The sequence below is a fragment of the Thermobia domestica genome, chromosome 10 (assembly GCF_964235325.1).
Source record: "Thermobia domestica chromosome 10, izTheDome1.hap1.1, whole genome shotgun sequence".
NCBI classification, from domain to species: domain Eukaryota; kingdom Metazoa; phylum Arthropoda; class Insecta; order Zygentoma; family Lepismatidae; genus Thermobia; species Thermobia domestica.
In genome coordinates, this window is record NC_137463.1 from 233,942,775 (window position 1) to 234,086,953 (window position 144,179).

At 36.6% G+C, this 144,179-nt stretch overlaps 1 protein-coding gene across 8 annotated transcripts; it reads left to right on the forward strand.

Moving 5' to 3' along the window:
• Positions 1-19,410: 19,410 nt before the first annotated feature.
• Positions 19,411-114,950, forward strand: LOC145663087 (uncharacterized). Of its 8 annotated transcripts, none has more exons than XM_081729343.1 (5): positions 38,335-38,352; positions 38,797-38,916; positions 66,513-66,744; positions 80,547-80,842; positions 113,260-114,950. In XM_081729343.1, exons 3-5 carry the CDS (start codon positions 66,664-66,666, stop codon positions 114,932-114,934), a joined length of 2,052 nt encoding a protein of 683 aa, XP_081585469.1. In that variant the 5' UTR covers positions 38,335-38,352; positions 38,797-38,916; positions 66,513-66,663; the 3' UTR covers positions 114,935-114,950. The 8 variants fall into 8 exon arrangements, with proteins under 8 accessions (XP_081585471.1, XP_081585467.1, XP_081585470.1 ...); XM_081729342.1 differs by lacking the exon at positions 38,335-38,352 and adding an exon at positions 38,356-38,466; XM_081729345.1 differs by lacking the exons at positions 38,335-38,352; positions 38,797-38,916 and adding an exon at positions 19,411-19,499.
• The last annotated feature ends 29,229 nt before the right edge of the window (positions 114,951-144,179 follow it).

Here is a 144,179-nt window from a genome sequence, read left to right on the forward strand (position 1 = left end):
CATCTGTAAAAACAAGTGTACAATTTGAAGATAGCTGATCCACACAAGAGTGCCAAATGTAATTATTGATGTTTGGTAAATGTCCTGAAGTCGAAGAAGAGACGTAGTGGGGAAGAATTGTCTTTATTTGTACCAAGCTCGTTGTATAGTGAAATATGTAGCACGGCAGTGATGTAGATTGTAAGATCATTCCTTCGTACATGTGAACTTTAAAAAACACTTTGACTATCCATGGTGATTTATTTCTATACGGCACCTTCTGATGTCTATTTTCCAATATATGTTTAATCTGATGAAGCTGTGCTATAAGAGGATTATTCCTTTTCGCCATTCTTGACAAAAGAAAAGTTTCTGCTAATTTGGAAATTTGTAAGTCAATAGGAATCATACCAGTTTCCTCAAAGAGAGCATTTTTCGGGCAGAAGGTAGGCTGAGAAAGGATGATCTTAAGTGCATCATATAAAAGTTTGGTTACTCGCTGGTAAAAGTAGTTCATCTTCTCCTCATAAAATATGCTTCCATAAAGAATTTTTGCCATCATACAATGTGTAATAATTTTATATAGACAAGTTGGATTGAGTCCCCAACGTTTTGCACTTAAGCTTTTGAGAATGTTGTTGTATGAATCCAATGCGGTTGACAACAGAGCTAAGTGAGGTTTCCAAGTCATTTTTGTGTCCAAATAAAGCCCAAGGTATTTGAAGTGCTGAACATATCGTAACGTACGATCTTCGATATGAATGGTAGGGCGTGTATAACAACGTCTTCGCGTGAAAACTGAGTATACAGTTTTCTCCCAGTTGATGTCGATACCATTGTTTATAGACCAACGTAAGAATTTCTGTAAAGTTTGTTCAATAAGAATTGTCCCTCGGTGAAGATCATCCGTAGTCAGTATGAATATAATGTCATCAGCATACGAATACAGTTTTACTTCATGGTTAAGTTCTGTTATGAGGTCCAATATATAAAGATTGAAGAGAGTAGGACTTAACTTACTACCCTGGAGTAAGCCAACCGATGTAGTTCTAGGTTTATTGTAATGTTTGTTAAGTTTGATAAAAATCTTTCTGTTGATAAGCAAGTTATGAATGATTCTAATAAATTTAGAAGGTATCTGTAACAGGTATAGCTTTTGAATGAGAAGATCTAAGATAATTGAGTCATATGCTTTTCTCAAGTCAACACTAACTGCAATAACAAATTGTTTTTCAAGATAAGCCTGATAAATGTCAAGAATGAGAGGCCCAAGTGCGTCGTATGTAGAGGTGGCTTTTCGAAAGCCGGTGATAGTAGGAGGAAAAATTTGATTATGTTCCAAAAACCACTGTAATCTGGATAAAAGTAAGTCTTCAAATATCTTGAGAGAGCAAGGAAGTAATGCTATTGGTCTATAGTTGTCCGCTTTGCCAATATGTTGTTTGTTTTTTATAATAGGGACAATAAGAACTTGTTTCCATTGAGATGGAATATGAGCAGTGTCCCAAATTTTATTATATATTTGTAATAATAGAGCTTTCCCACGAACACCAAGAGTGGTAAAATGTTTATAATAAATACCATCTATGCCAGGAGAGGAGTTGGTACGAAGATGCTGAAAAACAACATCGAGTTCCACTTCTGAAAAACTAGTTTCCAAGACAGAAGATCCCTGTGGCAGAATAAAAGGTAAAAGATGACGCCGAGAATTATTGACAGTGCAGGGAGCCAATTGTTGATGAAAATCTGTGATCCATTTCTGGTCATCCAAGTGATGCATAGGCTGAGGTCGTGAATTGTGATAACGATGAATTTGATGTTTGAAGAAATTCCAAATCTTATATTTGGGAGTGAGATAGGAAAGATTATTACAAAATTGTTCCCAGCTTTTCCTTTTATAATATAAGGTGATCCTTTTAACAATGGCTTTACATTTACGATAATGAAGAAAATCGTCTTTTGTTCTGGTCTTAAAAAATGATTTCAAAGATTTTTGACAATTATTTACTGCTTGTTGACATTCTACATTCCACCAATGTGGATGATATGTAGAGGTACGGTTTGATAGTTTCCTAGATGGAGGAGTAGTGGAAGTTGTCTTCGAGACTGATACAGCATGTTTGACAAAAGTATGTATGGTATTGACAGAAAGAGACTCTTTATTGATAAGGTGACAAGAATCTTCGATAGTATGTTGATATGTATCCCAATCAAGGTGAAGGGTAATAGATTGTAATTTCGACTTGAAATCTTTTGCTGTAGGATTATGAAAAGGAGATGTGATGGCTACCGGATGAGTGGAGAATAAGATAGGATAGTGATCACTTCCTCCCGGATCAAAATATACAGACCAGGTAGTGTGAATATAATACGAATTTTTCACAAGAGTTATGTCCGGAACACTCGTCCCATGCTGGGTAATGCGTGTGGGAGTACCATCATTCATTGCAATATAGTAAGAAACAGGTAATGCTTGTAGAAGATTGTTTCCTGCAGTATTATTTCTAGAACTTCCAAATAATTGGCATTGGGTATTAGTATCTCCAGTTATGTAATCAAACTGATGAGTATCAGAAAAAATAGCTTCCCAAAAATCTGCATGAGGAACAATATGTGGAGGTATGTAGATATTCAGGAAGTTGAGATTTTGAATATTTAAAGAGAAAAGTTGAATATCAGGATCCGGACACGGGATGTTAAGCTGATTGGTGATATAAGAGAGATTGTTTCTGATACAGAAGGCAATGCCACCATATCCATCTGCTCGGTTTTGTGTTACAATATGATAGTTCTTGAGACGAAAAGGTATGTTTGGTTTTAACCAAGTTTCCTGCAATATAATGATATCAGGATCAAAAAAGATGATAAGATTATATAGAAAGTATAATTTGTTATAGACGCTTTGAGCATTCCATTGAATGATGAAGAGTGGACGAAATTCTTTCACTTCCATACTGGGTATCTACGAAAGATTTAAAGTATTGTAGATTTGTGTAACTAAATTCTCCAAGAACGTATGCGAAGCGTCTATATTTTGAGAAAGTAATATAGTAGCCAGCAATTTCTTCAATGCTTCGGTATGTTTAGGGGATAGTTGTGGTGGAGCAGATGAACATTTCAGAGATGTAAAGTTACTATTAGTATCAGATGTAGGAGCGGTAGAAGTAAAATTAGCGTGGTCACTGGAAATAGAATAGGTTCGCGTGTCGGCTGAAGTCTTAGGGGGTTTCTGAGGAGCATAAGGCTTCTGAGGATCCAGCAAGGTGAAATTTGACGCTTTAACAGAGGTGAGCTTTGAATCCAGTTTATTTCTTGTTTTATACGATTGTGGTAAATCAAGCTGAAATGGCTTATCCTTCTTGGAACGAGATGATGTTACAGTGGACGAAGAAGGTAAGAAATGCGGAGTGGGAAAGGAAAAAGCCGATGATCCAGAAGATCCCGATGGATGATCCAAGCTTCTTCTCTTTTTTCCTGGGGGTGTATCAATATCAAATGTTAAAGCAGATTTTTTCATGTGTGTGGTAGACACTTTATCACCAGCTGAGGGATGAGATGAAGGAAAGTTAGTATATTCCTTAGGTTCGGTAGAAGGATCCTGCAGTATTGCGGAGAAGGATGGAGTATGTGAAGCTATTGTGGTGACCTTGCTAACAAGTTTATTCGCTTCATTGAATGAAAGTCGTTGTATTGCCATCAGTTGCATGATTTGTTTCTGTCTGTGTCGTTCCGCACACTGTTCATAATCCGCGGCATGTGAGGCACCACAGTTAATACAGTGAAGATCACGATCACAAAATCCAGAACCATCGACATGATTAGAACCACAATTTTTACATAATTTATGTTTTAATTTACAGGAACGGGCAATATGTCCGTATTTCCAGCAGCCATTTTTGCATTGACGAATGCTTGGAATATATGTTTCAACTGGAACTGATTGATAATAAATTTTAATATCTTTAGGTAACTTTTGAGAATCAAATGTTAGGACAACCGAGCGAGTAGGCTGCCGACCTTTTGTTAAATCATAACGAAAGATTCTACGTGCAGAGGTAATCGGGAAGTCACATTTACTATCTTTTAATAAGTCATCCATTGTGATGTCCGTGTCAACGTCTTTGATAATACCTGTAGTATACAAAACATGATTAGGGATATATGCTTCCCATTTGTTATTTTGAAGAATGTCATGATCCAGAAAATTATTGGCGTCCTGACCAGATTGAAAAGTAAGTTTAATTAAATTTCTACCAATGACATTAATATTAAGAATACCAGGTATTTCAGCCAAGTAAAATTTGCGGCTGATGGACATTGGATGTTTTTTACCTAAATCTTCTGTAATAGACTTCACATAAACAACATACGGTGCAAGGTGAGTAGGTTTGTATAAATTCTTATCAGGATGGAGAGAATGCACATTCTGATTATCGGCTGGAAGCACAATAGTAGATTTCTGATTGGAAGAAGGTGTAGAAGTTGATTGTATATTAGTTGAAACCGCAAAAGTGGAGGAAGAATTGGGAGGAGTAGAAGTAGGTGAATCCAAAGGTACTTGTATTTCCATAGCAATATACTTATTAACATCTGCATTATTAGCATCAGCATTGTCATCCTCCTCCATCTTGAAAAAGGAGCAAAGTGCAGACCAAAAAATATATAACTTGCAAGTAAGTTATACGAGGCCAAAACACATCGTGATTACATGCTGTAATAATATGTGAACCATGAATAAATAACACAATATATGCAAAAACACAACAGTAATAATGAACCAGAACACAGAAAAAAAACACGACAGTAAATATAACACTCTATACACCACACTTTACCAAATTGTAATCACACTACACTTTCACTATTATACACAAACTAGATTATTATCCGCCATTTGCCTACTCATATCCCGAATGATACGTTTTCTGTTTGGTCGGACTTCTAAAACATCATCATCTTCTTCTTCTTCTTCTCCGGAAGAAAATAATTCAGGTGCAGGTTTTGGTGGTGCAGTTCCTTCAGATGCTGTTGTACTATTATGCTTGACAATATAGTTTAATCTTCGTGGATTACCAATCAATTCTTGAGGTGTGGTTGACGATGCAACGTAGTTGCAAAACAATTCCCAGCCTTTAGGATTAGAATGTTCCCTCGGTCGAGTCACATCACACATTAAATCTACAATATTGAATTCATGTAGTTTATTATCGTTGATGTACACTGTTCCTTTATGATCCCACGTAATTGCGTCATCTTGTTTTAAACGACGGAATAGTAGTTCGGCTTTCTTACGATAAATTTGTGGTATTGCGGCTAAAATTTCTTGCTTCGTGCTATCGTCAACATTCGGAACGTCATCATCAGGTTTCATTGATGTAATTGTAAGTGGTGTTGGTTCTTCTTGTTTACGTACAACGTAAAGATATTTCTATAATATTCTATTGTACTGATTCAATTTTTCTTCACTTGGATACGATGTATTCAATATAGATTGCATTTCACGATCGATATTAGATTCTCGATTTTCACTCACATGGGATGATGATGCATGCATTCGTTGAAGCATTTCTGGTGGCACTAAAACCATCTTCTTGCTATGTTCCGTGGTGTTTATTGTTTAAACAAAATTCTGGTTAACACACTTCCTACAATAGGTGCAAGTAATGCAGGTAAGAATCCTTCTTCTTATACGGCTAAATGTTTCTTCTTTTTATCAAATGATTTTGTATTGTCTACGAGATAGCGGAGCGTGTTCTTGTAACGCTTTAATCTTGACTTCTGCGCACTTGTCAGTGGAACATTGCCTTTTAAGACATTATAACAACATTCACAAATACTATGAATTAATGAAGCGTCTGCATTGGCAATATAAGCTTTACGCAATCTTGGTTTAGCTTTGTGCAGAGCACAAAGCAGATCAGTGTGTTTCACTGTATGAGATATCGTGATAGACTAAGTCATCCTTTTCACATGCACAATAATTTAAACATGTTTTGTTAGTATGTAAATGTAATGATGCAAATCGTCGGGAAAAATATTTGTACGGAATCGCATTTTCATCGGGTGTACCTTGTTTAAGATTCATCAGTAAATAGCCATGTGGATTTCTTGTTGCGTCTGCATAACTTTGTTGTAGAAATAGTGGATGCTCAGGCATGATTTGATAACTCATGTGCTTGATTTGTGATTTGTCATGTGGATTTTTAAACAACACCAAATATGAACAATTTAAATTCATATTTCTATTTGCTTTACTTTGATGAAATACATTTTGTGTTATAAAAATCACACTAATATTTTGATGATGCGATCCTTTCGTGAACATATCAACAATATCACTATTCACTTCTCGCATATGGTCATCAATAATAATCAAATGTGGTCCATCTTGAGGCTGAAAATCTTTCATTCGTGGAAGTCCTTCGTGAAATTCTACTGGAATCGGCATTGTTGCATACACGTCTTGCCATTCTGCATAATACCAGTATATCTTACGAAATTTCTCATTGATCATGGTTGGGAGATGTGACAGTAATCGCTTAACAAAAAACGTTTTTCCACACCCACTAGGTCCTGCGAGAATACAGGTAAATGGATGTTTCCACTGTGTATCCATGATGAACACTAACACCTTGTTTCAAATATGATGGTATTTAAAGTGACTTCAAATTTTTTGTTTTAGTTTGTAAATTCTTGCTCTCTGGTAAATGTTGGCGAGAAACGGAAAAACCGTTTATCTGTTTATCGAATAGTTGAAAACCGTTTATTTGTTAATCGAATCGTTGAAAACCGGATAAAGTTTGACCGTTAACCGTGAAAGTTGATCAATGATTTTAAATTCTATTTGATTCAATTTTTTTTTCTTTTGTTTGAAATTTTTCAAATTTTTTGTTTCAAAATTATGTCTTAAATTTTTCGTTTCAAAATTTTGCTTCAAATTTTTAGTTCGAATTATTTTTTGTTTCAAAAACCTTGTTTCAAACTTTTTGTTTTGAAAATTCTTGAAATTCGTTTGAAATTTTTGTTTGAAAGTTTTTGTTTTAAAATGCTTATTTTCCAAATTCTTTAGTTTGAAATTTTTGTTTGAAAGTTTTTGTTTTAAATTTTTTGTTTCGAAAATTTTTCGTTTTTGAATTTTGTTTGAAAATTTTTCATTAAAAATTTTTGTTTGTATTTTTTTCAAAATTTGGATTGAAATTTCATTTGAAAATTTTTTCGTTTCAAATTTTTGTTTTGAAGATTTTTATTTATATTCGTTTCAATTTTTTGTTTTGAAAAATTTTGGTTTGATTTTTTTTTAGTTTGAAGTTGAAAAAAGTTTTAAATGCCATGAATCTTGTTCAAAGTTTCCACGTAATTCCTAGAGAACATTGACCAGGGACCCGTATCAAAGACTCGCTCATCAAAACCAAATCATCGATCACGTGACCGTACTAGCGTTTGACACCATAAGGGTCCTACAAAATTGAAAGGGGATACCCGTCCATACTTTATAACCTTATCAAATAGGATAAATTGAGTCAATAACCGAACACGTGGTTGTACTAAAAATTTGGCAACTTTGTAAGCATGAAAGAACCACCGAAATTTATCATGATACATATTGAGGTCCTGTACTATGCTTAAATTGGACATTTTCGAAAATTGAAGGGGGTGGGTCAATGTACCCCTCCCAAATTTTAAGAAGGGTGCATCAATATACCCATGTCTTATGATAGGAAATGGACCCCTGTATACGCCCATATAATCATATAAGGTAATAGCACCTCATCAAAGAGGATAACTTAGGTCAAAACCAAACACGTGGTACTACGTATTGCTTACGTTTATATTTTGGCAATTTTGTACCCCTAAAAGGGAACGAGGTGAACTACCCAAATTTAGAGTAATATATATTACGGTCCAGTACTATGATACCAAATGTTTAAATTTGGCAATTTCTAAAATTTAAGGGGTGGGCCAAGGTACCCCTCCCAAAAATTTAAAGGGGTCCATCAGTGTACGTATGTCTTATGATAGAAGTTGGACCCCTATACATAACCTTATAACCATATAAGGTACTATATTGGTTATTTACCGAACCAGGGATTGATCTCTCTGTTGGTGCAACGAAGAGGTTCGAACTCTCAATCATCTCATATTCCAACGTCCTTTGTTATCTAAAAATAGAACTCTTGTTATGGAAGCGTTAAATAACCGCTACAGTTATGGAACCTTCACCATCAAACAAATTTTGACGCACAATGATTTTGATATCTTGAAACATTTAATAATTTCTTTCAAGATAATGGATTTGTCCTTGAAATTAACTTAGTTATTACCTGGTTAATGATATAATTGTTTTGTTTTATATTTCATCTTCCGGTAGAAAAAAATATACTTTACTAGAACATATTGGGCCTTATGCAGAGTCGTTTTGACATATGATTAGAGTCATACGAAAAGTCTGACTACTGCATGAAACATATGTTAGTCGACCACTTTAGTATGGCACTTATCACGCATCAGAACGACTCTGAATAAGGCCCATTAGCTCTGTATATTCCACATAGGCAACGGAATTAACACCACCCATATATTCCAACCAGAGGGAATGACTACTTCAGTTTTCATTTTTCAATTTCCACCGGAAAAGTTCAAGTACACCTTCTAACCAATAAACACAATAGTATTCCGCTGACAATTCCAAGGATATGAGTAAGACAGACTGGGCCTTATGCAGAGTCGTTTTGAAGCGTTTAGTGGCATACTAAAGAGCGCTACTAACATATGTTAAATAAAGTAGTCAGGGTTTTAGTGTGACACTAACCATACTTCAAAATGACTCTGCATAAGGCGGACTATGTCTGTACGGGAGTTCTTAAGTTGACATAACCACAGCAACAGGACATGACGTCACTTAATGTCGTCACTACCCTGGAGCACTTAATGCGCAGTGTATCCATAAGCAAGGCAACTCTGTTGACAGTATTACTGCTGAGATAATATGCCAAAGTGGATTATAATTTAAGACATACCTGGAATTTGTTCGTGTACTGGTGGACAATAAAAAACACATTATGTTGTTACAGCTGTTGTGTGAGTTGCGTTTTACATTCAAGAAACGAACAAGATTATACATAAACAATGCACTGAATAATGCGTAAATAATTGCGGCTTGTCCCATCAAGGACGGGAAGAATGTCGTTTTTTTTGTTTTTTTTTAATCTCATTTCGTGCTGCGCACTGATACGTCTATCAAGATTGAAATTTTAGGTTTCCTCAGTTATGTTCTCTTTTATAAGTGTACTGACATTCATGATATATCAATTTATTTTAGCACCAAATGAACTCTTGTAGGTTTAGTAAGTGTTTTGGAGTGGCAGAAACGGGATTAAGAATACGCGGACATTTTTAAAATTACAATTTACAGGTAAAAGGTGTTAATTCAGAACAAAAGACAAATGTTCAGGGAATTTATTTATGAAGGCGCAGAATATGTAAGTCATCTGTGAACATAGATACAGCAATAGGATGTTGCTTTAATTCTATGAAACTCTCCATAAGGGCGTTATTCCAGGGCTGCAATCTAATGTACAAGGGACTTGAAATATGACTTTCGCTGCCTGAACCTACCCTAACCTAACCCGAACTACTGCTACTCTACTACTACTAGTATAATATTATTATTATTACTACCCAACTACTACCATTACTGCCTTACTATACTACTACTACTACTGCTACTAGCCTATTATTATACTATCATTGCTATAAGTAAAAAAGTTTGTAAACAGAACGCTGCAGCCTAGCTGTTGCGCACCTAATCCTACATTTCCCCACTCCCTTCTCCGCGACGATGATGTTTTCCAGTGTTGCAATCTGCAGGGAGCGGAATGGTCTGAGGATTTTCTACGACATTTGAGTGTAAATGCTGTATATTGACTGCATTAAATTGTTAATGCATTTTAGTATTTTCTCTTTGAATATTAAAAGAATTAAGTATGATTAGGAGTATTTCTTACCAACGTAATATATCAATTAAAACGGTGGAAAAGTTCGCAATGAATTTTGATGAAAAATAAATAAACGATAGAACAGAACTCACCTTCTAAATGTTTTCCATTTCTCCTTCAGTTTCACTCTCCCACTCATCTGAGTCTGTATCGGCCGATGAATCTGTCGCATTGCCGCACCGTATTGTTGCAAATTATTGGTTTAATAAATTGGAAAAATTCTCTTGTCAGTTCCTACCAATGAAAAAATAATGACTAAAAGAGAAATTTTCCTTTCAGAAGGCGCGAAGGGATCGCCCCGTCGGAAAGCGTCACTGCTTACAGTGTATCCATGAGGTAGTCTGCACGGGCCCATCCCGTGAATTAATAGTATGAGGCCCGACCCGAGTTAGAAATATATTTTAGCATTTAGGCCCGACCCCATATGATAATCAAATGAGCCCGAAATAAGCCCGAATTACAAACACTTAACAATTAAGGCAAAATTGTATTTTGTTATTTGCAACAATTAGATGTTTAATTTTGCAGTTTAAAAGCTTTCATGATTCAGAGACAACAAGGAAATAAAGGTTATCCTTTACATTTAGTTTAACTATGAATTCTCTCTCTTAAAAAAAAAAAAAAAAAAAAAATCATTATATAAATTCTCATATAATATAAACTGACATTGTCTTGAAGAAAAGACCAAGACACGTTGTTCCCAATGCTCTTGTTCCTTTAATTCAGTGTAATAAGCAGTATTTTCACTCACACAAGCTAAGCATATTTATTTCTGTTACTTTTAGTTTTTTCTCTATTACACAGCTTTTCTCTCAATTGCACAGTGATTTTAAGTGTGGGCGTCTCAAGTTACAAATTTAGGTGTGCGTTGAAAGTTCTCCAGAAAATATCGTTTTATTATGTCCGAAAAGGTCCAGAGAAATACGATTGTTTATTTCAAAATTTACGGCCCGGGCCCGGCCCTAGGCTCGTGCAGACCTCTACCATGAGGTTGCTTACGAACTAAAAAAAAAGTAAGATTCGGACTTTAAACATTCCCAATTATGACAGAGCTGCAAGGGGCCGCGGTGGCTCAGTGATAGAGCGTTCACCTTTGGTGCGTGGGTCCCTGGGTCGATCTCAGTTCGCGCCAAGTGGGCTTTGTGATGGACAAACACCGTGTCAGTGAGTTTTCTCAGGGTTCTCCCGTTTACTCTTACTTTCTTCATTCCACCATTTCACTCATTCCTCATCATCACCGTCTCCCTTAGCCTCGATGCACAAACGTGGGTCGTTAAACTGAATATTTCACTTCATTTCATTATTACAGAGATATGGTTAGAAGGAAACATCTTTATATAGGCCTATACAGAATGATGATTATGATGACGTGTTCTGCCTGAAGGCAGGTCTTTGACCTGCAACAGCTCCCTGTGAAAGGTGAACCCATGGTGGTTTGCTATTGCCTTCCGTGAGATGAAAATGACATCCTAACGACGAGGTCGAACGTATACCTAGGGTAATAATTAAATCAAATATTTTACTTGCAACTATGCCAAATATTTTGACCCGCATTTCTGGAAGAGGAACTAACTGAAATAAAAGAAATCGTTGAACAGTTTTCTCTACTAGTTATCAGTTGTTATAGTTTTTTTTTTTTTCGCACAAGTTGTATCTTCGGCCTTGGAAGTTGAATAATTATTCATTCTTACTCAGAAGGATGGGGGGCGCAAAATGCTAAACATTATAACACTTGAGACATAGTTTGTACTAACAATAGACTGAAAGCAGCTTATTTGTTGTCTTATATTGACAAAAATACTTTTGTCAACTCGTCTCATTGAAGTAAGACAGAAATATTTCCCTTTCAGAAAGATGGGCCCCCGTTCTGTATTCGCCCCTGGTTCAGTATCGTAATGTTCTATTAGGCTCGGCTGTCAGGTCAGTCTTTAATGTGGCATCCAGAAAATTAAGTCATTCGCCTTTTGGTTTCTTTTCGTTATAAAACTTAATAACGAACATACGTGAATATACCACCGTAGAATACGAAGAGCTGCCACCGCAACGCATTTTCAAAGCGGGATTAAATGAAATGGACCACTGATATGAGAATTACGAGTCGGTACTGTAACGCTACACGGTAATATTTGTCATTTATTTTAGCAGGTGATATTTGTTGTAACATAAGTTTGTTGAGTTAGTACCACTGGAACTTTCAAAGCCAGACAAGTGGATGGAAGAGTAGTGGGGAGGAAGGCGGAATACGAAGTGCTCCGTAGCGATCTGCGCATCTTGGTTTGAAACTTGTCGAGTTATACTACCAGTGCCGAAACCAGCTACAAAGGTTTGGGAGGACCGCGAATATGTTACGGGGGACCAAGTCTTTAAAATTATCTTATAAATATCTAAATTGTGTTTTTTGTATTAATAATAAAGTTTTGTATTGAAGTCTGGAGGGGACAAAAATTTTAGAGGGACCTGGCCATCTCTGGTTGCGGGCCTGGCTACTACTAAACTACTACTCTACTACTACTGCCTTACTACTACTATACTATCATTACTACTATTACTACTACTAAGTGTGCACCCATATTTTTTTTTTAAATGTAATTTTTGAACAATTATCTCTTGTAGCGCCCTTGAATTGTACCTGTTCCTGGTGGATCACTGGCATGCGCCAACACATGTACAGTCTAGAAGGCATGATGACACTATTTTCATCGAGAAATGTGGGTTTTAAACTAATATGAATTTGTCCACGTATTATTGATCTGAACTGCGGAAACTGCTCTATCCCAATTTAAGGATGCACATTAACACTGATGTAATAAAGTAATTATGCAGCCTATACCTAAGCTACACGAGGTTTACGCACCCACCGTTTCAACTTTTGAAGTATTTCGTTTTATTAGATTATCGACGTCGACCATACCCTAGACGCCGCATGGACAAAGTCGCACATAGTACGAACTATTCGCAAAATCAAAGTAGGCGAATCACCTATCGACAATTTTCGCATTTATTACTGCCTTAAAATGGGGAGGCCCTTAAGTGACATGAATTCCCGCCGATATCTGTGTGGTTGTGGATTAATGGATTTATCAAGAAATCCTGAACCCACAGGTTCAGCACCCACATAACTGCATTACTTATGAACAAGGGCGCCCATCAAGGGCGACAAGGTGGGGCGCTCGCCCTCTAAGAGGAAATTGTACTTGGGAATACTGAAAACCCAATAGAATTTTTACATTACTTACAGCAAAATTTGAAACTATACTTGAAACGTCGCTTATACTTGCACCCCTTGGAAACCACAACATGGGCGCCCTTGCTTATGAACTGCACACTAAGAACTGCACACAGCGGTATATTGTACAAATATACAAAATTCTCTTGCTTACTACAGAAATCAGTATGGAGCATATGCTACATACGCACTGCCCTTAGATGTTACATTATGCCATTGCAGGATGTCTGACATCTAACAGTTTTCCGTATATCACCTATGTTACATTCTGCAGCTATATTCTATTCTACTATGGACATTCTGCGTCGATTTGTATGTGAGATCTTGACCGCCTATATTGTTTCATATGGAAAGTACGTATAGATGGAACACTTATACGGAAAGTAAGTATTATAAAACATGCGTTTTAAGTTATACGTTTGCTGTACGTTAAGTCCAAAAACTACAGGAATTACGCATGTAACCTACCGTTTTGAGTACGCTACCTACATTTTTTTTCTCAGTATCTGCTCTGAAAACTAGCCATATGTTGGATTACTGGGAGAAAGCATTTTTTGTTGAAAATCATTGATGTTTTCTTAAATGTTTTTGAGGTTAATCTACCTAAAGCCAAACATACTACTAACTAAAGAGTTTCAGACAGTATTGCTGAGCATGAGTAGTCGCTAATGTTCTCGCCTTTGGTCCTGGACTCGATTTCCGGCAGGGTCAGTCGGTCGAAAAGGTATAACAGCTTTTTCAGGCTAGCTATCCTAAATGAGGTTTTTCCTGGGATTTCCTCATTCACTCCAGGTAAATGCCGGGATGGTATCTAATTTACAGGCCTCAGGCCGCTTCTTTCCTTATCCGTTCCTTATATCCCTCCCCCGTACCGTGATTGTGTGCTCGCCGAGGATGTCATCCCTCCAACCTGACGTGCTTAAAGCCATAGATGCCGGTAATGGCCATGACTTGTATCAATAAATAAATAAATGAATATTGACGAGCGAGCGCTAGCAAGCGAAGTCGGGTTAGAATGCCGTAATGCACGTTATATTTGTCCATTCTAATTCATAGCAAATAGTAATTGCAAAATTTTCCATTCAGCACACGGCATTTCCAGTCTACTCAGTTCACAAATTACTTACATATCAATATCAATTATACTAGTTAACAAATTTAAACTTTTTGTTTGTCACATGAGAAAAATCACCTGATCTTAAAGGAACTTTTAGCGCTGAATTCGAATATGCACTCGGTTTCTCTCCATCACGTACAGTTTTCCCGTAACAGAGGGATTTTCGGGAAATTCCCTCAAAAATTTCCTTTTTCCAGATATTTTATTCACCTAGCTCATGTCCCCTTACATATAGTAACATAGAAATTATACCTAAGTATACCTTGATTTATATTTAATAAACCCTAAAAGTTTCGTAAAAATCGCTTTGTTCTTTCTAGAGAAATAAATATATTTGTATGTATACTGTGTGCACTGTTTATTGCACCTGATAGTAATGCTTTCAGATCTCCTGAGTTGGGGTAAAAACGATTTGTTTTATTACTACAAACACAGACATAAAAATGAATATTTACAATAGTCAACAACTCACTTGTATTGCTCTCTGTAAATACTTCCAACGTATATTTTTTTAAACGTACAGTATATGTATATCTTAATACATATATATACAATTCTCCAAGTTTTTTCGTTTTGTTCATGAAATGGTTATCAATATTTGTTGTTGATTGTTGATTTTAGTTTAGCGTCCCTTTCAGCAGCGAGGCTATATGAGACGTGGACCTACTGATTAACGTGGAATCCGAACCACATGAGCTCCCGCCGGGAATCGAACCCGGGTCTCCCACGCCAAAGACGCGTATGCTAACCGCTTAGCCACGAAGGAGCTCGTCAATATTTGTTATCAAATGTAACAGAATGCAAAAGAAAGAAAGAATGGAATACAGACTCATTGTTGACAACAATGAACTAATGCAGTCTGAATTTTCCACTACGGTATCGTTTCCCCCCTCCCCCCGCGCATTTCTTTCTTTCTTGTGTTCTTGACACCTGGTGAGGGAGTTTTGTACATTTTTATATTGACGTGTGGTTTAACACTACTTCACTTTCAAAGTTGTTTTTGCTGCTAAGAGTGCTTTCATGTTTGATCTTAACGGCATTATACCCAACTAAGACCAGAAGTTTGGTTTGTGATCAGTACAATGGCTTCAAGAGGACGGCGTTCGTGTGTTAACTCACCAAATAGTTTTTGTTATGTGTGTGGCCAGTTTGTAGTTAAAGGACAGTGTAGATCCATTACGCCATCGGTGAAAGTAGCATATTATATATATTTCGGATGTCGTGTGGGAGATCAGGACAAAACTTGGGCACCCAACATAATATTGTGCGTCGTGCTACGTCACTTTACTTGCATGGGCCAAAGGGAAACGGAGGTTCATGATATTTGCTGTACCAATGGTGTGGAGAGAACCCACCAACCATCTGGATGATTGTTATTTTTGTCTCACAGTAGTTAAGGGACATTCTAAAAAAAGCAAATACACAATAAGTTATCCCAACGTTAAATCCGCAATTAGACCTATTCTGCACGGGGATGAACTTCCACTTCCCGAGCCCCCTACCAACTGGGAAGAGATATAGCCAAAAGGCTCTGATGATGATCATGACCTTGATGAACCATCGACATCAACATGTACATCCAAGGATCCAACGTTCATCCCTGACTTTGTTCGCGAGCCACATTTCATCCGACAATGTGAACTTAATGACCTAGTCCGTGATTTGCACCTGACAAAACAAGAGGCGGAACTTCTGGGATCAATGCTCCAGCAGTGGAACTTATTGGATGCAGAAACGAACATATCAGTGTACAGGAAAAGGCATGTTCAATTTTCAAGCTATTTCTCAATGCAAGATAATGTGTGCGTATGTACGGATATAAATGGGTTGATGGCGGAGCTAGGAATTCCTTACGTTCCAGAAGAATGGAGGTTATTTATCGACGCGTGAAAGGTCAGCCTTAAAGCTGTCCTTTTACATAATGGAAATAAAAAGCCTTCTATACCACTTGCGCACTCAGTGAAGATTAAGGAATCCTATGTCACCATGTCAACTTTGCTAAATCTTATAAATTACAAGGACCATTGTTGGCAAATATGTTGTGATCTCAAGGTAGTTGGTATTTTATTAGGACTGCAGTGCGGTTACACGAAGTACCAATGTTTTTTATGTTTATGGGATAGCCGAGCTGATGACAAACATTATGAAGTGAAGGAATGGAAACCTAGAGTGAATTACGTACCTGGAGAATGCAACGTCAAATACGCTCCTTTGGTAGATCCTAATAAGATATTACTACCGCCACTTCATATCAAGTTAGGACTTATGAAAAACTTTGTCAAAGCCATGGACACATCTGGTGAAGGTTTCAAGTATTTGCGAGATAAGTTCCCTAACCTGAGTGATGCTAAGATTTCAGCGGGAGTGTTTATTGGTCCCCAAATTAGGAAATTAATGCTTGATGATAGCTTTGACAGCAAGTTAAACAGTGCTGAGCTAGCTGCCTGGACAGCATTTAAGTGTGTTGTGCGCAACTTTCTGGGCAATAACAAAGCTGAGAGTTACACAGAAATCGTACAGGACATGATACAGAAATACAAAGAGTTGGGTTGTAGGATGTCTTTAAAAATCCACTTTTTGCACTCCCAGCTCAGCTTCTTTCCTGCTGACCTAGGTGCTCTCAGCGACGAACAGGGGGAAAGATTCCACCAAGATATAATGGCAATGGAGAAAAGGTACCAGGGACGATGGGATCCTTCAATGATGGGGGACTATTGTTGGGGTCTTGTTAGAGAATGCAACATTTCTTACAAAAGAATTAAGTAGTGTACGTTTTTGTAACCCAATGGAAGTTTCATATATTGTGATAGTTTTGATTGTCTTTTAATGACCTTTTGGTACATTTGTATTATTGTTTATTGTAAATTGTCACACTTGTAAATTATATTGTATTATATTTTATATATGTGTTTGTGGTAATAAAGCAAAACGTTTTACCTCAACTTAAGAGATCTGAAAGCATTACTATAAGGTGCAATAAACAGTACACACAGTATACATACAAACATATTTATTTCTCTAGAAAGAATAAAGCGATTATTACGAAACCAGGAGGGTTTGTTAAATATGAATCAAAGTATACTTAGGTATAATTTATATGTTAGTGTATGCAAGGGGACAAGATCTTGGGGTGTAAAATAAACGAAAAGGGAAATTTTTGAGGGATTTTCCCGAAAATCCCTCTGTTACGGGAAAATCGTACGTGATGGAGAAAAACCGAGTGCATATTCGAATTCAGCGCAAAAAGTTCCTTTAAGAACAGGTATTTCCTTTTATGTAACAAAACCTTTGTTAACTAGTGTTATCTTTGCGCAACATGAACTCATTCTACCTATAAACATTGTGTTTTTACGCAGTTTTTCCCCGTAATCCTACAGAACTCGAGAAATATATTACATACTTCTTTCGTAAATTTTGCAAATTCAAACTCATAAAATAGGACAGCACCATCGTTTTCTACATACAGTAAACGTTGTATAATTTTTAAAAATTAGTAGTACAGTCCTCTTTCACACCCAGTCATTTATTTTAATCATAAATTACTGTTTTTATGTTTATGTATTCTACACCTGCATCCATTTATCCAGCGCCGTAACTTAGATTGTTTTCTTGGGAGGGGGGTAAGCATTAACACGCGTATTTGGTGCTCCTAGAAAAAGTTGTTTCTCTAATCTTGGGCTCCCTCTTTCAATCTTTCTCTTACTCTTTATGGGCCCGGGTCGTTAGTTACACCTTTGATTTCGTTCCATACATGACAAATGAATTAAGGGGGCAATATTGACAAATATCAAAGCCATACGAATAAACATTACTTCTAGGGCCCCTAATAGAAACGTTTTTATTGAAATGGGCCCACGACTCATTTTTGTTTTATTTACCTTTTATGTGTTGTTTTGTTTATGTAATATAGTGGACATATTCGTTGCTTCATTTATAATTTCATGTTCGTATCGTATACGGAGTAAGAAAATGTTATCTTAAAATGGGTCCCCTCAAACGGCGGGGAGCTTCCTTGGGGAAGCATTTGCCCCCTCCCTCCTCAAGTTACAGCCCTGTCACTTATCACATACTAGGCTGGTAGCCACCCCAAAAATCTAGGGGAAGCCCGGTAGAAGTTTGGGAGGGAGTCCCGATCCAAACGTATTATAGTTAATCATCATATTATAGCTCAGCGTACAAATTTTCGACTAGAAATTGGCGACTAGAAATTTAGAGCTGGCGACCAGTGTTCAGTAGGAATGGTTTCTGCCTGAACTCACAGGGCAGCGCATTTTCTGTTTCGTAAGAAAATAATTGTCACTGAGTGAGAGAAAACACGGAATGTGAAGTCTTTCTTTGTCAAACCAAAGGCCGTTAGAGGGGGGGGCATCTCAATTTGAACGTGAGAGACGCTGGCGACCATTATTTTTGGATTGGCGAGTGCGTCTGACTTTGAAATTTTGCACCCTTCATTTGCAAGCGTACTGTGAAAATTTTAGGGAACCAGTACCGTAAAAATTTAGAGGGGCCCGCCCCCCTAGACCCCATGGATAAGGGCCTGTCACATATTAATACGATGTAGACCTATCATTATTTTTTATGTCAATTATATATTGTGGATCTCCAAATTATTTGTGGCAACAAATCTTTTGCGGAGCACATCATCAAATATCGCGTGTGGAAATGCTATGTTTTCATACACATATAAAAATATCTCTTTAAGTATATTACTTCATTAACAGATAATCACTTTTAAACATATTTTCTTTACCGGTCTGTTACTCTAGTATAAAATTAATAAGTTAACACCAAATCAGTTGCAAACACTGCTCAACTTACTATCACGTTTAGTGACGTCATATTGTGTGGTGCTCTGGTTTTGTCAACTTAAGAACTCCCATGTACTGTGACAGGACACGCTGCCCCATCAGCATTTGGGTACGTGTTGTTTTCTTAGTTTTGTGTTTCGCTCACTTCAAGCGGTGTGACTGAGCGCTCCGCTCAGTAACCTTCTGAACTCCACCAATGTTGTCTAAACTTGACTGGCAACAGTGACTACATATGATCAAAAGCAGCAGTGTGAATCGACAGCAAGTGGGCAGGTTGAAGGAAAATAATAGAAGAAGAATGTAGCGATGAAGAATTAAGAAGATAGATTAAGAAGCGTTTAAAGGACTTGTTTTGTGTTAACCTGCCAGTCAAGGTAAGAAAAACTGAATATGTTTAAAGATAACAAGTAAGCCGTATTTGTGAAGAAGACACTGCAAGTAAACATTGCACATTTCTATTGAGCTTCGTCGTATTGAAAAAACTGGCATTATACAGTTTGTTTGCATTCGTCATAGTAAAAAGAATATATATATATAAGCAATTGAATTTAGCATGGATTCACGTACTAACGTCAACGAAAAGAATTAAAACAAGTGATATGTGTATACACTAAAGCATGCTTTGCACTCGTAACCTTATAGAATTCTTTTGATATTACCGTAATAACATATGCGCATATAAAAAGTAAAACTGCAATATAGATACATTATTTATGTAAACCAATATAATATTATTCATTTCAAATACCTCACTCATAACCTAATCTATTTTATTGGATACTGCATATCAGTGCTACAAAAAGAAAATATAAAGTTTCTTGCGCCAGTCAATATTAGTAGAGGTTGATAATTTGTATACACTCTAAAGGATCGAGAACAGTTTGAACGAGAGTGTGCTCTAATGGGTGTGCGACCTAGCCAGGCGCTTAAGGTATTACCGTTCGTACTAAGAGACGCAGTGCTGTCATGGTATTATTCCAATGTGAATAAATTCCTCACGTATGCCGACTTCAAGCAAATATTTTTAAGACATTATCATTCAGAAGACGTGACATGTGCTAGGTTAACGCGCCTTAAGACTGTACAATTCAACCCTAAGGTTGATGGGAGTGTTGAACGTTTTGTTACAAATAGATTCTGTCAGATTAGGGACTTGGATTCACAGAGCAGTGAAGTCCAGATTTGCAACATTATCATAACTTTGCTACTAGTTCAGTATCAGAGACAGTTGGTTTCAACACGAGGCCAGGAGTTAGCAGAAATTCTTGAAACAGTCCGAAGACGAACTGATTCATGACACATGGGAAGCAAGACGGAAGACAGGAAGAGATGGTACTAGAAGATGGGAGGACGGTGAAGAGGTGATTACTCGTAAAGCTAAAGTAGGAGCTATATCGAAGGACCAGCAGGATAACAAGACAGAGCCTGCGAACACAAGAGAAGAATCACCGTACGAAGGACGAGATGGTGCATGAGGACGCGGGAACTATCGACGCGGCAGACGAGGTGGTCGTGCACGTTCTTGGAGGGGAAATAGACGTCCAGGAAGGAATAGGACGGCCAGGTACACACATGAAGATTATGAAAGAGATGTCCCAAGATCCTCCCAAGAGGATATTCAACACCATTGGGATCCTCGGGGAATTCCAGATTCAAAAAACTAAATGAAGTATCCACCTCACGGGTCGGAGGTAGGTACGACTTGTGTTGTGAGAAGACCCATGAGAAAAGTGTAAGTGAGGATATACCTGAGGAAGTGTATAGTGGTGTATATAGTCCTTTATGTGTACGTGAGTATGAGTGTAGGAATGTGGTAAATATTTTTCGAGTTAAATTTCAATGTATAGCTGGACAAGAGTGGGAGAATAACACAGATTGTGAGAATATTGACGACCTGAAGACTGACTTTGAAGAAATAAAAGAATGGTCTGGTATCATACGAGTAAGTGTGTTGGATGAAGTTGTACAAGCACTTGTTGATAGCGGTGCTGAGGTGACGTTGTGTAGTTTAGAGTTATGGAGAAAGGTTACGAAGATTATATCACATCCGAAATTGAAACCAGCACCACACGTAGTTCTTGTCGATTATAGTGGAACCAGGAAGAAAATGGTGAAAGAAGTATATCTTCCTGTGACAATTAAGGGAATACAGACGGATGTTCGAGCTTTTGTGGTCGACGGGCTCAACCAAGATCTTCTACTGGGTCGTGATTACATGAGCAAGTTTCAAGTCAGAATGAATTTTGGAAATGGCACGGTAACCATTCAAACTGGAGAACAAGAAGTCGTAGTACCCATGGTTCAAGCGAAGGAGGAAGAAAATACGTGTAATAATATGATTAATGAGTTGAGTGTGGATTAACATCTTCCTGTAAACGTCGTAGAAGAATGGAGTGAATGCGAATGCCATCCAGAGGAAGTATGCAGCTTACAGGTGTGTGGATGCGATCATGAAGATCTTAAAGAAGTTTTAAATCAGTGGAACACCGTATTGATGCAACAAGAAGATTCGTATGATGAAGCTAGGTCAAGGCAAAGAGATGATTGCAACCTGAGACGAATTACGCTAGCACAAATAAAGGATCAAGCTCTTGTGGAATCTTTGTATGACCCACTTGTTCAGGAGATTCAATGTTCAGCTTGCTGTCCAAGGAGAGTGGAAATCGTGGAAGTCAGGGAAAAAGCGATTGAAAAGAGTCTGTACGCTACCCCAGAAGAAGTGAGAGAAGTGGTGGAGAAAACTCCTATTGCTCCGGAACACAAGGAAATGTTGTTCAATGTGCTGATGAAGAGAAGAAAAGTTTTCGCCCATTTCCCAGGAAAATGTAACAAGTTTAAGTACACCATTCAGGTTACCACTGAAGATCCAATTGTGAAACGACCTTACCCAATTCCACTGTGTTATCGAGATAAGGCGAGGGAGCAGATCCAAAAATGGTTGCGTCAAGGTATCATTGAGCCTGCAGTGTCAAAGCATCATCATCCCCTGGTAATAGTGAGAAAGAAGAACTCGGATGAGGTTAGAGTCTGTCTTGACTTGGTCCAACTTAATAAATTCGTATCTTTAACAAATCTGAAGGTCGAACGCCTCGATGACCTCTTTGCAAGATTTAATGGGATGACCTGTGGAATGTCCCTCGGCCTGGTGCATTCTTACTGCCAGATCGAGTTAACCGAAGATTGTAGAGATCTTGTAGCATTCTCTTTTGAAGGCCAGATGTATCGTCATTGCAGAGTACCCTTTGGTTACAAGAATGGTGGAGCTTGTTTAATGGCTGCGTTGCAGAGAGTGTTGGGAGTTGCTATTCTTGAAAAGATATTACTGTATATAGATGATATTTTAATTCCCGGGACTGATCCAGTAGCTCATATCGAGTTGTTAGACCAAGTATTGTATAAGTTAGAGGAAGCAAATATGACAGTCAATTTAAAGAAATGCAAATTTATGGTATCTGAGGCAAATTTCTTAGGTTTTGTGGTAACACCTCTAGGGATAGCGAAGAATCCAGAGTACGTGGATCTAGTAAAATCATTGCCAAGGCCAACAACTATAAAAACATTGCAAAGGACCTTAGGATTTTTCCAGTGGTGCTCCAAGTTTATACATGATTTTGCTCGTAAGTCAGCACCATTACACCAGCTGCTTAAACGAGGGAAGAAATGGACCTGGTTGCCTGAACATACGAATTGTTTCGAGGAAATAAAACATGAGATCTGTAAAAATATACTTTTGGTGCATCCAGATATGTCAAAAGACTTCATTATCATAGTTGACGGCTCAACTATTGGGACTGCTGCTATTTTGACACAAGATTATGAAGATGGGAAACGAGTTATTAGTTTCACTGGACACATACTTAAGCCTTGCGAATCTCGCTATACCATTACCGAGATAGAGATGTTGGGTGTTGTGAAAGCTATAAGAAAGTGGCGTAATCTATTGATCGGGCATCATGTGATCGTACAAACTGACCATCAAGCTTTAGTGCATTTTAAGAGCATAAAATATTGGAATACCAGGCTATTTCGGTGGTGTATTGAAATGCAAGATGTGGAGTTGGAAATCCAATACATACCTGGAGTAACCAATGTAGCAGCGGATACTTTGTCTCGTATTACAGTATGCCAGTCACCTAGAATTGTTACAATTTTGAATTTTCATGTCCTTCCAGGAGATTTAGCAAATATGACCAGTGAGGATTGGAAGCAATACCAGCGTGAAGATCCACAATTAATGAAGTACATTGATGCTCTAGAGCAAGATCAGACCAATGTGCCAGAAATAAGTTGGGGTAAATCAGTACGGCTGTATTATAAGATCTAACAAGGTGTGCTGTTAAAATGTGATTTTCATTTGAAAGATAAATGGAGGATAGTTGTACCCAAAAGTTTAGTAAAGAGAGTACTGAGATGTTACCATGATGACAGGGGTCATTTTGGATATGCGAAGACACACACGATGCTTCTGGAAAATTTCGTTTGGGAAGACATGTATACTGATGTGCGACGATACATCCGCAATTGTGTATTGTGTATGAGACACAAAGCTGATCCTCATCCTCTCTCAAGGAAGTTACAGTCAGTCACTGTCTCGAGAGCCCGAGAGTTATTGTCAGTTGATGTAGTAGGGAAGCTTCCAACCAGCAAGTCAAACATAGCATATGTGTGCACGTGCATGGATGTGTTTACCAGGCATCTAGTAGCGTACCCAATGAGACGAGCTACAACTGCTGCAATTCTGAGATGCCTGGATTTGTATTTTATGCATTTAGGTATTCCGGACGGCATTATATGCGACAACGGTCCATGTTTTGTATCCAGTAAGTTCTTAGGGTCAATGGCTAGTAAAGGAGTTAAAGTATATCGCACCACACCATACCATCCTCAAGCAAATCCCGTGGAGAGGATGCATAGAGAATTGAATAGGCTTTGGAGGTTGTATTGTGCTGGACAACATGTGGATTGGAGTAAGCACTTGTGGAATATCGTTATGTTACTGAACTATACTATTGTAGAGAATCTGAACGTTGCTACGGTCCAAGCACATCTAAACGTGAAGGATGTAACGCCTGTGATGAAACGACTGTTCCAAGAGGAGACTGATGAAGACGGGAATTCGTGGGACAACTGGCTACTCATGATTGCACACCGTAAGAAGTCTCAGATGGCGAAGAAGAATCAACGTACCAACGAAAAAATGACATCGGATCGGCATGCTAATGTAGGCGATCTTATATTCCTCAGGGCACATCCCATCAGTGATGCAGCAGCACAGCAGATAAAAAAGATGTTCGATCTGTACTCAGGACCCTACTTATGTGTTCGTAAGCCAAGTCTTAAGGTTGTGGAGCTGATTGATCCGAACAATGGAAAATCTATAGGACACCGATCCGAACATCAGTGTAAATTGTGGAAGCCCACTAAGGAAGAATACTGGAAATGGCGGAAGAAGGCAGAGGAGAATTGTGCTAGTCAACTTTCGAAGGACTTGCCTGATGAATACTGCGAATAGATTACGGGCTGTACATATTTCGAAATATTGTGTATATATGTATATAAGTGTATGTGTCAGGTTTCATTTGTTTGTGTATTATCTTGTTCTTATAAGTATCTGTGGAACTAAGTGAAAGTTAATCTGTGAGTGCTTAGTGACGGCGCAGGGATCAACCTCTTCTGACGCCATATGTGACAGGACACGCTGCCCCATCAGCATTTGGGTACGTGTTGTTTTCTTAGTTTTGTGTTTCGCTCACTTCGAGCGGTGTGACTGAGCGCTCCGCTCAGTAACCTTCTGAACTCCACCAATGTTGTCTAAACTTGACTGGCAACAGTGACTACATATGATCAAGAGCAGCAGTGTGAATCGACAGCAAGTGGGCAGGTTGAAGGAAAATAATAGAAGAAGAATGTAGCGATGAAGAATTAAGAAGATAGAATAAGAAGCGTTTAAAGAACTTGTTTTGTGTTAACCTGCCAGTCAAGGTAAGAAAAACTGAATATGTTTAAAGATAACAAGTAAGCCGTATTTGTGAAGAAGACACTGCAAGTAAACATTGCACATTTCTATTGAGCTTCGTCGTATTGAAAAAACTGGCATTATACAGTTTGTTTGCATTCGTCATAGTAAAAAGAATATATATATATATATATATATATATATATATATATATATATATATATATATATATATATATATATATATATATATATATAAGCAATTGAATTTAGCATGGATTCACGTACTAACGTCAACGAAAAGAATTAAAACAAGTGATATGTGTATACGGTATACGACACACTAAAGCATGCTTTGCACTCGTAACCTTATAGAATTCTTTTGATATTACCGTAATAACATATGCGCATATAAAAAGTAAAACTGCAATATAGATACATTATTTATGTAAACCAATATAATATTATTCATTTCAAATACCTCACTCATAACCTAATCTATTTTATTGGATACTGCATATCAGTGCTACAAAAAGTAAATATAAAGTTTCTTGCGCCAGTCAATATTAGTAGAGGTTGATAATTTGTATACACTCATAAGGATCATATACATACATAAGGATCATTAAATATAGAACGTCGTGCATATAATGAGCGCACAATATGAACGCATTACTTTGCATTGAATTCTTTTAGTCTTAAGCTCAGGTATGAAACGTATATCCACAAAAAGCGCTTGAAAGAAAATCAATCTATATTTGATATAGGCCTATATAATAGCGGAATATTACTTCAAATTATAGCTATAAAAATATCTAACAACCACAGTAGTGATATAACATCGTTACATAACTGTATTATTTCTGAAAACTGTGCTAGCTAACATATTTATCTGTGAAGAATGTTTGAAATATTAGTAATAAGTTGAATTCAATTTAAATAAAAGTTCGCCCGTCGCGACTATCAAGTGTCAATTAGTTAGTCTCTTTGCATTCAAATTAGTTATTCACTAGTGAATCATCTGTTCAGGCAAAGACAGAACTGAAGATAGAAACAATTATATCAAGTGGCAAGTATAATATAATAGTTCAGTGCGTCCGTAAAAAGGAAATAATTAAAAATAATAAATGAGTAATAAATACAAATATAAATAAGAGATCAAACTTCTTTCTAGACATTTGAAATAACATAATTTGCTACTGTCGTCTGGACTTTCATTTATTCTGAAAGACTAAATAGTAGAGAAACCTTATTGCATGTATTATCATTATTTTTGTTGTATATAGTATTTTGTATGTTTCCTTGTTTGATATATCTTATTTCTTTTAATTACTTGTCAATATCAGTTTTATGTTGGACGGTATCAATAATTAAAGTGAGTGACGTTACCAAGTCATTATTGAAGCGACTATTTACGTCAAAAGATTGTTTATTTGTGGCGAGCATTATCTGTTGTGTATATGAATACTATTTTGTGATAGAATGTGGTATTATAGAAACAAATATAGTAAATAAACACACGTGGTTTTTGATAAGTTTACGCAAGTGTATTCTGAAACTTCAGAGTCTAGATTGCATCATCTCTCTACGTCCACGCTACGTCTGACAACTTCGTGAATAACATCAGTGTGGAGATTTATATTGAATGCTCGAATGGTAAGTTGTCGATTACGACCCAAGAGTGTTGTAGTATTAATATTGATATTCTTATTTGAGTTCACTATTTCTTGATACACTGTTTTCGGAGCGTGCGCTCCTGCTACCGAGATTCCGGATAACGGGAGGTTATTTAAATTTTGTTTCATATTTTAACCACTAATACCCTCCACCGTTACCGTCACCGTCACAGTACTCTGCTAATTACAACACCTATCGATAGGTGAAGGTGAAGTTATCATATAATATATCTTATTGGCGATATGGGAATGGATGCAGTTGCCCTGCCTGTCGCACTTGGCTCCTTCACCCCTTTGTTCTTGAACTGATAAATATATTTGATTATAGTGTCTACTCTTCATAACATCCCGAGCGAGTTATTTCATGATTTTGGCTCCTGGGCCTTAAAGGAAAAAGAAGAATAAAGGTTATTTTTATTTCATGACATTCTGCAAATTTTAATGGTTTGATATGGATTAATAGAAGTTCGACAGTTTCCGTTACGGTGAGTGCCTCGTGTGTTGTTCTATGAGGAAGAGAGTGGAGTGGGATTTCCTATACACCTACACTACATTGACATTTTCTTTTCATTTACACGTACTCCCATGCGCAAAAAATATTGCGCGTATACTGTAACTCACGATTTTTCGCAATTATTCCATTTTCCTTATGTTTATGGGTAAAATTCAGTTATTAGTATGTGGAGATAATAGAAAGCAATCCATCTAAGGAGATATTTCCAAAAAATATAATAAAATAATAAAAATATAAGCAAAAAACAAAATTATGTTCGGTTTTGTGTATACTGGCAATAATGTTTTCGAGGGATTTTTTGCAGTAGCACAGCACGATTGCAGAGGGAATAACTTTAGTTGAATCAAGGAACTGGAAAGTGGACTAATATATTGCATTTATTGGCTTAAATCTAGGGTGTAAATTGTCTACCAAATATAAATTAGCTTCTGTAACCAAGATGTTATACGGAAGTATAGAAACAAAGAGAAAAACTGTTGTCTTAAGTTTGGAAGTGACATGCTCTATAGCCATGAGCATTTATTTGTTAAGAAAAAGACAGGCAACAAAAGGTAGTCTGTGTGGTCAAGTGGGTAGAGTGGCGGACTAGTAATTCTTATATTATTTTGACACCAGATCGAATCCCATGCGATCCCATCCAATTTTTTCTTTAAAAAACATTGTAGAAAGTGTATAATTTTTATGTTAATAAGAACCGAAACAATATAATAATGAAATAACTTTTTGTTTTTTCTGATGACGTATTTATTTAGAATTAGTGTATTATTACTAATAGCGATTGTTTTCAGTTTATGGTATGATATGCTTAATCATTCCCTCTCCGTCAGCAGAAGTAACTTCAACTCACTGCGAGTGTCTGTGAGTCAGGAACAGTAAAAAAAAACAAAACATACGCGACCTGCTGCCTTACACACAGCGTGGCGAACACAGTCACAGCGATAGCTCGTTGTCATGAAGAAAAAAAAGCTGATGTTAAATTACTGTTGTAGTGTTTCAGTGTGTGTGTTTCTTTTTAGAGTATTGACTCTCTCTCTCTCCTTTTGTTTCATATCCACAAGTGCAACAAATGCAATCATAAGTCTGTGTAAGGAAATAAAGGATGCTTTCTTTGAACAAAACTAAATTAACAGCTCTATTTGTGAGGAACACGAATGCTTCCAAAAGATGCCATGGGTATTAATTATAATCATACCGAATTATACAGTAGCGTGAAAAACTGATAATAAAATGATGTAACATGCATAAGCTTTTTTTTCTAGCGTGACAACACATTAAACATAACAAATTAAATTTTTGGGATTACAAATTATCACCTTACGTGTCGGTATAGGCCTATTCGTTTTCACAGTCGAGCAACGAAAGAAGAAAGTGTGGTGATAGTTATAAAAACCGAATACCAGATTTCAATGAATTCAAGCTACAATGCTCCTACATATCGAAAAAATTATTTTTCGATGTCTGTCCATCTATTCGTCTCTCGGTTCGTCACGCTTTTACATGCACTCAAATAGAGGCCATACTGTTCAACGTATCTGGACCGAATTCTAGACATAACGTTTTAATAACATACTATCTTTCGAATTTTATATCCTTCGACACCTAAAAGTAAGGGTAATTTACTGAAGGATTAAAATTTAAAATAATTCAATTTTCTCAAGAAAAAAAGCTGTGACGATTTTATTTACTTTTTATAAATATATATTTTATTAACAAATATCCACCGTATATGAATATTTTTTCTGAGAAAATATATATGGTGTAATTTACTGTATGGTATGCGTTCTTTTTCCACAATTTTCTCAACCACATTACATAAATAAACGTATTATTAATAACCTAACAATATGACAACTCGTTCGAAGGAGTAGTTTACTCTTAGGGTCAGCTTTACCCCGATGGTTTTCCCATTAATGCCTCAGGCAATATTGTTCATATTTCGTAAAGAAATGTTTCATTAATAAACTAAGATACAGCATAAATCGTTTATTCCGTTAACATACAGAAGAAGTGGTTTTCTCAAGGGTTGAATTTTTTTTGACAATTTTCTCAGTAATAACTGAGACAAATTTCTTCTAATTTCAGTAAAAATATTGTCTGTAACACTCTGACAATATACATAACTCGCTTGTTCCTAAAAGAAAAATCCAAAAGAGAGAGTTTACTTTGACAGCGAAATTTTTCCCGACGATTTGCTTAAAAATTATTCGATATACTGTCAAAATTACAGATAGAAGAGTTTACCTTTGGGGGTAAGCTTTTAACGATGACCTTCCTAAAAACAACTCAGGAGATGTTTGTTGTTCATATTTTATAAATACATGTTACATAAATAACCTAGCTATATGGTATAATTCCCTCATCCGGAAAATCTAGAAGTGGTATAATACTTTTGACAGTAAGTTTTACCCTGCGATTTTCTCAAGAACGACTCAGGCGATTGTGTTCGTATTTCATAAATAAATGTTTTATGAAAACACTAACAATATAGCATAGCTTGTTTGTCCTGAAAAGATCCACAAAGGATAATTTATTCTTGGGGTGACTTTTTTCATGATTTTCTCAGAAATTACTCAGACGCTTTTGCTTATAGTTCGCATACAATTATATCCTTAATAATTCTAATATATGGATCAAGTTATTTCTAACCAAAATATGACCAATGGGTACTTTACTTTTGGGCCTGAAGTTTCTTCTAGCAAAGTTTTCCAAAATATTATTTTATTCGCAATTTTCCAAATAAATGTTTCAATAATAGTTGCAGCCTAACACGAGTCAATGTAAGAAATTCAAGCGAGAAAGTACAGTGCGTTTGCTCCGTACCCTTTCTTAAATTTATTTTTAATGTTACACCTAATCACAATTTTCCGAACAAAATCGAAACCTCTTTTTAAATGTGCCTTGTTGTGGTCAAATGGTTCAAGTGCATTGGTTCTGGATTTGATTTCCAGTGAGAGCTAGTGTATTTTCGTCCAAGAGATGTTACACGTCGGTGCAAAGAAAAAAAAAAGTGTTTAAATAAGCCCAACCAAGCTAATCAACAAAGAAATAATACAATGTTACGAAATTATCGTAGAAACATTGTTAATATCAGGTAGGTGCGACTGAAATGTCCAAACGATGATTGTCAATTCCAAAGGTAAAAAAGTGAAAAATACAATGCCAGGTTAATCAGTGGCCTCTAGGTAAAGCTATCCTACTAACATAAGAAGTGATTGAGACGCCAAAAAATGTTGTAATCGCTGGGAGACATGTTAGGAGAATACAGAGGTGAGAGAGAGTTTAATACTGCGAATCATGGATAGTCTTCACTTTCGTTTGAGGGCGAATATTGAAGTCCGTAGGCCTACATAGGTTTGCATTGAAATGAACATTCTTTGTTTTCGGCCGGCGGGAGCTCAGGTGGTTCAGATTCCACTTCAATCAGTAGGTCCACGTCTCATATAGCCTCGCTGCTGAAAGAGACGATAAACTCAAAATCACATCACACATCTTTGTTTTCGCCTTTGTTTTAGCCCATAAATGTCTCTGTTCATGAGCTCCTTAGTGGATATGCGGTTAGCGCATGCGCCTTTGGCGCGGAAGACACGGCTTCGATTCCCGGCGAGAGCTCACGTGGTTTAGAGTCCACGTTAATCAGTAGGCCGAAGTCTCATATAGCTTCGTTGCTGAACGAGACGATAAACTGAAACTCAATGTCTTTGTTCATAAATTTCTTTGTGTATGGTTTTGCATATACGTGGCATGGATATTAAATTTTTATTTCTACGCCATATGTATCTAATTACATACACACCTATAAAACGAACACAACAAACTTGGAATATCTACACTGTTTGCGTATGGAAAATTATCACGTTCTGCTGCACAGGAGAGCCGTGTGTATGGAATTCCACACACGTGGCAATCAACCTATTAAGAAATGTATAATAATAATAATAATAATAATAATAATAATAATAATAATAATAATAATAATAATAATAATAATAATAATAATAATAAACAGAAAACGATACGATCATTTACATAATTTATAAACATAAGTTAACATTTAATAAGCATATAACTGCAATGGAATTAAGTTGTTTCTCTCTCTCCCTTAACGCAACAGCCCTTATTGTGCTAAGGCGTAGAAGAGAACTTGTAGCACTCACGATTTGGGGCGGTGTGCGGTCAGAACATCGGATCCCTTTGTTGTTTGTCCTAGCTTTCTAGACGGATGCAGTTATTCCCGATAGAATATACAAGCAAATAGACTTTTGCATTATCCCTCAATGTGATACTTGTGGTTGCTTAACCGTATACAGACAGCTGTCCATGGAAGAATCGTTAATAATAATAATAATAATAATAATAATAATAATAATAATAATAATAATAATAATAATAATAATAATAATAATAATAATAATAATAATAATAATAAATAACAGAAACTCGACAAATATTCTTGCAAATAATAGGAAACAGTTTGCGTCACACTGTTCACTTTGCTAGACACACCAGTGTGCCGCGTTATACCAATTGTGCCACACTGGAATATAGGGTATGGCTTTTTAATTTTTTCCAACTATTCCAACTGCTTCAATTGAAATGGATCTATAACAATAAGAGAGTGAATTTAGTCTTCTTACCCTTCGATTTAGAAATAAGGTTCGCGAGAATTTCATAAAAGAATAATATACTCAGAATTGTATATAGTAGTTTGTTTTATTCGAAATTACATACTTCCTACAACTGTTTTTTGATTGAAATGATTTGAAATGAAACCTTTAAGTTTTACGTCCCACGTTATGCCGGCTAGGCTAAAGGAGACAGTGATGATAAGAAATGAATGAAATAGTCGAATGAAGAAAGTGGGATAAAACGGGAGAACCCCGAGAAAACTCACGCACACAGTGTCCAGCACAAGGTTCACTTGGCGCGAGCATAGATCGAACCAAGGACTCCATGCACAAGAGGAGAACGCTCTACCACTGAAACACCGTGGCCTCTGAAATTGCTTAAAGGAGAAAGGGACTACTTTATGAAAACTTGATGACAAACACATTTGTTAAAAAATACATGCTTTTCGTGAAATATTGCTTATAGACATGGGCGGATTAAGGCTTTTGGGGACCTAGAGCCGACTATTTTAAGGGAGCCCTATGTTAAGAATAGTTCCAGTGCATAAATTTTCTTTGCTGCCTTCCACAGCCTCATAGGTTTATGGAACTACCGAGAACTATGCTGTAATATTTGAATGTGCTCCAAGTTTACAATAATTAGTTTAGTTAAATCCATTATCAACAATTAAATAATTGCATTCATTATTAACAGTTAAATGCTGCTGATGGAAAGACTTAAATCTAGCGATACCGCGAGCGTAACAAGCGGAAAAAAATTAGCATCGGTCTGGAGCCTATAATATAAGTTGATTACTATATTTTACTGTTAAACAGAGGGATTTTAAAGAGCCCTCTGAGCTTGGGGTCCCGAAGCCTGGGCTCCATTGGCTCCGCCCTTAATCCGCGAATGCCTATAGATTATAAATTAAAGGGGACGGGCAGGGTCCGTAATAAAAATTCCGGCCCGTGCAGACCGCTAGCCCCTGTGTATATGCTATCTTTGGAAATACAGTAGAGTTTCGTTTATCCGACATAAAACAGACAGGCAGAATGCCGGATAATATGGGTGTGTTAAGGAAAGACCTATTAAAAGTCAAACTATGATATAATTTTACATATTACTCATCTAATAATCATGTTTTGCAAGAAACAAATATAATGCATTGACTCAGGGACGTATCCAGCGTGAGGTCCTGGAAGCTGTCCCTTTCCAAACCTCAAACACTTTTTAATAAACCTACTTTTTTTCCTTTTGAGGTTCTTTTATATCAGATTACTTTGAGTCAGTGTTCAAACTGTGGGCAATGCGTTGTTGTTATAATTCTAACAAGTAACACTTCCCCAGTGTAACACTCCGATTTTGATAAAATTTGGCAGGTAGATACTACACATAAAGTAAACAAATAAGTGCTTTTTTATTTTTTGCGGAAAAACGGTTTTAGGGGGCAAAAGCCCTCACCCAAAATTTTGAAAGTTGAGGCCCGAAAGGCAAAAACAAGTGGACCAAAGTGAACGAAATTGTGCACAGATATCGCAGACGTAAAATTAGGGAATACGTATTTTGTATTTTCCTGGAAAAAACGGTTAGGTGGGGCACAGACACCTCCAAACCTTTGATCATGAAATATCAAAAGTGCTAGTAACATGTAAGATGTGTGTAAAGGACATAAAGAATTGCAACGACACTTTGTGTATGAACAATACGCAAAAAATAAACGAATACGGTTTTTGTTTATTTTCTGCGGAAAAACGGTTCTAGGGGAAAAAGCCCCCACCCAAAATTTTGAAAGTTGACACCTGAAAGGTAAGAAAAAGTGAACCGAAGTGAATGAAATAGTGCATAGATATTTTAGACGAAAAATGAGGGAATACGGGTTTCGTATTTTCCTGGAAAAAACGGTTAGGTGGGGCACAGACTCCTCCAAACCTTTGATCATGAAATAACAAAAGTGCTAATAACAGTATGTCAGAAGTGCCCAAACTTACATGAAGAATTGGAACAAAACTTTGTGTTAGGACAATAAGCAAAAAATAAACAAATACGGCTTTTTTTATTTCCTGTGAAAAAAACGGTCTTAGGGGGCAAAAGGTCCTACCCAGAATTTTGAAATTTGACACCCGAAAGGGAAGAAGAAATCGACCGAACTGAATGAAATTGTTCACAAATGTTGTAGAGGTAAGATGAGGGAATACGTGTTTCGTATTTTCCTGAAAAGAAAAATACTGTTGAGTGGACCGTGGTGTTGAGTGTCGAAAGGAGTGGACCGAAGCCAATGAAATTGTCTATAGATATTGGATATGATAAATAAAGCCTCTCCTGTTTCACAAGTGTCTCCATCAGATTTATTCAAATTTGGCAGATCAACAACAATCACAAACAGTATAGCGTATTTTATAGTATTTCACGAGGCAACTTTAACCCTTACAATGATTTTCCGCATAAACAAAAACACGTGCCGATTAATTTCCTGTTTGCTGTTGATGTGCCAAAATTGATAGGGACATCTTAAAAACACGAAAGTCCTTATTTTACATACAGTCTATACAATATCTACACACAATTTCATTTACTTCGGTCCACTCCTTCCTGCACTTTTACGGTAATATTTTTTTTTTTTCGGAGTGGCTCTAGGCTCCAACATTGTTTTTCCGTACAAATTAAAACACATTTCATTTATTGTTATGCAAATTGTCCCTATACGAATTGTTTCGTTGCAATTCTCCATACTTTTAGGAACTTCTGACGTATACTTATTTGCACTTTTGATATTTCGTAATAACCAACTAAGAAGATCCGTGCCCCACTCAACCGTTTTTTTTTTTTTTTCAGGAAAATACGAAACACAATTACCTCAATCTACGTCTAGAATATGTGTGCACGATTTCATCCAATTCGGTGCACTTCTTGTTGCGTTTTTGGCCTTAAATTTCAAAATTTTGGGTGGGGAATTCTTCCCTCTAAAACCATTTTTTCGCAGAAAAAAAAACCGTATTCGTTTGTTTTTTGTGTATTGTCCCTACACAATGTGTCGTTCCAATTCTTCATGTAAATTTGGGCACTTCTGACATACTGTTATTAGCACTTTTGATATTTCACGATCAAAGTTTTGGAGGGGTCTGTGTCCCACCCAAACGTTTTTCTTTTCTTTTTTCCAGGAAAATACAAAACCCGTATTCCCTCATTTTACGTCTACAATATTTGGGCACAATTTCTTTCATTTAGATTCACTTTTTCTTGCCTTTCGGGCATCAACATTCAAAATTTTGGATAAGGGCTTTTGCCACCAAAAGCCATTTTTTCGCCAGAAAATAAAAAAAACAGGTATTCGTTTAGTTTTTGCGTATCGTATATACACAAAGTGTCGTTGGAATTCTTCGTCCTTTACACACATCTGACATATTGTTACTAGCACTTTTGATATTTCGTGATCAAAGGTTTGGAGGAGTCTGTGCCCCACCTAACCGTTTTTTCCAGGAAAATACAAAACACGTATTCCTTCATTTTACGTCTGCCATATCTGTGCACAATTTCGTTCACTTTGGTCCACTTGTTTTTGCCTTTCGGGCGTCAATTTTCAAAATTTTGGGTGGGGGCTTTTGCCCCCTAAAATAGTTTTTCCGCAGAAAAAAGAAACATGTATTCGTTTATTTTATGTGTAGTATCTACCTGCCAAATTTTATCAAAATCGGAGTGTTACTTGTAAGAATATACCGTAATGCCATTGAAACCAGGTGGAATTAAAGCACACTTTTAAATGGGATTATAATTTCATTTCCGTTTTGTTTATAACATTACTGTATTAGAACGATACACTCATAGCCATTTGCTATTCAGTTACAGTTTTCCTTACATGTCTCTAGAAAATATTTTTTGATTTCGTTTGTGTTACAATGCAGTTTGACCGGTTCATAAATGAAAAGTAAGAAACGTTTAAGAGAAATACAGAACTGTTGCATTGTTATTATTATTATTATTATTATTATTATTATTATTATTATTATTATTATTATTATTATTATTATTATTATTATTTTTATTGATAGTTTTGAAACATTAGAATTACATGTTTACGAGAATTCGTGTTGGGCCCCCTCCGAAAAGAAAAGCTGGATACGTGCCTGCACTGAATGATAGACGTATGAGTCATGGTATAGACGGGCGTGCTAGGCGATCGAGTCCGGAGCATCGAAAACAGACCACAACTTGCAGTTCTTCTTGCCAATTGATGCTGCTTTTTACCTGCTATGATATGTCGGATAATAATGTGGAATAAACGAAGGTCGAGACCATAGCGTATTGGTGTTTCATGCACCTAAACCTGTAAAATATTTGTGCCGAAAACATCTTTCACTCACTAGCTAAATTTGTGGGTATGATCGCACATCTTCCCTTATAAAGTATAGTCTTATAAAGAATATATAAAGCATGCTAAAAACCTAAAGACCAAATTCAATAATTTTCTATAGTTTTCTTTTTTAACAACGGGAAACTTGTTTAATTCATCACGATTAATCACGTTTGATACTAAGATGTCTGTTTCTGTCTATATATATTTTTCATACTTTATTGGAGACAATTTTTTTCAAGAAAAGAGGATGATAAAAGAAGCTATACAACAGCATACACTAATTCTAAATAAATACGTCATCAGAAAAAACAAAAAGTTATTTCATTATTATATTGTTTCGGTTCTTATTAACATAAAAATTATACACTTTCTACAATGTTTTTTAAAGAAAAAATTGGATGGGATCGCATGGGATTCGATCTGGTGTCAAAATAATATAAGAATTACTAGTCCGCCACTCTACCCACTTGACCACACAGACTACCTTTTGTTGCCTGTCTTTTTCTTAACAAATAAATGCTCATGGCTATAGAGCATGTCACTTCCAAACTTAAGACAACAGTTTTTCTCTTTGTTTCTATACTTCCGTATAACATCTTGGTTACAGAAGCTAATTTATATTTGGTAGACAATTTACACCCTAGATTTAAGCCAATAAGGGCCAATCCTACCATCTTCTGATATCTGTCTGATATAAATATCCTCCTGACATCTTTCCGATAAGTGTTCTACAATGTCCTGATAACAATCAGGTGGCTGATAAACCCTATCAGCTGGTTGGTACTTCGACAGGAAGTTCAATTGCCTGTTAACAGCTATCAGCTACTTGTTAGTTGTCGTGTAGTGAATCATGAACGAAATCGAAGAATTGTTGATGGTGTCCGAGGACGATGAGGAGATTGTTCAATATATATCGAGGCCTAGAAGACCATTTTAGATCGAATATATGCCAATTTATAACGATAAGTAGTACTCGTTGGCTACAAGTGCCCGCACATAAGCGCCATGTAATTTGTGTAGTTAGGAGATGAAGAAATATATTCTATATAAAATATAGAGTTTAATTATTGAAATTGAATGATATATAAAAACATATCTAAATTATTAATCTAATTTACATATTTTTAGAGGTGGAATATCAAATAAATGAATTAATTAAAAGCTCAGATTGTGTTATTACGTGTAGTATTATAAAATGGAGTGTAATATATAACGAAATTAACGTTATAAATTTTAGTTATAAATTTGACGTTTCAATTGTTTTCAGTATGATCAACAGAAAACCAACCAATCAAATGGTCCGTTAAAACCTTGCTTCGGGTTAACTATCTGACAGAGTATATATCAGGCACAGTATATTGTAGAACAAACCACGGGTTAAAGTAACTGACAACTTCCTGATATCTAATTCTGACTGATAGTAATCAGAAAGAATATCAGGATATTGTAGGACTGGCCCTAAATGCAATATATTAGTCCACTTTCCAGTTCCTTGATTCAACTAAAGTTATTCCCTCTGCAATCGTGCTGTGCTACTGCAAAAAATCCCTCGAAAACATTATTGCCAGTATACACAAAACCGAACTTAATTTTGTTTTTTGCTTATATTTTTATTATTTTATTATATTTTTTGGAAATATCTCCTTAGATGGATTCCTTTCTATTATCTCCACATACTAATAACTGAATTTTACCCATAAACATAAGGAAAATGGAATAATTGCGAAAAATCGTGAGTTACAGTATACGCGCAATATTTTTTGCGCATGGGAGTACATACATCCCTTTCTTTTTTATACTCTTTCTACTTTTTTCATTTTACACTTCCCACTTTTCTCTAACTTTTTGCCCTGTTTAACTTGGGTTTCAGCTCTCTTTCACTGTCCCAACTTCTTTCCCAATTTTGACCTTTTCCTAACTTTGACCTTTTTCCCGATTGTGTCCTTTCTTCCCAATTGTGTTCTGTTCTACAATTTTTTTCCTGAATCACAAATCCTTCATGTGTCGTACATATAAGACAATTTGGAATTGTAGCGTGCGGGCTTTCAATGCCGGTGCACCTACCTATTTGACCGATACTGGTCTCAAGATAAGATATGGATTAATAGCTCGCAGGTTATGTTTAGGTACACCACTTGAAAGAATTATAAGAAATGTTAATGGAAGCTAAGCTTAAGCACACTAAATTTTGTAAAATTTACGAATTCAATTATATGCAGGTTACTTTAGATGCACCATTCGTAAGATTTGTTTCTTTATTATTATTATTATTATTATTATTATTATTATTATTATTATTATTATTATTATTATTATTATTATTATTATTATTATTATTATAACTTTACGTTTCTTGATTCTTCCAAAATATTGGCACTGGGGGACAGAACAATACCCCGTTAAGCATAGATGAGGTTCAAATGTGCCACCAAAAACAGTTGTTGATAAATTCGTGGATGGTTAGTGGTTGCACCCTTGAACTCACCTATGTTGGGCATTGTCTAGTTCTCTAGTGCAAATATTTTGGAAAATATAAAGAAAATAGATTATTAGATTTGTTTTCGTTGCAGGTTAAGTTGCACCACATTTTTCAAGTTTTATTGGTAAAACTCTGCCCTCTACATGAGAAGACGTATATAAGAAACAAAAGGGTTCATTCTAATTGCGAGAGGCAAATACAAACCATGAAGGTAAATACGAGCTCCAGAACCCAGTACCTTGTTGTTGTGTAAATTGTGATAAATGTAGAAAACAAGGTAGAAGGTTCTGCGAGCCTTCTAACCCCCTTCGCTCGTTCAGTTATAATTTGTGAAGTAAGTCAACCCCCCTCCCCCGCGTAAGTAGAATTGATCCGAACGACATTACTCGAGCATACAGTTCTACCAATTTTTCACATATTCATTGCATTTTAAGGTTTCTTTTTGTAGAACGTGCACTAAATGAGCTAGTGCATAAACCATGAACCAACTTGTACTAGGTGGTTACTAAAGAGCGCAAATACTATATAACCGAGTCAGGGCAGAAGCGCAGCAGGGGGTGCGTCTGTGGGGAGCAGGCGCGTGAGCGATAGGGGCATACGCACAAAGTAGACAGTGGAAAAATCCATAAAATATCCACTATAATTTTTATCTTCAAAAACGCTTAAATAATTGTAATAATTATTGTCGTTGTTTTGCTGGGTGCAAATGGTCCGCTGTGGAGAGAAATTCGTCTTTTCTGAATATTTACTTCTTTTCTACACTTCGCACACTAAATTTTATGTTTCAACATACCACGACGCTGCTAAAACTTTTTAACATGACGCTATTTATCACAAAATTCTTTGTTATAAAATTGTATGTTTGTATTACTTCCATTGCAAACGTCCAATGCTAACACGAACAGAGCATTCCCGCTGCTTATTTCCACTTTCTTTGTATTTTTGTATTCTTCCTTTTCAGTAAATAGTTACACTTAGAATACTTTCACTCCTATTCAAAATGTATTTCAATATTATATCCAATCACAGAAATTACTTATATTCACACTCTTCTGCTGTTACGAAGATTGTTTTACATCGTATTTTACCTATAAATTTTGTTTACGGTATAACCGTCTGCTCGAGTGAACCCATCCGAACAAAGGCATTACTCGAACAGACAATTCTACAAAATTTTGACACATTTCTTACACTTTCAGATTAGGTGAGAGCTTTGTATTTCTTTAAGCGGAGAATGCACTAAATGAGGAGCTCCATTTCTACTTGCAGATTGACTTCAGGAGGGCTCAGTATAAATACTGTTTGGACGTGTCATAAAAAGTACAGTGCATAAAACACGAACCAACTTGTGCTGGGTGGCCACTGAAAAGTACGAGTGCTATCTAACCGAGTCAGAGTAGGAGCGCAGCAGGGGGCCCTGACCAGTCAGCGATCGTACGTTCGTTGGGAGCAGGTGCGTCAGCGACAGGAGGTATACGCATAAAAAGGATAGTGGAAGGAATCATTTACACATACAATACTTTCACTGTCACTCAACATTCATTCGTATATGCTTTGCACTCACATTAATTGCTTATATTCAAACTCATTCCTCAACGGAAACTGTTTCACATCGTCTATTTTACCATTTCTTTCCATTGACAGAATTAAATAGTAAGTAATACGGCTGTATTTCATGTTTATATATGTAGGGTTAATAGTGTAAAATCCTTACACGTGTGTCTAATATTCCACAGATGGCATTCCCTCAATAGACTCATATTTATCTGTTTTCAACGTTGTATTGCTACGATTACTCGTTAATTTCCGTCGTTCGTTCTTACATGCTAATCACAAATATTTCTTTTTTTTTTTATGTTTTCTTTGCTCTTTGTAGACGTAGCGTATCTACTCGTCTGTATTGTATTAACTTAGCAAAATTATTATACTAGTTTCAGAACAAGAGAACCCTGGTTCGAGAAATTACACAGATTACCTACATCGCTCTGACCCGTGTCAACAGACCATAAATCTAAGAAAACAATAGGCGACCCTGTGTTAGAAAGAAATAAAGAGATTCCCAAATGCCCCCTCTTCTCTAGATTTTTCAGTCTTGATTCACTTTTTGTGTCTGTTATAATTGGCTACAATGTGAATGTTTTTCCGATCTTGGTTAAAGAATAACACTCGCAACGAGCAACATTTGGATGAAATTCTGGAGCCCAGGCCCTCTTTGCCAAGAACTCCGACGAAACAAGATAAAATTGTAGTTGGGAGGGGAGCTAAGTTGCGTAGGGAAACAATGATGAAAAATTATTCGACACCAGCTAGAAAGAAAATTGTAAAACAGAAGCTTCAATTCGACAGAATTCACGATTTCACTCGGAATTTGTTGCGGCGAACGGTTTTTGAATTTTATAAGGAAGACAAATCTCCCACAACGGAAGCGCTAATTGAAGTAATGAGACTTAAGTCAGATAACTCCGAATATAAATTTCCATAGCAACGCACTACAGTTTATCGCCAGCTGCGAAGTATGGGTTTTAAATATAAATCCTCAATGAAAAAATATATTCGTAATGAATCACCACATATAATTGCATGGCGATACAGATACCTACATAGTATCAATAATCTTCGTGCACAGGGTTATACAAATGTGTACCTCGATGAAACGTAGTTTGACAGTAACTCCTGTCGGATGAAGAACTGGACAGACGATTCGGACAATTGTGCTGTAACGAGTGCTGGTAATCAAGGTGATAAAAATTGTTATTCTACATTCCGGTGATCGTTCGGGTTTTATTAACGATGTGCTTCTAACGATTCACAAAATAATGGCATATGCTCTAGCAGTTTACCATGCTAGCATGAATGCCAGGTCCGATACCAGCCACAGAGGTTGGGGGGGGGGCATCAGTATGTTAGGGGGGCCAAGTCATTAAAAATTCTCTTACAAATATCTAAATTGTGCATTTTGTATTAAGGTCTGGACGGGCCACGAATAGTTTAGGGGGGGGCATGCCCCCCCCTAGGTCCCCTCTGATATCGGGCCTGATTAATGTAGTTATTTTTGAGAATTGGTTTGAGGAGAAACCATCTGTAACTGTTATGAACAATGCCCGTATCACAGTCGTGTTCTCGACCCAAAACTAAACTCTTCCTTGAAGAAAAGTCAAATTCCTTACTATATGACTTTCAATAATATCATCATTCCTAATCCTGTTCCTATAATTCCCATTCTTGAAATTATAGAAGAGAATACTTCTGTTACCGACAGAAAAAAGAAATATGCGGTGGACGAATTGGCTGCAAAATATGGGCATATTGGGCAACGTTTATCATCCTATCATTTTATCCTCAATCCCATCAAAATGGTATGGTCAGAAGTGAAGGGTAGGTTTTGTCTCAAAATTTATGGGAACGACCAGTGGGGAAAATAATATAGTTTCTTTTGAGTCTTGAATTCATATGACGAACGAAAAGTGGATAAACTGTATCAAAGATGTAAAAAGCATTGAACAAAGTTAAGAAAACTTTCAATCTATTTTTGATGGAAGCGTTGAAGCCTATGTGCAGTCCGAGGCCGCGGTGGCTCAGTAGTAGAGCGTTCACCTCCGGTGCTTGGGGTCCCTGGTTCGATCCCAGCTCGCGCCTTGTGTACTTTATGGTGGACAAACACCGTGCTCGTGTTTTTTCTCGGGATTCTCCCGTTTCCTCCCACTTTCTTCATTCCATCATTTCACTCACCGTCTCCTTTTGCCTAACCGGCATAACCGTGGGGCGTAAAACTTAAAGATTTTATTTCATTTCATTTTCCTATGTGCAGTCAGAAACAATATTAAGTATAGTTTGGAGGTATAATAAAATATAGCTCCAACCTATACTTAATATTGTTTCTGACCAGGGTTGGCAAAAACCATGGTTTTTATTGAAAAAAAAAAAAAAAAACAGAAAAATTTTTTTTGGTTTAAACTTTTTTTTTGGGGGGGGGGGTTTAAACCAGGTTTTCTTGGTTTAAATAATTTGATGTATGTATTTATATCAGATTTGAACAAAAATAAGTTTGTTTCGCTTTGGTGTTATTATGCAACAACCGGGTTATGTTGGAAGGTGTCACATAAGCTTAAAGCGGAATCCAAAACACTTCTCGGCTTACATCCGAGAGAAATTGTCCTTCATTTGAACTCGAAACCGGGACTAATTGACCACAAACGCGGTACGTGTGCCGATGGAAGCCGAGAAGCGGTTTGGATTCCGCATTAAGCTTATGTGACCCCTTCCAGCATAACTCGGTTGTTGCAAAATAACACCAAGGCGAAACAAACATTTCTGTTCATATGTGATATAAAAACATAGAACAAATACATCGAAATGCCGTACTTTTTTGGGGAGGGGGGGGGGGTCATACAAACTCCACGAGAGGCATTTTATTGAAACCAGAAGTATCTTTGGTATCTATTTATGTATAAATGAGTCAGAGTCAAAGTGGACTGAAATAATTCGTATCTTTATTCACTTTTCTTACTGTTATGCAAAGTAAGTTCTTGTATTTCTTTAAATTGGTCTAATAAAAGTCGTAGTGAACCAGCTTAAACTAAATTAGTTCTTCTGTATTCTGCAGTGCTTTGAAATTGTCCATATGTAATTCTGTATAATGGTTTCACTTGTGCAATTGTTTATCTTTTTGTCCTTCTGAAATGACTCTTTGACAATTATATAAACAAGTATGTAAAGATCAGTACAAAGTACCAGGAGTCTTTCGTGAGTGGGTCGGCAGATGCGATTGCATAACAATAATAACAAACTATAAAAAAAATCACAAAAGAAACATTCATAAACTTATAAAAAAATTCCTTTTGTAGTATAATCTCTTTGAGTAATGAATAGAGATAGGCACGAGTCGAGCTAAAACTCGACTCAACTCGAAACGAATTCGAGTCGAGTCAAAGGTAATTTTCTCGAGTGGAGTTCCGAGCCGAGTCATTGTTTTGAGTTCGAGTTTCGAGTCGAGTCCAATTTGAGAAATGGCTCGCTCATTTAGCTCGTTTTGAAATCATTGTCTGATAAGACTGGATAGCGAAAGCTATGAGAAATGTGGAATATTTTTAGTGTTGTTCACGAGATGGGACACTGCTCGCATCTCGTCACGTCAACACGACCATGGATTTTTATAACGAGATAGCCTCAAATGTCGTGAACACCAATCTATATTATAAAATTGAAAGTGACTATGTTTGTGACTCTTAATCTCTTGAACCACTCGACAGATCTCGATCAAATTTTCAACGTAGATGTGGTTCTGGCATGGGAGTGTTTTTAGCTATTTACTTTGACGGTAGAACTTAGGGGGAGGGAGGAGGGGGACATCGAAAAAATTAAATAAAACTTAATAACTCTTGAACCACACGACCGATCTTGATCAAATTTTCAATGTAGGTGAGGATTGGGACTGGGATGATTTTTATCATTTGACTTTGACGGAGCAACGTCGGGAGGGGGTGGAGAGAGAAATATACAAAAATCAATAAGTATAAAAATAAAAGTACTATGTGAATTAATAACTCTTGAACCACCCGATCGATCTCAGTCATATTTTCAACATATATGAAGTTCAAACCTGGGAAGTATTTTATTATTTCATTTTGACAGTAGATCTTAAGAGGGGAGGAAGGGAAATATGTCAAAATGAATAAAACTTAAGAACTCTTGAACCACCCGACCGATTAAACTTTTTACATAGATAAGGTTCGGGCCAAGTTTTTTTTTTTTTTTTTCATTTCACTTTTACAGTGCAATGAAGGGGAGGGGGAGATATATATGTCAAAAAAAGTAAAAATAAAAGTGACTGTCTTTGTGACTTCATCACGCTTAAACCACCCGACCGATTTTAACTAAATTTTCAACATAGATGAGGTTCAGATATGAGTTGGTTTTTATCATATCACTTTATCTGTAGTAATTAGGGTTGGGGGAGAGAGGGGATAAATCTATAAAAATAAATAAATTTAATAACTCTCAAACCACCCAACCGATCTCAATCAAACTTTCAGCATAGATAAGGTTCGGGCCTGGGATGTTTTCTTCATTTCAGTTTTATAGTGCAATGAATGGGAGTGGGAAGATACATTTCAAAAAGTAAAAATAAAAGGGACTATCTTTGTGACTTCATCACGCTTAAATCACCCGACCGATTTTAACCAAATTTCAACATAGATGAGGTTCGGACCTAAATTTCAACATAAAACATAGATAAGGTTAGAACCTGAGGTGGTTTTTATCGTATCACTTTAACTGTATAACTTAGAGGAGGGGATAAATCTATAAAAATAAATGAAACTTAATAACTCTTGAGCCACCAGACCCATCTTGATCAAACTTTCAACATAGATAAAGTCGAGGGCGTGGGATATTTTCATCATTTCACTTTCACGGTACAACCTAGGGGAGAGATAGGAGGGAGATATATATATATATGTAAAAAGAATAAAAATAAAAGTGACTGTCTTTGAGACTTCATCACGCTTTAAACACTTGACCGATCTTTATCAGATTTTCAATATGGATCATGTTCGGGCCTGGGGTGGTTTTTATCATATCACTTTAACTGTAGAACTTAGGGGAGTGGATAAATCTATAAAAATAAATGAAACTTAATAATTCTTGAGCTACCAGACCTATCTTGATCAAACTTTAATCATAGATAAGGTTTGGGCCTGGGATGTTTTCGTTATTTCACTTTTAAGGTGCAACAAGATATGCATGTAACAAGAATAAAAACAAAAGTGACCGTCTTTGTGACTTCATCACGCTTAAACCACCCGATCGATCTTTAAAAAAATTTCAATATGGATGAAGTTCGGACCTGGGGTGGTTTTTACCATATCACTTTGACGGTAGACCTTAGGGGTGGGGGAGGAGAGGGACAGATATATAAAAATATATAAATCCTAATAACTCTTGAACCACCCAACCGATCTCAATCAAATTTCCAACATAGATGAGGGTCGGGCCTTGGGTGTTTTTTGTTGTTTCACTTTGACAAGCCAACATAGAGGAGGGGGAGGGGTGATATATATATATATATATATATAAACAAAATCAAAATAAAATACTGTCTTTGTGACTTCATCAGTCTTGAACCACCCGACCGATCTCAATCAAATTTTCAACATACATGAGTTTAGGGGCAGGGATTACATTAGGCTATTCACTTTGACGATGCAACGTAGGGGAGGGGAAAGGGGATAGAAATTTGAAAATGATGAAAAATGACCAATATTAGTGTTGAATCCATAGTTTTCGGGGTCGATGAGAGAAACAGTGACACTTCTGATGCTATTTCAATCCAAGTTCGGGTCTGATAGTTGGGGAGGTGGAGGGTACAACGTAGGGGAGGGGGATGAACATTTAAAAATGATCGAAAATGACTAAATTAGTGTCGAATCCATAGTTTTAAGAGTAGACGAGATTAACAGTGACGATTCTGATGCCGTGTGCCGCAGCACGGAGGTGGGGGAGGGGGACCTATATATAATAATGATCGAAAATGACTAATATTAGTGTCTAATCCATAGTTTTCGGAATCATTCAGACGAACAGTGACATTTTCGATCCAGTTTAAATACAAAATCAGCCCCGCCACTTGGGGGAGGGGGAGAAAGAGATACAAATATAAAAAAATAATCGAAAATGGCCACTATGAATGTCGAATTTATAGTTTTCTGGGTCACTTAGATGAAAAATGGTACTTTCGACCCCGTTTAAATTCAAATTCAAACCCGCAATTTGGGGAGGGGAGGAAGAGATATTTAAAAAGCATAGAAAATGACTGTTATTAGTGGGGAATCCACATTTTTTGGGGTCGCTGAGATGAACGGTGACACTTTTGATGTCATGGCCCGCAACATGGGGGAGGGGGAACTATATATATATATATATATATATATATATATATATATATAGCGTGTATCAAAAAGAATCATCCGGTTTTAAACAATAATATCTATTCTGTCTTTTCAAAGATGTGAGTGAACAACGTACTCTTGTAAAGAGGAACATCTCTAGTTGTACATGGTTTCCGCTAGGTAGCAGGAGTGTGCTTGAGTAAACGCCCACTACGGTTGTGGTTAAAATGGCATCTGGACAACAGAAAGCGTTTTGTGCACTACGTTTTGCGGAGTGCAAGTCAGTGATAACTGTTCAGCGTGATTTTCGTACTAAGTATGGTGTGGATCCTCATACTGCACAGAGCATTAGACGATGGCATGAACAATTCCGAACAACAGGTTATTTGTATAAGGGAAAATCACCGGGACGTCTTCGAGTGTACGACGCAGACGTGGAGCGCGTCCGTCAATGTTTTACACGCAGTCCGCAGAAATCCGTTCGTCGTGCAGCTCGACAGCTCAGTATGCCCTCGATGTCCGTCTGGCGTGTGTTGCGTCGTCGTTTACACATGAAACCATACAGAATTCAGCTACTGCAAGCTCTTTGTGAAGGTGACAAAGAACGACGTATGGAGTTTTGTAATTTCATTCTTGGCAAGATTGCAGAAGACGACAGTTTTGTTCAACGCTTAGTGTTTAGTGACGAGGCAACATGCCATTTGAATGGAAATGTGAACCGCCATAATGTGCGAATGTGGGGAACGGAACACCCACATGAAGTTGTACAACATGAGAGGGACTCGCCAAAAGTTAATGTGTTTTGTGCAGTTTCCCGAAAAAAGGTGTACGGTCCATTTTTCTTTGTCGAGATCACTGTGACGGGGATAACCTGCCTTGATATGCTTGAGCTATCTTTTCCCACAGTTGGAGACTGATTCGAATGATTTCATCTACCAACAGGATGGGGGACCGCCACACTGGCATGGAAAAGTGCGGGGATTTTTAAATCGAACGATTCCACAACGATGGATCGGTCGCACTGGACCAAATAATGCAGCGTTACATTACTGGCCCCCAAGGTCACCTGGCCGTACTGTATGTGATTATTTCATGTGGGGGTTTATAAAAGACTCCGTTTATGTGCCTCCGTTACCAAACACATTGAATGAACTGCGACATCGCATAACGGCAACTGTGGAAGCTGTAACTGAAGACATGCTAGCTGCAGTATGGAACGAATTTGAATACTACATGGACATATGCCATGCATCTCACGGGGGGCACATTGAACACCTATGAACAGGTGCAATAAAAACTTTTTGAGTTTCATGTCATGCAAAACAAAAACTATTTGTGTATGTTTATTAGTTTCAGAAATACAGACTTGTCAAAGTGAATGAATCTTTTTGATACACCCTATATATATATATATATATATATATATATATATATATATATATATATATATATATATATATATATATATATATATATATATATATACAGTATAACCTCGTTAACACGAACTCGCTTAAGCCGAACACTCCGTTAGGACGAACAAAATTTCGGTCCCGGCATCGCTGTACGTTATCTTATAGGAAGTTTTATCGGTTAACACGAATTTCGGTTAGCACGAATTACGAACTAATTTTTAGTCCCTTGAGTCAGTAAAAGTTTTCATTTAACACGAACTTTCAATCCTTTTTTTTTTTTTTTTCAGATCATTTTTCTTATTTCAGATTTCACTCCAGATCAGTTTTTGTCATACAGTATTTATACAGATGAAAATTGTCTTGTAAATAAGAGAAAAACCAGAAACAGGTATCTTTCCTATCTTATGAGGTGTTGATTCTGCCCTCCGTCAAGCGCTGAACGTGCAGGAGCTTGGCAGACGAGCTGCTGGTGACAGCTCGAGACAAAACATCTTCTCTCCCCTGTAACTCCAAACTGGTGACAGCAATCACAAATACCTTTCCGTTACTAGCGATACCCAACCTGCTAGCGGAGTTATCAATTTTATAACTTGACCTGGATTTTCTGCGTGCAAGCTTTTTTTTTTTTTTTTTTTTTTTAAATCTTTGAAGATAGGATAATAAGCTTATTGTAGTGTTTTCACTTTTTAGAGGAAGGTACCGAGACCGAAACTAGTCTCAATCTCGATCTTAACTCGAATTTGAGACCGAGCCGTGCTTTTCAAACTCGAGACTAGACCGAAACTCTCAGCCTCATCTCGATACAATTCTGTGGATGGTATCAAGACGGAGAAGAGTCTTCGTCTCGTCTCGAATTTGGAACCGAGACTACTCAGTCTCGTCTCGATACCATCTCTAGTGTTTTCTATGACATACATAATATACTGTATGGTATATATAGTCTGTATACTGTAGTGCGTATGTATGGAGAAAATGTATTCGAATAATAAAATTTGGGTCCCCGGTTAACACGAATTTTTTTAACACGAACTCCTGATTTTTCAGTCCCTTGGAATTCGTGTTAACCGGGGTTTACTGTATATGGTCAAAACTGACCTATATTAGTGTTGAATCTATAGTTCTTGCGGATGAGGAGGGGTGACATACATTAAAATGATCGAAAATTAGCAATATCAATGTGCATTTAAATTATTATTTCAACCCAGCGAAGCGGGTAGTATATGCTAGTTAAATATATATACTGCAGTTCTTACCACCAAGGCTGAAACCTGCACGGTCGAACTTTTGAGCCGAAGCAGAAGCCCAACCCGGGTAGTGATGTTAATCGGCTCAGCTCGGTTTAACTGAGCGAACAGCTCGAGCCGGCTCTTTTGAGATGAGGCACCGACTCGGCTCTGGTGAGCCATCAGCTCGAGCCGGCTCGGTTGGGTGAGTTGTTGGCTCGGCTGGATAGTAAACGAGCTGTGAGCCGAGCCGTTGAGAACCCCAAATCGGGCCGAGCAGTTTTGAACATGTTTGGCCGGCGACCTCTAACTTTTAAAGATTTTTGGTTCGATCCCGGATACTTGCTCCTCCGGAACTCAAACCCAGAACCTCGTGAACGATGCCCTTGGCTCCTAGACTTCACGACTACCGAGGTCAGCAGTCAACTAATTTTTAGTATTCAGATACAAACCGCCTATCTTTCATGTTTATAAATGTTTGTGTTGTTATAATAATAAGTGGTAGTAGTATTAGTATTGTCTATGTAGGATACTTAAATAAAGTCCATGAAACTACACAGAGCATTTGGCTTGATTCGAATCAAATTCGAGTCGAGTTGAAAGAAATTTTTCGAGCCGAGTTCTCGAGTCCAGCTCAAAGATGTCTGTTTCGAATCGAGTCGAGTTTCAATGAAAACTCGCTCGTGCCCATTCCTATTAATCAATGAACAGAGAATTTAGGTCTGAATATAATACGAATAATATAGGGGAAGGAAAGGTGATAACCCACAGATGTGCGTTCATCAAGATTTTACGAATTGTTACACTTATACGAACATTTTTCGTTTTTTGGTTTAAACCAGCCAACCCTTTTTCTGTCTGTACAAGTAAGAGATTCTTCAGAAGATGAGGGTTATGATGATAGCTCATAAACAAGAAAGATAAGAGTTTACTACATTTTGGTCAATTATATATATTAATGATGAAATAATAATAATTATTGTAAGTAGTAATAAAAGTAGTAACGACAATAGTAGTAACAGTAAAATGATTTTGCGCATGCTTATCAAATTCGTGGTTGTAACTTTGATTTCCAGGCACAATTTTCGGTATTGACTTCACATTTTGAGACAAGTGGAGGTTTTTTTCCCTTCTAAATTAAAAGAGAGTGAGCCTGGTATAGAGATCCAGAAATAAAGGCGATGGAAATGTCGATGTACTGATATCACCCACTGAAAATTGGCTAGCTGACCATACACATTCATAGGCTGTATCTTCAGGAAATTTAGAGAATAATAGTAATTTCCAGCCAATAATATTAATAGTAATAACAGTGGTACCAATCCCCCAAGTGCTTGGGCGCAATCATTCTCGAAATTTACTCTTACTCCCAAGATAAGTAGTAGAGGATTGCTCTCCTTCCCCCGAAAAAAAAAAAAATGAAAAATAAGGATAAGGAGTTCCCATACTGATTTACATTGCAAATAATAAGAGGCTACTTAACTTGGTAGCCCAGAGCCAATTTCTTTCTATAAAAAATCAGTCTAGATTTGCGTATGGCTTTCTCCACAATTTTGCTCTTTCAATTAAAAGAGTGTATTCTTTGCTATGAAAATAAATTATTTTAAAATGCTATTCATACTAACTACGCCTTTATAGGTAACGTTCTTAAAGGCATTATTAATGTATAACTGAAACTCGATTGTGCTATTTTCAATGAATCATTAAACAAACAAAAAAAAAAAAAAAAAATTACAGGTGCAATCAACACCCTAAAACCCGCCTGTGGAGATCCTTGAATAATAATAATAATTACAGCAATAATCCTATGTTAAATCTATCACAGAAAGTAATAACATTATGTCTTTATTTTTCTCCTGTTTTCATTTCTGTTTTCTTTCTTGTTTCTTCTTCTACCTAATGAGCTCGGACATCTGGCAACAACCACCAACCACCGTCCAAACAAGGGTTGGGTTGCCCTTTTGGTAGTGGTGTGAGATAAGGCTCTTATGTTCTGAAACGGTCAATACCTTCCAACTATTAAGTGTTGCAAACTACACACTATTCAGAAATAACGAAAATAATGAATCATTACCTTCTCACGTTTCCAACCACCACTGCAAAAAACACTCTGCTTCAGTATTATGTAAATAAGCTTATGGAAGGGATTGGGGCCGAAGCACCCTATGAAATATCTGTCCCTGGGACATCAAAAATTTGAAGTACGCATACGAAACGACTTGTTTCCTTTACAAGGTTGCCATACAAGGGATTTTCATAAAATATGAATTTTCCTTAGCAGGAAATGCAGTCTTACTGCCTTAGAAAATGTTTGTTAAGGAAGAAGTTTCATTAATCGGTGCAGATTGTCTTCAGGAGACTGAATGTAATTACAGTATGTGCACATACGGCATAAAAACTGCAATGGATAAACTCCGAATTAGGTTGACAAAAAACAAGCTTATGCTAGGTTGCCACTAGAGAGTACGAATGCTATTTAACAGAGTCAGGGCAGAAGCGCAGTAGGGAAGCCTAGCAACAGAGAGAGGTTTGGTCAGCAACAGTGGGTTTACGCATAAACAAGAATAGTGGACAAATAATTTGTATAGCGTAAAACACATGCTTTATCTACGGCATCAAACTTCTCATAGTGGTAGAACTTCACCTACTATAGCGAAATACTGTTAGGAATACCTATGGCCGGTTAAATTTTAGTGAATTTTCAAAAAACGAATATATTTATATATATAGATATATATATGTAAATGACCCGATTGGAATCAAATTTCGCATATGTTAGACCTCGACCTGCTATATAAATGTATGAAATATGTGACTTATGGTTCCCAAGTTATGGGCAGTCGAATTTTGTGCGATATTTTCGAAAGCAAATACCCGTCTATATGTTAACGATTGGGGTGGTGGACTTCTACCTGTCATGTAAGCGTGTGAAATACTATATTGTGCACACTTTTGGTTCCGAATTACGAGGTGATCAATTTGTGCGCCATATTTTCCAAAACAAATCCCATATACCGAACTCATCCGTTCGGAATTAAACTTGGCATGATGATTGATGTGTTCCTTAGCATGTGAAATATTACATTGTGCAGTTTTTTTTCTTTTTCCTTTATTCACTATGGAATTCCCAAATAATTGGTCATTTCAAAAACATAACAAACACCATTTAAGTAGCAATTAACACTAGTCTTGAACAGAAAAAATAAAAATTAATGAAGATTTTTTTTTTACACACGACCATGCGTATTTTATTATTCTTCAATAATTGAAAAATTACAGCTTGCTTGATACTACAATTCCCAAACCAGATTCTCTCCTTGTAGAAGTTATTTTCTTGGAAAAGAAAACTAAAAACAAAACAGTTACAATGTTTTTATCACACATAATCCAGCACAACTAAAAGGGAGTAAGGCGCGCTATACACCACGAGATCAATCCTAGGAAATATCTTAGGATTTATCTTCGGAAAACTGTTATGACATATCTTGTAGGAAATCCTACCCTTTTTGTGCCATACACGTAAAGAGTTTTCCTGTCTGATCGAATGACGTTTATCAACATTGTGAAATAGTTCTATTTAATAAAAGTACAAAATTGAAGAATTACTATGCTAACCATACTGCACATCCCACTGATATTAATAACAGGCGTTATATTGTTAAATTGGATACCTCTAAAAAAGAATATAAATTTCAGAAGGGTGCTGGAATACTTTTGGTGTACCACTTGTTACAAGATTTACAAATAAAATGTAATACTTTGCATGGAAAGATATATTTATAAGGATCAAATTTCTGCAAACAACAGAATTAAATACAAAGTAATACAGCTGTATTTTATGGATACAATTGTAGGGTTATTAGTGTAAAATTATTATAAATGTTTTAACGACGGATAAAATAGGCGAGAGACAATGTTTAGCAGAAAGGGTCCAGCTAATTTTTCTAAGAAATGTTGCAATTTCGGTAGTTCCTATTTACATTAGTTTAGTTTAGGTTGGTTCAGGTTAGTTACGGTTATGTTAGCGTAGATTATATTAGTATATGGTTCCAGCTAATTTTCGAAAAGTGACAGAATTTCGCATACTTCGATTAATATTAGGTTAGTTTAAGTTAGTTAATTTCATTAGGTTAGATGTAGTTAGGTCTAAGTACTTGCATCTTCCATTTCTCCTGTAAATTTTGTATGTTTTGCCTACTTTTGGACCCCTTCTGCGAAACATTTACCTAAGTGAATGCATATGAAAGATGACCGGTGATACTATTTCCCACCGCCGGTTTATTTCTGTATAGTTTACAGAAGCTATAGTTTATGTTTACAAGTGGAGCGCTACCACCACGATACCATGACAATTGCTATTCAAACTCGTATCATTGCCGAAACCCACTCGTTTTCACTACATTAACTGACGCGCCAGGTTCCTTCGCTCTCGCACCCCCTGACTGACGCTCGGGCCCCGGCTTCGCCCTGCCCTGACTGTTAGATAGCATTCGTAGTTTCCAGCGGCTACCTAGCACAACTTCGTTTGCGTTTTTTGCGCGATAGTTTTTATGCTATAGATCCGGACCCCGTATTTGTACGCAAATCGTAAAAGAATTGTAGTTTACCAGCAATTGCTTCTGATGGTTCTCTTGAGGGATTTTATTTATGCTATGTGAATAATTTTCATGTCGGTTAACGTAAATCATTTAGGAAACAGTGATAAATTATAACTTTTTAACAATTATTTCGAGTGGTACACCTAAAGTTAACCTGTACGATCAGACGATACCTCATCAGTTGTGTTTTCACTTGTTTTGTTTTCACTTTCTCTCACCTGATGTCGCTTAAATCGAAATCTTACGAATTTTCTTTCCGAAATAGAGCGTGCTCTAAACAAGAGAAATCTCATAGGATCGTTCAGAACACAGGAAATGACTAGAGATCTGATGCCATACACGTTGAGATTTTGACTCTAGGACAAATCGTAAGAGATTTCCTAGGATCTATCCTATAGTGTATATCACGCCTAACATGTCGGTCTCCGTGGTAAATGGTTTCTACGACGGTTTACAAACTTGAAGGTTGAGGGTTTGATTCTGTTGTAAGCTTGCTTTTCTTTTCTTTTTTCTAATTTAACCGAAGTTTGCCCCTATTTCCCAGTTCATCCTACTATAGTGTTTCTACCGGTCTGGAAAATCTGGAGATCCTGAAAAAGTCAGGGAGTTCAACTTACTCGTTAAAAGTCAGGAATTTTAAATACATACTTTTGCTTCTCAGAATCAGAACTTTTTGTTTTCTTTACCTGACTGTTTAGTAGGGAATATTTTATAAAATGAGTTATTTTGTTTTTGGAAACTTGTACTTACATGCCCACACTATACCGATACATGTACATGCATAGTAAATGAGGAATAATATGGTTGCCCTGGTGGTGGATAATATAGTTGCTTTTTTACATTATATATAGATCTAGAGATTTGTAAATATCTGTTCAGTTTGGCGTTGGTGCTGTGCTGTGACATTCACAAAAACAAGTAAAAGAGCGGTGTTACAAACTAGCTCATTTCATCATTTTTAATCGAAATTGTAACTGTTTTGATTTTCATTTTCTGTTTCAAGAAAATATTTCTCATAAGAAAAAAGAACTGGTCCGGAATTTTTGTTTAGAATGACGTTCATGAGGAGGTGGTATAACTTCTTAAGTATTTAAATATATGATTCCTTATATATTTATACTACACAACCAGTTACGAAAGAACAAGTTTCGAAATTCAATCACTTGAAATACATGAAAAAGATCCCTTTTTGTCGGCTGAGTGCATACATAGACAGTAACGTTTTGGATGCGTGAAATTCAGGACTACACCTTTTCTATATTTTTGCTAAAATAACCCTCATAACTACCCAGCAGAAAAAAACACGTACAGTACATGCGCATGTACAACATGCGCCTGGAAAACCCTTGAAATTGGAACACTGTTTTACGCCTGATCATGTGCTCATGTTTTTTAAAAACATTGCGTGTTCAGTCCCTGGAAACGGGAAAACACAGGTACACAAGGAAGAAGTGAACACCTGGTTTGTACCTGGAAAACATGTTTTGTACCTATAACCGAACGCAACATCTGTGGATTGCATGTTTTGCAACTGATCTTAACGTGTTTTCTCTTCAACAGCAGCTGATCATCCGCTGAACATTGCATGTAAAAGAAAGAAGACCAGTGCTATTCTAGTATTGTTCGAGAGCACTGAACATGCAATGTACAGGGATCGCAAACATGCAGTGAAAGGGGAACTGGAAATAGGCGGTTCAGACGATACAAACACTACATTTTTCGATTAGTTAACACTGAATGCACAGGTCCCTATAGCGGGCATCTACACTATAGGGCACAATTTTCGGTTTTTTAACCTGTCCCTGGTCTTTAGACCTACTAGCTATTTTCCATTTTGTGGTTATAATAAAATGTGTACACTGTTGAATGAAACTTGAGTTCGAAATTTTGCTGAAGGAATAAGAATCAAGACTGAATTTCCAGCAACACAGTGTTTCTAAACATACCAGTATCTGCTGCTGGTCCAGGAAAATATAAATTCGCACCTGCAAATTTCTACCCACACAGTGAGCCTTCCAATATTGTCGAGATTAGTCTGTTTTGCTGGAAATTCAAGAATTCATTCGAAAGGAACATGTAGCTGGACACTGCATGTACATGATGTTGATACAAGCAACATACACCTAATAACAAGACAGTTGCCTTTTTTTTTTTTTTTTTTTTTTTTTTTAATGAGAAACTCATCTGAAAATGGCCTTTTCTCGGATTTAAAACATTCTGTCTACCGGGCATGTTTCTTTTATATTTCAGACAGTGTACTGTTTCTCTGTAACCTGCAAATACATGCTGTCACTACATACCATGTACAGTTCATGTTTATACAACCCGTTTCTGCTAAAACAAACCACCTGGAAATCCTATTTTCCGTATTAAAAACATACCATGTACCAGACATGTAAACGACAAACTCCTGCTAGATGAACAATTCTCTGGAACCTGCATGAACATTCGACAATACAGGGAAAAAACAGCTCATGTTCACAGCAGATTTCTTTTGAAATTCAGCATAGCTGAAAATCACGTTAAAAAACGGAACACATTATATGTAATGTGCAGAAAATTTTCGTTCAACATTTAAAATACCGGCTGGCCTGGAACGCAAATGTACATGTTTACAATATCGGTGGAGTACAGTGTATGTGTTGGTACCGTTACATACGCAGACACATTTTCACTAAATACCACGTGCTACACATGATTTACATTCGCTGATCTGCACATGTCTGTAGCCCGCAATATTTTCTTCTGAACATTGCATGTACATGCGCGTCGCACAGGTACTGAGCAGTTAATGTACAGTGCACACATGTGATTTCATGTCAGGACAAGAATTATTACATTCAAAAACAGGTGTTATTTCCCGGATAAGTGCCTGTTTCTGTTCCAAACCATTTACTTTACACGTAATATTTGTAACACATGAGCAAAACATGCAAAAACAGGCACTGTACATTGCCTGTTTTCTCAAAAGTTTTCATGAGGGTAACTAACACTATGGCCTATGGATCCCGGAAGATCAATGCCGCGTTCACAAAAGCTCTCCACTAACTTCTGTTCTTAGCCATCTGGATCCAGTTTTTACTTCGTATTTCTATTTCTGAGAGATCCATCTTGTCTTCCCATCTGCACCTAGGTCTTCCTAATGGTCGTTTTCCGATTTGTCTTCCAGTTAAGACTTTGAAAGCGTTCCTACTTTCTTCCATCCTGGCTACATGACCTACCCACCTGAGCATCCTAGATTTGATGACCTTAACAATATCTGGTAAACCGTATAAATTATGTAGTCCCTCGTTATGAAGTTTCCGTCATCCTCCATTCCCGTTCCGAGTCCGAATATTTGTCTCAGGATCTTGTTCTCAAATACTTCCAGTCTATGTTCTTTCCTCAGAGTAAGCCACCATGTTTCGCAACCATACAGAACAACAGGCATGATTATCGTTTTATATTTTTTAAGCTGCGAATTCCTCGACAGAATTCGCAACGACAAGAGATTTTAAACTGAATAATAACACGAATTCCCTGCTTTTAGTCGACATTTAATTTCTTCGTGAATGTGGTTTTCGTCTGTTAATATTGACCCTAGATATTTGAAAGTATCCACTTCATCAAAAGTATTATTGGATATTTTAACGCATCCATAATTTGCCGTGTTACGACATTGACGAATTTCCATATATTTAGTTTTCTCTGCATTTACTTCTAACCCTCATAGACATTGCATTATGGGTAGTGGTCAGAACTGTACAAAAAAACTGGAAATCTTTATCCGAATGAATCAGCGAGCAATGGATAATAACTGTATTTTCCTCAGTGAAATGTGATGCCTATCCGATATTTATGAAAATTTTGAAATGAAATTTGAGAAGTTATCATAACTCATTGCTGAGTTTAAAGTTCTGTAAAACATTTTTCGGTCTGTCATGTAGTTTATACATAGTGAGCCTTTAAATTTGGAAAAAAAAATCCTATATATTGTAAATCCTTTAGATGCTATAGTTGTGAGGCTGGCTCCTGGTTCGATTCCCGGTGGGGCTGAATGGCTCAGAACCCGCGTTAAACTCTAGGTCCCGTTAGCCTCAGTGCGAAAAAAATGTAAAGAAAATCAATATACCAAAGTTGGGTTGGAAATGTTTTGATAGCTCTGCACGACAAAAGACTAAATCAAGCATAACCGTAATCATGATCATACAAACTTTTTCATCGTCACAATTTTATCGTCAACAACAATAGCTTGTTTATCTTACTTAGTAAAATATTAAAAAACATTTGGCACTGTCTATCCAGCACCGCAAAAGTTACTAATAATAAAAAATGTCCGTTCTATGGATTCAAACTGCAGCTCTTCGGATTGGTAGCCTGTTGCCGTAATCATTAGGCCATGACAACTTTACCCTGAAGTTTTGTCATCCACATCTTTACAGGCAATTTCAGTATATGCCCTACTTATCTTCTACGACGTTTTCTTTGTTTCATAAATTTCATATCTCTTTTTTGTTGTTCTCTCTTACTTGATCTCTGCAATGCATAATTTGTATTTACAATTTCTGTCTCTGTTAAGTGTGTTCTTTAGACTTGTCATTGCCTCTCTCCATCAAACTACAGATTTGACTGATTTAATTCTCATATTCTCCACTCCAGTCGGTGCACCAATGCCAGACTCACAAACAGATGTACGTTTGTTTGACAGATATTACAAGTTACCAAGAAATAAAATACAACACACAAGGCTAGCCGCATGTACCCCTGACTGAGCTCGCTATCAAATATGTTGATTCATATTCCTTGTATAGACCAACCTGGGTGCACAAATGTTTCCTTTCGGAGTTATACGCTGTCGAAAACATAAGAAGAAGAAGAAGAAGAGAGAGAACTTTAAGGGCCCATAGTTCCAAAGCTACGGGACCTACCATAGTCAGGTCAAGACTTCACTTAGGAACTAGTATGTGCCCTATCCAAATATTTATGTTTCAGAATTTAATTGGTGAGTACTTCAAATTATATGCCTGTAGCCGAACTCCCTCTATAAAAATTGTTGCGTGAGTACCTTAGGATTCTGAGACATGTATTTTTGGATAGTGCATATATTAGTTCCAAAGTGAAATCTTGACCCGACCACGGTAGGTCCCATAGTTTTGGAACTATGAATTAAAGTTCATTTTTTCATGTTTTCGGCAGCCTATAACTCCGAAAAGAAGCATTTATGCACCCAGATTGGTCTATACTTCTTTTCTTTACCTTGGTGTCAGCAATAACCACCCAAACGATGTTGTTGGTGTTGTTTTGAAACACCTTATATACATATCACCTGACAAATGTCGACGTGATAATTGAACTTTTGTCACACACGGTCCAACATGTCTTTCGAAACTGTGGCTGTTACTTGTTCAATTCTCCTTTCTAATTCCACATTATCACGTGGAAGAAGAGGGACATATACAAGGTCCTTTATACAACCCCATAAAAAAAAGGGATGATATCCGAGAACCTAGGAGGCCATTTTAGCAGACAGTGATCTGTTGTTCCACAATGACCAATCCAATGGTTTCTTAGCTCTGCATTCAGATATGCCTAACATCACAGTGAAAATATAAGCTCCTCGGTCTATCTGAAGAACAAAATTTTGTCACTTAGAATGCAACAATGACATTAACCAATTCTCAAGATCTGAAAAGAGGACTCTCCAGTTACAGTTCGTTCTTCAAAGAAGAAAGGCACATAAAGTTTCTTGTGAGACATGACACAAAAAACATTGACCTTTTGAAAACCTCTCTTGTGTTCAACAACGATATGTAGGTTTTTTGTTCCCCAAATTCTACAATTGTGCATATTTATTTTCCATTTGTATAAGATGTTTCCTTGTCCGAAAAATATCAAATTCGCAAAAAGATCTTCTTTGACTTGCAATGCACAGCAAACCTAGAATCAGTGGTCTTTGTCTTTAGGATATAACTTTTGCGCTAACTACAGTCTGTACGCTTTCATGTTTAATTTTTTACGCAAAACACGCCACACAGTCATTTTTGACATTTCCAACTTGCATAAATCTCTTCGTATAGATTTTCTCGGACCCTTGTGAAAGCTTTTCTCACTCATTAAATGTCATTCACAGTCACACCTGGCCGATCACTTCTCTTCTCTTCTCTCAGTTTCAACAAACTTTAGATGCCAATTGTAGATTACCTTCCTGGTTGTTGTTGCGTTTCCGTACTTTGTCGTAAATTTTCTTTGGACATGTGTTGCACTCTTTGTCTTGTCATTTTTTTAGTGTTCACGGACTTTTGTTACACGGAGTACATACACAGCATATACCGGGTGCACCATTTATAATGTCCCACCTTTATAACAGAGAAACCAAGAGAGAGAGAGAACGAAACTTTGAACAAAGCAACTACAGAAGGGGGGACATCTATCCATATATTGGAAAACATCACCAGGTGAACAGTGTTGCCAACCCAATATAAAGTTATGATTTTTTAAATGGAATGACCTAAATTTAATTTCATAATTCGAATCAGCAATGAAAACAAAGACGAAAGAGATGACACTCGCAGATCAGTGTTGCATACTTTTTGAGAAATAACGCTAAACATGCGTCAAATTTAAATGGCTTTAACACACACAAGGATTGAAGTAGAAACTATTTGTGCACATTAAATGAAATACTGGGAAGAACTCTTTAAAATGACTTCAAGTTTAGAAGGATCAGTTAAACAGTGTTGCCACAATAGAAGAGAGAAAAGTTGAATTTGGAAATAGTGCAATAACTTGGAAAAGGTCCCTAGCACAGTATGGTTTAAAATTCATAGAGCAAATCAGTATGTCATAAGGAGCATTTTCACGTTTATTTGAGATCGATAAGTCAAGTACTAACCGAGATATTCGGTACTTTGTAAAAGCGGAGAATTTTGTGCTGTACAAGATGGTAACGCTGTTCCAAAATTCCCTTTTTTCCCTCAGCGTTGGAGAAATCGTGAAAAAATGATTAAAACGAGATAAAACATTAATGAATGGACATACAATAAAATGAAACCCATTTGAGTTTTTGAAGGGACGAATTAAACGTAATTTGGATATAAATTGTCCTTGAGTTAGTAATACGAATTCACGTTTGAACAAGATGGTAGAAATACGTTTACGAGAGTCACCTAATAGCAATTTCGTGCAGTGAATATATTTATTTTCGTGCAATTTTAGGGGAGTAATATCGAAACAATTCAATATTATCTACAAATATTACCGACTTGTTACCATTTCTTTTTAAAACACGAATGAATGAAATAAGTAACAGTTTGTTGCAATTGAAGCAATACAAAGGATGCTTTGAAAGCACAATTTCTTTGGCTGTGTTGTAGCTGGTGGGTGTAATCAAGATAATTACTCACTTCCTTCGTTTGCACGTCTAAGGGGATCATTCGGAAGCAGTGTTCAAGAAATTGTACATACAAGAAATGCAAGAAGTCATTATAACTGCTATGCCGATGATCACTAATAAAATATTAAATATTGCTTTGCATTGACGCAATCCATATAGGAATTATTCCCCAAAGTTTCTCACATTACCCATTAGGTCACGAAACAAATTTCTTTGTGTGGTATACATTGTACATATGAACTCTCACTTGGAACTTAAAATTTTAAAGTCATTGGCCCTAACTGAGAATTGTTTTTATTTGTTATTATTTTGCTACCATATTATAAATCTCTGCAAAGGTTACCTGTATGAATTGTAGCCTATATGCCCCGATCAAATAGGCATTTTTCTGGAAATACATAATTATATGTACCATAAAATTCGTGTATTTTTTTAAATTTCTACTTGTCAACTGCCGCCAACTTGTCAAACTGCACGTTATCTTCTGTATTTGTCAGTTCATTTATTGAATGTGTAGTTACAATTCAACGAATAACTTTGAAACGAGCGACTGCCTTTCATGTGAAGCTCGATATAATGTTTTAAGCACATATTTAGGAATATTTCTCGTGCACCTTTACTTTTGACAAACCATTCGAAATAATTGTTCAAAGAATTACAATTCTTTTACAAATTCCTTCTTACTGTTTACTAAATTATTTGCGCTGGCCAGCATGGAAACATGTCAATTGGCATAGTTAAATTTCAAGGGGACCATCATAATTATTTGAAGAAAAATTAAAATTCTTCTAGGATTTGCGTGTAAATACGTCGTCCAGATGTATGCATAAAAACTGCAATGCAAAAAACAAGAAACAACCTGTGCTAGTAGGCCACTAAAAAGCACGAATCCTACCTAACTGAGTCACGGCAGAGCGATGCTGGAGGGCGTGAGCTCTAGAGAGGGGGTGCGTCAGCGAAGGTTGGTATATGCAAAAATGAGGATAGTGAAAACGAGTGGATTTTGGCAATGATATGAGTTTCAATAATACTTGTCACGGTTTCATACTTATAGCGTTCCACTTGTAAACATAAAATACAACTTTTGTACACTGTGCACAAATAGAGCACCGGTGCAAAATAGTTTCTAATACAATCATCATTTATGTGCACTCACTTATTTTATCCTTAGTAAAGTACTCGTAAGGATTTCACACTATACTCGGCGTCACCCGAATTAGCGTGTGGCATCAGCCAATAAATTCACAGTGCGCTGTTACTAAACCTTCAGGGAGGAATGCAATCATTCATAATTAATTTTGTTCGTATTTGTAGACAATTATGAATGATTAGGTTCCTCCCTGAAGGTATAGTAACAGCGCACTGCGAGCCTGTTGGCTGATGCCACACGCCAATTCGAGGGGCTCGAACTATAGTAACCTACACTTGTAAACATAAAATACAGGTGTATTACTTTGTATTTAACTCTATCGCTTGCAGAAAATTGTTCTTTATAACTATGTCTTTTCATGCGAAGTACGGAATTTTACCTGTAAATTTTTCAAAATTTTGTGCGCCAAAAGTAAACCAGAACCATATATACTATAAATTCAAAGCTAAATAAAGCTAATGGAAGTAGTAAGACTGACGTAATGTACTATACGTATCCAGGTTTCATCAATTGCAACAGTCGTTTGGAAAAACTTATCTCCTTCTGTTTGATAACGTTCAAGCAATTTTTCTGGGAATCTTTTGCAACATGCTTTCTGCTCGTTACTCAGATCATGCGGAACAGAGGCGTCATTTAGGGGGGCAGGGAGGGGAAATTGCTCCCCCCCTGCGTTTGAGATTTATATAGATTTTATCTGAATGACGCTCCTGTGCGGAACCCATCTCATGTTCATCTTCAGCTTCTCAGTAATGATTATGTAAAGTGTAGTGACAAACATTTTGGCCTCATATGCAATTTTCTTACATGTTTTCGTCGACCCTCTCAAAATGTCATTTACAATAATCTCATGGGTGTAGTCTGTTGCAGTCAAAGATGTTATAAAATAGAGGATCTGCCAATACATATCTTCAACATATGAACTGAATGAAGCCAAAAAAAAAAAAAAAAAACGAGCATCATATGAGCCGGCACGTCTGATTGGCTACTCTCGTTTCCACCATGATTGTTGACTCGAAACATTGTGATCTTAGTGTTGCGAAGTGGGTAGAGTAGGTGTCGCGAAGCTGTGAAGTTTGGCTTCACGATTTTGTTGTATGGGCAGATCCTCTATTTTATAACATCCTTGCTTGCAGTTGATGGTCTTTCACTTCTTGGGGTGCCCGCATTGCTTACACGACCTTCACGGAAACGAGCTGAGCACCGTAATACAGTGCTATGATCCACTACACTATTTCGACAAACCTCCCGAAAGTATTGTAAATTTCAGTTGGATTCTTTCCACATAGATTCTTGATTTTGTATTGGAACGCTTATCATCATGTGTAACACAACCTCAGTTAGGTTCACCACTGAATTTCTCAACACAGTTTCGCAAACCACAAAACACAGAAACAATCGTCAAGCCCAAACTCTGACCCACAACTAACCTAAAAGTGACTCAAATGGTCGTGCATAGGCTATGTGCAAGACTTTTGAAATGACCCTCGTACTTATACCTGGACCCTCTCACTTCGTAACAGTTTGCGTCAAGACAAAGCGGAAATAAGCATTTCGGTTTTACTTTCACGTGGTGACGTGTTTGTTTTCTACGGACACAGTCCCACGTTTGCTTATCCTGAGCTCCAAGAATATGTTACATCATAATTACTACGTAGCAGGGGATGGTGCTTGTTTCTCTCCCTTGTCTTCCTTTACGCGCATACACATTGTCGCTGACATGCCTCCTCCATACGGACAAAAACCCGTGTGAGTTTCCAACTTGGTTCTCTTCAAATAGATGAAATGATTTGAAGTTTGTACGTATTTTTTCGAGAATAATCACTTTTCAGACATATCATTTTGCAGTGTATCATAAATCTGTATTCAATTATTGTGAAGCATTGTACAAAAAGCAAAAGATTTTGATTGGATTATAATAGGAAAATTGTGTGGTTATGCCTTCTTAAAGTTAAACTACGAGGGCACGGTTGCTCGGTGGTAGAGCGCTTACCTCTCGTGCGTTGGTCCCTGATACGATTTCCGATCCAATAAGTTTGTGGTGCATAACATCGTGTTCATGGGGTTGTCAGGTACTCTCGCTTTCTCTCACATTCTCATCCCATTAATTCTTGTATCATTAGTCACTTGCCTTAATCATTGTATTATTGTCCCCCTTAACCTAAATGGCGTGCGACGTTTTAACGAAAGTTACCTGCGCTAAGGAATACAATGTCACATATAATTTGCAGAATTTTTATGGAATACTCTTTACACAGTATGTTACACTATTTTGTTTACAAGCATTTCCCCCTTTGCTAACGCGCCTGGTCCCTATAGACACCTTGAGTTTCCACTAGTTCCGCCCTGCCCTGACTTGGTTAAATACTTTCTTGCTTTTTGTGGCCATCCAGGACAGGTTTGATCATGTTCTTTTTTTTACACTGTACTCGTTTACTCGTCAGCTCAATACGGATCCAAACGTTCATAGACCCATCAGGTTCTCCGTTTCTTAACTGATCAGATACATTTCTTGTTTTAATGGCCACCTAACACAGGTTGTTTGGTGTTTGTTCCACTATAGCTTTTATGGCATATTTCTACGTGCTGTACTTTAAAAAAAATTATTAGTACTTAATTTCGCGGTGAATGAAATACAAAATAAGTTGTGTATGTTCCCCTAAAATTGGACAGTACGTATAAACATGGGATGATCTGAAAAATTTTGCTACCATTTAGCAGAACTTAGCCTATGTATTTTCAATTAAAATTTGACAACTATTAATATTTACGTTTTATTGTCTTTTCTAACTTATTTTCAAGAGAAAGAAATTAAATTAAAGAAATATATGTTTATGATTATCAAGAAACAATTATTCGTAACATGCATAACAAAATTCATGAAACAGAAAAGATATTCTGTTTCCTTATTGTAAAGAGTTTGCTTTACTTCGGCGTGTCACAGAATATAACTTGTGTCACAGATTTACTACTTTTTATTTCTCCAACGCAGAGGGAAAAAAGGGAATTTTGGAACAGCGTTACCATCTTGTACAGCACAAAATTCTCAGCTTTTACAAAGTACCGAATATTTCGGTTAGTACTTGACTTATCGATCTCAAATAAACGTGAAAATGCTCCTTATGACATACTGATTTGCTCTATGTATTTTAAACCATACTGTGCTAGGGACCTTTTCCAAGTTATTGCACTATTTCCAAATTCAACTTTTCTCTCTTCTATTGTGGCAACACTGTTTAACTGATCCTTCTAAACTTGAAGTCATTTTAAAGAGTTCTTCCCAGTATTTCATTTAATGTGCACAAATAGTTTCTACTTCAATCCTTGTGTGTGTTAAAGCCATTTAAATTTGACGCATGTTTAACGTTATTTCTCAAAAAGTATGCAACACTGATCTGCGAGTGTCATCTCTTTCGTCTTTGTTTTCATTGCTGATTCGAATTATGAAATTAAATTTAGGTCATTCCATTTAAAAAATCATAACTTTATATTGGGTTGGCAACACTGTTCACCTGGTGATGTTTTCCAATATATGGATAGATGTCCCCCCTTCTATCGAGATAGATAGATAAATAGATAGATAGATAGATAGATAGATAGATAGATAGATCGATCAATCAATCAATCAATCAATCAATCAATCAATCAATCAATCAATCAATCAATCAATCAATCAAGGAATAAATAAATAAATAAATAAAACGTTGTAATATCGGAATCACAAATGAAACATAGTGCACGTAAGCTGAATCCATTTTTATCACTCCACTAAGGGGGAGGGGAAAGGAGACTTGATCCGGGTCAGCCCACTCCTGGCTATTCATCTGTTATCTACGAAGCATAAAATGTATAAATAGTTTCTGAATCTTACTACCATGTTCTCAAGTTGCCAGTGGAAAATATCCAATATAAAAGTGTCACTTTGGAATTCTCTCTTCCAAAATCCCATTCAGTATTGAGTGGTAGTTATTTTTACTTTTCGTAATGATCATATCCTCATTCTAAACTTTTCATTGTGCTTGTAATATTATTGGTTATGCATATGAATTAATGTTAATCCATTTTCCAGTACTTTTATTTAAAAAGACTAAGGTACGGTACTATGTAACTTAGTTCGAAAAAAAAATTAAGCGAAATTAATGTATACTTTCTGTATATTATTTCAGGTCGTAGATGGGGATGAATTACTACGTTGTGTGAAAAGTTCGTGAAGGTTGTCTGTCTAAAGTTGAAACATTAAGTGAATTCATTGAGTTAACTTTGGAACAGAATATCAATCAAAGAGGTTGTTAGGAAGAGATTGCTGTAAAAGGCAAGATGAGCGAGGATCAGTCTGCAACACCTCAAGATGATTCTTTGGAAAAAGACTATCTACATATAGTGCCAAAGCCTTTAGAGGTAAGCTGTTTGTTTCATATCATGATTATAAGTAAGGAGACTGATCTTCATTAAGTTTTATGACTGCTAAATCGCATTGTGTACTTTCAACTATTTTCTTGTGTCTTTCCTGACAGAAAATGCTTTCTTACTTAGGCATTTAGTTAAGATCTACGATTTTATTGTAGATCGTATTTTGATATTGAATGTTTTGTGTTTATTTTGGTTGGGTAGAGCGTAGTGTTCCTTTTCACCATCAAAGCTATATGAGACATGGACCTACAGTTGAAGGTGGAATTGCAACACCATCATGAATTGAAACTTCAAACCTCTCCTACCGGCAATTAAACTCAGGATCCCGTGCACCAAAGGCGCGAGAACGAACCAGTGGATTACCGGTGTACATATTTTATATTTATATACTAAATAATTTCCTATGATGCTAAATTCACTATCTCATGTACCTGGAGATTACACATCCTTTTATTAGATGTAAATATTCTTCATTATGTAGAAAGAGTGGTAGAATATGCTGTTACATAATTGGCAGCCGTCACGCAAATAATTCGAACAATATGAGATGTTTTGAAGTTCAAAACTTGAATATGTGTGACTAACAGGGGATCAACTTACAACTAGTATGCGTGATCAACGGTTGTCTGTCATGATATTTTTGCTAGGATAATCTTTTGTATTTTTTTACCACTTAAGGATTGTCCTTTCTAACTTTTAGCACTGCGTAATCTTTCTAATCTTCCGTCCTAGTACATAGGAAACATAATTTCATTCCCTCCCTTTTTTCTCTTTATGAGAGGAACTAACCCTATTTTTAAGTACGTAGGCCAACCATGGACGGCTTTATAATATAATCACAAAATTACCCTTTCCTGATTAATATGAAGAAATATACCTATCTATCTATCTATATATATATATATATATATATATATATATATATATATATATAATATCAAATACGAAAAGACTGTAACTCTGTTTCATGTTCTTCAGAGATTTGGTAAAAATGCATAAGCCACAATTCTTGATGTTATTCCGTCTGTTCACGTGTTCTGGATTGCTCTCTAGCATCCGTCTGCAGATACAGATCAGCCCTTTAAACATCTGATCTTGCGTACAATGTAATCATATATATATATATATGTATATGTATATATAATCGTATGGAAGTAAATGTTGTTCAGAGAATGTTGGAAAAAGACAAACGTTGGACCATACCTCATAGATGAGGAAAATACAGTCTGACAGTTTCCTCAAAAAGGTTATGAAAGCAGATAATAGAATATGTTCCGTAAAACGTTAGAAGTCGGGATGTCCAGCGAAATGTTTTTGTCGTCACGATTGAATCTCAATTTTTCAAATATAATTAGATATACTTAAGCTAGTTACCTCAAAATAATCTAACTCAGTTCCGTAATCAAGCATGTTAAGGATCAGGGTGGATTCTTTTGCGTATGTTGTTTTGAAAAGATGAAAAAAATTCGTCCATTGTAATTCATTTAATGATAATGCTGCTTATACCTTCAATAATTTTAGTGCTGGGACCAGTGGCATAAACCTGTAATTCCGATGTCATTGAGACGATATAATGTGATGAGAAACGTCCTCAACTATAAGTGTATTTGAACACGAGGTCGGCAATGTCGGTGGAAGCTCCGGCAAAGCCATTGAGAAGTAGTTTAGGACGGGAAAGAGAGAACATGGGTCCAGTCTCCTTACCTTGTACTTACGACGTAGGAACAAGAAACGTAGTGTACCAAACCTTTATAGCCATCAATTTCAGCGCCAGAATATAGAGATGAGACACTATATACCACCAATACAAATGTTGGGAGTTGGATTTATTATTATTATTTACTATAAAGCTCTCTTCTTACTGATTGATCACAAAAATTCTATCCCACATTCGTCAGAGGTAGAGACTGCATTTTTTAATCGTTTCGTCGTGGTCGGTTTTAATGACGAAAGTTCAAGTATTAAATTCTAAAGCCAGAAAAGTTTTTCTCTGAATTTCGAATTTCATGAGTTTTATTTTTACAATTTTTCTTTTAGAAATACCTTGGAGAGCGTTTTTGGTCATCACTGATTTTTTCCAAAATTCATATTTTCAAGTTAGAGGCATATTTGTTTTCTGATCGTTGGTTGCGGCTTTTTCCATTGCTCCTGCGGGTATAACTAACCCTCCAATCGTAAATGACTTGAATGAACAGTCATCCAGGGATCCCAGTGAATGGGTTTTGATTTTTTTTTTTAATATTCGATCACATTGTACTCCTAATTGAGTCATGACCCTCTAACTCGCCTCTTTAATACCAAAAGTCTTGGGGAAAAGCTCCCAGCTGGACGCAGAATAGTTATTAACAATAATAGTGCTAGTAGTAATAGTAGTAGGGGTAATATATAGCATTTTTTGAAAGGTTTACATTCTGAAAAAGTTCTTTCTTTGTCTTTTTAAAGAACTTTATTAAAGAAAGGAATATACAATAACCTACATTAATGCTGGGAACTTCCAATTTCCATAACATTCATTCAACAAACTGTGGAAATCCACGATGCTATAATGTAATAAAGTTTAAATGCCGTAGTAGGTTACAATCAAAGATAGAGAGAGAGAGAGAGTATTTTTAAAAAAATTAATAAAAAGAGGAAACGAAATTACCCAACGGAAATTGGATATTCTAATTTTCTCTCTTGTATTTGATAATAGTTATTTAGAGAGAAATAGGTACCCTCCAGATTTGCCACATTTTATATTTTATTTAATAAAGGGAATTAGCGACTCCAAAATGGATTGTAAAAAGAAAAAAGAAAACTGTTCTTAAATTGTTGTAGGGCAAGATAATGATAAGAATTAAAAAGAACTATAATAGAAAAAATGGAAACAACAAGAAACTAAACAACAATACATAACATCTTGTCACTCACTCTACCTAAACTGTAGAAATTTATTAGGTAGCCGGCATTGCCGGTCACGTGTGCATCCACAATAAGAAGGCACTGACCCCGACAAACCAGTGCCGTCGGGTTTTTCGGCAGCGTTGCCATCGTTAGGAGTTCAACCGGCAATACCGGTGCGTGGGCAAACTAGGATTTTATCACATTGAAACCGAGGTCGTCATTGGCATTGCCGGTATCGTGTGTAAATATACTATGAGTTGATCTTGCACAATAGTCTCTGCACCCGCCAAAATCACTAGATTCAGTACCAGACATGGTTGAGAGCTCACGTTATTAATAGTAGGTGCTGTCCTTCAGAGATTCAGTGGCGTATAAGAACGTAAAACAAAATCTCAGAGTCAAAAAATTTGACATTTTTTTTCACTTTACTTTTGGCAGTTACAGCAATTACGTTGCAGCATATTATCATTTATCTAGAGTTTTTTCTTTATTGTACCGTCATTAAGTAAGACGTACTCAGTAATTACTCACTGACGTTCGTAGTACGAAACATAATACCAGATCCGACAAGTCACATATTTGTTCCGAACAGAAGATAGACGATGTTTATAGTCGAATATTTGACAAAGGCCAGTCAAAATATTGTGTGTCCAGAGATGAACATAATATGTAGGTATATAATATAAGTTTACAGTACCAGTGGGTTTATGCCAGCAATCATAATTAACCAAAACTTTATATGGAATACGTCTTTGTTGAAATCAAAAGATCTAGTAGTAGATAGTAAACTTGTTTTGTTTTTAATAGTATTACCCGTTCATAGTCCTCAAAAGGTCAGGTCTAACATTGCTGAAACAGAGGCCCTAAGGAAAGAAGCCCGCACAGAACCAACCGGGGAACCATATAAATCAGTTCAAGGAGGACCTGTTGTTATGGCTTCTGAGCAGATCAAGTTTCAACCGTTACATCATCAAAATTAGTCTCTAGGAGTCTCACAAATACTCATCTCTACTGGAGCTAGCTGCCTGATTAGAGGATCCTATAAATGCCATTCATCACCGGGCTTCCAAAGAGATTTGTTGCGTCACTGATAAGTTATATACTACGCTCGAAATGAGTTATGAATGAGGTCTATATAAAAGGAAACTAAACTTTCAAAATATACGATCAACAAAACTGCCCTTGACTTTTTGTTTCTCAATACATTGTAGTAGGGTTCTTCCCAAGCATTTTAACGGCAATTGGATCATTCTGTGGATGGGGAACGTTGGAGTGAGGTTGTGTTCCATACTTGGGGCGATTTTGTGGTATTGCGAAAATGAAGATTTGAGAGAACAGCGTGTATACACCAAAGTTTGTTCAAAATTAACATTTACAGATAGTGTTAAGAGTGGTTTCAGCGTTTCGAAGCAGGAAGAACAAGCATCAAAGACAAGGCAAACTCTGAATGCCTAACGACATCATATGATGTTATTTATGTTCAGAAAATGATCGAAATGGTATGGAAAAATCGTTATTTGACCGTCCGTGAAATATTCGAGAAAATAGAAATCGGTAAATTGTCCTGTAATGTAATCGAGTTTGAAAACTCAGCATGCATTGTGTTGCTGCAAAATTCCTTCCTCGGTTGGTAACAAACGAACAGAAAGAAATATAATGGAAATCTGTGAAAAATATATAGGAACTTTTGGGGTCAAAATAATAGTAATAATAGAAGAAGTGGGTTTTGTTTCACAGTGTGATAATACGGTAAACTTCCAAACTATCAGAACTGAATTCTAAAACTTGAAGTAGTACATAAATAACTACTGGTTGCAATAAATTAATAAGATCAAAGATAAAATGTGATCCTCGCATGCTGAATTTATATCAAAAATCCATTTCGTCTACTCGCCATTCTTCACTGTTTTCGTTCTATGGTTATAAAAGTTGAAACCGGAAATTGCTAATTTGAACCATTTCCGGTTTAAAAAAGGGAAACGGAGGAGATGGAACCTATTCTAAGAACACTGAATCTTTTGCAAAAGCCGCTTCTTGTTATCTTACTGTTTTTGATTCGGTACCTGTCGACGGACGGACATATTAATCCGTTCTATAAAACTTTCGATACTTAAACGTAGCATAGTTTGAAATTTAATAATAATAGTAATAGCAAGAAAGAAGAAAAAAAGATCAGAAATGCTTATTTTAGATACTAGAAGGGTAAAAGATTGGCGCGTTCAGAATTAATGGATATATAAATCATAAAATAAACCCAAATTAGTGGAAAATCTAATTTATTCTATATATGGGGGGAGGGTCCATTAGGATCTTCGCATATAAAGAAGAGTATCGTAGAACCACCAAGTATTGTACCCAGATAGATCTTCACCAGATCAAAGTAGGTACGAAACTTTTTCCCCTCAATTCTCTATTCAAGGGGGTATTGGAAGGAGATTAGAATTTGAAATACGTATATGTACACATCTCCAAAATATAAGGCCTGGATCTTTCTAAGTAGTTTGGCAACAATTAATTCGAAGTAATAGGAAAAGCAGTTATAAGAAAAAAAAATAACGGAACTTCCCAACACAGCTCACAGTTCGCTATTTCAAATGCTAAGCTATTTAATGTAGTTATACTTCAGAACAATATAGTACTTTGGTCAATGCAGAAAATTTCTTCTTTCCATAGCCATACATGTTGAGTTTTTTCTTTTTGTAGGGATTCAATACTTTTGAACCTCTTTCGAATCCTACTGGATGATTTCATTTTTAATATTTTGTAATTTTTCCTTTATTCGTTCCGTACAGCTTTATAATATATTTATTACATGGCGGTGATTGCCAGCTTTCTAATCTATCCAAAAATAAGAAGTCGCACACCTTTTCTCTATATATGTCCCAATGTGATTCCTCCTCAATGCAGATCGCTTCTTAAATCAAGCCACAGGATTTTCGTAAATCTGAAAATATATCCGGAGTCCTAGTGTTTAGGATATTACTATCAGCCTTAATTACTGCTTCATCACTACCAAAACCAAGTTCATTATTAAGCTAGGGAACAGAAAAAAGGCTTGAGAGTAGTAAAGTTAATGATAGAACAGTTTGTTGTTATACCTATGAACTTTATGCTGTGTTGGTGCATCAGAACGATTTTAGACAGCTTTCCAGTGCGATCTCACATTTATTTATTTATTTTTCACATAAACACCTTAATAGTTCTCAATAATGTACTGCACTCACTTATCACCATTTAATAAAGAGTTTGTCGTAGAATTGCCCTCAGAGGTCCATAGAACACCGGTTATCAACTTACCTCGAACAGTCCCACATGAGTATTATGGGAGTGGAGATAATGTGTGTTTTCTACTGCTTTCCAACCCATTTTGTCTCATATTCAGAGTGGTGAATGTAAGTCATATCCTGAATTACGAATTTTACTGAAATCTGCTTATATCCTCTTTATAAAGATAAATTATGTACCCACAACGGAGCACTCGCTCACGTTTTCCTATAGAAAAGCTTGTCTGGGGAGAAATTACAATGAATTGAAGCTACACTTGAACACTATTTGATATACAGTATCTTAGCATCAATGCAGGGCGATGTTTCAACTCCGAGAGGAGAGACGAAGAAGTATGTCTGGAAAGAACACCGAACTCGCTGCCGACAGTGTTCAGCATTCATACATTTGGAATCTGCTTCGCCAATATCTTCCTCATGATCTGCCACAGAATCTTGTGTTCAGCACTTCATCAGAGAGTGTTGTAACCTCTTATACAAAAAGCTAATAATTTGTATAATACACCCAAGGTCTTCGATTCTACAATACCATGTCATGGATGACATCAATGTTTTCTGGGTCAGTATTGTTGAAGATGCGCCGGAGTAAAGTTCATCATTATTGAACGACACTTTTGAAAATCTGCAATTCAAATTCTCGCAGTAGCATTAGGAGTTGCACGATTCCTCAACGATTCTAAAGTATCAAGATGGATTTTTTCGGGTCATATCCATCTTGTAGAAATACTCCATAACAGCTCGGTTTTTCGCTCTCTGTTCCATGGTCATGCCTATTCACATGGCCACTCTGCCGATTTACTGGGCTTGGGACAAAAGTAAGTTGTAGGGGTAGGTGAGAATTTTGTAACCGTCAGCAATAAATTTTTTGTGTTACCCTGAACTATCTATATCACAGGGATCGTAGCGAGTCACTTTTTTAACTAAAAGTTACTTGTTTTTCTTTTTTTTTTTTTTTTTTTTTTTCAAATTTGTTACTAAAAGTTACTTTTTTGGGAGGTAAAATGAATTTTTCGTGTGATTTATGTTTTGCATTGGCAGTTTTCTAAGAAAAATATTATAAAAATGAATGGAAAAAGGCAGAAACATTACTCATTACTCTTCTGAAAGCTTCAGTACTTGCTGCCACATGTGAAACAGTCAGCGTTATTCTCACTTCAGCTTTTATTCTTTCTAAAGCACGGTGGATGGTTGGTGGATGCTTAAGCTCTCAAGGTGGGCTTGAGAACCCTTCTGTGTCTATTCTTTCTCCTTTCATAATAGTCTTAGTTTCCTCTCGTAATAGTTAACGCTCCGCTCAACGATGTGTATGTGTGTGTGTGTTTGTGTGAGGTTCGTCATGTTCATCTTGTGTTATGCTTCTTGTATATTCTTAAGAGTAGGTGATGAATTTGAAGATTTTATGGCTTTGAGAACTCTCAATGCTAAGTTAAATATAATGTCTGGGATGAAGAAATTCGAAAATAGACCACAACCGATTCCACTTACTTAGAAGCTTCGTACATTCGCTAAGTCTGCTTACCGTAACTACAAAGCATACTTAGAAAACCTAAGAAAGGAGGAAGCTCAAAAAGAAGAAGTAAAGAAGAAAAGACGAAACAAAACAACACAGAGAGAGAGAGAGAGAGAGAGAGGTGATGGAGAAATTGACAAGGAAAAAAGGGGCATGATGAGGTTTTGGTCACTTTTTCGTGTGCTTTTAGTCACTTTTTCGTATGCTTTTGGTCACTTTTCAACTATTTACAAGAGACCAGACCACTATGAGCCCTAGTATCAATTACAGTGATATTTCGCTAAATACTTAACACAAAGGGGCAGTAATAATAATAATAACCACAACCACTACCACCGGTTTTTAGTAGAGAGAAAGGAATATAGATAAAATGTACTCTTGGGATGCTTAAGTGATTGCAGAAAACTGCTTCTTCATGTACATTTGTTACTGTTTTTGCTCTATAGTCATCAACGTAAAAACCGGTAATTGTTTATTACAGTGATATTGAAACCCACAGGTTTCATTATGGCTTCCATAATCAACTCGATTCCTAACTTTTAATCCTGTACGTGCTCAAAAATTTGGTGGTGATCCAACAAGTAATTCTTGAGATGTTTTCGTATTGCAGATGGACGGATACACGGACAGGGTAAATATATAGGGGAGTTTGGATAAACCAATCTTCTTAACGAAATTTGTTTCTAATTGTCGTATTTTCGTCTACAAAATAAGTTATTTTCTATTTCTGTCCTCATGAAAATTCGAAAAAATTCTTGAGGGGGCAGGTTGAATTTATCTGTGCCAGGGATGAAAATTTTCTTCAAGGGACACACATTTTTGCCAGGGGGAAATCTCTGGCATCTCCCAGTTAATGCGCACACTGCGAAGAATAAACGCTTTAATCCATTTTAGTAACAATTAAATAGCATTTATGTACCCTTATAAAAAGATTTAAAAATGCTCAAATTTATTCATTCCCTTAGTGTTTGAGAAATCATTCGGATACAAACGGCAAGCGACTTTGTAAAGCATGGCTTATCCTGAAGAAAGAAGGAAATCAATCATGAAATCATACACTGTGAACTAAGAACAGCGAAAAAGTTTTTTCCTCTTTCTTATATAAATAAAAGCACCCAATAAAATCCCAGCACAACACGCACTAAACAAGCACTGCTATAGAAACGGACTGTGAAAGTACTTTTCAGTTGTATTGATAGCGAAGAAACTCCTTAAAATCATCCTTTTGTACACTTTTGTGTGTGTGTGTGTGTGTGTGTGTGTGTCTGCGTGTGCGTGTGTGTGTGTGTGTGTGTGTGTGTGTGTGTGTGTGTGTGTGTGTGTGTGTGTGTGTGTGTGTGTGTGTGTGTGTGTGTGTGTGTGTGTGTGTGTGTGTGTGTGTGTGTGTGTGTGTGTGTGTGTGTGTGTGTGTGTGTGTGTGTGTGTGTGTGTGTGTGTGTGTGTGTGTGTGTGTGTGTGTGTGTGTGTGTGTGTGTGTGCGCGCTTTAACTAAACAGTTTTCTGCATTAGTCAATTCACTATTTCACTCTGAAACTAACATTGTAGTAAGTAATGTAATAGGGCCTAAATGTTTTAAACAGCAAGCAACAAGGTATGTTGGGAAGGCTTCACTACTTTTTTTTTCTTTCTTGCCACTCTCCTGTTATTACTTAAACTGCGTTGTTGCAAAACTCACAGTTTTAAGGGACTTAGAAAAATCCAAGCGCGCAGTTATATTTTGGAGAAGTGTACAATAAGGCATGTCTGTGAGGTAGGCAACCCAACAGCTTTTCCTTTCGTAGGTAGGTTGTTGGCTGGCATTGCTCGTCGTTATATATTTCAATCATTTCCGTACTTTTAAAGATTTTGGATAAACATGATTCTTCCCGTGCGAAGAACGAAAACCGTCTGCTAGTGATAAATAAAAGACTAGAGAAGACAGAATGAAAAATATGCTAGGGAAAAAAATATATATTTTACTAAAACCGGAAGTTGTTGAATCTTCAGTAATTATAGATAATGGCTGTAGTTTATATCATATTGTGACATTCAGCTATGGGCGTAGTCATTGGATTCGTGTAGGAATCTATTTTTTTCTTGTTTTGTCTTTTTTTTTAACTAGACCACGATAACTGTTTTAAACTGTTAAATGTATCAAACTTCGGTCTAGTTTGGTTACTAATCAGTCAAGATCATGGTAATCTGATAATTACAAGCACGTAAGTGATTATTGCTGACACTGTTTCCACCTTCCTTAACTTGCCGCTTTTAAGGCATAATATTCAGTAGAAGATAATCTCGTAAACTACAATTCGTAGAAAATTCAATTTGAGATGACATAACCTACATAATTGAACCGAGTGTAATTTACATATTTCATAGTATGATCGTTTTACTTTAGGGCATGGCTAGAGCTTCCTTTCGTGTAAAATAACTTTTAAATTTCAATTCTCTCTAGTTTCTTAGGAATTAAACCACAATAGTTATGCTAAATCAGAATTATAGGAAACTTTGTGCCTCCTTCATAAAAATGGGAATAAAAATCTTGAGAATCTGGTAATTAAAAAGAGTCATTGAATCATTCTTTATAGCGTTCTTTTAATAATGGGTAATTTCCCGTTAAATAAGTGGTAAACCAACCTCTGTATCCTGTGAATATTTTTTTGTTATTGCGTAATGTCAGTTCTCTGTGGGATCCTCTTCAGCACAACTTCTCTTTGTTACACTAGCTCTTTTGTATAGAATCATTATCGAGAAAATTTAAAGGGAACAGGATCATCCGAGCAGTAACAGAGTTTGGTTTTCACTTGTAACTACTCATATTCACTCACTCATATAATTTTGTTCATTCGTGGAAATTTCAGTTAAGAATGTCACTTTTTACTATTATTTTTAACACTATAGAATGATGAAAAACGTGGCCGTCATTTTTAACGTGTGTGAATTTTACTTATTGAAAGAAAACCACTATAACTTCTCCCTACGAAAGTGTTCTATTGTATTGTATTATATTTATTTTTCGTCCTTTTTCTTTCATACATTTAGCACTGTATTACAATGCATGTAAAGTGGATACGTCATTTATATATAAACACAAAAGTAAAAAGAAATAATAATAATGTAAATTACATACATGAGGTTAATAATATGGTTACATTTTGCATGATATCATTATTACAAATAAAGTTACAGTAAGTAATTATTACTTGCAGTTTATGTAGAAATCATTCCATATATATACACCTATAATCCTAAAGACAAGTAGTGACACTGATTTAATCTTTTTTTTTTTTTTTTTTTTTTTTTTTTTTTTTTTTTTTTTTTTTTAGCTATTCATGTATTCCTCTACCGAGTGAAAGCAGTGTTCTAATAAATATTTCTGAAGTTCTTTTTTAAATTTAGCAGCAGAGTCCTGAGTCTTTATATTTTTGGGAAGTTTATTGTACAACATGATACCCGCATATTTACACCCTTTTTCATGTAATACAGTTCTGTGTTCTGAAACGGAAAGGTTTTGTTTGTTTCTTGTATCATAATTATGTTGTTCTACTCGTGTAAAAGTACCCTCCAGGTTTTTTTTTTTTTTTTTTTTTTTTTTTTTTTTAAACAAATATAAGTAAATTTAAGATATACAAACATTGTACTGGAAGTATACGAAGTTTTTTAAATATCGGTTTGCAGTGATCTTTTGGTTCAGCAGTTGCCATCATTCTTATTATTCATTTCTGTATTGTAAAAATTACTTTGGCTTTCTATGAATTTCCCCAAAATAGAATGCCATATATTAAATTCGACTGGAATAATCCAAAGTAAATTGTTTTTAAAGTTGAATGTTTTAACTCGTTTTTAAGTACTTTAATTGCGAAAAAAAATTGATTTAATTTCTTACTAAGATTTGTTATATGCACATCCCAGGAAAGATTTTTATCTATTCAAATTCCTAAGAACTTCGTTGAATTCACGTAGTCTATTTCATTATTTTCAATTAAAATATTCACAGGCTGTGCATGTTTGTTGCGCAGGTGATGAAATTTGATTTCGTGCGTCTTTTCAATGTTTAATTTAAGTTTATTTTCTAGAATCCATTTTTCAGCCCCACCAAGTGAACTTTATGGTGGATAAACACCGTGTGCATGGGTTTTCTCGGGGTTCTCCCGTTTCCTCCCACTCTTGATTCCACCATTTCATTCATTACCAATCATGACCGTCTCCTTTAGCCTAACCGGCATAACCGTGGGACGTAAAACCAAAAGATTTCATTTCATTTTTTAGAATCCATTTTTAGAGAGGATTTCGTTTGCAATACCTTCCTCGTTTGTTTTCCCTTTTACTATAATATTAGCATCATCTGCATAAAGTGATAATTCTGCTGGAGCAACATTACTTGGTAGGTCGTTAATGTATATCAAAAATAATAACGGACCTAATACTGATCCTTGTGGCACTCCACGTGATATTTCTTGTTTCTCCGATATGTGGTATATAGTTTGGTTTGTTTCTCTGTTATTGTATTTAATTTCTTTTGTTTGCTGCCGATTTTCCAAATACGATTTAAACCATTTGTACGCAATGCCTCTTATTCCATAATCTTGTAGCTTTAAAATAAGATTTTTATGTGACACTAAGTCAAATGCTTTGAAAAGTTCAATGAATACACCTATATATATTTCTCCTTTCTATCTAGATTTTTATGTACAATTTCTAGGAAATTATATATTGCAGTTTCCGTTTGATTTACCTTTTAAGAAGCCATGCTGTTCGTCTTTATTATATCATATTTGAGTAAAAAAGATGCTACTCGGACACTCATTGTGGTTTCTAGAATTTTTGAGAAAGTTGAAAGAAGTGAAATAGGCCTATAATTTGTAAGCGCTGATTTGTCGCTAATTTTATTATTGGTTTAACTTTTGCATTTTTTTAGTATAGTAGGGAATTCTCCATTTGAGAATGACATATATATAAGGAAACACAGGGGTCGGAAATATATTTAATGCTTTTCTTTACAATACTTGGTGATATACCATCTACGCCAGCTGACCTTTTACTTTTCATTCTATCTACCACTTTTAATATTTTTGTGTTAGTAACTGGATGTAAATACATTGTATTGTTGCAAATTATTGAGAATATTTTCGAAGTGGGCAATACTGGCCTATTATTGTACGTTTGGGTTAAGTTGCTGTAATAATTATTAAATAGGTCAGCTATTGTACGAGGACCTTTCATTATGTCGCCATTTTTAATTGTCTCTAAATTACCGTCAGCATTAAGAGAGTTTATATTTAATTCACTCTTCACTAGTTTCCACAACACCTTCTGCTTATTTTTTGATTTTTTAATGATTGTGTCGTTGTGTAACATTTTTGCTGCTTTCAGCACTCCTTTATAAATGTTCTTGTATCTCTAAGGTTTTTTTTTTTTTCTTGCTATTCTGATCCCTTCTGTTACCCAGGATTTTGACTGTTTTGTTGAAGTTACACATTTTACAACCGGGAATGCTAGATTGAAATGAAAGGTGAAGGAACTGAAAGCTTCATTAACCTGTTTACACATATAGATCTCGTTCCAATTTTCTTCCCTGAGAAGGTATTAAAATATTGTATAGTTTCATTACTAAATTCATTGTCCAAAACACATAAGACTTCTTTTCATTGTATATTTTAACTACCAGTGGAAATAACTATTAGAAATAGAATATTGTAAATGTATACGCTTAACTATGTATTTTCCATGGCAACTTCCATGTAGCTTGCCACTTGGCTCCAGATACAAAATACATTTACTACAGTACAGGGTTCAAACTTGTGTAACGCATGAACATGATACCGAGAAACAGTATGGTCCTATCGATAATGAAGCAGCTGCCACTTTCACTTAAAAAAAAAAAAAAAAAAAAAAAAAGCGACTTTCAGTCTTAAAAAATTTGTTCACCATCTGTATATAGTAATATGGCGTAGAAATGCCCCCAAGAAGTCTGTGTCTTGCGTGATTACTAAAATACCGGTCCGTGTATTTAAGATCGGCAACACCCCTGTTCCTCTACAAATCCACAGCATGACTAATAAGACTAATTAGAGGCAATTTGAAATCACGATGCCTTGTTTGTTTATATAAATTTGTCTTCATTTCTGCAGGTTATGTGTGATGCTGAATGTAGTGAAATTTACGTGAATGATGACGTGAGAATAAAAGAAGATTTGTCTACAGATCCGTTTCTTTTATGTACAGCTGAAAATACCGTACCTCTAAGTGATGATGAACACGGAAAAGTTGTCAATAAGAATAAAGAGGAAGAAGAAGAAGAAAATAGTTACGACAACGGCGATGATGATGATGATACTCAGTCAGGAGCAGCAGTATCCTCGGGGTCTTCTGCATCTCCTAGTAATGCTGACAATGCTTCATTTTCAGCAGCTTTAGCAGGCCAGATGTAAGTATTTGATTCGCGATAATAATCCGGTGATCTATATTATAAAATTGAAAGTGAGTTTGTGACTCCTAATCTCTTGAACCACTCGACCGATCTCGATCAAATTTTCAACATAGATGTAGTTCAGGCCTGAAATGGTTTTTGCCATTTCATTTTGACGGAGCAACGTAGGGGGGGGGGGGGGAATGGGGAGATATATATAAAAATCAATATATATGTAAAAATGAAAATGATTATGTTCGTTACTTAATAATACTTGAACCACCTGACCGATATTAGTGCCGAATCCATAGTTTTCGGGGTCACTGTGATGAACAGTGACACTTCCAATGCTGTTTAAATCCAAATTCAACCACGCAACATATATATACATACACGAAGGTCATTGCAAAAGTCATGGCAACTTTTTTTTTCCTCGAAAATGGTAACGAATAAAAAAAAAATCTGAAATATGCAAATGGAAGGTTAGTTCATATGTAAATATTACATGTAGAGAGATGGACGAACACACTCACCACCATAAAGATATAACACGAGAAAAAAGGACGACAAATTTTTTGTCGTTTCAAACGTGTTTTACTGTCAATTGCAACAGTACACAATAGTACAGGGCAAGAACACGTACCCGTGACATCTTAGAGTCCCTTGAAGTAGTCTTCCAAAGAATCCATCACATACTGCATACTTTGTAATGTACTATAGTGTGCTGTTGCGATTTACAGTAAAACACATTTGAAACGACAAAACTTTTTTCGTCTTTTTTCTCGAGCTTTATTTTTATGTCGGCACACAACAAGGAACCAAGGAACCTTTTTGTCGTTGATATTGTGGTACCTTAACATATCAATATATAGTGGAATGCTTTTTCGTGTGACGAAAAACGGATCCAATGTGACACTCCCGAAGTACCAGACATTGTCATCACGTGATTCTGTGTCTCACTTCAAGACACGTCTGCAGCACGCAAGATCATCCTATATGTCTGGTGGACACACTATTACAAACTCCTACCACCAGGCCGTACTATTCCTGTGGACATGTACGCTTACCAGTTGCAGCATGTATTGCAATAGAAAGAACCAGCGTTGGCTAATCGCAAGGGTGTGCTGTGCTTTCACGTCAATGTGAAACCATATGTAACGAGAACGACCACGGATATCATTCAGCAACTCGGCTAGAAACCACTGTGCGATCCATCGTACTCACCGAACCTAAAGCCCATAGATTTCCATTGTTCGATTCCTTGAACATGCATTCCGTGGGAAATATTTTGAAAATGAAACAGATTTGCGGCACGCGCTTACGGATTTATTTGTGTCCAAGATCCCCGATTGGATTGGATTGGATTGGGCTTTAGCGTCCCTTTCATTAGGGAGGCTATATGAGACGTAGGCTTACAACTTAACGTGACATCCAAAGCACATGAGCTTCCGCCGAAACCAAGACTCCCCGAGTATTATCACCAGTACATTGCGCAGTTGCGAGTGCGTCGGCAAAGGATGTTAAATGCTGAAGAAGATTACTTCGAAAACTAAAACTGAGTATTATGTGCTGTATGTCTATCTGTTTCTGTTAACCACGAATGGAATGAATTCTTTGGTTGGCTTGTAAATTTGCTATTGTATACGAACAGGCCCGTATTTAAATGTTATGCGCCCATGTGCTCTAAATAATTTTCCGCCCCCTCCCCCTGCAGAAACTTAGGTCTCAAACAAGGAAACAAACCGTGATTTTGCAAACATACCAGCTCTTGTTGAGTAGCGGTTTAGTTATTACAGGTTACGAAAGTTACAAGTACTTTTAAATGGTCTAATTCTCTCAATGATGATTATGATGTGGTGTTCGATCCGAAGGTAGGTAGGGGGGCGCGGTGGCTCAGTGGTAGAGCGATCACCTCTTGTGCTTGGGGTCCTGGGTTCGATTCCAGCTCGCGCCGTGTGGACTTTGTGGTGGACAAACACCGTGCTCGTGGGTTTTCTCGGGGTTATCCCGTTTCCTCCCACTTTCTTCATTTCATTCATCTCTCATCATCACCGTCTCCTTTAGCCTAACCGGCATAACCGTGGGACGTAAAACTTAAATATTTCATTTCATTTCCGAAGGTAGGTGTTTGACCCAAAGGCCCCTGGGCAAGGTGAACCCATGGTTATTTGCATTATCTTCCATGGAATAATGATGACGTACTAATGGCGGGACTTACAACTTGTGTCCCCACCGGGAATCGAACCCGGAATCCCTTGATTACAAGGCAACGAGCTTGACCACTCATCCATTGCGGACACATTCTCTGGGTTTTAATTTACTGTCCGGAGATAATGCATTCTATTAATTCTTAATCAGCCGTTATGCCATTTTGATATTTCATAATTCCACTTGAATTATGATTGAATTTCTTAAATATTTACTCTTATCATTGTAATAAGATATGATTTAAAATATGATTTAAAAACAAAAAAAAAAAAGAAAGAAAGAAAAAAAGGCAGTGTTTTTGACATTGTTTGTTTTGAACTTATCACATAATTAAAGATTATAGTGAGTTTAGTAAAGAGCATTTTATAAAATTTTATATGTAAAAAATTATACTAGTTTACTTAATGAGTGTGGATCTTTTCATATGTTTTTAAGCTACTCGAACGAGTAAGAGAGACTCTTTCCAAAGTATTTGCAAATAAACTTTCTTCCTCTATACGTTTTCTTTTTTCATGTTTATAACAAGAATAACATGAGAATAACGTGGGGGTATTTTAAAAATAAATCGAAAACAACCAATATTAGAGTTGAATTCATAGTTTTTGGAGATCGCTGAGATGGATAGTGACAGTTTAAATCCAATTCAAGTTCAAGGTTATACTTCACTCCCCAGGAAGGGGGCGAGATTTTAAAAGTAATCGAAAACGACATATTAGTATTGAATTAATAGTTTTCGAGGTTGCTGAGTTTAAGGGTATCAGTTTTCATGATGACCAAGTTCATCCTCACCCTTGGGATGGGGGTGGGAGTGGATGACTTTTAAAAATAGTCAAATAGGCTAGGTAATTAAAATCTGTTTCAGGCAACCTGATAGGAAACTCCCCTACCTCCCACTACTTAGCACTACAGAAGGGGAAAGCCAGTCGTTTACCTTCACAGGGAGGGAAGCTTTTCTAATAGATGCAATCATGTAAACTGTCAATTCGATCGCACCTGATGTTGAGAAAGCACCGCACGCTGTTCCTTTTATCTATCAACCCGGAGTAACAAATACTTACTGTTTTTAATGTTTATATTTAAGAAAAATATTGGTTATTATATATGTGCTAAAATTTACCTTACTGTAAAACATTTTATTGTCTTAACAAATATCGAAGACATTAAAATCAATAACAGCTCAATCTGGCCATTATTTTGAATGAATGTGGAAGTTGATCCCTAACACGAATAGAAGAACGAGAACTGAGAAGTTTCGAAAATAAAATGTTAATAAAAATATTTGGAGCAGAAAAGCCAAATATTCAAGGTGAATTAAAACGCTATACAAGCTTTTATTTCACAACAACTACAGGTCACCGAGTATTGTAGAAATAGTAAAGTTAATACGTATAAGATAAGCATGACACGTTGCTTGTATGGAAACTACGCACTAAGTCACCAACTCCTATTTAAAAAGCCTAAGAGAAAGAGACTATTAGGTAGTCGAAATTGAAGGTTTCTGGACAATGTAAAGCAGGATCTTTGAAGGATGATTGATAAGCAATATGGTACATTGACTTTTCACAGGTTAAAATCTAATGGAAAAGTTTGTTTCTGCTGCGATGAGCGTTATATTTCTTTAATTCAAAGCGTTCCTTATTTTTGTATAATTGAACGAACTCTTTCTTTCTTATACACTAATCAACTCTTGTTACGTTAGAGTAGTCGCTAACGCTCTCGCCTTCGCTGCGAGCGGTCCCGGGTTCGATTCCCGGTTGGGGCACTCGGTCGAAAAAAGTATAAAAGCTTTCTCAGGCTAGCTATCCTGAATGAGGTTTCCCTTGGTGGTTTTCTTCATTCACACCAGTTAGGAGGGGTGGGGAGACATTTATCTATCAGCGATACGATTGAGAAAAGTGGTTTTTGAAGTATTTTTGTTGATGTTGAAGCTTTCACAGTTTTATCGAACGTAACTTATTTCGCAATAAAAATGTATTAGCAGTGTACTGTTCTCTATTTATAGGTTGTAATTAAAATTATTGACCGTAATTAGACAATTAAAAAAATATTTTTAATATCTTTACCGTCACAAAGTTAAGAGAACAGATTTATTGTAACTTAAAATATGAAAGAAAATAGTCTTGATTGCGTATCTCTGCTTGAGAGATTTCAAATGTTCTTAGATTCACTAGCATTCGTTTCAGAGAGTTACTTATTTACAGCATGCAATATTTTTCTTTTTAACTTATTATATTATGCCGGTATTTTCTTACTATACATATTTGGATAATTAAAGAAATAAAACATTTAAAAACAAACGCAAAAAATAGAACTAACTAATCACTTTACACACTAGAAAAAGGTTATTGTTGCTATTTTCATCAGAGTATACCATTAATAAATCTAAAATAATACTTTAGCTCACAACCAAAAAACACTAATAGTAACATTTACAGTTGTAGCGCTCCGAGCGGTTTGGGCGGCGTCTCTTCTTCTGGCGTCGGCTGACGATCGCTAGTTCGACTCTCGGATAGAGTACCACAATGTTCCAGAGAAATGAAACGTAGATAAGAACTTGATTGTAGTCGGGATTTATTGGTGAAGAAGATGTACAGTTCAGAAAATAAAGATTTACAAGAAAGTGCACAGACTGACTGAACGCAGACTCTTACTAAGAGGAATACGTGAATGATAAAAGTTTGACAGACTAAGTCCAACTAGACACAACCGCAGGTGACAGACCGGACCTCTTCTAAAGAAGCGAAATTTACGAAGTTGACGAGCCGAGATTCAGGATGAAGAGAAGGGGTGACGAAAGTGGTCCCTCCTGGAGGTTTTATACTCTCCAATTTGGATATCATTGACGTAAGCCTCATGTGAGAGTCCAATGTTCGTACATCACATGATTTTCATACATGTCATTGCCATCTTTTTTGTATTAACTTTAACAAAGAAATTTAAGAACATTGCACCTTTTATCTTTGAGTCCTTCACAATGTTTTCGCATGCATCGGTCAATAATCCTAACCATACATACATCTAATGTCGTTGCTTCTCCATAATCCGGTTATTGCTCTATGATGCGACCTTTCCTTATCTTTTAATGAGATTATTACATTCTCCGATGCCTCTGTCATGAAAGTTATTGACATTAGTAGACTCATTTACATGTAATGTACAGATCACTTATCAGTGGTAAAAGAAAAGAAAGAAAAACAAAATTAAAGAAAAAGATGATACACAGAAAGATAGGTAAAGGTGCCAAGGTACGACACAGTTATCATTGCTGGCTGTAGAAACATTTCAAACAGTAAACCGAACTGTTCAAGTATGCGTTTATTCAGCGCATTGACCATCGCAATGATACAGTGAAGTGCAAGGACGGTTGCTTCTCCCGCACGTACAGTTTCTTACATACAGTGCTTTGCAGTGACAGCAGATCAATTCAGAGCAGGCTTTCGAAACCTCTGCGACCGTTGCCCAGAGTGGTTCATATCCACTAGAGGAACTTATTTGCATCTAAAGGAAGTAAATGGTGAAATTTCCATTTCGCGTTGAAGACACTATTTCCAGATTATTGTCTGCAGAACCGCAAGATTCACACGTAGTTTTAATGGATCTGCTCTTGGATATTTTCCATTGAGCTTTTTTTGTGATCAAAATTCTGCTGCAGTCATTTACACATTTGGTGGTGGTTGTGGTCTCATACATAAGAATCGTAAACCATTCGATCATTTGGAAATCTTCATCCTGTATTTCTATAGAACTTTTTGACAAGTTATTGAAGACTTCCACGATATCTGTCATTTTCAACAAAACATTCCAAGCCCTGGTCTTTTCGATTCCATAAAATTTCACATGCAACAGAAGTCCACTATCAGCCTCCTCATGATTACATGGGACAACATTTCACTATTAAATGTTCTAGCGGAGCAAGCAACTCGATCTTCAGCATTTCCTACTATTTTTTGTCCTGTTTCAGATCTGGAATTGCTTTAGCAAGTAGATGAAAAAGTTGCGTTTCGTTGTCATCATGGAGGAAAAATTTATTATACGTCTTTGCAAAAGGTCTTGTAGCCTTCACAATCATTTTCTGCCAACTATCTCTTTTTGATCTGGTGTCTAATTTAAGACGATCTTTCAGTATCGATCGAAAATAATGTCAAGTCTAAAAATTTTTAAGTCGATCTTTTACTGCTCGACGAAAAACCTTGTCTATGAATCCTTCAAATGTTTTCTTTTGCAGTGAAAGTTACAAGGCTTGCATGATCTCTGATTTGAGTCTGGCAGTGCCAAGAACAAGAAAATTTTTTCACTAAGCATTTTCTTGGAAAATGTTTCAGATGACATCCAGAATGCGCATCGCTATTTTCTCATGCATTTACAGCATGTGATACTGTGTCAGCACTTCAGGGAATTGGAAAGACCAGGGCTTGCAACGTTTGGTAGAAAATGCCAGATATTACCCAAGTGTTCAATAACAGGGTGCTATCGGTCACGAAAAAGTCACGAAATCAGAAATCGGTCATGAAAGTCACGAAATTTAGCTTTTAGGTCACGAATTTTTTATCTGTACAAATATAAATCGAGACTGGAAAAATTTGTTCTGTAAAATGTCAAAATTCATTACCAAAAATGTGTATAGTCAGCTTTAGACGCTACCAAATCGCAAGCAAAGCACACTTCTATCATATGCAAGTAAATTCGGCCTGATTCCCACCAAATTAGCTCCTGAGATTGTCTTTCAACTGGCGTCATTGAGTAGTTGGCTGAGACATTTCAGTGTATAGTTTTTTTTTTTTTTTTTTTAATTTATATCAGTGTTCGAAGTGGAAATAAAGCAAAGGCGGTATGTTTTATTACTATTTTGACTCGACATACCGTCTATCTAAATGTTGAGATACAATAAGGGTATGTTGTCTAAAAGATTGCATTTCTATTTACATAATGACTCAAAACCATGAACGAGTTTCTCCGTAGTTACAGGGGGGACATGGAGAGACTTTGCCCCGCCCCCAACTTTCTGAGAAGAATAAAAAATATCCCCTTATGTTGTGTTATAAAGAATTATATATGAAAGGATTGAAAGCAGAGATTTTATATTAACAATTTTAAACAATTTCCTGCGGGAACACTCACGCACCCCGCACTTAATTGCGAATTATTCCAGACCTCCAGAAGGTCCGCCCCCACAGCAGACAAACCCTAAATCCACCTATGCTCAAAACACGACAGTTATACATATTAAAGCAAGCCATGTACACTCATGTCCAAAATTATTGTCGCATATCTATAAATATGTTGTTGTAGAAATATAATTTGATAACGAATTCGGCCGGTATTTCTTATAATGTTAGTATGTGTACAATCGGCAAAGACATGTATGTGGCAAACATCATGTCAAAAGAGTAGTAAATAAGAACAATAAAACAAAAATAAAACTTTCTTGTCCATTTAGCAACATTTTGTTTTACTCATTCTAATTTTCGTATTTATAATTCTTTTCCTATGAAATTGACCACAGATATACATTTCCCGATTATACACATAGTATCTGTATTAGAAGTACCCTGAAAAATCATTATCAAATTATATTCTTACCAGAAGACAGTTATAGGTATGCGACAATAATTTTGGACATGAGTGTACATAAGAAAGAAACAATTGAATATGGCACAATAAAATATAAAACGCTTAATATAAAACAATATGCAATAGAACAGATTTAACAATAAAGCACTTAAGCAAAACAACAGTTTTTTTTTTTCATAGCGTACACTATATTTTTCTCGTAAATACCGGACTCAGTTATGTATTCCTTTATAATTGCAGACACAAAAGAAGTTCCCTTCAACTCATAACAATACTTTCCAATCTCAGTTTAAACAGGTCACGTTTTCAATACACTGGCTTTGTTTGGATTAAGCCCATGGCCCACGACCCAGATTACATAACCTAGCGGACTCATCCCTTTCTGTTATGTGAGCCTGATGTGCAACCAACACAACTAGGGTTACCAACTTTTGAAAATGGAATACCGGGCACCCTCGAGGAGTACTATACTCTTAAGATTGTGACATCATTGCTCGTCAAAAATGTGAACAACGTGCAAGAGTTTACTTCACATAAAATCGAGTGATTCGGACTTCGAATTTAATAACTTTAGTTAATTTTGAAGCATTTATAAAATTTTTCTAATCCAGTTTTGGTTGAGTCGGCACATGTAATTTTTTTAAGTCTACCATCAATAGTACACCGTATTTAAAACAAAAAAAGAAAGAAAATTAGCAATGTAATTATGGCATGCACAGGATGAAGCAGTGCTAGCTGCGCTTAGGAATGCGCACGAGTTGAGACACACTTTGTAAAATTCGAGACGAGTCGCGACAAACATATCTTTCGACTCGAATTTTCGAGTTGAGTCGAGACTGCTCTTAAAAATCTCGACTCGACTCGTCTCGAATGTCTCGAAAATTTTTCTATAATTTTTAATATTTTGAAGAAAGTATTCACTCAGGACCAGCCTTGAAACCAATTCCAGCATTTATTACTTTAGAAAGGACAGAACGCATAAACTTAATAGTTAATCTTTCCAGATCAAGATTTAATTTTCAGATCAATTCAGGATTTAGATTTCTGGGCTTTCGGCATCTAAGGCCATTTAACCCTTCACGTTTTGAGGGATGACGTCCCTCGGCGAGCACACAATCCGGAAACGTTTTACACTTTTTCGATCGAGTGCTCCCACCGGGAATCGAACCCGGGACCGCTCGCACCGAAAGCGAGAGCGTTAGCGACTACGTTACGTGGAGGCCCCAGAGCTCGATTCAGTTAATTAAAACTACTAATTAATGTTGTGATATTTGATTGTAATTTAAATATAATAATAATAATATTTGATTATCTAGTTTGTATAAAACTATTATCCGTAGCCTATATGTACTTTGTATAAAACCATTGCGATAAAGTGAACATCATAAATTCTTGGAATGAGCAATTTCAGTCTATAGTAATATAACATAATTATAACTATTATGTTTTAATTTCCATAAACGCAATATGGTTACATAAATTCTGGATTATTCGCTTCCCCAACTATTTTGAGGCTTTAGTGTGTTGCAGCATATCACGTGTTACGGATAATATATAATGTAACATTTGTTGTATATCACATATTATGATACGAGACTATTTTACATAGTATATTACAATAAATGGACTGCTTGGATGCCAAGAACTAGTACAGGTACCTTTCACTTCTGTAGATAGGTATTTTTTAAAAGGAGTTTTGTGAACAATAAATTATAAAGTAATAAACTACATACAGTAGTTATGGTTTTGGTTCCCAACATAAAAGAAATGTGGATTGTTCATGACATATTGAACCACAACTTTCACTCCTGGAAAATTTCAATTTTGAGTTAGACCACTTGGCATCAAAGCAGTTCACTGTAAGATAAATACACTCCTCACTTTACTCTTCTGGTTGCAACGCTATTTCCTTTTTTTCTTTCTTTTCACGACAATTCCAGATAGTTTTGCTTTGTGCTGGGAGTACATTTTATATTCACCTAATAAAATTACGGGTTCATTTTGTAATCAGTTTTAAATTTACAGAAACTTTTAATAAAGTTCACAATCAAATAGAGCTAATTGTTTAATGCATTTCGAAGGCTTCATAATCGTAACATTTATGTACTAAAAAACTATCCGGGGCTGCTGTGACTCAGTAGCACAGCTTTCACCCTTGGTGTGTAAGGATTCTGATTCGATCCCAGCTGGTGCCAAGTGGGCTTTGCGGCACAGAAACACCGTATGTGTGGACTTTCTCGTGAGTCTCTAGTTTCCTCCTACTTACTTCATTCCACATTTCATTCATTCTCAACGTCACTGTTTCATTTCGAGTTAGCCGCCCAAAATTATCTTGCCCTCCCCTGTTTTAATGTTATAGTTGGAGGTGTGAAATCCAGGAAGCAAACACTTCGCCCATAAAGTAAGAAACAGTAATTCCTATACTGCTCTAACTTCAGATCCTATAAGCACATAATGTTGAATGTGAGGATTCACTTAAGTCAGAGACGTGAATTATTGATTATAAGCTCCTCAGTAAGAATGAGCAAACACGTATTCCAGCTTTCCCGTTTTTAAAGAAGGAAAGAAGTTATTTCGTATAACGCTAAAATTTCTGGGAGTTTATTCATTAAACTTTATTCTTCCCCACGTAACTCGGACACTCCTGTTAGTATATGTACACTCTAGTCCAAAATTATTGTCGCATGTCTATAAATATGTTGTAGGAATATAATTTGATAACGAATTCGCCTGGTATTTCTTATAATGTTAGTATGTGTATAATCGGCAAAGACATGTATGTGGCAAATTTCATGTCAAAAGAGCAGTAAATGAGAGCAATAAAACGAAAATAAAACTTCCTTGACCATTTTGTTTTACCCATTCTAATTTTTGTATTTATAATTCTTTTCCTATGAAATTTACCACAAATATACATTTCCCGATTATACACATAGTATCAGTATTAAAAGTACCCTACAAAATCATTATCAAATTATATTCTTACAAGAAGACAGTTATAGATATGCGACAATCATTTTGGACATGAGTGTACCTAGGTATACACTGTTGTGCAACTCTTAGGACAAAAGTAAATTCCGCGTGCTATGTCACTTGCGAAAGTTTCCTATGCCCGAAATGGCATAGATTGGTGGAACTTGAACCATACATAGAAAGTATGATACAAAAAACAATACAAAGAAACACATGATTAGAAAAAAAAATGACACTTATTCAAAGTCAACGCTGAAACCACTGCGATTCATAATGTCTCTTCAGACATTACAGAAGGTATTAATTGGTCCTTACAAGGTTCTGTGATTACCACAGACAGTGATGCATGCTCTGCACTGTGCTTCCATGCTACTTACAAGGTTGGTAATGAGTAGACATCGGATTTTTATGCAAATGTATATTTTATTTGCTTATATTCATCTCTGTTAGACTTGGTAGGGGTTTCTAACAACAATAATACAGCTCGGATTTTGAGTTTTATAGTGCATATAAATGCATATTTCAAAGGTTAATGCATATATTAGTGCTTAAGAGCATATTCAGCATATTCTATGTTTTTATTTAAGATATATGCTTATAGCATGCAAAAATGTCTATGTAACAGAATGGCTTTATGCATGGGAGCATGAGGAATGCCTAGTTTATGGAGAAACAATATTGTTAGCAACCAAGTCAAACAAGAGATGAATTTGTTCTGAAATCCTATAGGTTTTTTTCTCACATCCCCCAGCCTTTCCTCGCTTTCTAGGACTTGGCAGAAAATGGAAATTTTAAAAAAATGTACTGCCATTCTCTTGTAGAAGGCGAAGGAAAGTTTAGAGGAAGGAACAATTGGTACACTCCCTCCTCCCTGTTCTCTCTCTGCCTAGTACATTTTCTTTATTTTATTGTCTCCGAAACACCATTCCAGACAAATGCTAACAAACCATCTCACTCTTGGACAAAGTGGACAAGATGCGGTACTCAGGTCAATGAACCTGCTTTGGAAATTTTCGTGCAATTTAGGTTACTGAGAGGGTATAGTTTACTCAACAGTGTCGCCTACTGCAATGGGTCGTGCCATAAATAAATCATCGTCTGATCATATGGGAAATACCACTGTCGTTTCAGTTAGTTGTCCATGCCCGACATCTGTTTCATATTCATATTAACCAGTGGCGGCGATAAAGGCCCCACAGATCTTGCGGTGCGAGGTGAGGCACACCTGAGGGGACCCCTACAAGGTACGCTCAGCAAGGCACCTTTTATTTGCCATTTATAATTTTAATGCATTTTAAAAGGGTTTCTACTCAGCCTATAACTGATTCTAACAGTTTCACTAAATTAAATAATGAGGTTTGACTGTGAACATGAATGTCACGTTGCCCTTTGCGATTTTCCAAAGATTTTAGTTTCCAGTATAACATTTGCATATTATTATGTTAGTCTATTATGCCATATTTTCGTTATCGTGTATCTTTGAGTACAATTACCGTGTATTGCAATAAATTGGGAACCGGTCAAAACCCCCACAGCCAAAACACCCACACTCAAGAAATGTCAAAACGCTCACACAAACGGTCATAACCCCCACACAAATGGGCAAATCTCCCAAACACACGAACGGTCATAACCCCCACACAAATGGGCAAATCTCCCAAACACACGAACGGTCATAACCCCCACAGCCAAAACCCCCACACTCAAGAAATGTCAAAACGCCCACACGATCGGTCATAACCCCCACACAAATGGACAAATCTCCCAAATACACGAACGGTCATAACCTCCACAGCCAAAACCCCCACACTGGTAATCGGTCATAACCTCCAACGGTCATAACACCCACACAAATGGACAAAACAGCCACACATAGCAACGGTCACAATCCCAACATAAATGGACAAAACCCCCACACAAATGGACAAAACTCCCACATGCAGAAATTGTCACAACTGCCACACAAATAGACAAAACCCCCACACAATCGGACAAATCTCCCACACTCTGAAATGATCCTGGTTGTATGTTGCCCTTGTACTTTTTAATAATATTTTTTATTCCACTGAAACTGATGTTGCAACTATTCTTCTTGCACTGTTTTGTAATGGCAGAAACACTAAAGTGGGCGTCGTAAAGAGCTGCAACAAAGACGTGCAATCACGATCATTTCAGAGTGTGGGTGATTTGTCCGATTGTGTGGGGTTTTTGTCCATTTGTGTGGCAGTTGTGACAATTTCTGCATGTGGGAGTTTTTTCCATTTGTGTGGGGGTTTTGTCCATTTATGTGGGGATTGTGACCGTTGCTATGTGTGGGAGTTTTGTCCATTTGTGTGGGAGTTTTGACCGATTTTGTGGGCGTTTTGACATTTCTTGAGTGTGGGGGGTTTTGACCGTTCGTGCGTTTGGGAGATTTGTCCATTTGTGTGGGAGTTATGACCGATCGTGTGGGCGTTTTGACATTTCTTGAGTGTGGGGGTTTTGACCGTTCGTGCGTTTGGAGGATTTGTCCATTTGTGTGGGAGTTATGACCGATCGTGTGGGCATTTTGACATTTCTTGAGTGTGGGGGTTTTGACCTAGACCCAATAAATTATCGTGTTTACCGGAAATGTCTACCAAGAAAACAATTCGAGATATTGCAACTTGTTAATTGAAGAAGACAGTTGTTTACTGGCAGGGGAGTGGCTCCGCTCAGATCCGAACGAGACAATTGTGTTCGCATTTGATATGTTATAACTAGACAAATCTCAAAGTGATACGTGCCACGGGGCGGAATATCGTGAGTTACAACATATTTTGTAATGTAAAAGCTTTAAAAAAAAAAAAAAAAAAAAAAAAAAAAAAACTGGTAGAATAATTTGAACCGAGTCATTTGTTCGGAAACGGTTGGGTACATAGAAAACTCGGTGAACACGTATCCCATCATTTTCAAGGACACACTTTTTGGGGTAAAAAAGTTTGTCCCAGGGTTTCCCGCAGGATCCCAGATGGGTCCAACTCAAAAGTTTCAAATGGCAAGGGGGCTAAGTAGCACATCGTTTGAAAGCTGTTGTAAAATGAAGGAAAATGGAGCAAGTCCTGACTCTCTACGACAACCCTGTGCAAAATGGCGGCGGGTCAAAATGTAAACAAGAACTTAATTGAAAAGTCCACGGCCACCCCTATAAATCGAAAACGGTGAGACAAATGTAAAGACAGGAAAGGACGTGTGGCATTACGAGATCGAGCTAAACATAATTTCACAGTGAATACCAAGCTCAAGCTCGAACTAGTGAGAATCTTGACTAGTGTGATCTTCATTGAGATTAGCGAACGCGAGCTCCATTCAGGATAGAGAGCATAAGCCCGAGTGAGCGTGAGTGTGAGCACGGTTGCAAAATTACCATTTTCACTTCTTTCTATCTTTTTCTCCTATTCGAATGCGTAAGGTTTATGAACAGCAGAAGTGCTTCCTAGAAAGAAAGACCTTAATTAGCATGTGCTTGAATTATCAGTAGCAACTGCTTAGATATCTAATGCAACTTATGTTCGCATTTTAACAATTCAGGTTGTAATTAAAACCTTGAATACTGAACAGATGACACGCAGAATTTTTTGTTGGAGTGCATTTCTGATACGCAATTAATTCTTCGTAAACAAATACAACTATATAGTATCTGAAGCGGCTTGAGTTGGATTGAATGAAAACGCGAACATGTATTCGAACTGCGCAATGGATTGTTAATTATCATGACCTCGAAAAATTAGAAAAAAAATAGAGGCGCGACTGATGAGCACCAAACATCAAAATTTCACAAGGCATGAAATATTTGTTGACGTCAAAGCCGCACACCTCAAAAACCAGAAAAAAGATTGCCTCATCAACTAACCGTTGTCTTGTCCAAGTCAGTTGCTTTTTGTCATAACGTGTGAAATTTCCTGCAAGATAATTAGAATGTTGAAAATTTCCTACCTTTTAAATTTATTTATTATGTACTGATCAGCCAGAACATTATGACTACCTACCTACTATCGATATAAACCCGTCCAGACGATAGCTGCGTCACCTGCCGAAGAATGCGTGCTAGTCAGTCACGCGTACGCTGCATGTAGTATCAGTGAGAGTATTGACCGTGTGTAGAATGGGGAAGGCGCAGATCTATCTGAATTTTACCGAGGGCAGGTTGTAATGGCCCAGAGACTCGGCAGAAGAATTTCGGAAACTGCAGGACATGTCGCGTGTTCGAGGAGTGCTGTGGTGAGTGTCTTCAACAAGTGGCGAAACCAAGGGGAAACGACGTCCAAACGTCAAGGGGTTGGCCGCCCCCACCTCATTACAGATGTCGGACGTCATAGGCTGGGCAGACTGGTAAAACAGGATAGGCAGCGAACTGTGGCAGAACTAACATCAGACTTTATTGCTGGGCAAAGTACAAATGTGTGTGAACACACAGTGCACCGAACACTCCTAACGATGGGTCTCCGAAGCCCATGACCCATCCATGTGCGAATGCTAACATCACGACATCGGCAACTACGACTGAAATAAACACATGACCATCGTCACTGAACCTTGGCACAGTGGCAGAGCGTTGCATTGTCTAATGAATCCCGATACCTTCTTTATAATGACGATGGGAGGGTGCGAATCCGTCGTGTTCGACGAGAACAGCTCCTTGACACCTGCACTGCGGAACGGAGAAAAGATGGCGGCGGCTTAATTATGCTCTGGGGAACATTCACGTGAGCATCCATGTGTCTAGTGGAGTTCGGGCAAGGCACCATAACGGCCAAGGCGTATCGCACACTGCTTGCAGACTACGTACACCCCTTCATGACGACCATGTTTCCCAACGGTAGTGGCATTTTTCGAAAAGATAATACACCATATCACAAGGCCAGGATTGTGATGGACTGGTTCGAGGAACAGAGGGGCAAGTTCCAAGTGATGTGCTGGACCCCCAACTCTCCGGATCTGAACCCAACGGAACACAGGTGGGATGTAGTTGAACGTGACGTCAGAGCCATCGCCCCCTCTCCAGAATTTACTGGAATTAGGTGACCTGTGTGTATGCATGTGGTGCCAACTCTCTCCAGTGACCTTCCAAGGAACATTGCGTCCATGCCAAGACGCGTCGCCATTGTTATCCGTGCCAAAGGTGGACATACTGACAGTTAGGTAGGTAGTCATCATGTTCTGGCTGATGTGTGCGTATATTTTGTCTCGTCTCGAATTCGAGTCGAGTCGAGACAGAAACATATTTTCGATTCGAGACATTTTCTCGAGACGAGTCGAGACAGGCTTAAATCTCGACTCGACTCGACTCGTGCGCATCCCTAGCTGCACTCTTGAAAATGTACTTTTGTTGACCTTCAGCAGTTTTGATAAGTTCAGTAAATTTTCCTGCCTTCAACTCTTCAGCAAATTCCGCGCTCGACAGGTCGATTCGATATCAAAGCGAATTACAAGCTCTGCTTTAACCATATTCATCTACAAACCATTCCTTTCGTCACTCAATAATCTGAATAGAACAGAGAATAGGACTATTAAGATGAATAATTACCGGACATTTAACATCTGGTTTTGAGCTCGTACCGGACACCGGAGAAGGAAGTTAAAAACCGAACTGTTCGGTAAAATACTGACGGTTGGCTACCCCAAACACAACCAATACGAGTACTTGCGTAGGAGCAAGGGGTGAACTTCTTCATACATACCTCATTTTAAAAACAAAATAAAAGTACAGTGAAACCTCTACTAGCGGACACCTCTATAAAGCGGACACCTCCCGTAACGGACATATTTTGTAATCCCCAAACACTGCAATAGGAAAAAACATATTGGCAAACCTCTTTAAAGCGGACACTCTCTAGTACAGACACGGACAGTCTTTTCGGTCTTTTATAGGTATTATTTACCTCCGTATTATTACGGACACTTTCTCTGGAAACAAGTTTAAAAATATAGTAAAAATTCATTTTTAGTAATTCATATATGTGTCACCAAGGAAGCAATGTGACATTTAGCTTCCTCAACTGTCTGCTCAGCAACCCAGATGATGTGTCTCTGTTTATTAACATTCTCATGTCCTTTGCTTGCATCCCACTCCCACAGCTGTTTTAGACACAAAAGTGATTGACAGTTGCCCACCGTTTGGGATGACATGTTATGCTACTGTCCCTCTGGAATCTCTAACCAAGCAGAATACTTTTTTTTTTTTTTTTTTTTTTTTTTTTTTTACCCGCGGGTACGCATATTATTTCGAAAAAGACACTTCTGGATTGCAATTAACCCACAAATTAAAGCGACATACTGAAAACGTAGTAAGTACTGATAAGTGTAAACTATAGCATCTTATTTCAATGTTGTGCCTCGAACATAGAGTATTGGATGGCGGAGGATAATGCAGGTACCGTAACATTTGGTAATATTCGTAAATACACGATTCATGCAAAAATATTTTTTTTTTTTTCTGATTACATATCACCTTGATTGCTAATTTACGTAAGAAAATATTGAAGCCTCTGTAAGGCGGACACCTCTCTATAGCGGACAATTTTTGATTCCCCACGGCTGTCCGCTTTAGAGAGGTTTCACTGTATTAGGGAAAAGAAAATAAAAATGTTGGTGTTTCCAACTTAAAATCTTCGACGTGTAAAGCTATTTGTCAATTACTGTGTATAAAAATTAATTTATTAAACATATCGTATATTATTATTCACTTTCCAGTGACGGTATATCTTGATCACCGTAAAACCAGAGGCGGTATGGCATATCACTGCATACCGTCTCATTCGACCACTGATTTATATGCTAATAAAGAGAAAGAATTTCTGAAATTGGGTTAAAGGCATGGGTTACTGAATCGAACAACACGATGAGGGAACACATTTGTCTATAGAGAAGATATTGTATTTTGCAGTGATGCGGTGCCTTCTGAAACGCGAAAAATTAAGCCTCGTGTAGATTGGTTACAGGATGCATAATAATTGTGCTACCTTAGTAGGATAGTACATAGGAAACCTCGTTTATTCTCACTAGTACTAACCACTAGTACTGCTGGCATAGTTTTAAAAATGAAATTATGTAGAGAAGATGACGGTTCTAAACGGAAAATATGCCTATTTTAATTTTTGTGAAGAAGTACTGATTCGAGTAGTATGATGTACTGTAAACTGGGGTTGCTTAGTAAGTTTTGTTTTTTTTTCTTTTTCATACTACCTCTTGTTGTTTATTGCAATTAATTTTTCTTGTGATGTTTCTAGAGCTTACAAGGGATGAAAGGGAGATTATATATATCGAAATGGAAGAAGGTTTATACACCAATCGAAGGCACTAATGACGCCTATTACGAAACTGTAATAAAAATTTTCCGAATGTGTATACTCTGCGAGTTATATGAATATACAGAGAGTACAAAAAGTCCGGTGCCACCCTTAGAAGTCGCAAACGGAGAGACAGACAGATGCCAAAACAGGGAAACATGTGTTTGATCATTTTAAAAGTACAATGTATCGAAGCAAAAAGTTTTGTCTCAGGCGGGGCCCAACTCAAAATTTTCAAATAGCAAGAAGGATAAAGCTGCATATAGTTGGAAAGCTGTTGGGAAATGAAAAAAGACGGAACAAGTCCTGACTCTCTAAAATTACGCTGGGCAAAATGACGGCCGTTGAAAATGTCAGTAAAAACCTCATTGTAAAGTGTATGGCCATCTCAAAGAACCTGAAACGGTGAGACAGATGTCAAAACAGGAAAAAAAAGGTGTGTCATCATACCAAATGTCCAATGATTAAAAATAAAAGTATTTGTGCAAACATCTTGTATTTTAGTTCTTTTTTCTGCAGCCGGGTTTCAGTTTGTTTTCATTTTAATTCTTGAGCTCAACGGAAAGAAAGGAAATGCTTCTACTATGAGATGCTGCTATTTGGGCCTAGTAATGTCTAAATAAATAAAGAAATATAATAAAACAAAACTAAATTAAGAAGTAAAGAAAAGAAAAGAATTAAATTTGATTTTTTTTTAGTATACCTAGGTAGAACTGGCTAGTTAACATATAATGTATAATAATGGTACTTATGCTCCTTGTCCTGGATTATCAAGTATAAAATGATTCAAAAAAACTTTTTTTTCTTGCACCAGGAAGAGCGAATACTTGCAAGTGTCTTACAATGATAATAAGTGCAGATCGGAAAATGGAAAGCGAATGCGCTTGGAGAATCGAAATGAGAATGTACATTTTGACCGGCCGCCATTTTGCATAGGGTAATTTCAGAGAGTTGATACTTCTTCCGTCTTCTTTCATTTCCTAACAGCTTTCCAACGATATGCAACTTGACCCCCTTTGATATTTGAAGATTTTGAGTAGGACCTCTGCAGAGGACCTTGGGACAAATATTCTTACTTTCATTGTACTTTTGGAATGATGACACACGTAGTTTCCTGTTTTAACACCTGTTTCACCGTTTCAGATTTTTTGGGGTGGCCATAGACTTTAGAATGACGTTTTTGCTGACATTTTGACCGGTCGCCATGTTCCACATTGTAATTTTAGAGAGTCAAAACGTGTTCCTTCTTCTTTCATTTTTTTAACAACTTTCCAACGATATGCTACTTGATCCCTCTTGCTATTTGAAAATTTTGAGTTGGACTTCGTCTGAGACCATGCGGGTGGCCCTGGGACAACACTTTTTGTTTTGATACGTTGGATTTCTAAAATGATCAAACACGTGTTTTCCTGTGTTGGCATCTGGCTTACTGTTTGCGATTTCTAGAGGTGGCAACGGACTTTTTGGATACCCTGTATATTCATATAACTCGCAGAGTATATGCATTCGGATTTTTTTTATTACAGGTTCGTAATAGGCGTCACTAGTGCTTTCGACTGGTGTATAAGCCATCTTCCACTTCTATATATAATCTCCCTCTCTTCCCTTATTAGTCCATGTAAAGTTTTCCTGCAGTCATAACAAAATTTTACCCAGACTGAAGTTTCCCAGCAGCCAGAATGTACTGTTTCCAAATAGCCCCGCTTTCGAGGCTACTTGGAAAATATAATGTTTTTCCATAGTAGTACAGTAAGAGCTATGTGAAAAATGCAGTCATTTGAAAAGAAGCACTTACAAGATCACACTTTCCTGAGAAGATTGATATGTAACATGCCTGTTTCTTTATTTCTTTAATAGTAATGTTCCTAGGCTGTTAGACTTTTTTTTTTTTTTTTTTTTTTGCACAACTTTTAGTTAAACATAATAAATTGTTGAACCAATCTAAACTAACTACCAGTAGCGGTTCGTGGTCTGTACAAGCACCGGTTGCAATGTTGCAATATCAAAGGTATGTAGGTACGCGCAAGTGTTCCCCTCCCCCAGAGTTCTTGAGTCTTATCCAAAAAATATTCAGGAAATATAAGGAGGAAGTCTTTTAAGCTTCATTTGTATTTATTGATTAAAGTACTTTTCTAATATTGATTTAATATATAAGCTATTTCCTTTTTTTCAAACAACCACTATCAATATACGTTTATACACTATTTATATACAAAACTTCTACACTCATGATATTGAACAAGAGAGAAATCGAATTTATATAGCATGTGCTGTAAGCCATGAATGATGGCGTTAACATAAAAAGCAAGAAAATCGCATATATTCATGCACGCAAACAAAATTATTTAATTATATAAACTATTTATTATTTATTATTTTAAAATGGAAGGTTTTTCTTCGTTCTTTTCCAGCTTCAAATTTTTCTATGGCTTCATTGAAATCTAAAATGCTGCTCGCCAAGTTTTTCTGAATAGAAAGCATCGCTACCGCAAATATTTTCCGCTTTATTTTCTTTAGGGTACAGAAACACTTCTATCCTCCGACAATATGCATTTTGTTAGCATTTCTTTGTATGAATATAAGGAACAAAAAGTCCATTTTCAGAAACCACGTATTTTTGTCTGCTGTTCTACTATGAAGAAGCATAAAATTAAGATGTTTCCCTTCGAAAATGAAAAAAAGTTTCACATTTCAGCAAATTAGGCTAAAGATGATAGATGATTATTGAAAGTGAATAATTTGAGATTAACTTTTTATGCTTTCCGCCGGAAACGAACACGGGATCATGTGCACGAAAGACAGAGCTAGGAATTAGACCAGTGGTAAGACATTTTCTGCTTCGAGACTCGATCCCCCCTCCCCCAGAATATTTTTTTTTTTTATTTTAAAAATAAAACTTATCCCAAGAACTTTCACCTTTGTATTATAAATGTTAAATAAAATCTATTGACTTCGAACGACCGCCCCCCCCCCCCCAACTCAGCCTGGATCCGTCCCTGCTACCACCAGACCTGAATTTGTTCTTTGTAAGTTTATGTTTTGTGAATAACTTCTTTCTTCCAAGAGTCTGTATCTCTTTCACCCTATGTATTGTGTCATGCGCTTCCAAGCGGAGAAATTCGTAGCTATTACAGAAGCTGACTATTTACCAGTTGCGGAAGAAGGTGCAACTGCTAGCGGGCAATACGGGAAGATAGGAGCGATGCAAGAATAAATCCACTTCCTCATGTTAAGAGATAGGAGCTCGCTGCTATATGCTCAATGTTACTGCTTCCAGGGCAACGCTCGCTGAAACTAGAAATGTAAATCTCTCTCTTTCTTTCAGTTTTTTAAATCAATTTTTTAAAGAAATGCATCAACACTGTTTTGCACTCAAGAGCAGAGGTTTATTTTTTACTGATACACTACTTTAATACTTAAAAATATTTTTAGTATTAAAAAAAATATATCAGGATGCAACGTATAGTAGCAGCCGCCGCTGCTAACTACAGTGGTGAGCTTGTCTTCCTGAAGGCCTACAGAACCAGTAAAAAATTGTTTTTGCAATATCCTTTTATAAACATGGTAGTTTTTAAAACTATGCAATGTAAATTTTGGCAAATGCCAATACACGCTTAAGTTTTTTACTTCTTTAAGACACTACAGCATATCCTACATAATTCTGTGAACTTAATGTATATATTAGATCCCAAAAGTAATGGATAAAAATGAAACCACAGATTCCTGGCAACAAAACAAGAAAAAAATGTTTATATGACATACAGTTCAGAAATGGACAGGGGCGGAGTTAGACAACTTTGAATATGTTGTAACGTACCCCTTTACGGTACCTTACATTGTTATTGTTTTGCCGTTGTTTTGTTTAAGTGGCCCGCATTTGGTATAGTCGTGCCATTAGTTCAAATACACGTTTTATTTGTTTTTACGTGTTAGTTATTAATGTTAGTTGTTGAAATGTTTCTTTACTATTAATACAAGCCTTTGGGTGGCAAGGTTATTCAATAACTGCACACTATATCCGTATATAACTAATATTAATTACGAATGATTCCTAACGTTATATCGGTTTTAAATTTTCTACGTAAAATCTATGATGAATGTGTTAACTTCTTATTATCTAAAACTTACTTATGATATTAATTGCAAACCTTTCGTGGTTGAACAGTAATGATTTGTTTTCTACTGTCGTGTGTTGATGCATCATGGGTAGTGAAATCAACATGGCGCCTTCCAGCATTTCCACTTCGGAGAGGTGGGGGGCTACCATTGGTTTATTCGACCCGGACGGAAAGGAATAAGTAAGTGATGTGTATAAATATTTTGAATCTTAGCTTGAAGAACTTGTTAGTGTAACTTAATATATCGTATTTGTTGATAATCCATTAGATTTTCAAAATTTAAGATTGTAATTATGATAAAGTTTATACACAATAACACACTGATCAAGGCTATGTGATAATATGTAAAAAATCAGTATCACGTAACAGTTTCAACACAATAACTGTGTCTTCATCAGACTTCCACTCCTTCTGGCTGCTGGGAGTTGGTCATCACTTATATATACTCTCCGGAAATCAACTTTTAATTAGGCTCCGCCCCTTCATTAAAAAGTAACACTTGTGTGGCTTTCACTTTCACATTTTAGCTGCACACGTGTCCAATTAAAAGTTTACATTTTTCCGCTGGATGCGTTCTGTCCTCTAATTATCCTTATTATTGTTTTTTCTTTCTCTCTCTTGCTTTCTTCTTCCTTTTCATTTCTTCTTCTTTAAGCAGAATCCTCTCCCACTCCTTATTTATCGAGAATCCTGCATTCCAGTTCATCACCTTGTCTCCTGCCTTCATAATCTCCCTGGCTTCTTTCCATTTCCTCACCAAAGTTCTATTTTCTACTTCTATGACCTCTGCTCCTTCCCACCCTATCCTGTGGTTAGTCTCTTTCTGACGCTTGTATATTGCATTGTTGTCACTTTTCAATCTTACATCATCCTGGTGCTGTTTAATCCTTTCTTGCATTTTCTTTTTTGTTTCTCCTATGTAAATTTTGTTGCACTCCGCGCATCCTACTCTATATATTACTCCCCTCTGATCTTTGTCCGCTATTGCTTTTTTCTTTGTTCTTCTGACTAGTTCAATTATTCTGCTTCCTCCTTTCCTGTACGTCCTAATTCCTGCTTTCCGAAGCATTCTCTTTATCTTCTCTGTTTCTTTGCCTAGGCTTTCTATTCCAAACCATTTTTTGTTCTTGTCGTCTTCCTCTTTCTTTCTCTCTCTTGCTATGTTTCTTGTGACCCTATCCTCTTCGTTGTATCCATTTCTCCTTAGTTGTGTCCAGAACTTCTTTAAATCTGTTTTCCTCTGTTCTTCATTTGTGTTTAGGTCTCCTATTCTTTCTTCCATGCCTTTTATGAAATTCTTCTTTGTACCCTCATCCACATCACTTCGTTTGTGGCAATTACTCACACACTCTTTTTGGTACCAGGATGTAATAAACTCTCCTCCTTCCGACTTCTTTATTTTCATATCTAAATAGTTTATCTCCTTAGCTACTTCTATTTCATGTTCGAGTCTAATCCCTTTCTTTTCATCTTCTACGTCCCTTATGAATTTCTCCAGCTGCCTTTTCGTCCCCTTCCATATTCCTAAACAGTCGTCCACATAACGGCAAAAAAGAAGCAGTCTTTCTCCTCCTCTTTCTATCGTCTCCTTCTCCCATCGGTTCATTATTATATCTGAGAGTACTGGACTCAAACAAGATCCTATATTAAGTCCTTCCTTCATTTTAACAATCCTGTCTCTGATTATGCAGTATCCTTTCTCCCACAATGCCTCTAATCCTCTTCTTACCTTCTTACTGTCCCAATTTTCTATTCTCTTTTCACCCATTTCCTCTTCTATTATTCTCAATATTTCTTCTCTCTTAAGGCTCGGGAACATACTCTTGACATCCAGACTAAATAGCACTGTGCTCTCATTTCTTCTTCCTAATTTATCTATCATCCTCTTAACCTCTTGCGTATTTTCTACTCTCCTACTTTCTTGTTCTTCTCTCACTGCCTCGGCTATCTTCTTAAGCTTTTTCTCCAACAGTTCTAACATATTATTCCTGCAGTTAAGCACCGGCCTCAACTTCTCTACTTCTTTGTGGATTTTTGGAAATCCTTTTATTCTAGGTAGCTTTCCTTCTTCTCTCACTAACCTCTTGAACCCTTTCTTTTTGCAGTCCTCTATAATCTTTCTCTTTATCTCTTCTTCTTGTCCTTTTTCCGCGACATCTTCATATGTCTCGTCTTTCAGATCTCCAAGTTCTTCTTCATACCATACTTTATCCATAACAACTATAGCTCCTCCTTTGTCTGCCTGTACCACTACTATGTCCTTTCTCGTTCTTATCCTTCTCATTCCCATTTTCTCTTTGTCAGTCAGATTGCCTCTTTGTCTTCTTGATTTGTTATTTACTATATTTACAAGTTTCCTCCGAATTCGGTTCCTATCTTCTTCATATTTTATTTCGTGAAGTGCTTCCTCTATTCCATAAACAGCTTCTTCCTTATCTACCTCCTCTTTTGCTACTCTGAATTTATATCCTAGACTTAAAAACTGCTTCTCTTCTTCAGTAATCTCAATATCTTCTATGATTACCACTTTTAACTCATCTATTGTCTCTTTTTGTTTCCAGCCTATTCTTTTACATTTCTCTCTTAATCTCTCTTCTTCTTTTCTTCTGAACTTTTCCTCTCACACTTTCATTTCCTTCATTGTGAATTCTCTTGTAAAAATGCTCAGACTTTCTTCTATTTATTCTCTTTTGCTCTGATTTCTTTCCTTTATCTCGTTTATTTCCTTCTTCTTCCTTCTTATCTCGTTCCAAATTAATTCCTTCTCCATTTTCTTGAGTAGCTTTCTCCATCTAGTGGTCCTGCAATCTACCCCTTTCTTATTGACTCTTAATCCTTTGGGCGTTACTTCTTCTTGCAAACAGATCCTAAGAAATTTAAGTTGTTCTTCTTTTTTGATCTCCTTCCTCTTACTATCCTTCCACTTGTCAATTTTCCTCCTCAGTTCCGGAAAATGTCCTATAACTATTCTATCAGGCCTTGTTTCCATTTTGTACTAATACACAATAACACACTGATCAAGGCTATGTGATAATATGTAAAAAATCAGTATCACGTAACAGTTTTCAACACAATAACTGTGTCTTCATCAGACTTCCACTCCTTCTGGCTGCTGGGAGTTGGTCATCACTTATATATCGTCGGCGGCAATTCAAAACCTGCTATGTGCATTTTGCAGGAGAAGCGAAAAACAGTATCCTCGTTAGATTTTTCGCTTTATAAAAGTGATGTTATAAGTAATATTTGATGCTGCACGTAACTGGTACCTTCTCAAGTTACTTGAAAAGGTATCAAGTTACGTGCAGCATCAAATATTACTTATAACATCACTTTTATAAAGCCAAAAAGCTAACCAGGATACTGTTTTTCGCTTCTCCTACAAAATGCACATAGCAGGTTTTGAATTGCCGCCGACGATATACTCTCCGGAGATCAACTTTTAATTAGGCTCCGCCCCTTCATTAAAAAGTAACACTTGTGTGGCTTTCACTTTCACTTTTTAGCTGCACACGTGTCCAATTAAAAGTTTACATTTTTCCGCTGGATGCGTTCTGTCCTCTAATTATCCTTATTATTATTTTTTCTTTCTCTCTCTTGCTTTCTTCTTCCTTTTCATTTCTTCCTTATATTCATACAAAGAAATGCTAACAAAATGCATATTGTCGGAGGATAGAAGTGTTTCTGTACCCTAAAGAAAATAAAGCGGAAAATATTTGCGGTAGCGATGCTTTCTATTCAGAAAAACTTGGCGAGCAGCATTTAAGATTTCAATGAAGCCATAGAAAAATTTGAAGCTGGAAAAGAACGAAGAAAAACCTTCCATTTTAAAATAATAAATAATAAATAGTTTATATAATTAAATAATTTTGTTTGCGTGCATGAATATATGCGATTTTCTTGCTTTTTATGTTAACGCCATCATTCATGGCTTACAGCACATGCTATATAAATTCGATTTCTCTCTTGTTCAATATCATGAGTGTAGAAGTTTTGTATATAAATAGTGTATAAACGTATATTGATAGTGGTTGTTTGAAAAAAAGGAAATAGCTTATATATTAAATCAATATTAGAAAAGTACTTTAATCAATAAATACAAATGAAGCTTAAAAGACTTCCTCCTTATATTTCCTGAATATTTTTTGGATAAGACTCAAGAACTCTGGGGGAGGGGAACACTTGCGCGTACCTACATACCTTTGATATTGCAACATTGCAACCGGTGCTTGTACAGACCACGAACCGCTACTGGTAGTTAGTTTAGATTGGTTCAACAATTTATTATGTTTAACTAAAAGTTGTGCAAAAAAAAAAAAAAAGTCTAACAGCCTAGGAACATTACTATTAAAGAAACAGGCATGTTACATATCAATCTCCTCAGGAAAGTGTGATCTTGTAAGTGCTTCTTTTCAAATGACTGCATTTTTCACATAGCTCTTACTGTACTACTATGGAAAAACATTATATTTTCCAAGTAGCCTCGAAAGCGGGGCTATTTGGAAACAGTACATTCTGGCTGCTGGGAAACTTCAGTCTGGGTAAAATTTTGTTATGACTGCAGGAAAACTTTACATGGACTAATAAGGGAAGAGAGGGAGATTATATATAGAAGTGGAAGATGGCTTATACACCAGTCGAAAGCACTAGTGACGCCTATTACGAACCTGTAATAAAAAAAATCCGAATGCATATACTCTGCGAGTTATATGAATATACAAGGTGTCCAAAAAGTCCGTTGCCACCTCTAGAAATCGCAAACGGTAAGCCAGATGCCAACACAGGAAAACATGTGTTTGATCATTTTAGAAATCCAACGTATCAAAACAAAAAGTGTTGTCCCAGGGCCACCCGCATGGTCCCAGACGGAGTCCAACTCAAAATTTTCAAATAGCAAGAGGGATCAAGTAGCATATCGTTGGAAAGTTGTTAAAAAAAATGAAAGAAGAAGGAACACGTTTTGACTCTCTAAAATTACAATGTGGAACATGGCGACCGGTCAAAATGTCAGCAAAAACGTCATTCTAAAGTCTATGGCCACCCCAAAAAATCTGAAACGGTGAAACAGGTGTTAAAACAGGAAACTACGTGTGTCATCATTCCAAAAGTACAATGAAAGTAAGAATATTTGTCCCAAGGTCCTCTGCAGAGATCCTACTCAAAATCTTCAAATATCAAAGGGGGTCAAGTTGCATATCGTTGGAAAGCTGTTAGGAAATGAAAGAAGACGGAAGAAGTATCAACTCTCTGAAATTACCCTGTGCAAAATGGCGGCCGGTCAAAATGTACATTCTCATTTCGATTCTCCAAGCGCATTCGCTTTCCATTTTCCGATCTGCACTTATTATCATTGTAAGACACTTGCAAGTATTCGCTCTTCCTGGTGCAAGAAAAAAATTTTTTTTGAATCATTTTATACTTGATAATCCAGGACAAGGAGCATAAGTACCATTATTATACATTATATATTAACTAGCCAGTTCTACCTAGGTATACTAAAAAAAAGTCAAATTTAATTCTTTTCTTTTCTTTACTTCTTAATTTAGTTTTGTTTTATTATATTTCTTTATTTATTTAGACATTACTAGGCCCAAATAGCAGCATCTCATAGTAGAAGCATTTCCTTTCTTTCCGTTGAGCTCAAGAATTAAAATGAAAACAAACTGAAACCCGGCTGCAGAAAAAAGAACTAAAATACAAGATGTTTGCACAAATACTTTTATTTTTAATCATTGGACATTTGGTATGATGACACACCTTTTTTTTCCTGTTTTGACATCTGTCTCACCGTTTCAGGTTCTTTGAGATGGCCATACACTTTACAATGAGGTTTTTACTGACATTTTCAACGGCCGTCATTTTGCCCAGCGTAATTTTAGAGAGTCAGGACTTGTTCCGTCTTTTTTCATTTCCCAACAGCTTTCCAACTATATGCAGCTTTATCCTTCTTGCTATTTGAAAATTTTGAGTTGGGCCCCGCCTGAGACAAAACTTTTTGCTTCGATACATTGTACTTTTAAAATGATCAAACACATGTTTCCCTGTTTTGGCATCTGTCTGTCTCTCCGTTTGCGACTTCTAAGGGTGGCACCGGACTTTTTGTACTCTCTGTATATTCATATAACTCGCAGAGTATACACATTCGGAAAATTTTTATTACAGTTTCGTAATAGGCGTCATTAGTGCCTTCGATTAGTGTATAAACCTTCTTCCATTTCGATATATATAATCTCCCTTTCATCCCTTGTAAGCTCTAGAAACATCACAAGAAAAATTAATTGCAATAAACAACAAGAGGTAGTATGAAAAAGAAAAAAAAAAAAAACTTACTAAGCAACCCCAGTTTACAGTACATCATACTACTCGAATCAGTACTTCTTCACAAAAATTAAAATAGGCATATTTTCCGTTTAGAACCGTCATCTTCTCTACATAATTTCATTTTTAAAACTATGCCAGCAGTACTAGTGGTTAGTACTAGTGAGAATAAACGAGGTTTCCTATATACTATCCTACTAAGGTAGCACAATTATTATGCATCCTGTAACCAATCTACACGAGGCTTAATTTTTCGCGTTTCAGAAGGCACCGCATCACTGCAAAATACAATATCTTCTCTATAGACAAATGTGTTCCCTCATCGTGTTGTTCGATTCAGTAACCCATGCCTTTAACCCAATTTCAGAAATTCTTTCTCTTTATTAGCATATAAATCAGTGGTCGAATGAGACGGTATGCAGTGATATGCCATACCGCCTCTGGTTTTACGGTGATCAAGATATACCGTCACTGGAAAGTGAATAATAATATACGATATGTTTAATAAATTAATTTTTATACACAGTAATTGACAAATAGCTTTACACGTCGAAGATTTTAAGTTGGAAACACCAACATTTTTATTTTCTTTTCCCTAATACAGTGAAACCTCTCTAAAGCGGACAGCCGTGGGGAATCAAAAATTGTCCGCTATAGAGAGGTGTCCGCCTTACAGAGGCTTCAATATTTTCTTACGTAAATTAGCAATCAAGGTGATATGTAATCAGAAAAAAAAAATATTTTTGCATGAATCGTGTATTTACGAATATTACCAAATGTTACGGTACCTGCATTATCCTCCGCCATCCAATACTCTATGTTCGAGGCACAACATTGAAATAAGATGCTATAGTTTACACTTATCAGTACTTACTACGTTTTCAGTATGTCGCTTTAATTTGTGGGTTAATTGCAATCCAGAAGTGTCTTTTTCGAAATAATATGCGTACCCGCGGGTTAAAAAAAAAAAAAAAAAAAAAAAAAAAAGTATTCTGCTTGGTTAGAGATTCCAGAGGGACAGTAGCATAACATGTCATCCCAAACGGTGGGCAACTGTCAATCACTTTTGTGTCTAAAACAGCTGTGGGAGTGGGATGCAAGCAAAGGACATGAGAATGTTAATAAACAGAGACACATCATCTGGGTTGCTGAGCAGACAGTTGAGGAAGCTAAATGTCACATTGCTTCCTTGGTGACACATATATGAATTACTAAAAATGAATTTTTACTATATTTTTAAACTTGTTTCCAGAGAAAGTGTCCGTAATAATACGGAGGTAAATAATACCTATAAAAGACCGAAAAGACTGTCCGTGTCTGTACTAGAGAGTGTCCGCTTTAAAGAGGTTTGCCAATATGTTTTTTCCTATTGCAGTGTTTGGGGATTACAAAATATGTCCGTTACGGGAGGTGTCCGCTTTATAGAGGTGTCCGCTAGTAGAGGTTTCACTGTACTTTTATTTTGTTTTTAAAATGAGGTATGTATGAAGAAGTTCACCCCTTGCTCCTACGCAAGTACTCGTATTGGTTGTGTTTGGGGTAGCCAACCGTCAGTATTTTACCGAACAGTTCGGTTTTTAACTTCCTTCTCCGGTGTCCGGTACGAGCTCAAAACCAGATGTTAAATGTCCGGTAATTATTCATCTTAATAGTCCTATTCTCTGTTCTATTCAGATTATTGAGTGACGAAAGGAATGGTTTGTAGATGAATATGGTTAAAGCAGAGCTTGTAATTCGCTTTGATATCGAATCGACCTGTCGAGCGCGGAATTTGCTGAAGAGTTGAAGGCAGGAAAATTTACTGAACTTATCAAAACTGCTGAAGGTCAACAAAAGTACATTTTCAAGAGTGCAGCTAGGGATGCGCACGAGTCGAGTCGAGTCGAGATTTAAGCCTGTCTCGACTCGACTCGAATTCGAGACGAGACAAAATATACGCACACATCAGCCAGAACATGATGACTACCTACCTAACTGTCAGTATGTCCACCTTTGGCACGGATAACAATGGCGACGCGTCTTGGCATGGACGCAATGTTCCTTGGAAGGTCACTGGAGAGAGTTGGCACCACATGCATACACACAGGTCACCTAATTCCAGTAAATTCTGGGGAGGGGGCGATGGCTCTGACGTCACGTTCAACTACATCCCACCTGTGTTCCATTGGGTTCAGATCCGGCGAGTTGGGGGTCCAGCACATCACTTGGAACTTGCCCCTCTGTTCCTCGAACCAGTCCATCACAATCCTGGCCTTGTGATATGGTGTATTATCTTTTCGAAAAATGCCACTACCGTTGGGAAACATGGTCGTCATGAAGGGGTGTACGTAGTCTGCAAGCAGTGTGCGATACGCCTTGGCCGTTATGGTGCCTTGCCCGAACTCCACTAGACACATGGATGCTCACGTGAATGTTCCCCAGAGCATAATTAAGCCGCCGCCATCTTTTCTCCGTTCCGCAGTGCAGGTGTCAAGGAGCTGTTCTCGTCGAACACGACGGATTCGCACCCTCCCATCGTCATTATAAAGAAGGTATCGGGATTCATTAGACAATGCAACGCTCTGCCACTGTGCCAAGGTTCAGTGACGATGGTCATGTGTTTATTTCAGTCGTAGTTGCCGATGTCGTGATGTTAGCATTCGCACATGGATGGGTCATGGGCTTCGGAGACCCATCGTTAGGAGTGTTCGGTGCACAGTGTGTTCACACACATTTGTACTTTGCCCAGCAATAAAGTCTGATGTTAGTTCTGCCACAGTTCGCTGCCTATCCTGTTTTACCAGTCTGCCCAGCCTATGACGTCCGACATCTGTAATGAGGTGGGGGCGGCCAACCCCTTGACGTTTGGACGTCGTTTTCCCTTGGTTTCGCCACTTGTTGAAGACACTCACCACAGCACTCCTCGAACACGCGACATGTCCTGCAGTTTCCGAAATTCTTCTGCCGAGTCTCTGGGCCATTACAACCTGCTCTCGGTCAAATTCAGATAGATCTGCGCCTTCCCCATTCTACACATGGTCAATACTCTCACTCATACTACATGCAGCGTACGCGTGACTGACTAGCACGCATTCTTCGGCAGGTGACGCAGCTATCGTCTGGACGGGTTTATATCGATAGTAGGTAGGTAGTCATAATGTTCTGGCTGATCAGTACATAATAAATAAATTTAAAAGGTAGGAAATTTTCAACATTCTCATTATCTTGCAGGAAATTTCACACGTTATGACAAAAAGCGACTGACTTGGACAAGTCAGTACTGTTTGTTTTGCCGCATACTGTATGAGGCTTTCTAGACAGTGATAGTACCCGTGTACTATGTTTTGGTACGATGAAGTTATAATATATTTGTATTAGTTTTGATTATTAGAATGTGAGTTTTGGTTTGGTTTTAGAATTTTCTTCGTACATTTCACTCACGAAAGGGAGAAAGGTTCCTACAAATGTTCACATAATAAATATACCGGCACAATAAAGTCAGTTTTATCAGTGTATTACTTTTTTGTCTTCTATGTGATTTGGATTTTCTGTAAAATTTGCAAATTCTTCGTAAACTACTCGTAATAAGTTTGACTTAAGAGTTTGATTGTTTACGCTTTGTATATCATTGAGTTAATACCAGTAGAAGATTAGCAATGTAGAGGCTGGGTTATCCAAGACTGTAGGAAAAGTGGAACAATCCATGTGGTCTAAGTGGTTGAGCATAGACTTCACTAGTGATTGAATGTATGACTGCTAAGGGAAAGTCTGGGCAGTGTTTAATACATCGGTATGGTAAGCCGGGGACTCGAGTTCAAATCTTTCTTTCTTTGTATATATTTTGTATTTATTTGTTAAAAACCCTTTAGAATGGTCAAGAGCGAGGACTGAAGAGCGCATTTCTTCAATTTTAGGCATAAATTTACATGACTATTTATGTAATAATTATTTGTTTTATTTGCAGGAAGCAGTTACTTCAGGGAAGTTCTGCATCAGTTTTCGATAAGTGCAAGAAGTCAACCGTACCTATGAATCAACAAGCGTGTCGTGAAGACTATAACAACTATTATCATTCTAATAATGGCCAATTTGATAAGTCACAGATTGAAAAGGCGGTTTATCAACTTAACACACTTAGCAGAAAGATTTCCAGTGTTAAAAAATCGCAGAGGTCTCACCGTCGTAAATGTGAGAATTCCAGTGTTAAGAACTCGCAAATTGAAAAGGCGGTTTCTCATCTTAATACAATTAGCAGAGAGAACACCAATGTTAAGAAATCTCAGGGTATTAATCGCCGTGAATGTGAAAATTCTAGTGTTAAAATCTCTCAGGCGATTCGTCGTCGTAAATATAAAAATTCCAGTGTTAAGAGCTCTCAGGGAGTTCGTCGTCGTAAATGTGAGAATTCCAGTGTTACAAACTCACAAACTGAAAAGGCAGTTTCTCATAATGCAGTTAGCGGAGAGAACACCAATATCAAGAAGTCTCAAGGGGTTGATCGTCGTAAATGTGAAAATTCTAGTGTTAAAATATCTCAGGTCATTCATCGTCGTAAATGTAAGAATTCCAGTATTAAGAACTCACAAATTGAAAGGGCGGTTTCTCAGCTTAAAGCAATTAACGGGAAGAATTCTAGCGTTAAGAGGTCACAAATTGAAGAGGTGTTTCCTAAACTTAATAAAAGTAACGGAAAGAATTCCAGTGTTAAGGATTCGCAAATTAAAATGGCTGTTGCTCAGCTTAATACAATTAACGGAAGGAATTCTAATGTTAAAAAATCTCAGAGGCTTCATCGTCGTAAATGTGAAATTTGTGATAAGTTGGTAATGGCAAAATACTATCGGAAGCATGAAAGGAGTCATGTTCAAGAACGAAGTTATGAATGTGAAGTTTGTATGAAACGATATAAGACTTCGCAGGTACTTAAACAACATGCCAGACGCCATAACAAGGATGAATTTAAGTTTGTGTGTAACATTTGTGGAAGAAGGTTCCTATCCCAAATTCTGTTGACTTATCACGAGAGAAGACACACAGAACCTCCTTATCTTTGCAGATTTTGTAATCGAGGATTTTATGAAAAATTTACCTTTGCAAATCACGAAAATATCCATACCAAAGAGAAAATATATATCTGTGAAACATGCAATGCACATTATTTTTCGTACAGCAGTTACAATGCTCATTTGCGATTGCACAAGTCAGAGGGTTTTGTGTGTGATATCTGTGGCCGAAGCTTTGTGAGGCTCTCGGATTTAAAGGAACACCTAACTATTCATAATAGGATAAACGAAGAAGCGAAACTATATACTTGTGACGAGTGTGGCAAAAGTATAACAAATCGTGTGTCATTGATTGAACATCAGAGAATACACACTGGAGAGAAACCGTACGTTTGTGAAGTATGTGGGAAGAGGTCTCGAACTAAACAGCTTCATGCTCAGCATTCGCTCACTCATACGGGTGAGAGAAAATTTACTTGTAACTTATGTGGAAAATCCTTTACGCAAAGAAAGAATCTTGTAATTCATAAGAGGTCTCACACAGGTGATCGACCATACAACTGTAGTCACTGTGAAAAAGCTTTTACTTCTAGATCAGCTTTACTAGTACACCAGAATAGTCATTCACATAAGTAAACGGAAGAATTAGAAATTCTTTTATTCTGTTAAATTTGCAGCAGTGACTAGTTTGCAATGCTGAATTCCGTATTAAAAATTCGCTCAGTTGACCTTCCCGTACAAACATCTTTAATTTACACCAGGAGAATCTGAGAAAATTTGTATGCTCACGGCACACTCTTCGAGCGAGCAGTGCTTTTTTGCAATTGCGTCCTCCCAAGCTTCATGTGAACATGATCAATTAATTTTATAAATCTGCTAGTTCAGCAACGTGTCCCTTCTAAAAATAGCCAAGTACGCTACAACTTGTTGATGAAGTTACTGTTGGCATTACTATGTATGTTGAAGGTGGTAGATAAAACCTCGCGCTGACTAAGCCATTCGCTAGTATGGATCTTGGGTTCAGTTCCGTAAGAAGCAGATTCTACACTAGACTATAGCGTATTGGAGTAGTTGTGTTCGAATCCATGGCTGAGCATTATATGATGTAGGCTACAAGTACGATTCAATTCTAAATGATTACAAGAACCACACATATAACTGTAGATTCTGAGTTCGACCGCAGCCTTCAGGCTCATATGCCTATTACACTGGTCGACAGTGAAAAATTTTCTTTCATGAAACAAAGTATTCCTTATAGTTTTCAAGCTGCTGAAAATGAATCTGATCTTAATTTTGCCTCTGCACCCCTAGATTTTGAAATAATGTGTTATAGTAGATTATGGTTAAAATTTTAAGGAAATCACAGAACTGCAGGTTTGCAGCCTCTCTACTCCTTTCCTAACTATCCCAGAATAACAAATGATACCTCTTTGGAAAGAGTATGGAACACAAATTCCAACGGTAAACATTTAGGACCCATCGCGCTCAATTTGTAGAAGAAGAAAAAATATTGAAAAAACTGGGGAAAACTTAAAAAAAAAAATTAAAAAGGTTTGCAATATTGATAGTCACGCTACGCAAACAAGCTCAATAACCCATACCCTATACATTCAGGTATGCTATATTAAAAAATCAGAGCTCAAACACAAGAGGAGTAAAATAGTGTGAAAATAATTTTTAGAAACCGGGAAAATTTAATATTTGGAGAAATTGAGAAAAGTTTGCAACATCACACTTGCGATACTCACACATAAGCTCAGTAGCGAACACCTAATACATTCAGGTAAAATACTCACAGATGCTACCTGAACAGAAGTTTAGAAAATTTTGCTAAATGAAGTTACCATGTATGTACATTGTCAACGATATTTTTGAAAAATTTCAGCTTTTTTATGGCAAAAAGAAACATGGTCAGAATTTCTTGACTTGAATCCAATATTCCAATTTTTGAGAAAAAAACCTGTCAACATTGTATTTTTTCTCCCTCCCAGTCACCACTCTACTGTTGCTCAGTTGTCTGAAGGTTTGAGCGTGGGGCAGGGAGTTTGTACACGTCTTCCTATCGTGTGTTTTTGTGACTGTCCCAATGCATCGAGATTGTTACCCACTCAGATAATTTTTGTCATGTCTGTGGGGAATACATAGTTAATGCTAAGAGGGAAAAATGAATACTTTTGGCGAAGAAGGCTTACGAACTATATACTTCGACAGCAAAATTGATGAAGATAGGCAGTGGGTACTTAGTACAATATGTAATAAGTGTGCTTGGCATTTCCGGTCGTGGTTGAAAAACAAACGTCAAGGTAAAATGTCATTTGGTATTCCGAAGATATGGCGTGAGTCAGCCGACCACGTAAGCGACTGCTACTTCTGTGCTGTATACATTCAAGGCATGAAAGGGAAGGACAAAAAAAAAAAAAATCCTGACAATATTTCGATTGCAATAAGATCTGTCAAACACGGTGATAATGTTCCAATTCTTGTACCTCCAGCAACATGGTCTCTGGAAAAGGAGAAATCAAACGTAGCTTCTTCAGAATCGGAGAGCTCAGAGTCAGATTTTGAATTTGAAGAAAGAAACAACCCACATTTTGTAACACAAAGTGATTTAAATGACCTTGTTCGAGATTTGAAACTAACCTAGTGGCAGTCTGAAATTCTTGGATCCAGACTTAAACAATGGAGTTTACTTGACGTAAGTACCACCGTTTGTTCATACAGGAAACGACATGCACCATTCAGAGTTTTTTTCAATAGGTTTGTTTCCTGCTCTTGGTACGACACATCTGGCACGGGAGTGGAGATTTTTTATAGACTCCTCAAAGAGCAGTCTTAAGGCAGTTTTAATACATAAAGGCAATATCCTCCCAACTATACCAATTGCTTATGAAACACAGGTGAAAGAAACGTATGACATAATGAAACTTATATTAGAAAAAGTTCAGTACAATGTTCTTAAGTGGCACATTGTTGCCGATTTTAAAGTTATAGTATACTTACAGGACTACAGAATGGATACACGAAACATTGCTGTTTCTTATGCGAATGGGACTCTCGAGCCCGAGATAGTCACTATCAGAGGAAAGAATGACCACGACGCAGTGCAATGCAAGTAGGTGTTAAGAATGTTGCAACTCCTCTCTAGTTAAATCTGATGACATATATCTCCCTCCACTCTATATAAAACTTGGCCTTATGAAATCTTTTGTGGTTGGAATGGACAAGAGTGGAGCTGGATTTTAGTATTTGACACTAAGTTTCCGAATCTCAGCGCTAACAAAGTGAAGGCTGGTGTGTTTGCCGACACACAGATAAGAGATCTAATGCGGGACCATAACTTTGATGCAGCGCTTAGCCCTCTTCAGCTGCAGTGTTGGGTATCATTCAAGAGTTTGTGTTCCGGTTTCTTAGGCAAGACAAAGGATGAGAACTACAAAAACACTCATGGACAATTTGTTGAATAATTACGGAAAGCATGCATACAACATGTCACTGAAAATTCACTTTCTACACAGTCATCTAGACTTCTTTCCATCGAATCTCGGTGACATAAGTGATGAGCATGGCGAAAAGTTTCACCAAAGAATAGCAGCAATGGAAAGACGTTACCAAAGTAGATGGAAACCGAATATGCTTGCGGACTATTGTTGGGGATTGGTTAGGGACACCGAAGACACCCACAGGAAGAAGGTCAAACGCAAAAAAGAAAAAAAAAACAATGAACTAGGTGAACCATATGTAGTGTTCTTTGGTCTCACATATATTTCTGTATCAATGTGAATATTCATATTGCACATATATTTCTTTGTTTACTCGAGTTAACCAATTTTTTTCTCGCCTAGTAAACAGCAAAATCTATGACTCTTTTAATATAATGAATGTATTGGATGTGTGTTACTAAGCTTATGTATGAGTATCGCAACTGTAAGTGTTGCAAATTTTTTTCAATTTCTCCAAATATTAAATTTTCCCCCTTTTCAAATTACTTTCACACTGCTTTACTCCTCTTGTGTTTGAGATATCTTTTTGAGTTTTTAATATAGCACATCTAAATGTATGGGATATGGGTTACTGAGCTTATGTTTGCGTAGCGTGACTGTCAGTGTTGCAAACTTCTCTAAATTTCTTCAAAAAACCCATTTTTCCCAGTTTTTTCCAGCTGGATTTTAGTATTTGACACTAAGTTTCCGAATCTCAGCGCTAACAAAGTGAAGGCTGGTGTGTTTGCCGACACACAGATAAGAGATCTAATGCGGGACCATAACTTTGATGCAGCGCTTAGCCCTCTTCAGCTGCAGTGTTGGGTATCATTCAAGAGTTTGTGTTCCGGTTTCTTAGGCAAGACAAAGGATGAGAACTACAAAAACACTCATGGACAATTTGTTGAATAATTACGGAAAGCATGCATACAACATGTCACTGAAAATTCACTTTCTACACAGTCATCTAGACTTCTTTCCATCGAATCTCGGTGACATAAGTGATGAGCATGGCGAAAAGTTTCACCAAAGAATAGCAGCAATGGAAAGACGTTACCAAAGTAGATGGAAACCGAATATGCTTGCGGACTATTGTTGGGGATTGGTTAGGGACACCGAAGACACCCACAGGAAGAAGGTCAAACGCAAAAAAGAAAAAAAAAAACAATGAACTAGGTGAACCATATGTAGTGTTCTTTGGTCTCACATATATTTCTGTATCAATGTGAATATTCATATTGCACATATATTTCTTTGTTTACTCGAGTTAACCAATTTTTTTCTCGCCTAGTAAACAGCAAAATCTATGACTCTTTTAATATAATGAATGTATTGGATGTGTGTTACTAAGCTTATGTATGAGTATCGCAACTGTAAGTGTTGCAAATTTTTTTCAATTTCTCCAAATATTAAATTTTCCCCCTTTTCAAATTACTTTCACACTGCTTTACTCCTCTTGTGTTTGAGATATCTTTTTGAGTTTTTAATATAGCACATCTGAATGTATGGGATATGGGTTACTGAGCTTATGTTTGCGTAGCGTGACTGTCAGTGTTGCAAACTTCTCTAAATTTCTTCAAAAAACCCATTTTTCCCAGTTTTTTCAAAAATTTTCTTCTTCTTCTTCTTCTTCTACACATTGAGCGCGATGGGTAATAAATGTTTACCGTTGGGATGTGTGTTCCATGCCCTTTCTAACGAGGTATCATTTGTTATTCTGGGATAGTTATGAAAGGAGCAGAGAGGCTTCAAACCTGCCCTTCTGCGATTTCCTTAAAATTTTAACTAAAATCTACTATAACTGACATTATTTCAAAATCTGAGGGTGCAGGACCAAAATTAAGATCAGATTCGTTTTCAGCAGCTCGAAAGCTATAAAGAACACCTGCTTTCACGCAGAAAATTTTTTTAAAGTTGAATTTTGTCGAACAGTGTTATTAAATCTCCCCCCCCCCCAAAAAAAAACAAAGGAAACACATGCAGACAATGTTCTACGGAAGTTGCCATCCCTTCCTGACCGCTACTATATTTTTCGTACCAACATACAGTAATAATACAGGTAATAGCAAACTAATGCATATTAATACTGCTTTCAAAAACGTTATTCTGTATTTTAATTTTAATCCATGCAGACATAAAATAACCGTTTCACTTTAGGAGCTCATGTTGAAAATCACTTTCTAAAATGATAGGTATATTTACTATAAAACGACACTAAAGGAAATGAACGAAATAATACTTCACGTTTATAATTCACTTCACAATCTCAGATAGCAATATTAAATTAATTATTTCTAATATCACGTTGATTTCTGATATATATTCACTGCCCGAAATAATAATTAACTTCAAAAATATATAGGCCCACTATTATATGTCGAATGTAAGAGAAACGAGTTTACGGATCAGATTCTTCTTTCATGTCCCAAAATATGCTCCAAATGTCTGAAATTACAGTGTAGTGACTTGCTTAAGGCCTATCCGGTTTCCAGAAGCACCAGACTTTGTCACGTGATCAGGTCAAAAGTCACATTGCGTGCTAAATCGAGTCTGTGGATTCCAAATCAAGATGTGAGATATTTCAAGCATGTAACCTCTGCATGGGGCGCCCTGGGTAATTCGAAGATACATATACTTTATCATTATTATTGATTTAACTCAAGCAATTTGACTTTGACAGAGCTCTGTCCGTATTTACCCTACGTGCTATACATCATTTGTAAGCTCTTCAGTATGTCTTTGCAATAAACTTTCTATTAGGCATCTCCATATAACAGTTTTTGAGATAAGTGGACGACTTCATTGTTTCCATTGATTTTCCATTGACATTAATGTTAATGTTGCGTGTTTGGACTATGTTCCATCCATTTTAGGACAATTTGCTTTTCGAAGCGTGTTTGATGCAGTGAAAAAAATAGCAGTGTATGATGTTCAATATATTTTATGTAATATATGCTATAAAGAAAACCTCTACAAAATATTATATGGAACACAGGAAGCATTAACAGCAACACAAACTATGTCTCTCTTGTAACTCCGCCATTTGTCCTCTGTGAACTAGTGTTGCCATGCCAGACCAACCATCAATTTATTCTTTTCACTTCAACACTTCCTCCAAAAGAATAAATTGATTTTTTTTTTTTTTTTTTTTTTTTTACATACAAACACCTATACTCTGACGGAGTATGATAAATCTGGACTTTTCAAGCGGTTTTGTTAATATATCAGCAATTTGCTTTTCAGATTAAATATATAACACTTGCACTTTCTTTTCTTCACAACACTGTTTGATTTCAATGTGCTTGCTTCGCTTATGAAATTCGGGATTTTTTGCGAGTTTTATGGCACTAACGTTATCCACTCTAATTACAGGTATATCATCTTTTCTGATTGCTCTTAACTCACTTAATAATCTTGATAACCACAAAATTTCTTTTGCTGTCTCTGATGAGGCTACAAATTCAGCTTCAGTTGTTGATAGTGCTACAGTTGATTGAAGCTTGCTTTTCCACGAAATTGCTGCACCAGCAAAAATAATTAGTACGCCACTGGTAGATCTTCTGCTTTTAACATCACCTGCGTAATCAGCGTCACTGTATCCATACAGAGTTGTATCTTTCTCATTGCTTCTTTTGTATAAAATGCCATAGTTCAATGTTCCCTTTAGACATCGTAAAATCTTCTTTATTGCTTTCCAATCCGCTTCGCTGGGTTTTTGCATCACTCTAGCAGCTTTTGAAACTGAAAATGCTATATCAGGTCGGGTAGTCACCATCAAACCTTGGTGCTGAAATGCTAGTTCTTCCATTTTGAAACGTTGGAGAATTCTTATGTACGCTGATTGGTGAATAAAAATTCCTTCATCTCTTCTTTCGATTTGTATTCCTAAATAGGAGTTTGGAATACCGGCTGTGATTTTAAAATTCTTCTGTAATTCGTTTAGAAATGTTTCAATTTCTTCTTTATCTGAACCTACAATTAGTCCATCATTTACGAACAAAGTCACAAATAACTTTCGACCACTTTTGTTTCGAATAAACAAACACGGGTCAGATGTGCTCACTAATAATCCTTGTTCCTTTAAACAATCCGTAAATTTCTTATTCCAGCATCTTGGGGCCTGTTTTAAACCGTAGAAGCTACGATTTAGTTTACACACTTTGTCAGTACCGTCATCAAAACCTTTTGGCTGCGACATGTAAACCTCGTCTTCAATGTCACCATATAAGAACGCAGTCTTTACATCAAAATTGTAAACAAGCAAATTTTCTTTAGCTGCAACCGTGAAGAGAGTTCTTACAGTTTCATAACGCACCACTAGACTAAATGTTTCATCGAAATCAATACCTTTTTCTTGAACATGACCCCTTGCAACAAGTCTTGCACGAAAACGAGCTACTGTCCCATCATCATTTAGCTTTGTGCGAAAAACCCACTGATTACACTGTTCAACAACGAAAATGTAAATTGAACAAAATCAGCTAATTCTTATTGATTTTGTGGTGCTGATCACGAATTTGAAAGTTATTTTCGAATATTAGCTCTACTTTTCGTTTTACAGGCATGTCTAATAATAACGCTTTAAAAATAAATATATTCGCTTCGTTTGGGGTAAAATGTTACACTGATCTGGCAACACTGGAGAAACTATATGAACGCTTGGTTTCATTGTGTTCCTTATCTCAGTAGTATTCTGCTATTGTTAGAAAAGACAGGTTTAATGCCGTTATCAGCGTTTTGGGTGTGACGTTTGTGTAGTGCAGGACATAAAAATACAACTACAAGTACGCAAAAATACTGATATTTCGAATGTATATTTTTAAATAGTTGTCGGAACTATTTCAAGTGACATTTTGAGGATTTCAATAAACAAAAATGCCGCGAAATTGTGTAAACAGTGCGGATAGCTTCTGCTACGTGTGTAGGGAAGTGACATTTTCCTCACAAAAGCAGACTATAACACCACTAATAAGAAAAGCCTATCAATGTTACTTTGGTTGTAAAATTGGAGACCAAGATAAATCTTGGGCACCCCACATTGTGTGTAACACTTGTGCCAGCAATCTGAGAAATTGGATTAATGGGAAGGGTTGCTCAATGCTTTTTGCAGTGCCCATGATTTGGAGGGAGCCAAGCGACCACATCAGAGATTGTTATTTTTGTATGGTTCCTTCCGTCAAGAAGGGAATTTCCACGAAGAAGAAGAGGGCCTTGATCTATCCTAACATTCCTTCTGCAATGCGCCCTGTTCCACATGGAGAAGGACTACCTGTTCCTGACCCACCTAAAGAATACGATCTTTTTTCTGATGATGACCAAGAAGTTGAAGCTCCTGAATCAAGTACTTCGAAGGACCCTACGTTTGTTGTAGAAGAACCTCCATGTGAACCACATAGACTTACTCAAGAGGAACTAAGTGATCTAATCAGAGACTTGGACCTCTCGAAAAGCAAAGCCAAAATTTTAGCGTCACGCTTAAAGCAATGGAATTTATTGCAGGAAAAAGTAAATATTTCAGTGTATCGGAATAGGGAGAAGATGTTCACTTCATTTTTTACTATGGAAGACACACTTGTGGCATGTACAGATGTAAATGGTCTCATGAGGGCACTTAAAATTAATTACGAACCTACGGAGTGGAGGCTCTTTATAGATTCCTCCAAGGTGAGTTTAAAGGCAGTGCTTTTACATATTGGAAATGAACTTCCTTCAATTCCTGTAGGTTACGCAGTTCATATAAAGGAATCTTATGAAAACTTGAAACGTTTACTTCAAGCCATTAAATATTACGATTTTCAGTGGCTCATTTGTGGTGACCTTAAAGTAATAGCACTATTGCTAGGTATACAGTTAGGGTATACAAAGTATTGTTGCTTTATATGTGAATGGGACAGTAGAGATCGTGGATCTCATTACCGCAAAAGTGATTGGAGTACCAGAGAAACTCTTCAGCCGGGAGTGAAAAATGTGCAGCATGAACCACTGGTAGATCGTAACCGAATTTTGCTTCCCCCTCTACATATTAAATTAGGTCTTATGAAAAGTTTTGTTAAGAGCATGAACCAAGAGGATGAGGCCTATAAGTACCTAAGAGGACAATTCCCTCGATTAAGTGATACCAAAGTTAAAGAGGGTGTTTTCATAGGGCCACAGATTAGGCAACTATTCAAAGATCACAAGTTCGACGAAATTCTCCAAGGTGAGGAGAAAGCTGCGTGGGATAGCTTGAAGAGTGTTTGTTCAAAGTTCTTGGGAAGACACCGAGCAACAAATTACAAACAACTGGTAGCAAAGTTGTTATTGTGCTACGAAAATCTTGGTTGCAATATGTCTCTGAAACTCCACTTTCTTCATTCACATCTAGAGATCTTTCCCGAAGATTTTGGATCAGTAAGTGATGAACATGGTGAGCGTTTCCATCAAGATATTGCAGCCATGGAGAAGATATATGAGGGAAAGTGGAGTTTTAACATATTGGCCGACTACTGTTGGACTATTCCAAGGGATGCTCCAGATGTAACCTACAAAAGGCAAGCCAAGCGAAGACGCTCAAAATAAAATAAACATAATCCTGTACAAGGGATCACTTAAAACTTTTGTCTACATTGCAGTGTAGTTCTTGCACAAAAAGGTATTTGTACATATTTTTCATGTTTTGGTGTTAATACTGATTTTTATTACGGAATTGTTAATGTTTAACTTGACCACGGTTACTTTATTTTCTGTATCGCTGTGAAACTGGTATTTGCGCAATTTTGAAAAAGGAAGTACAAGGGTATAGAAAGCTATAGGTTAGGGTACTTCTTAACTCCCCCGCTTATCACATCACAGTGAAATAAATAAAAAAAAGTGAAATGTAGGTTTTTACAAGGATTTTGCTTAAATTTTCTTCATAACCTGAGCTAAGAAAAGTTTTCTATTATCATTTCCTTTCATATTATGCTTAAATGAATGTAAAAATCGCAATTTCAAAGAATTTACATACTTTCGATCAAAATTTGTTGAACAGTGTTATCAATTATTTTCACATTGTTAGGACGTTCAACTAAATCCCACGTTTTATTTTCATTAAGGGCATCTATCTCTTCTTTCATAGCTGAAATCCATTCAGATTTATTTTCCGAATTAATCGCTTGCTCATAAGTAACAGGATCATCAGCGGTACTTAATGCAGAATATGCAACACCAATAAAAAAAATCACCACTTGTCATCCAACTGGACTGTTTCTTTTCTCTTTGAATTCGCTGATATGACGTATTGTCTGTTGATTCATTTGCCTGGCCTTCACTTTGTGTACACACGTTGCAGTCACGTACAACTTCGCCTTCAAGGTCACTCACACAGGAGATTGGCTTCTATTCGTCTTCCTCCTTAAGTGGCATCTGTACTTCTGGGAAGTTAGCGTGTTGTGTTTCTTTCCCCACGCGTTCTACATCACTCAGCTGCTCTGCTTTAAACAACACGTCATGGGATTTTATCACTTTATTTAAAAAAGGCACATACACTTGATATCCATCGTACCGGTTCAAATATCCGACCATATAACCAAAGACACTTTTATTGTCAAATTTCTTACGAAATTGTTTCGGAATGTGAACAAAACATTTTGTTCCGAACACTTTTAGATGTTTCAAGCTATGTAACTTAGTATTATTCCATAACTCACTTGGTGATTAACCTGCGATAGGTGTTTGAACCTGTGTAATTCAACAAGTAAACAGCCGTATCACAAGCTTAGGGCCATAGCATTTTACTCAATCCGCTACACGATAACATTGATCTGGCAAGTTCAACAATAGACCGATTTTCTGTCTCTGCACTGCCGTTCTGCTCGGGTGAATACGGTGCAGATATAACAAGAGAAATACCTTTATCTTGAACTGTATTTCTCACTTCACTGTTATTAAATTCTGTTCCACCATTACAACGCAAGAATTTAACTTTGTGACCTGCGTTTTCTGCTTCCTTCAGAAATATTTTAAGGCATTTGCTGACCTCACTTTTGTGTTTAATGTAGAAAATTCTTCTAAATTTACTGAAATCGTCTTTAAAACACACAAAGTACCTTTCACCATTGCAGGACAACTGAGACATAGGTCCATTTACATCAGCGTTTATCACTTCGCCGACTACGTTTGGTCTGTCAACCCTAGATTTATATGACTATCTATGTGATTTTCCTAACGCGCAACCATCACAACAGTCTTCTTTCTCTGACCACTTTACAGCTATATTCATACTTTGGAGTATTTCCTTGACATGAAGTTTATTTTGGTGTCCTAGTCTCTCATGCCATAATTGCAAGCTATTTTCGGAAGTTGCATATTGAGATCTTTGGTCCATGCTAGAGATATATTTGTTGGGTAGGCTTGTATAGTTCAAGCCGGCTCCATTCAGAACAGCCCGCTCGGTTCGGTAGTACAACTATCACACTGCGGAAGGCGCTGATAATCGTGCTCCATGCTCGAAAAACAAGATCATCATGGGAAACTTCTGTAGTTTGTTAATTAACGAACAGTTTAAACAAATGAATGGATGAAAAATTTTTGAAACTAAATTAATCCTACACAAATACAGGAAGCGTGCTGTAGTCCGGTAGTCCTACGTCAGAAACCGCTACTGAGCACAATGCTATTATCGCTTTTGTTCTCAACTTTAGTCAACTTTTGGTGGACGTGATCTGTACTTTCTTTCAATGTTTGTACAACATTAGACATTTCTTTCATTTGACCTTGTATCTCACTAAAATTCTCTATACTTTCAAATCTTTTCATCACACTTACCAAATCTACTAGAAACAGCTTGAGTTACAAAATCCATTTTAGATATTGTTTCACTTGATGTTTCTACAAATCTTTTTAATATTGTTACCTTTTCATTGCAGGGGGCCGCGGTGGCTCAGTGGTAGAGCGTTCACCTCTGGTACATGGGGTCGCGGGTTCAAACCCTGCTCCTGCCAAGTGAACGTTGTGGTGGACAAACACCGTGTGCGTAGGTTTTCTCGAGGTTCTCCCGTTTCCTCCCACTTTCTTCATTCTACAATTTCATTCATTACTCATCATCACTGTCTCCTTTAGCCTAGCAGGCATAAACGTGGGACGTAAAACTCAAAAATTTCATTTTCATTTTTCTTTTCATTGCAGAAAATAATCTGAGATTCAATTACATTAATTTTATTATCAATTTGATCAACCTCTGTTTGAAGATTGCCATGTGCCCCAGTTTCTATTTCTTTCACTTTACTTGATAAGTGAATCATTGAGGCTTCGAGTGACTCAATTTGTTTATTTGTTCGCTCTTGACCCGTTTTCAGAACCTCACAATCTCTACTTATGCCAGCTTGCATGATATCAAATCTTGCATTAAACTTAGTATTACTTCCAAAATGCAGGGCTTTACTTTCAGCATGCATAGCATCCATTTTGCCTAAAATAGCTACAAGGACAGCCTGATCTAAGCCCTTGTCTTTCCTGACTTGATTACCAGTCTCTTCTGGCTCTACTTCAATACCAGATTGATCGTCTTTTTTAGACTTATCCCCAATTTTGACCTGGTCAGTCATATTTTCAATTTGGTCACCAGTTCGTAAAAATTCTTTGGGGTGGACTGGGTACGTAATCCTAATTCACCAAAGCCTGATGGCTATTTTCGTTTAAAACTAAAGCATAGCTACGATCAGCTAATTCATATGACCTACACTGACCACAATTCCACGTGGGTAACAATTTGTCTTTTTTCAAAATATTGCGTATTATCTGGTATATTGGCACAGCAAAATGATCCCAACCATAAACCATATCACATCGCATTGAACAGAATAGCGTCCATTCCCACTGGGATAATTACAACATATGTGTGGCTCCATAACAAAGTCACCACTACTTACTGAATCATTACTAAATGCCATCTTTCAGGTTTACACAATACACACTAAGACACAACTATATTTATCTCTCTCTCTCTCTCTCTATATATATATATATATATATATATATATATATATATATATATAGTGTGTAACAAAAAGGTCGGGACAGTGGAATATCTCGAGAAATACACTTGAGATTCAAAAACCGCGAAACACATATCCAATATTTTAAAAATATCTATTTAACTAACATAAAATAAAGTCCCTCTCCTCCCTCCATAACGGGGGGAGGGGGGGCAACTTAAAAATTTCAAATAAAAATCCCCTATTTTATTGCAGATTCGGATTCTGCGATCAAAAATAAGCAACTTTCGCTGGAAGTACTTTTTCGTTATCTTTCTAGATGGCGCTGTAATCGCAAAAAATGAATATCATCGTATCTACGTCCTCTCATTTTGCGATCTGAAATATTTCCGAAATGACCAAAAATGTGACAAATGCGGTTACGCAAGAAGGTATCCATGTCAGGGGCCTATAAAATTCTGTGAACAAGTGCCTCGGTATTACGGTTCTGGGTTCGAGCAGCATAGTGCTGCGCGGTGCACACCATCCTCAACCGGCCTCCGCAGAGAACTCTCACTACTCTTCGCCCTCAAATAATATAGTTTTGCACTATCTTATTTGAGGTTTCAGAAACTTCGTCCTCACGACTATCGTTTAAGGAAGGCGCGACACACCTCACCGTTACGGTCCAGATCCAGACGGAACCACCTGGACGAAGATCTAAGGCGGGTTATGAAAAATAGATGATAACATCACCTACTCTCATAGATTACTTACAAGCGACACAATGACCATAGTCTTACTTCGTCATGCGATCTAGAAAAAGAGAAAACGAACAAATCTAAACATTACAGTTCCATTTATTCAATAGATAAACATACCTGTGATACACTGATTATTTTGGATATATAGCCCCGCTTACGTAGTAAATTCGTAAAAACGCGTTAAAATCGTCCACAATGACAGTTTGGTTCGTCGTGGCGCCAGTCACTTTAGTCACATTTTGTTGTTCACTCACTGAATCTGAAGTAATCTTCACATAGAAATTGTCCTTTCTTCAAATTTCAAGTGTTTATGTCACAGTCGTTCCTGGCCGACTTAATAACAGCATTATGTAGCAGCTACCGTTGGATGAAACAAGTTATTTGAACATTTTTGGTTTAGTCTGTAATTATATGTCCATTACCTTCAAGAGCAACCTGCGAAGTTCCTTGTTTCATTCGTAATCTCGATCACGCCTCCTTGTCGTTATAAAATATTACTTGGGGCTGATTTACTTTAATAACGACTGACGTAAAGAACACCAGAATATTCAGATTAACAATACTATTTTCATTGAATATTTATGCATATTCGAAGATAACGATGGATTTTCCAAATTACATAACAACTTCTACTTTTTCCTTAAACAACGTCTGGTTACAAGATCATGACATGATCAGCAAATAATAGCTGAGTCATTAACATCAACACACACCAACACTTACAACGAAAAACTAACTTTTGCCTCTCTCTTCTTTCCTTTTCTTCTTCTTCTATCCTATCTTTTAGCACCACTAGGCGGCAGCACGATCAGTGAGAAACATTTACCACACAAAGTGTACGAATTCAGATGAACGTCACATAATGCACTAACGCAGAACTTGCGTTTATACGGAAAATATTTTAAGCAAAATTTTGGTACAGTTACATTGGCGGTCGAAAGGAATGTACGTGCACCATTGAATAATGGTAAACGTTCAAGAACCCTGTCTGTAGTTTCACTTCAATAATCACCAGTGTTCCAAAGTCAAGATTGACACTAGTTCATAAGGAAGTTTATAAGAACTTTCGCCGAGTGATACTTCATCAGATGAAAAAGTTTCATTTAACGTAGTAAAACGACAAACGCGTGGGGCATTTATACACTTACGTAAGAGTTCTATGGGGCTTTCATACGTAAAGTCTTTAGAGTTTTTTTTTTTTTTTTTACATTCGGCACTGTCACTAAGTTAAACATTTATAAGTGCATGACTCACAATTAATATACAAATAATTCTCATGATATACTTACAAATAATTCTCATGATATACTTTTGATATTTATATTACAATATTGCTATATGCGCTCTTATTATTAAAAATAACACAAGCATTATACGAAATCACGACATTATTTAGACGTAAAACATTTACATTACTTACTTTACGATATTATATGAAAACTATAGAACATGAATAAATCATTATCATGAATAACTCAACTTTTCAACAAATAGATAAAACAAACATTATTTGAATGATATATTTCAATATTCCACAAGAGGAAATGAACAAACTTATTCTACACACATTATACTTAAACTGCATAAATGACAAAACATACTCGCACTTCTCACTCTATTCTGACAAAGAAGTTACGGAAACAAAATTGTTTTTCACAAATACGAAGATTACACATCACTTAAACGTTATAATTATATGAAATAAATTTATTACCACTCTTTTGTACTGTTACAATAAGAGTGAGGCCGGATAGAAGTAAGTCTGCCACACTTTTACGCTAATAAGCGCCTATCCACTTAAGTTTTTAAGTCTCCCTTCCCCATTTTACATTTATATTATCATCCCACCCCTTTGTAATGGCAACAAGACCTTCTAGTGAGGTAGGAATATAAAACAACATAGAAAAATGAACCCAAAGGTTAAAAATAAATGAGGGGGGGGGAGTTGCCATTCATAATTCACTGCTTGTGTCACAGTGTTCCACTGACACATAAAAACTTACTCTCACTCTGACAAAATCAGAGCTTATCATCGTTTACATTTGTAATAATACATGAATACTAGACAACACCTCATACAATTGGTGGTTTAAGATCTTTCAGTTAGTCTTGATAACTTATCGCAAAGCATCAACAAGACAATACAATAATTTATGTAAACGAGAGCTTGTAACTCGTTTCCTTTACATATGAATACTAATAAACAACATTCTCATACATATTAGCATTTAAGAAATAATCATATCCGTGACTTTTTTTTTTTTTTTTACATGTCACGTCTGTTTAGCTTAGGATTCAGCAAATGATTTAAAGCTAACATAAGAGTACGATACCGACAATCTAGCTTATCGTTTAAATATTGCAAATATGTATCACATTTCAATAGCTCTTTCAACAACAACTGAACATTGAACTTATTACTTTCGCTCTGGTTGAATACAGACAGACTAACTTTTGTTATATTCAAAGAATTAACATTTACTAAAGTTTCCGGTTCACAAGAATCAGTTTTTTCACTATTTTCTTTTACAGAATCAAATTCTCTTTCATGTATATGTTTCTTAGCTAATTCTAACCAGATGTTCCTAGTTTTCTGAGTGGGTCTCCACTCTCATACGATCGATAGAATGTATGCCACAAGATTCTCCAGTTAAAGGATCTACAAGTTCAAAGACTGTCTGAAATTTTATTTTTACAAAATAGTGGACCTTTGTAAAGCATGAAAAATTTGCGAATCTTTTTGTCTACTGCTGAACTCAAATGAGATTGCAACAAAAATACCAAATAATTTTCTTTTATTTTGTATTTTCTTTCTTGGGATGCATTATATTTCTCGTTTCTTTTTCTAACTTTTTCACTTCTGCGGTAGTCAGCCATTATGAGTTTATTTTCCCAATTTACAGGTTCACTTTCATCATAGCTTTCGTTTGTTACAATGCCAAAATGCTTCAACACAGAATAATTTGCTTTCACATTTAAATGAAGACTAGCAGGGCTGACACCTAAACTACTACACAGAGAATAATTTAACAAAATGACAATTTGAGGTATGTATCTTTCCCAAGAAGTATATTCTTCGTTACACAACAATTTGAAGAACCTATTCGTCTCCCTATGGATTCTCTCTACAATTGAGCTCTTCGGATGGTAGGGAGTTACATAGTGAATTTTAATACCATATTCTTCCATTTTAGATTTAAATTTTGCCGATACAAAACATCCACCATTGTCCACCAATATGGATTTTGGAATTCCCATGGTTACAAAATAGTAATATTCTAAACATCTTAAAACACATTTGGTCGTTGCATTTCTGATTGGGAACATTGTGTAATATCTGCCAAATACATCTAAAATTGACAATGCAAATTTATTTCCATTATGAGAAGGTGGATAAGGTCCTAACAAATCGATCGAGACCATGTCTCTTACATTCTTTACAGCGACAGTTTGTAAAGGTCTAGCTGGTGGCGAAGTTTCAACTTTCGTACGTTTACAGACAACACAGTCACGCAAATAATTACTGATATCTCTACGCATGGACTTCCAATAACAACAATCACTTACAAAGCATAAAACCTTTTCAAAACCAAAATGACCTTGTTCATGATAATTTTGAATTACATCATTCACAAGTGAAGGAGGAATACAAATTTTCCATTGATTAGGAAAATGGTAACTACGATTCAACAAAATTCCATTTTCGATTTTGTAAAATTCACCAATATTTCGATTCTTAACCTTAACACAAGGATCATTGGGATTCTCTAAGTACTTCATGATATTTTCATACTCTGGGTGTTCTCTTTGTTTACTGATCAAATCTTGTACAGACAAATGTTTAAAACAAGATGGCAACACTTCGTACTTATTAACTTCATGCTTTTCAACCTCAGGAAACAGAATGATACGTGACAATGCGTCGCTAGCTTGATTATCTTGACCTTTAATATATACAATTTGTACATCAAATCCCTGAATTTGTAAACTCCAACGAGCAAGTCTAGAATTCCACTGTCTCATTTTGTGCAAATATACCAATGAATTATGACCCGTGTAAATTTTTACATGTCTTCCATACAACAATTGAGACCAACGCTTGAGCGCGACTACAATTGAAAGACACTCACGTTCAGTCACAGTGTAATTCTTCTCAGCAGGTTTTAACGTTCTACTATAAAACCCTAAAATATGTTTCTTACCGTCTACTTCTTGAAAAAGAATGTTTCCCAAAGCAACTGAACTACAGTCTGTAATTAAACAAAAATCATGATCTAACAGAGGATGTGCAAGCATTACCTCTTGAACTAAATCACTTTTCAATTGATTGAAACTATCTTCACAAGATTGATCCAAGATCCATTTTTTATTTTTCTTTAACAAACCAAATAAAGGTTCAGATTTTTGAGCGAAATTTTCAACAAATTTGGCACACCACTGGAATAAACCTAAAACTCTTTGTAATTCTTTCAAATTTCTAGGTCTTGGTAGGTCTTTGATACATTGTACATAAGAAGGATTTTTTGTTATGCCTTGCGGACTAATGTCAAACCCTAAAAAACTAAATTTCGTGTTACAAAAAGTACACTTTTATAGATTTAAAGTCATGCCAGCCTCGTAGACTTTCTGAAATATTTGATCCAAAAATTGTAACTGTTCTTCAAAAGTCATAGAAATTACAGAGACGTCATCAATATATGAGACTACCTTTTCATACAAACCTGCCCCAAGGACAGTTTGCAAACACAACATAAAAGCAGCTCCTCCATTTATGTAACCAAACGGAACTCGAGTATACTGATACATTTTACCGTTCCAACAGAATGCTGTGTATTGTTTACTTTCTTCACTTAAACATACTTGTAAATAACTTCCAACAAAATCTAAACAAGAAACGAATTGAATTCCTTGAAATTTAATGAGAAGATCATCGATCTTATTGACTTTTAACTGCTTTAATTTTACAAATTTATTCAATTGAGTTAAATCTACAACAGTACGAAGTTTACTAGTATTTTTCTTAGCTACGCACAACAAAGGATAACAATGCACAGAAATACATTCTTCCACTACGCCACATTCTAGCCATTCAGCTATTTGCTGTTCAATATTTTCTTTGTACTTAAAGGGTACTGGGTACTGACGTTTTACAATCGGTTGGTCTGTTTCAACTTCGATGGTGTATTCAAATTTATTACATTTACCTGGCAAGTCGCTAAAAACCAATCTATGCTTCAACAATAAATCATATAGTTGCTGTTTTTGAACATTAGATAAATTTTCAATTTCAAAGACTTTTGTTCTAATTTCAGTAACAGAAGGAAAGTGACTTTGGGTATTACGAGTAATTTTACTTGTATTACAAACATCCTGATTTATTTTTACATTATTATGAGACTTTTGAATTTCCTCATCCAATTTATGAATTTGTTCCCCATAAACAGGGGTGCCCACAAGGGGGGGCAATGACGCAAACTGCGTCATTGAAATATTTGGGGGGGTTAAAATCTATATAAATATGTTTGATGAGGGGGGGGTAAAATTAATCGAAAAGAAGATTTTTTCATGGAAGAACACCTACGGATAGACAATTGGGGGGGGTGCGTCATAGACATAAAGGGGGGTGGGCACCACTGCCATAAAAATGATACAAAAAATTTACTTCAGCAGCTTCGTTCAAACGTGCTTGTTTTATTTGCTCTATGTTTAAATCATTATTGATATTACACCTTTCTACATGTTCAAATGCTTTACTGTTTTCTAACAAACTATCCATCCATTCCTGAGTCAGCTGTTTCTTATGAATTTCTAAATTCTGAATTATCGGACACTCTAGCACAGGTTCGACTACATCTTCGTTTTCGCTTTCAATAGCAGAATTAGTGTCAACGCAATTCGCATTATTTAAATGAAAACCAACCTTATTAACACTCTCTCTATTAAGTATTTTTACTTTACCTTTACTTTCATTACTCAGAAGGGGGTCACTACCAAATCCGTGCCCATACTCTTTCATTGGTACCTTACAAGTGTTAGGGTCGTAACCTACAGTAACAGATTTCTCGCCAAAGTCTAATTTCGCACTAGCTAGCGATAAGAAATCTCTGCCTAGCAGACAATTACAATTAAGGTCACTAACAACAATAAATCTAACATCACAAGTTACAGGTCCAATTTCTACACAGAGGGTAACCTCGCCCTTAACAGATTTTGTTCTTTTTCCACTATAATCTACTAGAACAATTTGAGGAGCGGGTTGTAATACAGCGTTTGACACAATGTTAGATATTCTCTTCCACGCATTGTAGCTTAACAAACAAGCCGAAGCACCTGAATCGCACAGAGCATTCGTTCATGATTTTGACAAGAATTTCAGCAGTGGCACATGAATTTACATTAGTTTTACAAAAATCTTTAGTTTCCTCTTCGTCAGATGAGAAAACATCATCCCACTGCACTAAGTTTATTAGATTTTTATCAAGCTTTACAAAAACAGTCTGACCATTTGGAAGGAGTGCATTATTTAACTCATTACTACACGTTCGAATTAATTCCCTGCTATGAGCACTCTTCAGGCAGGGTGCTTCTAGTTTGGGGGAGGAAATCTATTTTGAAACCCAAAATTACCTGCAGTGACATTCGTGAAATTCGGTCTCGGTGGCCTAAACTCAGTAGGATTACCAAAATTCGAAGGATTTACAAAGTTTCCATTACTGTAACCAGTCTGAGGTGAATTTCTTGTTTGGGAATTACCATTCGCTGACCTATTAGTCACATCACTAGTGGCTTCATTTTGATTTACATTAGCATTGCTATTACTTACATTTGAACCATGATTGGAAAAACAAACACTTTCTTCATGCCTATCAGAACTACTATTATTATTCCATTTTTTCTTTTTGTTTCTACGAAAGGAATTTTTTCTTTTCCGATTACCTCTGTTATTTGAATTTTCGTTCGAATGTACCCGATCTGATTCATCACAATCATTAACGTTATTCTGATTACTTTCACGCTTACCATCCTTATTAACAGACACCTGGTTGACTTTCACAAATCTATGATTATTGCTGTTATTACGGTTATCAGACCTGGGAATTGCTTCTAATCTTTGTATAACGGACAATACAGAAGACAAATTCATAGTAGACAAAGTTGTCAACTGACGTCGGTAGTAAGGTGGAATCAAATTGAGAATCATACTGATAGCTAACGATTCTTTTATATCGGGATTAATTTCTTGAATCTTATTACATCTATATGACACAAAATTGTACACACTTCCGTCGACTTTTGCATCATATGGTTTGTATTGCAATACCATTAACTTGTTAGCACGAACCTGTTCATTCTCAAACTCTAATTTGAACAATTCGGCAAAACGATCGTAAGAAGTGAAAAAAACACAATTGTTAATGTACCAATTTTGCGCAGAACCAGTCAACAAAAATTTGATAATATCTAAATATTGACTACGAAAAGTTGACATAAGCGAAGCTTGATCTTCAAACTTACGTAAGAATGCAGTAGCAGTCAATTCATTTTCGTGACCAGAGAATTTCTCGAAAGATTCTAAATCTCGTAACTTTAAAGCTACCTTTCTTTCTCGCTTTTTCCTCCGTTTGATTGTTTTTACCCCAACAAAGCTATTATCACTGTGAGAATCCGAAGAATCATTTTCACTTAACACCGGATTAACATCATAGTCAAGAAAAGGATTGGTGTTTTTACGTACACTGGTGTCAACTTTTTCTTCTTTAATTTCCACCTCAGGTTTTACATTTCCCACAAACGTTAATGACCTAATTTGGCTTTCAATCATACTTACGCGCAAGTTTCTGACCTCTTGATTCACTATCTCGAACTTAATTTCTACTTCACCCTTTATATCATCTATCATCGTTTGGGTATGATGAGCTATTTCACGGGTTGCTATACTTACATCATAAATCTCACGAACACTTTGGTCTAACTTCATGATTCTACTTTCGTGTTTACCCACTTTTTCCTGCGCTCGCTCAGCTTTATCATTTACTAAATTGACATCGGAACTTAAATCCTTAACTTTATTTCCAATCGTTATAATACGTTCCTCAGTGTCTCTAACTTGGTCTCGTAACTGATTAGCTTTAGCATTTACTAAACGTATTTTGTCTTCGTTATTTTTTACGGCAAGCTTAACCTCATCAACCTTTGTTTCTTGCACATTTAATTTCTCCTGAAACCGTGCTGACAGTTTTTCAAAGTTATCCGCACAAGTACGACTAACCCTGTCTATTTCACTTCTCATTTGTACTAACTCAGTCGACAGTATCTGAATTTTCCCATCCATCCTATGTTCTAACATTTCTAATTTACCTGTAATTTCGTTAGAGAACTTTTCTATCTGAGCTTGGGTTTCAGTTTTCGACTCGGTAATGACATCATTGAGTTGTCGCTTAGTGTCATTTACACTACCATTAAGTGATTGCATTTGTTCTTTAGTATCTTTAACAGCAGCGTTAATTTTGTTAATAGCTTCAAGCAAAGTTTGCAAACTCAAATTTTCACTTTCTGCCATGATTACCAGTTACAAATATACAAACACAACAAACACCAATAATATCTTCAAGTTAGCGCATATAGCATATCATGAAAAATGAAACCTATCGAATATTACACCTAGATCTTCTCCCAGATACTACATCCATTACGAATCAATTAATAAAAACGTGAATTATTATTAATTGATCCGTCCCTGGAGGGAAACGCCATTCTATTACGGTTCTGGGTTCGAGCAGCATAGTGCTGCGCGGTGCACACCATCCTCAACCGGCCTCCGCAGAGAACTCTCACTACTCTTCGCCCTCAAATAATATAGTTTTGCACTATCTTATTTGAGGGTTCAGAAACTTCGTCCCCACGACTATCGTTTAAGGAAGGCGCGACACACCTCACCGTTACGGTCCAGATCCGGACGGAACCACCTGGGCGAAGATCTAAGGCGGGTTATGAAAAATAGATGATAACATCACCTACTCTCATAGATTACTTACAAGCGACACAATGACCATAGTCTTACTTCGTCATGCGATCTAGAAAAAGAGAAAACGAACAAATCTAAACATTACAGTGCCATTTATTCAATAGATAAACATACCTGTGATACACTGATTATTTTGGATATATAGCCCCGCTTACGTAGTAAATTCGTAAAAACGCGTTAAAATCGTCCACAATGACAGTTTGGTTCGTCGTGGCGCCAGTCACTTTAGTCACATTTTGTTGTTCACTCACTGAATCTGAAGTAATCTTCACATAGAAATTGTCCTTTCTTCAAATTTCAAGTGTTTATGTCACAGTCGTTCCTGGCCGACTTAATAACAGCATTATGTAGCAGCTACCGTTGGATAAAACAAGTTATTTGAACATTTTTGGTTTAGTCTGTAATTATATGTCCATTACCTTCAAGAGCAACCTGCGAAGTTCCTTGTTTCATTCGTAATCTCGATCACGCCTCCTTGTCGTTATAAAATATTACTTGGGGCTGATTTACTTTAATAACGACTGACGTAAAGAACACCAGAATATTCAGATTAACAATACTATTTTCACTGAATATTTATGCATATTCGAAGATAACGATGGATTTTCCAAATTACATAACAACTTCTACTTTTTCCTTAAACAACGTCTGGTTACAAGATCATGACATGATCAGCAAATAATAGCTGAGTCATTAACATCAACACACACCAACACTTACAACGAAAAACTAACTTTTGCCTCTCTCTTCTTTCCTTTTCTTCTTCTTCTATCCTCTTTTAGCACCACTAGGCGGCAGCACGATCAGTGAGAAACATTTACCACACAAAGTGTACGAATTCAGATGAACGTCACATAATGCACTAACGCAGAACTTGCGTTTATACGGAAAATATTTTAAGCAAAATTTTGGTACAGTTACACCGGGGGTCCTATCATAAGGCTCCAGGGGCTAATTTAATAATTTCAAATGGAAACCCACTATTTTTATTGCAGAATCTGATTCTGGTTCTAAAACTAAGCAACTTTTACTTGAAGCGCCTTTTCGATATTCTACTAGATGGCGCTGTAATCACAAAAATTGAGTATCGTCGTGCCGACGCGACGTCTGCTAACTTTGAGACCTAAAATATTTCCGAAATGACAAAAATGTAAGAAATCTAGTGACGCAAGAATGTACCCATGTCAGGAGCCTATAAAATTCTGTGAACAATTTTCCCCAGGGGTCCCATCATAGGGCCCAGGGTCCAACTTGAAAATTGCAGTTGGAAACCCGCTATTTGTATTGAATATTTTGATTTTGCGTCCGAAAATACGCAAATTTTATTCAAAGTACTTTTCGTTATCTACCTAGGTGGAACTGTAATCACAAAAAAAGAAAAATTATGTACTTTACCTGGGATTGATGATAACCTAAATATTTCTAGAAATACACGTCCAATTAAAAAGCACGGAATACGCTACCAATATTTTAAAAAGACTTAGCATAAAACAAAATTGCTTTTATTCACATTTCAATACGACCATTGTAAACCATTACGATATAGAAAGGAAAATGTTTATGCTTTACAAGACACATCTTCCCTTGAATTGTAAAAATCAAGTAGACCAATATGTTCGTTAAATATCACGTGACACGGAGAGATTAAATAAAATCATTTTTTCACTCTAGTACGAAAAAACACAAAAACGATGGAGATTTCACAGAAGAACAAATTTACAAAACGTGGATAAAGCACAAAGAAACTTAATTGATATACAGGGGTATGTCAGAGTCAGTAGATCCACCTGCTTTTTAAATGCGTTCTCAAAGTTCAGTTAAATTCTTAGTTAGGTGTGACTGATACACTTGGATTTAACATAGCCCTAACTTCGTTGAACACTAACTACATTCCGTTTCACATTAAATTCGAGAGTAGAGAACGTTGTCCTGACTTCGTTTCCTGCTATCTTAATTTACTGTTAGGCTAGTTGCGGAATGCGTAACTACACATCTGCTTTACCAGCCACGTACTGTCTTCCCGTTTTTCTCGAAGAACTTGATTATCGTGAGTCCCCTTGCCTCTCACGACTTGGTTGTATAGAATTTGCAGATGAACAAAATGTGACTGATATTTCGCAGCAGTGCTCAAACTACGCACCTTTCTTGGTCTGACAGTGAGCAATTCGATGGTAAAACATAAATATTGCATTACTGATGACGTCCAGTTCAATAAGTGCAACTTCATGAATAACCCTTTGACGAAGATATCCAAACTGGTTGGCATTATTTGGTATACTCGGACTTTTAGAAAACGCCAGAAAAAGTGTTCTAGTGACGATAAATCAGGGTAACAGAGAACGAGCAGGCCACTCGACCTCGCTTCTTATGCCAATACGTTATGTAGAAAATTCCGTGTTAAGAAATTGCCGCATATTTATAATGTAGTTGGGTCTTGCACCATCTTGCTGGAACCATCTGTGGACAAAATTGACAAAAATCCGAAAATATGAATCAGAAGAATATTCAGTGTTGCCATCCATAGAAATTACAGTGTGACCAGAATTTGAATTACCCAAAAATCTAGGTTAAGGCAGCGACTAGAAAAATGAACTCAACGGTAATTGATGACTTATCATGCTGTCTATATTCCTTGTTTACTACTTTCTAAATAATATTTTTATTTATTTTGTAATAATGTATGTAAGTTTTATAAAATAAATAGAAATATTATTTAAAAAGTAGTAAACAAGAAACATAGCATAATAAGTCATCAATCACCGTTGAGTTCATTTATCTAGTCGCAACCTTAAAATAGATTTTTGACTAATTCAAATTCTGGTCACACTGTAATTTCTATGGATGGCAACACTAAAAATTCTTCCGATTCATATTTTCGGGTGTAGCATAACATTGTCTATTATTGTGGTAAGTTACATTTTATTACCTCTTTCCACTTACGAAAAACGGACAAAAGAAAAACTATTCGTTTTTCAAAAATATTTAGTATGCTGCCGCCTTAAACTTTAATAGATTCACCGATCAATATTACGTGTTCACTTTCACTTTTACCTCTCAGGTAAATTCGCATGGTTTATATTCAAATCAAATCATTATAATATCTACATAAACATGACGAAAATGAATAACTTAATTGTTTTTTAACACTATGTCCGATTATTAATTGAAACTTCATGTCCCAACGGAGAGCTGGCGTTAATCAACTTTCATAGTGTCCACAAGCTCACAGAAAAATCTCAGTTCTTGAAGAATATTATTACAAACATGTTCATAACTTTATTTGTTTGCAAGTCTTAGCAACAACATCACACTGCATGTCCACTTCTTGAACCAGTTTTTCAATTATCAACCTCAGGTGACGTACAATGATATTATTAAATTATTATTATTATTATTATTATTGCGATTTATGTATTATCTAGGAGGATAACGAAAAAGTACTTAAAAGTAAAAGTTGCGTATTTTTGGTCGCAGAATCCGAATCAGCCTTAAGATAGAGCGTTTATATTTGAAATTTTGGGGAGATAAAGGCAACTTCATTTTATGATAGTTGAATAGATATTTAAAAATTATTGGACAAGTGTTAAATTGCAAATTTTTCTCGAGGTATCATCAGCCTCAGGTGACGCATGTGCGATTGCAGAGCCATCTAGCAGAATAACGAAAAAGTGCTTCAAGTAAAAGTTGCTTACTTTCTATCGCAGAATTACACTGTAAAAATCGTTGTGTTATTTCAATGACATGCCCTTGTGTTAAAATATAACAAACAAGTGATTAGAACAACTCACTCTCCATTTGGAGTTGTGTGTCAAATGCCAGTAGTTGAAATGACACACAGCCTGAGTGTTAAATTAACACAAGTGTAGAATCTTCGGTGTTGTTTTCGGCGTGATTGCCAAATATGTTGGGCAGCTAATTATAAAGGCTTATGAATTGAAATTACAAACACAGAAACACAGTAGAAATACGTAAAGAAATCCAGGTATTCACAAAATTTCAATATGCAAACCGCGCGATGCGTTTTCAATTGTTTTACATAATGTTTCTGAAGAAACATGTCAACAGCGAGAAACAACATCGTATTACTGTGTCACTTCTACACTGCACTAGACCTCAGCAGTCAACACCGGGGACTTTGCTTCAAAAATGGCGGAAAAGAAGTAGAATCACGATTAAGAGGCAAACAAACTATTATAAAGATATAGGTAAGAGTTTCCTATCATATTTGAACAAAATGTTGGTGAAGGTTGTGTTTCGCACCATCAAGAAATACTTCACACTAATGTTGGGGAGGACGACAAAAATTCTTATGAAGATTTTCTATATGAAGTGTTCTGTAGTTTACTATTCTTATTTTAAAATTAGAATCTTCGGTGAGCGTAAGCATTCACACCGCATGGTTTTCCAACACAGAAAACTGGTTACATCAACAACACACACGGAGTTATTTCAACACCGAAATAGGTGTCGTAGTAACACAGAAGGGGAGTCGAACTAACACCAAAAATGGTTTTAATCTGGTGATCTGACCTTGAATTTTAATACAGGGAGTGTTGAATTATGACACAGATAGTGTGTTGAAAAATGAAAAAATGATGTTGAAGTAACACAGAGACTGTTATATTGATACTTGACATGGTGTAATATTAACACAAAGTAATTAACACACTCCACACTGTTACTTTCTTCGTGTTGGTGCAACACCACCACAAATAACGCTCAACACTTTTCTCCACACTACTGACCCTGACATGTCGAATCAACACCGAAAATACTAATACAGATACGAATTTAACACCGCTGAACACCGGTTGTGTTAAAGACGTAACACACCCCAGTCACGCTGGAACCACTGCGCTGTGTTAAAATTGAGTTGAATTAACACAATCATTTTTTACTGTGTAGAATCTGCAATAAAAAATGGGGCTTACCATTTGAAATTTTCAAGCTGGGTCCTGAGGCTCTATGATGGGACCCCTAGGGTACTTGTTGTTCACACAATTTTATAGGCCCCTGATATGAGTACTTTCTTGCGTATCTACATTTGTCACACTTTTTGTCATTTCGGAAATATTACAGGTCGCAAAGTTAGTAGACGTTAGTATGATTATATTCATTTTTTGCGATTACAGCGCCATCTAGAAAGATAACGAAAAAGTACTTCCAGCAAAAGTTGCTTATTTTTGATCGCAGAATCCGAATCTGAAATAAAACTAGGGGGGTTTATTTGAAATTTTCAAGTTGCCCCCTCCCCCCGTTAGGGAGGGAGAGAGGGACTTCATTTTATGATAGTTAAATAGATATTTTTAAAATATTGGATATGTGTTTCGCGGTTTTTGAATCTCAAGTGTATTTCTCGAGATATTCCACTGTCCCGACTTTTTTGTTACACACTGTATATATAGTAAGACATATTTATAGCGACTACTACGAACGTATAGAATGTGACATGTTTTAATAAAAGATGTTCTTTTTAGGCTTATTTCCAATAAGTACCCTCTTTTTATAAAAATATTAATACTTCGTACAGTTTAATCTCGCTCCTCTGCTGATAAATATGCGTGAATTACAGACATGTTCAAATTATTAGACTCAACATCCAGTTTGTGAATATTTTACTGTTCTTACAGTATTACGTGAGAAAATACATTCGAACTTAGTCCAAATTACTACTTTGTAACTCTGTCCTAATTTCTAGTGGGTGTGGCGCATGCTTTTCAATATCAATAAAACAAATGCGTACGTAACATTCAAGTGTAATTACTATAAAGTATGTATATCCAAATTGGAAACAAAAAATAAAATGGAATATTTACAAGAAAATTATCTCTCACACAAAGATTAATATTTCTTATGAAATCCCTTATTCTCTATTAAGTCTTATCCTTTGTGGCATCCTATGTACGAGTTTAGCACATTTTGCCTTCAATTCAGCATCACGATACCACAAATTGTTGATTTCCTCGATCAGTTGATGTTTGGTTGTAATGTGCTTCTTCTCTAGCTTTTCCTTCATGAAGCTCCTAAGGTTTCCAATCGGTTCATATCAGGACTAGTGCCTGGCTACGGAAGAACACTAATTTCGTTGTCCTCAAAGAATTTTGTCACAGCTTTGGCCCGGTGGCATGGGGCTCCATCATGCATAAAGATGAATTGTACGTCATCAAACCAGAGTGCAGTCTGGGAAAGCAGTTTTTCTTGAAGAACTTGTAGGTATTGGTCGTGCTTCATTGTCCTCTCTACTATATACAGTCTCCCAGGCCCGAAGACAGAGATCACACCCCAGACCATGACTGAAGTAGGATGCTTCACGGTTTATTAAAGACATTCCAACTTGAATTCCTCCCCGGTCAACGTCGCACATATTGTGAACATTCATCAGACACAAAGATACATGATTCATCACTGAAACACACTATTCTCCAATCGTTAGCAGTCCAATATTGTAGGCCTCGTGCCCATTCGAGGCGCTTCTTTGCAATGATTGGAGTAGACTCTAATTTTTGTTTTCTTTCTTTGCCGTGTGCTTTTATTTCCTCGGCAGAAAGAATCCTTCCAACACTTTCAGGCAAAATGTCTGCGCCATAATCAGCCATTTTTATGTTTAAGGCTATTAGAAGTTCACTTCTGTTTCCCAGAGCAAATCGTTTTAGTTTTCTGATACCTCTTAGCGATAGCTTT

What these genes read in the sequence shown, in the direction of transcription:
- LOC145663087 (XM_081729345.1), top strand. Translation starts at nt 66,664, where the DNA reads ATGAGCGAGGATCAGTCTGCAACACCTCAAGATGATTCTTTGGAAAAA. An exon ending in TAGTGCCAAAGCCTTTAGAG is followed by an intron (nt 66,745 to 80,546) that starts GTAAGCTGTTTG and finishes TCATTTCTGCAG; the next exon opens with GTTATGTGTGATGCTGAATG. An exon ending in GCAGCTTTAGCAGGCCAGAT is followed by an intron (nt 80,843 to 113,259) that starts GTAAGTATTTGA and finishes TTTTATTTGCAG; the next exon opens with GAAGCAGTTACTTCAGGGAA.